Raw genomic sequence first — 144,179 nt, 5'->3', positions numbered from 1 at the left:
TAGAACACAGAGCTTCCTGTAGAATGTTCGGCCTTCCTGTAGAAAGTCTGCACTTTCCTGTAGAAAATCCGTGCCTTCCTGTAGAAGGACTGCGCCTTCCTGTAGAAAGACAACATCTTCCTGTAGAAAGACAGTATCTTCTTGTAGAAGATTCAAACCTTGATAAAATTGCACATACCTTGAAAAAAACATGGGTACTCTTGGAGGAGGTGCTGGTGAGGTTCCTTGACAGTGTGATAAGGACCCCTGGCTATGAGTTGAAGGGCTTCCTTTTCTCCATAGAGCATCTGCAACCTGCATGCAATTTTACCATATCTTGCTTATTGTTTTTTTTCTTTTTTTTTTTTTTTTTTTTTTTTTTGAAAGATGACAGGGGCGCCTCAAAGAGGTTTTCACCCATGCCATCTGCCCTGAGTGCCTCAGAGAGGTTTTCACTCAAGGATCTTTTCATCTTTTCTCCTTTTTTTCTTTGAAAGACAATAGGGGCGCCTCAATGAGGTTTTCACCCCTACTACCTGCCTTGGGCGCCTCAGAGAGGTTTTCACCCAAGGATCTTTATTTATTTATTTTTTTTCAGATATTTTTTCTTCAGGGTGTGCCAGAGGCAGAGGCAGAACCCTTCTCTATGACCAATACAGATTTCTCCATAGTTTTGATAAACTCTTGTCTTGAGAGAGGTCTCTTGTAGATCTTCAATCGATGCCCATTGACAAGCATGGGAATGGCTTCCTCATCAATGGTTCGAATGAGGACAGATCCATTGTCATGGCATTTCTCCACTGTATATGGTCCTAGCCATCTGGTTCTCAGCTTCCCCTTGAAATCTTTGTATCTGGAATCATACAACAAAGCCCAATCTCCCGGCTGAAATTTCTTGTCATGGAGATGTTGGTCATGCCACACCTTTCTCTGAAGTTGAACCACTTCTGAGTGAAGCAGGGCCTGCATGCGATGCTCATCCAGGCCATTTAGCTGCAGCAGCCTTTCTTGTTGTGCATGGCTGAGATCTAGATCCAGTTGAGCTGCCATCCTCAAAGTGTTGTATTCAAACTCAATGGACAGCAAAGCTTTCTTCCCATAGACCAACTCATACGGTGTGAAGCCAGTGGTGGTCTTCCAAGTGGTGTTGTAAGCCCATGTGGCTTCAACCAGGCGATCTGCCCAGTCCTTTCTGCTGCTGCTCACCACTTTAGTCAAGATCCCCTCTAATGCTCTATTGGTGACTTCCACCTGCCCATTTGCTTGAGGGTGATAAGGGGTGGAAGTCCTATGCTTGATCTTGTGATGAGCTAGGAGATATTCAACCAGGTTGGAGGTGAACTGGCTCCCTTGATCGGTGACCAGCTCTCTTGGATAACCAAACTTATAGAAGATGTTCTCTCTTAGGAACTCGGCCACCTTTTCTTCTGGTTCTGCTTTGATTGCTTTGGTCTCTGCCCTCTTTGTCAAATAGTCAGTACACACAATGATGTAAGTCCTTTGCCTCGAAGAGGGGTTGATTGGGCCCACAAAGTCCATGCCCCACTTCTCAAATGGCTTAAGAGTCACTTGAGGTTGGAGAGGCATCTGATCCCTTTGGGTCGGTTTCCCCATTCTTTGGCATTGGTCACACTGACTGACATATCTTCTGACATCTTGATGAAGTGTGGGCCAATAGTAGCCTGCCTGCAGGATCTTGAAGGCAGCTCTCTTTGCTGCAAAATGTCCTCCACAAGGCCCATCATGGCAGGTGAGGAGGATATCAAAGACTTCCTCCTCCCTTACACAACGCCTTAAGATTTGATCGGGGCCAAGCTTGAACAGATCGCCCCCGATCCAAGTGAATGAGGAACTTTTTCTGATGATTCTGCTCTTCTCTCTGGAAGATAAGTGTGGAGGGAACTGTGCTGAAACAAGATAGTTTGCTATATCAGCAAACCATGGAGAGAGTGCTGAAATAGAAAACAGATGTTCATCAGGCATCTGATTGTCCACTATTCCATCCTCATCTGCAGACAAATCCAATCTAGATAAAAAGTCAGCAACTACATTTTCTCTACCTGGTTTATCAACAATGGTCAAATCAAAATGCTGCAATAAAAGTAACCATCTAATAATACGAGCATTCACATCTGTTTTATTCATTAAATATCTAATAGCAACATGGTCAGTATGTACAAAGGTCTGGTAACCAGTAATATAATGTCGGAACTTGTTCAATGCATGGACCACAACCAAGAATTCTTTCTCGGTCACAGTGTAATTCAGCTCAGCTTTGGACAAGTTTTTGCTAACAAAGTAAATGGCATATGGAAGTTTCTGCTCAACTTGTCCTAAAGCTGCACCTATGGCTTTGTTCGAGGCATCAGTGTGGATGTGGAAAGGTAGGGCCCAGTTTGGACCTCTCAGGATTGGGGCTGACACCAACTTGTCCTTTAATTCATTTAAAGCCCTCTGACAATCGTCAGTCCAATTGAACTCCACATCTTTTGCCAACAGGAAAAACAATGGCGAGGCTAGCTTGCTGAAATCTTTAATGAATCTCCGGTAGTATCCTGCTAATCCCAAGAAACTCCGGACATCCCTAACCTTTTGAGGAGGCGGAACCCTTTTGATGAGAGCAATTTTGTTAGGATCCACCTGCAATCCTTGGCAAGAAATGGTATGGCCTAGCACGGTCCCTTCAGTCATTAGGAATTCACATTTCTCAGGACTAAGGGACAAGTTCATCTCGGTGCATTTGGTTAGGACTTTTCCCAGGTTGGACAACGCTTCCTGGAAGTTGGCCCCATAAGGAGTAAAGTCATCCATATAGATTTCTACTGCATCATGGACCAGCTCCGAGAAGATGCTCAAGACAGCTCTCTGAAAGGTAGCAGGAGCATTACATAGCCCAAAGGGAAGGACTCGATAGGCAAAGGTTCCCCAAGGACAAGTGAAGGTGGTCTTATCTTGGTCTTCTGGGCTGATTTGGATTTGATTGTACCCGCTAAACCCATCCAGGAAAGAGAAGAACTTCTTTCCTGCCAGTCCATCCAACACTTGATCTATGAAAGGTAGAGGGAAATGGTCCTTCTTGGTAGCTTTGTTCAGTTCTCGGTAGTCCACACAGATTCTCCATTTCCCATTTTTCTTGGGAACCAACACTAGAGGGGACACCCATTCACTATCTGAGATGGGGTAAATGAATCCGGCATCCAACAGTTTTTGCAATTCTTCCTTAACAATGTCCTTAAGGGCTGGATTCATTCTCCTCTGAGGTTGCCTAACCGGTTTACAATCCTCTTTGATGTATATATGATGGGTACAGACCGAAGGATGGACTCCTTTCATTTCCTTATAGCTCCAAGCGAAAGCATCAAGGTGGTTGGCCAACAGACTACACAGCTCCTTTTCCTAGGAAGGAGATAGGGAGGAGCTGATCTTCAATGCTTTCTCAGGGCCAAAATCCACATTCTTGACTCTGGGAGTAACAGGGTTGGTTGTACAAAGATCCACTAAGGTGCTAGCTTGGGCATCCTCCACCAATTTCTCTACAGGTAGTGCACTGGAAGGTGGATTCTGGATCAAGGTCTCGATCAAGTCATCCTCGGTTGGGGGGTCTCTTCTGGTGGTATCTAAGGTGCACAGAGGTGCTGAGTACACCTCATCTTCCTCTCCTTCTTCCAACCAGAGTGGTAAGTCATGCTCTAAGGAGGGTTGGGCAGGAGGGTATAGGACTAGCTGCTTGGACATGGGACTATTTTTGATGGTCATGTTTCCTGCACGAAAACTTATGTAAGCATCTGCAGTAGCTAACCAAGGCCTTCCCAAAATGAGAGGATATCCAGTAAGCTTGTCCTTTGGTTGCAGAACCAGGAAGTCTGCAGGGTATTCCCAAGAGTCAATAGAGACCAAGACATCCTCCACAATCCCTTCGGGAGTCACGGTGGAGCGATCTGATAATTGCAGTACCGTCGAGGTCTTCCTCAAGGAACCCTAAAGATTAAGCTTAAGCATGGTATCCCTGGTCATCACATTAATGGCAGCCCCCAGATCAATCAAGGTGTGAGGTATAATAGTGCCATTGATATGAACATCTACTACAGGACTTCCAGGATCTAGATACTTTGGGCAGATGACTTGTCCTAGCATAAGGTCAGACAGTTGTCCTATGACATTGATGGTTGAGGCATCTTTCTTCCGTCTGCCTGGGTGTTTGAAAAACTTCTCCTTAACCAACTTGTTATATATTGGCACATCCTTGATTGCTTGGAGAAGTGGTATTTTTACACACAACTGCTTGAGCTCACCCAAAAGCTCATCCTCCTCTGGGTTGGGTTGTGTGGTGGCTGTTAGTCTCTCAGGAAAGGGTGGAATAGCCTTTGGTTCACTTTCCTGTTTATCTTCCTCATCCTCTGGGGGAGGAGGTTGGCGATCTTGTAGAGTCTTTCCAGATCGAAGATTGATCTCCTGGATCTCCACAACATAGGTAGGGCATGAGGTTTCCCCAGTGTATACCTGCTGGGCCTGTCTATTGTTGGGGTTCGGGTTTGGTTGAGCAGGCATTTGAGGCTGCCTTGGAGGAGCAGGAGGTAATGGCTGAGGTTGAACTGGTGGTGGAGGCAAGATGGCAGGAGGAGTGTTGTATTGGGGCCTCCACCCCGACTGAGGTGCATTCCATTGAGGCTGAGGCTGGGTATGTGAGTGATATGAATGAGAAGTAGGTTGAGTGGGGTACTGAGGTGGATAAGACCATGGAGGAGGCATGGACCATGAAGGATGAGCAGGGGGACCCCAGGAAGGCATAGGAGCCGATTGGTTGGGGATGTAATAAGCTTGAGATGCCCCTTGCATCCCCTGCTGATAAGGTCTAGATCCCTGTGGCCTCCTTTGGTTGAGGTAGTAGAGAGGCTCTGTGGGAGCTTCTGTCCCTTGGTACATGGCTTTAAACCCAGGTAAGGTTGGACACTGATTTGTGGGATGGTCCTCCTCACAAACGAAACACACTTCAACCGAATGCAATGGACATTCGTTCTTAGGGTGCCTCCTTGTGCACCTAGGGCAGAAGACAACCAAGGCCCTCTCAGCCTCTTCTTTCTTTTGTTGAATCCTGAATGTGTCAAGCTTCATGGCAATGGTTTGTCTCACCTCACTCTTGAGATCTTCTAATTGATTTGCAAGCTCATGTTTGGAGAAAGGGACACTAGATGAGAGGTGGTTTCCTCTACCTCGTTTCCGAGCTGCCCTGGAGTGGTTTCTAAACACTGTCTTGATGTCCTCATAAGGCAGTTGGTAAATGTCCCCCCCCAGCTAACATGTGAAGGGTATCTAACAGGTCTTCAGGGACTCCTCGGAGCAGGACCAACTTGAGGGATTCAGGGTCAAGTGTGCACCTGGCCCGCTTATAGCTTAGTTGGAACCTCTCCTCATAATCCTCTAAGGACTCATCATTCCCCATGGACATCCGAAAGATTTCCCCCTTTGTTTCCTTGGACCTACAGTAATCCCGGTACTTGGTGTTGAAAACTTGCTGCATCTGAGCCCAAGTGGTGATTCCCAGGTAAGCCCATGAACCAGCGTAGTGCTGCATCCTTGAGAGTGGAAGGGAAAAGTTTCAACTTTTGCTCATCTTCAGTATAGTCATAGGTTCTGCAAAGGACAGCAAACTCAAATAGGAAGGTGTCTGGATCTTTAGTGGTTAGTCCATGGAAGTGAGGTAAGGCAGAGGGGCTAATGTTCTTCATTTTCATCTCTCCATTGGTCTCTCGGATGGGGAAGGCACCTTCTATTCTCTCATCTTCTCTTCTATTGTCAGCCATAACTTCAGATGGATTGGTCTCTAACTCTTCTTCTACTATAGGGTCTTTGGATATCTCAGGTTGTTCACCTATAGGTTCTTCTGGGTCACTGTCACCAAAGAAGAGAGAAGGGTGACTCAGTGATGTGGTGGGGGTGTTTGGTAGGAATTTTCCTGATCTATCTCGGTTCCTACGAGGCATGAAATGGAAAAGACTTTCTTTTTCTTTTTGATTGCTTTTGCTTTGATTTTCTTTTGGTACCTGCAAAACTGAGACAGATTGATCTACAACTAACTATGAAAGATGCAAAATTAACTGAAAGCAGGAAAGAACTAATCTACTTTGCTCAAATGAAATTGCATAAAGGAAATGCTAGTGTATGCTTGCAGAAAGGAAATGCTATTCTATGAAAGCAGGAAATGCTAATCTATGAAAGCAGGAAATGCTAATCTATGAAAGCAGGAAATGTCTATGCTAAATAAATGCTGGATCTCATACCGCAGGCATCAAAGAGCTCCGGGAACGTGATGGAAAGGCCAGAACCGCCATCGTGCAGCATGCACCCAAGGAGAAAGGACTATTACGAGACCCCTCGCGGGGATCCTGTAACAGTTCAACCTGCTCGAGTGGATACCAGTCACAGCACCGCCATCTGAAATGAAACGCGGGCGCATGCAAATAAAACATCCACTCCATCATCGGCAGCCTATAACCACGAGCCTCTGGGTCTGTGTAAGTCGCATGCAGCAGGTAGATCCGCTCACCATCATCCAGGAACTGAAAAATCGTGTGCAGCCACGCAGGTAAGTGTCTCAACCCTTCCTTCCATCAAATCGCATGAATCTTACTTTGAAATTGTTTGCATGGCGTAAAATTGAATGGTTGAGCGGCCGTATGGCCAGTCGACTTGCCACGTCGGCTAGTTAAAGTGTAATTGGATGTGTGGGTGGCGGCCACGACAAAGAGAATGAACTGCACGCACGTGAGAACACTCTCTTCGAAGCATGAGTTTAACAGGAAAAGGCGGCGACAAATCTGTGGGAATGAATGCGGCAGCAAGCGAATACGAAGGCGGATGATGGATGACGTCGCCCAACGGTCCGGCGGGGATAGCTCATCCCCCGCGCCACGGATTGCGCCGATTCAAAATCTAATCGGCTAGATCATGCGCCTATATTTATAATCTAACACTTCAAACTCGGGTGGCTATTATGATCTCCTCTGCACTTTGATACGCTGAGCTGTTGGCTATCAGAATGCCGGTAAAGCACACCTCGAGCGCGGCCAACTACAGTCCTCCCCGAGAATTGCGCACGGCTTCTACAGGAACGCAGTTCTACAGGAACGCAGTTCTACAGGAGCGCAGTTCTACAGGAACGCAGTCTACAGGAACGCAGTCTACAGGAACACAGTCATCTACAGGAAAGCGGGTGCCTCACGAAAAAGGTGGCCAATTAAAGAGGTAACCTTGAACTCTTAAAGTAGCTGGTTATTAGAAGTGGCAAGACCATCGTCCATTGAAATTTTGTATGTGCATGCTCTGTCTTCATAGACCAACTCTCTTTTGCATTTGCCATCTTTGATTAAACCGACCGTGTTCATCATGCCGGGTGGGTTTATAAGACGGGAGCCCACTGATTCAACTAAACTAAGGAGAAACCCGGCAGTGGTAGAGCTCTTCACCAGAGCACAATGGATGCCTTTTTGTGATAAGCTGCAGGGTTACGATGATGAAGTGGCCGAAGAATTCTTGCAGGCTCTACAGCCTAAATCTCAGACCCTGGCCACGGTAAACTTCAGAGGTCTAAGCCTCAAACTCACCCCAGAACATATCAGTCGGATCACAGAACTTCCTATGGGTCTGCCGTGGGATAAAGAGGAGAGAAAGGTGAGTCAGCAGGCAAAGAAGGAATTCTTCCCACCTGAGGAAGAATTCTCGGAGGACAAAAACGGGGTACGAAGAACGAGCCTGTCACCACCTTGGAACGAAGTCAGTTTGCAAATCATGAAATATATTACTTGTGAAGGTCGTTTCAGCATCGTATATGCATATCAGTTTCGGCTGCTCACTGAGTTGAGGCACCGAATTGACCTTCCTGTTGAACAAAAAATGAGCATTCCCTATTACCTCTTGCAGTCTCTAATGGAGTGTGCTACAAAGCTGAAAGAGGGAATACCAGATCAGATAGCCCATCATGGGCTGATCAAGCTGCTTGTGGAAGATGCATTGCACTCGTATAAAGTCCCCCTCTCATGGGAATCCTTCCGAAATTTTACAAAAGATGGGGATATTAAAATGTTGATCGAAGAAACAGGTTCCTCCAGCAATGAGGAACACGAAGCAGTGGCCGAGGAGCAGAGAGAAGAAGGCCAAGAAACCCCAACAACAGTACAGAAGGAAGAACAGAGGAAGAAGCATGAGGGAAGGGAGGACAAAGAAAAGGGTGGCACACCTATCCTGTCAGCAAGGGAAAAGAGGATGAAGAGCAGAATGGACAAAGCAGAGGTGGTCCACGTCAGCCCAAGTACCCCAACAACACCTGCACCCAAAGCAAAAAGCAAAACTCAAGCAGGCAAGCAAGCGGAAGTGGAGACACCTGTGTCTACAGGAAAGCAAAAACAGGCTTCTACAGGAAGCCCGAAAATACAAACCCAGGCTTCTACAGGAAGCCCAAAAATCAGTAAGGAAAAGGCTTCTACAGGAAGCCCAAAAACAAAAACAAAGGCTTCTACAGGAAGCCCGAAGATCAGTGAGAAGCAGGCTTCTACAGGAAGCCCAAAAGCAAAGACCAAGGCTTCTACAGGAAGCCCGAAAGTGCAAAAACAGGCTTCTACAGGAAGCCCGAAAACAGAGACAGAGGCTTCTACAGGAAGCCCGAAATTGCAGAAACAGGCTTCTACAGGAAGCCCCGAAAAGATGAAACCCAAGGAGAGAAAGGTGGATATTTTGGCACGAGAAGCAGCAGCTGTATTAGCTGGCCTCAGCACGCCACCTAAGCCAAAAGGAAAGAGGAAGAGGGACACCCCTCTATACTTTAAGGCTCGAAGAAGTGTTAGGATAAAGACGGGCAAGCCACAGGCTCAATCCAGCAGCCCGATTATCATCGAAGATACACCTGCTTCTCCCAAAGAAAAGTCACCCTCCAGGATCACAGTCACCTATGAGAAAGGGAGTCCAAAGAAAAATACATGGCAAGAAAGGTTAGACTTGTTGACTGAACAAACACGGCTACAGGAAGCAGAAAATGTTCTACAGGATACTCTGGCCCGGCTACAGGAAACGGAAAAGAAGGAAGGAGAAGGACTCTCATCACCACCAAGGGAGGGTGAGGTAGAACCACCTGAAGAGATAGAAAGAGAACATATACCAAAACCTAGCCCTTCACCTAATCTGAATTCATACTACACATTTTTAGAGGCAGGCAAAATCATACCGCAGAAATTTACTGTACCTCTATTTTTTGAACTAGAGAAAGAAAGAGTTTGTTCCCACACATGGATGCAAATCGCCAAATCAAAGGGGGGAGGGACATAGGCCCTCTATAGGATCAACTCAGGGAGGTCAAGAGTGAATTCACCATGGCTAAACACGTGGCGAATTTCCAACGTGTGCTTCTACAGGAAGAAAATCAGAAACTGAAGTTGCAGCTACAGGAACTAAAGGCAGGGGCAGGAACGTCCTCCAAGGACATCACAAATGAACAAGAAGGCAAAAAGGAGCTGACCACCAGTCTTGAAGGGCCAATGACACTTCTACAGGAAACAGAACAGCAAACAAAAATCGAAGTGCAAGCCCTACGAGAACAGCTGCAACAAAAGGAAGCCCAATTGGCCTGTATGGCCAGTTGGGCCATGGAGGCAATTCAGTGCAGAACACCTTCAAAATCCTATGGATTGTTCTTAAAAGATCAATGGCTGTAGTTCCAAATAAACACCTTGGCACAAAGAGGTATTTCACATATCCAAAATCCACAACAATTTTCTGAATTGTGCAGTACTAGTTCGTCTGAGGACAAAGCCAAATTAGCAGAGTTTTACCTCCACAATTTTGCTTTGCCTAATGAAGTCTCCTGGGATCCCAATGTTGCCTTGGGTGATATGAAATTGATGGCGTTCGCCTCATGGTTAAACCATGAGGATCAGAGAGTAGCTGAAGCAAAATCGGTCATGAACCGAGAAGTAAGTGAACCACTGTTCATTCGACCAGAAGTAGAGGATCCGGTGGCACTCATCTCAGCCCACCAACAGTTGGCTACAGATCCCACAACTTCCTTGAGATTTATGGACCAACAGGCCCAAGCCATAGCCCACTTTGAAGACATGGAAAGGTTGTTGGGAGAAAGTGCTGCCCATGCATGTGCACGCAGATGGAATACCCTGGCACATAGCTTGAAAATCAGAGAGTACCACACCCCCATTTGGATGAGAGAAGCTTTGGCAAGGGTTAAACTTTACAAGAAATCCATGCAAAGCCTCCAGGCCAGCTGGATTGGCCTTAAACTCAGCCCACCACTACTGCTAGGACTGACTGAAGGCAATACAGAGGAGGATGACAGTCAACAATGGGAAGAGGTGAACAGAAAAGCGGGGTTTCATATCCACAGAGAAAACACCACCACAGAGCCTTGGGATACAAGGGAAGCAGTGAAAGCAATGAAGGATGAAGATTTGGACTAAGTTGCTCAAGGATGAGCAAATAGTTTAGCTGGGGGTGATGATGAGCCCCAATTTTTGGTACAATTTGGGCTCATTTGGCCTACTTGCTCTGCTCAAACCATTCATTTTTTACTGCTTATGCATTCATTTCTTTGTTTATTCGTGTTGTTTGTAGGAAGAAGGGTAGACATTCTATCTACGTGACTAATGCATGATGCTTTCAGGTTTTTGGCATTAAAAGGGAGAAAAGACAACGAGAAAGGAGACAAGGAGGCAATGAGGTGGCACTGCTGGTTTTTAGGAGAGGATGTCCACGGTCTTGGGGACATTCCTCGTGATTCCAACCATAGCTCCGACCTCAAATCCATCTCCCCACCGAGCTTAGAAGCAGCCATCTGTTCTACAGGAACAACAGTTATAACTGTTCTACAGGAACAGTAGTTATGACTGTCCTACAGGATCCGTAGTTAAACTTCAGTTGGACAACCGAGCTCCTAAAATTAAGGACACCTGTTGGATGATCGTTTTGGCATAAATACTGAGGCCGTAGCCTTGGATAGAAGCTTTTTGAACCTTGGTATTATTCTTGTAATTTGGAAGTACGAGCTACAGCTCGGTTTTGTAAGCCATTTTGGCATGTCATCAGACTTTCGTTTATGAATAAAGGCAGTCAGATTTTGGTCTCATTCTGAGTTTCTAAGGGAGCTATAGCTCTCAGGTTAGGGCCCAACCTGAGAGCAATAGATCTCCTCAGTGTTGTAATGTGTTTGCATTTCGTTCCAGCACTTTGAGTTTGTTTACTTTTACATGCAATTCGAATTTCCAGTTTGTTAACTTGGTCTTTTTCATGAGCTTAGATAGGATTAGTTTATGGTGAATTTGTTTCAGGTGCTTAAGTTCAATAGGAGGATAGTTATAAATCATTGGAGCTCCAGCAAAAAGGTTGTAAAGGCTCACTGCCATCTCTGTTAGGGATTGGGGTGCAGCCCATCACCAACCACCAAAAAGAAAAGAAGTTCTTCTCATTTCCATGCAAGCTGCAACATAAACATTTTCATTGAAGATCCATCCATGCATTTTTGACATCGAACCATACTTCTACATTACACTTCCACGCATAAGTTTCATTTCTTGTTTTCCATTTCTGTTCATAGGTTTCATGGCACAATTATCATAGGTTAATGAATTTCTCGTTTTGGTGCATAAGTCATTTGTTTCATTTACGCTGCTCCTTATCACTCCACTTCCTTCTTCTTCTTCTTGATCTCTCCTCAAGCCATATTCTACCTCTGTCCAGCTCATTTACCCTCCAACTCATTCCATTATCCACTTAGCTCCATTTACTCCAACTTTCGTTGATCCCATCCTTCCAACCATCAAACCACTGCATACACTTTTCCTCCATCTGATTTCTCTGCTCCTGAGCCATCACCAGATCCATCTCCATCTCACCTATCCTTCCACACCACTCCAAAACTCCACCATCTCCCAAAACCTCCACGGCCAATCATCCTGTAGAATTGCACAGACTTCCTGTAGAAACCCCTGAGTTTCCTGTAGGATCCCCTGCAAACTTCCTGTAGAAACCTGCAAACTCGGTTGCTGAGCATCCGAACGTGGTAGGCTTCTGTGGACTGATGCTGGAGACCCTCTGGGAGCTCCCTTAGCCATCCTGACCTTGCCCATGCTTTCCTTCCATTTCAACCGCTCCTGCACAACCAAACCCTAATCAAAAGCATCATCACAATAAATCCAACCACTTAATGAAAAAGTACAAAAACATGATTTTTCATATGCAAGTAGCTTAGATGCATGTATTTCAGTTCACTGCAAGTAATGGCATTATTGGTAGTTGTTTCATTCACAGTTTTGCATAGTTAGGGTCTAGCTAGTCAAATTAGGGTTTCCTAGGATTTCCATGCTCTGTTGGTTTTCAGTTTCCTTCTGCAATTAGACTAGTCCCCTTTGAGTTAGCTTTCGTCCATCATTGATAAAGCTTCTTTTGTGAGCCTATAGAAGTTGGCTTGAGCCCTAGCGGACTTGTGCCAGCTGACCAAGTGACAACTGCGACAAGAGCTAGTACTTGTGCATACAGCACCGTCACTTCCAAGTTTGTACGAACTACCGGGTTGATAAAATTAAGAGACAGGAAGCTCCAGGAGTTGTAGCATTATTGCTACAATACTGGAGCCCACCATCTTTTTGGCGCCGTTTCCAGGGAAGCATCAGAGTATTAGTCATTGTTGCTTTTCTTCTTATTCCTTACTCTTGCCTTCTGTTGAGTAGTTTACTTCATTTCCATTATGCAAACGTAGCATAGACATTTCCTGCTTTCATAGATTAGCATTTTCTGCTTTCATAGATTAGCATTTCCTGCTTTCATAGAAATGTCACTCTCACAAAAGCTAATAGAAGCTAAGATGGATGATTTGAAGATAGATTTGAAGACAAATTTGAAGAGAGACATGGCATATTTGAAGACATATTTGACAAATTTTCTACAAGAAATACTTACTAATGGTGAAAAGGTAGTAAAGGAAACTCATGATGCGAACAAAAGAAATGTTAATCATGATTTAATAGACTCTAATGTGGGATCGAAGACCCAACATATTCCAAAAATTGATATGAGGAAGTTTGATGGCAAGGATGTCGCAACATGGATATTATAGATGGAGCAAATTTTCGATCTCAATAATGTGCAAAACACACAAAAGGTAAGTATTGCAACTTTATATTTGGAACAAAATCAGTTTGTATGGTATCAATGGCTTTGATCTCGTAAACAAGTTATCACTTGGACAATTTTTACGGAAGAATTGACAACACATTATGAGGATACAAAAAGAAACACTTTTTTTAGCCAATTGATAAGTCTCAAACAAAAGGGTTCAATAATGGAGCACATTGAGGAGTTCCAAAAATTGAACATAAGGGTAAAAAATATTGTAGAGGAGCATAGGATTGATGTGTTCATAGGGACTTTAAAGGATAGTATCCAACATGATGTTTGCCTTTGGGAACCTGATTCATTAGAGAAGGCATTCAGGTTAGCAAGAAAAATGGAAAGCAAAATTATGGCAACCAGGAAGCATACCACTCACAACTATAAAGATGGAAGTGTTGTTGGCCCTAGTCTTCCACAACCTATAAGGTTGACACCACGACAATTGGAAGAAAAAAAGAGCAAAAGGGCTTTGTTATAGTTGTGATAGCAAATACACTAAAGGTCATAAGTGTGCTGAGAAGAAATTATTCTACATAGATTGTGAAGAGGAAGAAGAAAATGAGAAAGAAAGGTCAAAAGAAGAGGATACATTTCAGGAACAAAGCCTAGATAAAGAAGAAATGAATACGACCATATCTTGTAATGCATTGGTGGGAATTACCACTCCTCAAACCATCAAGATAGAAGGACAAATCAAGAAGAAAAAGGTAATAGTGTTGATTGATTCAGGAAGTACCCACAATTTTATTCATTGTAAAGTAGCAAAAGAATTGAATTGCTTCTTATATCCAGCGCCGGAGTGTCAAGTGATGGTTGCAAATGGAGGAACAATAAATTGCTTTGGAAAGTGCCATAATATCAAGCTATCCATGGGAGAATATGTATTGACTAGCCCAATGCTTTCCATTCCAATGGGAGGTGTTGATGTTGTACTAGGAGTCCAATGGCTACAATCCTTGGGTACAATAGCTTTTAATTTTCAAGAACTTTTCATAAAATTTTCTGTGGAAGGAAAGGAAGTTGAATTAAGAGGTATTGTAGGGAAACCAGGAAAGATAATTTACTCTAATGGTATGACAAAGCTTCTAAAAAAAGAACAAAGAGGTGTAATTGCACAATTATGTTCGTTAGATGTTTCCACATTGGAATCATCTATTTTTCCATATCTCCAAAAAGTCTTGGACAATCATTCCAAGGTATTTGAGATTCCCAAAGGTCTCCCACCTATTCGTGATCATGATCATGCTATTCATCTGATTCAAGGAAGTGTTCTTCCAAACATCAGGCCGTACATATATCCCTATGCCCAAAAGAGTGAAATTGAACATATGGTTGCAGAAATGTTAGAGGTTGGTATAATTCAACCGAGTCAAAGTTCTTTCTCTGCTCCAGTAGTATTGGTGCACAAGAAGGATGGATCATGGCACATCTGTCCAGATTATAGGGAGCTCAACAAGCTCACTATTAAAGATAAGTTTCCCATTCCTGTCATTGATGAATTACTCGATGAATTGCATGGATCAATTTACTTCATCAAGTTGGATCTTCGTTCAGGATATCATTAAATCAGAATGAAGACTGAAGACATTCCAAAAATAGAATTTACAACTCATGAGGGTCATTATGAATTTTTTGTCATGCCTTTTGGCTTCACCAATGCATGTTCAACATTTCAAGGTTTGATGAATTCCATTTTCAAACCATTCCTTAGAAAATTTGTGTTAGTATTTTTTTGATGATATACTAATCTAAAGCAAGTCTTGGAAGGATCATGTTGAACATGTTGATAGGGTGCTACAACTATTGGAGGAGAAACAATTTTATGCAAAAAGATCCAAATGTTTCTTTGGAGTACAAGAGGTGGAATATCTGGGTCATATTGTATCTCATGAAGGAGTTAAGGTAGACCCTAGAAAAATTAAAGCCATTAAGGAATGGAAAATCCCCACATCCATAAAGCATCTGCGAGGATTTCTTGGGTTGATAGGGTATTATCACAAGTTTGTTAAGAATTATGGGAGAATAGCAGCACCCCTAACAACATTATTGAAGAAAGATGCATTTTCATGGACTGCAGAAGCAAAAAAGGCCTTCAAACATCTTAAAGAGGCAATGTGCCAAGCACCGATCTTAGCTACACCGGACTTCACAAAAACCTTTATTGTGGAATGTGATGCTTCAGGAAATGGAATTGGTGCTGTTTTAATTCAAGATGAAAGACCCATTGCTTTTGAAAGTCATCCAATCAAGGGAAAGTTTTTACACAAAGCTATTTATGAGAAGGAAATGTTGGCAATATTCCATGCACTTAAGAAATGGCGACCCTACCTAATGGGAAGACACTTCAAGGTAAAAACAGATCATGATAGCCTTAAATACCTTTTAGAACAAAGATTATCCTCTGAAGAGAAACAAAAGTGGGTCACAAAGATGTTGGGTTATGACTTTGAAATCATCTACAAAAAAGGGAAGCAAAATGTGGTGGCAGATGCACTCTCAAGAAAGGATGAGGATGTGGAAGCATTGTTGTGCACCATTTCTATTATATAACTAGATTGGATAAACAAAGCAAGGGAGGAATGGAAGAATGATGAAGAAGTGTGGACAATTATTCTAAAGTTACAATAAGATTCCAGTATGTCTGATACATTTAGCTAGAAAAATGATTCGTTATGGTACAAAGATCGCTTATACCTCTGTAAGAATTCCCAGCTAAAACAAAAGATTCTTATGGAATTGCACACTTCTCCCTTAGGAGGGCACCCAAGATTTTTAAAGACTTACCACAAGGTTAAGAAGGAATTTTTTTTGGATGGCCTTAAATCAGATATTCAAAAGTTTGTGGCGGAATGTTTGGTTTGCCAACAAAATAAAGTTGAAACAATTAAGACATCGGGTCTATTACAACCTTTATCCATTCCAAGCCAACGTTGGGATGAGGTTTCAATGGATTTTATCACAGGTTTACCCAAGTATGAGGGAAAGAGTGTCATCATGGTGGTAGTTGACAGACTTACCAAGTATGCACACTTTTGTGCATTATCACATCCATTTAAAGCCAGTACAATTTCTACTGCATTTATGGAAACAATTCAAAAGCTACATGGAAACCCAAAGATTATTGTAAGTGACAGAGATCCCATTTTCACTGGAAATTTTTGGACATAATTATTTTCTTGTCTTGCTACTCAGTTAGCTCATAGCTCATCTTATCACCCTCAATCTGATGGGCAAACTGAGATAATAAACAAATGTTTGGAAGGATATCTTCATTGCTTTGTATCTGATAAACAGACACAATGGGTCAAATGGTTGCCTCTGGCTGAATGGTGGTATAACACTTCCTTCCATACAGCAACAAAAATGACCCCATTTATGGCACTTTATGGATATCAGCCACCATCCATCACATCATATTTAAGAGAAAATTCTAAGGTTCAAGTAGTGGAACATCACATCGAACATCAACAACAATTCCTCCAACTCTTAAAGGATAACCTCGTGTTGGCACATAATAAAATGAAACAATAGGCATATCAACATCGCAGTGAAAAAAGTTTTAATGTAGGTGATTGGGTATTCCTACGCCTACAACCATATAAGAAAATGTCCCTCAAGCAAGCTAAGAAGGATAACAAATTATCACCAAAGTATTATGGTCCATAAAAGGTGTTGCAAAAGATTGGTACAATGGCATACAAATTGGAGCTTCCTGCAGCTTCTTGATTGCACCCAGTTTTCCATGTTTCATGTTTAAATAAGGTTATAGGCGACAAGCTCCCAATTCAAACAATATTGCCAGAACTTGACGAGGAAGGAAACATTATATTGGAACTAGAAAAAGTCACAGAAATAAGAACTCGACAGCTACGTAATCAATCAATTTCGGAGTGTCTTATCAAGTGGAAGAACTTATCCACTAAAGATTCCACATGGGAGGATGATAATTTTATACAGAAGCATCCAAAACTACTCAAGCGTTGAGGACAACACGTTTTTGAAGGAGAGGGGCACGTTGAGTCCCTATAATACTAGTGATTACCCCATTACTATTGTAGTTGTATCCCTTATTAATATTGTTGTGCCCCTATTGTCCCCATATTGTTATTACTGTGCCCCATAGAATCCCTCTATTATTATTTTTGTGGCTTTATATTATTATTGTTAGACCTGTCGGCTGGGTTATATTGTGACTCCTTAGACTCCTATATATAGAAATAAGGTTTTGTCATTTGAATCATCAAAAAATTGTTCGTTTATGTAATGTAAAGGAGGTTTCCCCCTCGAAGAGGCTGAATTTTAAGGCGTTGATCTATCTTTTCTATCTTTTTCTTGAGCTGGTTTCATAATAGGTTCAAGTGACAGATGTACTTTCTTCAACTTCTGCTGATATGGTTTGACCCTTTCTTTGATCAGAATGATGTGTTGGATTATTCGTGTGGCGTAAGTTTTCAGATCATCATACGTCCACGTGAACACATCTCGATATTGTTTGAACAAGCGGACAAAGGCTTATCGCTCTTGCAGCGTGCAACACATACCGAGATTGACGAACTTCAGATCTTGTTCTGTTCAATGTCACCTTCAATTTCTCTTCAATGTCACCTTCAATTTTTATCACATTGATTTCTTTGGACATCTCAATTTTTAATGAGCTTATTTTAAAGTTCATGTGATTTTCAAACACATTGATTTTAGTGTACATCTCAGTTCTAATTCTATTTCAATTTTGTTCAATTTCTAGCGCATTGATTTCAATGTATGTGTGAAATTTTAACACATTGATTTCATGTACATTGCAATTTTTATTTTTATTTCTACTTCTATTCAATATCAATTTCACTTTCTACTTTTAATTTTATTTCTATCTCCATTTACACTTTATAAATTAAAATAGAAGGATATAATTTTGTAAATTACTCCTTGTATGGATTACTGCAACTTATTTAAAGGACTATGAAAATAAGTCATGAATCTTAACATGTCTACTTATTAACTAACTTTGTATATCATCGATTTCAGTGCAAATGTCAAATATCTATTTATGTTTTCATTCAATGTCAATTTGAATTTCATTTCCCCATTCTGTTGCAATTTTTTTGTCTACTTCAAATTTTAATATATTAATTACAAAGAACATGTCAATTGTTATTTGTATTTAAGGTACATAACTATATAATTGAGGATACATGCCAATTTCCAATAGATTGACTTTACATAACAGATTCCAGTGAAAAAGTCAATTTCAATTTCTCCTCAATGTCAACTTCAATTTTTATCACATTATTTTTGGTGTACATGTCAATTTTTGATGCAATCATTTTAAAGTCCATGTAGATTTTTAACACATCGATTTTATTGTACATATCAGTTCTAATTCTATTTCAATTTTTTACAATTTGTAGCGCATTGGTTTCAATGTACGTGCAAACTTTTAACACATTGATTTCATGTACATTGCAATTTTTATTTTTGTTTCTATTCAATATGGATTTCAATTCTGAATTTAAATTTCTAATTTTTATTTTATTTCTATTTCCATTTACGCTTCATAAATTAAAATGGAAAAATACAATTATGTCAAATTCTCCTCGTATAGATTACTGCAAAATCCCATTTTATCATACTATTTCAGTTCTATTCAAAATCTAGGCATTGTATTTTAACGTAAGTGTCAATTTCTATGACATTTTCTACATGTACATGTTAATTTCTATTTATATTCTATTCAATATCAATTTCAATTTTAGATTTCTATTTCTATTTCTATTTCTTATTTTATTTCTATCTCCAATACCACATTAGAATTTGAAACAGAAACATCTAGACTCAGTACATAGATGATCACAAGTTATTTAATTGATCGAGTTAACAAGTGAAAAACTCTACATGTCGTTCAACGGTTCCGAGGTGCGAGATCACCATAACGGCCTAGTTTCAATGATCGTTTTCGACATGTGTGCTCTTTGACTACTTGTTAACTCTCTTTTTACATAAATGGTTTCGGTAAATATTTTACTATGTAAATTTCTCCTCGTATAGGTTACTACAAAATCCCATTTTCTCATACTATTTCAGTTCTATTCAAAATCTAAGGCATTGATTTTAATGTACATGTCAATTTCTATGACAATTCCTACATGTACATGTTAATTTGTATTTATATTCTATTCAATGTCAATTTCAATTTCAAATTTCTATTTCCATTTCTATTTCTTATTTTATTTCTATCTCCATTACCACATTAGAAATTGAAATAGAAACATCTAGACATACAATTACTCAGTACATAGATGATCACAAGTTATTTAATTGATTGAGTTAACGAGTGGAAAAAATCTACATGTCAACTACGGAATTTGTCCAATGGTTCCGAGGTGCGAGGTCACCATAACGACCTAGTTTTCAATGATCGTTTTCTGACATGTGTGCTATTTGACTACTTGTTAACTCTCTTTTTACATAATTGGTTTCAGTAAAAGAGTCAATTTCAATTTCTCTTCAATGTCACCTTCAATTTTTATCACATTGATTTCTTTGGACATCTCAATTTTTAATGAGCTTATTTTAAAGTTCATGTGATTTTCAAACACATTGATTTTAGTGTATATCTCAGTTCTAATTCTATTTCAATTTTGTTCAATTTCTAGCGCAATGATTTCATGTACATTGCAATTTTTATTTTTATTTCTACTTCTATTCAATATCAATTTCACTTTCTACTTTTAATTTTATTTCTATCTCCATTTACACTTTATAAATTAAAATAGAAGGATATAATTTTGTAAATTACTCCTTGTATGGATTATTGCAGCTTATTTAAAGGACAATGAGAATAAGTCGTGAATCTTAACATGTCTACTTATTAACTAACTTTGCATATCATCGATTTCAGTGCAAATGTCAAGTATCCATTTATGTTTTCATTCAGTATCAATGTTATGAAACCAGCTCAAGAAAAGATAGAAAAGATAGATCAACGCCTTAGAATTCAGCCTCTTCGAGGGGGCAACCTCCTTTACATTACATAAATGAACAATTCTTGGATGATACAATGGAAAAGACCTCCTTTCTATATATAGGAGTCTAAGGGGTCATAACATAATTAGAGCCGACATAACAATAATAATGTAAGGGCACAATAATAACAATAGTGGGCTTCTATGGGGCACATTAGCAACAATATGGGCACTACATGGGTACATCAATATAATAAGTGGGTTGTACTAATAACAATAAGGGGTTACACTAGTAGTATAGGGGCCTAACATGCCCCTCTCCTTCAAAAAGCATTGTCCTTAATGCTTGAGTAGTTCTTGATGCTTCTGTATAAAATTCTTGTCCTCCCATGTGGAATCTTCAGCGGGTAAGTTCTTCCACTTGATGAGATACTTTGAAATTGATCGATTTCATAGCTGTCAGGTTCTTGTTTCTATGACTGCTCCAGGTTCCAATATGATTTTTCCTTCCTTTTCAATATCTGGCAATATTGTTTGAATTGGGATCTTTTGCAACTTTTAAATAAGTGGCCATACTTCTTTGTCCTTTTTCCATTCATCCCTTGCTTCGTTTATCCAATCTGGTTGGATAATAGAAATAGCACAAAACAATGATTCCACATCCTCATCCTTGAAGAGTCTTCCCATTCGGTAAGGTCACAATTTTTTAAGTGCATGTAATATTGCCAACATTTCCTTCTCATAAATAGCTTGCTTTAGATGTAGCAGTAAAAATACCCAGTCGCCTACATCAAAACATTTTTCACTATGATGTTGATCTACCTATTGTTTCATTTGATTTTGCACCGAAGTGGCGTTATCCTTTAAAAGTTGGAGAACTTGTTGTTGATGCTCGATGTGATCTTTCACTGCTTGAACCTTTTTCTTCTTGATATGTCCTTCTATCTCTAGAGTTTTAGGAGTGGTAATTTTTCCAATCCTTTACAAGATATGGTCAGATTCATTTCTTGATGCTCGATGTGATCTTTCACTTCTTGAACATTTTTCTTTTTGATACGTCCGTCTATCTTGATAGTTTGAAGAGTGGTAATTTAAAACAATGAATTACAAGATATAGTTGGATTCATTTCTCCTTTCCCGATGTGATCTTTCACTTCTTGCACCTTTTTATTCTTGATATGTCCTTCTATCTTGAGAGTCTGAGGAGTGGTAATTCTTACCAATGCTTTACAAGATATGGTCTGATTCATTTCTTCTTTCTCTGGGGTGGGGTCCTGGCGTATATCTTCTTCTTTTGATGTTTCTTGATCCTTTTCTTCCTCCTCTTCATATTCTATGTAAAATAATTTCTTCTCAGCACACTTATGACCTTTAGTGCATTTGATATCACAATTGTAACAAAGCCGTTTTTCTCTTTTTTCTTCCAATTGTTGTGGTGTAACCCTTGTAAGTTGTGGAAGGCTAAGAGAAACAACACATCCATCTTTAAAGTTGTGAGGGGTAGACTTCCTTGTTGCCATGATTTTACTTTCAATTATGTCACAAAGCCCTTTTACTCTTTCCAATTGTTGTGGTGTTGCTCTTTGTATCCTCATAATGTGCTATCATTTCCTCCGTGAGAATTGACCACGTAACAAGTTTTTTACGAGAACAAAGCCCTTTATACCATAAAAATTGATCCGGTTCTAAATATGAAGATGCAATACATACCTTTTGTAACAGTGGTACACCATGTAGATCAAAATATTGCTCCATCTGAAGTATCCAATTTACCGGATCCTTGCCATCAAACTTCCTCATCTTGCTTTTTCTTGATTTTAGGACCTCGATCTTGAAACGACTATAACTCTGTGCTTGCAGATATTTAAGTTTTGAAATTTCTACTTGTAGTAGCCCTCTGTGTCCTCTTTCTAATGCCACCAGTCTGATCCAAATTGGATTCTCCAAAAAAGAGTTATGCACAATCTCCCAAGATGACCTGATTATAGACCTTTCCAGAAGAGTGAAATTGTATGAAGTGCCACGTGTCAATTTTTCGACCTTTGACTCTGAAAAATATATACAAGAAAACTATAGTCTGTCCTATTTCTGTACCTTCTTACGAAATTTCAATCCGATGCTCAGAGAGAAAATTATGACGATTTTCCCCAGGTCACCTGTTTTGAATATAATTCAGAAGTCTGCAAAAAGACCAACTTCCTCAGATCACATCTCCGAGAATATCGCACGTAAAGCTCTGAAATTCGGACCCAAGGTTCAACGCGATTTATTCTCAAATGGGTTTTTTGTGCGACTTTTGAAATGTCACAGAAAAAAAGTTATAGCGAAAATGCCACAATGACCTGTTTGGAGCAGCGAAACACTAGAATCCAAAGCTCTGATACCAAATGTTATGAAACCAGCTCAAGAAAAGATAGAAAAGATAGATCAACGCCTTAGAATTCAGCCTCTTCGAGTGGGCAACCTCCTTTACATTACATAAATGAACAATTCTTGGATGATACAAATGAAAAGACCTCCTTTCTATATATAAGAGTCTAAGAGGTCATAACATAATTAGAGCCGACATAACAATAATAATGTAAGGGCACAATAATAACAATAGTGGGCTTCTATGGGGCACATTAGTAACAATATGGGCACTACATGGGTACATCAATATAATAAGTGGGTTGTACTAATAACAATACGGGGTTGCACTAGTAGTATAGGGGCCTAACAATCAATTTGAATTTCATTTCCCCATTTTGTTACAAATTTTTTGTCTAATTCAAAATTTAACATATTAATTACAAAGAACATGTCAACTGTTATTTGTATTTAAGATACATAACTATATAATTGAGGATACATGCCAATTTCCAATAGATTGACTTTACATAACAGATTCCAGTGAAAAAGTCAATTTCAATTTCTCCTCAATGTCAACTTCAATTTTTATCACATTATTTTTGGTGTACATGTCAATTTCTGATGCAGTCATTTTAAAGTCCATGTAGATTTTTAACACATCGATTTTATTGTACATATCAATTCTAATTCTATTTCAATTTTTTACAATTTGTAGTGCATTGGTTTCAATGTACGTGCAAACTTTTAACACATTGATTTCATGTACATTGCAATTTTTATTTTTGTTTCTATTCAGTATGGATTTCAATTCCGAATTTAAATTTCTAATTTTTATTTTATTTCTATCTCCATTTACGCTTCATAAATTAAAATGGAAAAATACAATTATGTCAAATTCTCCTCATATAGATTACTGCAAAATCCCATTTTATCATACTATTTCAGTTTTATTCAAAATCTAGGCATTGTATTTTAACGTAAGTGTCAATTTCTATGACATTTTCTACATGTACATTTTAATTTCTATTTATATTCTATTCAATATCAATTTCAATTTTAGATTTATATTTCCATTTTTATTTCTTATTTTATTTCTATCTCCAATACCACATTAGAATTTGAAACAGAAACATCTAGACTCAGTACATACAGGATCACAAGTTATTTAATTGATCAAGTTAACAAGTGAAAAACTCTACATGTCGTTCAATGTTTTTGAGGTGCAAGATCACCATAATGACCTAGTTTCAATGATCATTTTTGACATGTGTGCTCTTTGACTACTTGTTAACTCTCTTTTTACATAATTGGTTTCAGTAAATTTTTTACTATGTAAATTTCTCCTCGTATAGGTTACTGCAAAATCCCATTTTCTCATACTATTTCAGTTCTATTCAAAATCTAAGGCATTGATTTTAACATACATGTCAATTTCTATGACATTGCCTACATGTACATGTTAATTTGTATTTATATTCTATTCAATGTCAATTTCAATTTCAAATTTCTATTTATTATTTTATTTCTATCTCCATTACCACATTAGAAATTGAAATAGAAACATCTAAACATACAATTACTCAGTACATAGATGATCACAAGTTATTTAATTGATTGAGTTAACGAGTGGAAAAAATCTACATGTCAACTATGGAATTTGTCCAAGGGTACCGAGGTGCGAATTGACCATAACGACCTAGTTTTCAATGATTGTTTTCTGACATGTGTGCTATTTGACTACTTGTTAACTCTCTTTTTACATAATTGGTTTCATTAAAAGAGTCAATTTCAATTTCTCTTCAATGTCACCTTCATATTTTGTTGCATTGATTTCTTTGGACATATCAATTTTTAATGTGCTTATTTTAAAGTTCATGTGATTTTCAAACACATTGATTTTAGTGTATATCTCAATTCTAATTCTATTTCAATTTTGTTCAATTTCTAGTGCATTGATTTCAATGTACGTGTGAAATTTTAACACATTGATTTCATGTACATTGCAATTTTTATTTTTATTTCTACTTCTATTCAATATCAATTTCAGTTTCTACTTTTAATTTTATTTCTATCTCCATTTACACTTTATAAATTAAAATAGAAGGATATAATTTTGTAACTTACTCCTTGTATGGATTACTGCAGCTTATTAGAGGACTATGAAAATAAGTCGTCAATCTGAACATGTCTACTTATTAACTAACTTTGCATATCATCGTTTTTAGTGCAAATGTCAAATATCCATTTATGTCTTCATTCAATGTCAATTTGAATTTCATTTCCCCGTTCTAATGCATTTTTTTTTTTCTACTTCAAATTTTAATATATTAATTACAAAGAACATGTCAATTGTTATTTGTATTTAATATACATAAGTATATAATTGAGGATACATGCCAATTTCTATGACAATTCCTACATGTACATGTTAATTTGTATTTATATTCTATTCAATGTTGATTTCAAGTTCAAATTTCTATTTCCATTTCTATTTCTTATTTTATTTCTATCTCCATTACCACATTAGAAATTGAAATATAAATATCTAGATATACAATTACTTAGTACATAGATTATCACAAGCTATATAATTGATTGAGTTAACGAGTGGAAAAAATCTACGTGTCAACTATGGAATTTGTCCAAGGGTATCGAGGTGCGAATTGACCATAATGACCTAGTTTTCAATGATTGTTTTATGACATGTGTGCTCTTTGACTACTTTTTAATTCTCTTTGTACATAATTGGTTTCATTAAAAGAGTCGATTTCAATTTCTCTTCAATGTCACCTTCATAGTTTGTCGCATTGATTTCTTTGGACATCTCAATTTTTAATGAGCTTATTTTAAAGTTCATGTGATTTTAAAACACATTGATTTTAGTTTACATCTTAGTTCTAATTCTATTTCAATTTTGTTCAATTTTTACTGCATTGGTTTCAATGTACGTGTGAAATCTTAACACATTCATTTCATGTCCATTGCAATTTTTATTTTTATTTCTACTTCTATTCAATATCAGTTTCAGTTTCTACTTTTAATTCTCTCTCCATTTACACCTTATATATTAAAATAGAAGGATATAATTTTGTAAATTACTCCTTGTATGGATTACTGCAACTTATTTAAAGGACTATGAAAATAAGTCGTGAATCTTAACATGTCTACTTATTAACTAACTTTGCATATCATCGATTTCAGTGGAAATGTCAAATATCCATTTATGTTTTCATTCAATGTCAATTTGAATTTCATTTCCCCATTCTGTTGCAATTTTTTTGTCTACTTCAAATTTTAATATATTAATTACAAAGAACATGTCAATTGTTATTTGTATTTAAGGTACATAACTATATAATTGAGGATGCATGCCAATTTCTATGACAATTCCTACATGTACATGTTAATTTGTATTTATATTCTATTCAATGTCAATTTCAATTTCAAATTTCTATTTCCATTTCTATTTCTTATTTTATTTCTATCTCCATTACCACATTAGAAATTGAAATAGAAACATCTAGACATACAATTACTCAGTACATAGATGATCACAAGTTATTTAATTGATTGAGTTAACGAGTGGAAAAAATCTACATGTCAACTACGGAATTTGTCCAATGGTTCCGAGGTGTGAATTGACCGTAACGAACTAGTTTTCAATGATCGTTTTCTGGCATGTGTGCTCTTTTACTACATGTTAACTCTCTTTGTACATAATTGGTTTCATTAAAAGAGTCAATTTCAATTTATATTCAATGTCACCTTCATATTTCATGTGATTTTCAAACACATTGATTTTAGTGTATGTCTCAATTCTAATTCTATTTCAATTTTGTTCAATTTCTAGCGCATTTATTTCAATGTACATGTGAAATTTTAACACATTGATTTCATGTACATTGCAATTTTTATTTTTATTTCTACTTCTATTCAATATCAATTTCAATTTCTACTTTTAATTTTATTTCTATCTCCATTTACACTTTATAAATTAAAATAGAAGGATATGATTTTGAAACTTACTCCTTGTATGGATTACTTCAGCTTATTTAGAAGACTATGAAAATAAGCGGTGAATCTTAACGTGTCTACTTATTAACTAACTTTGCATATCATCGTTTTCAGTGCAAATGTCAAATATCCATTTATGTCTTCATTCAATGTCAATTTGAATTTCATTTCGCCATTCTAATGCAATATTTTTTTTCTACTTCAAATTTTAATATATTAATTACAAAGAACATGTCAATTGTTATTTGTATTTAAGATACATAACTATATAATTGAGGATACATGCCAATTTCTATGACAATTCCTACATGTACATGTTAATTTGTATTTATATTCTATTCAATATTTATTTCAAGTTCAAATTTCTATTACCATTTCTATTTCTTATTTTATTTCTATCTCCATTACCACATTAGAAATTGAAATAGAAATATCTAGACATACAATTACTTAGTACATAGATGATCACAAGCAAAATAATTGATTGAGTTAACGAGTGGAAAAAATATACGTGTCAACTACGAAATTTCTCCAAGGGTACCGAGGTGCGAATTGACCATAACGACCTAGTTTTCAATGATTGTTTGCTGACATGTGTGCTCTTTGACTACTTGTTAACTCTCTTTGTACATAATTGGTTTCATTAAAAGAGTCAATTTCAATTTCTATTTAATGTCACGTTCACAGTTTGTCACATTGATTTCTTTGGACATCTCAATTTTTAATGAGCTTATTTTAAAGTTCATGTGATTTTCAAACACATTGATTTTAGTGTACATCTTAGTTCTAATTCTCTTTCAATTTTGTTCAATTTCTACTGCATTGATTTGAATGTACATGTGAAATTTTAACACATTCATTTCATGTCCATTGCAATTTTTATTTTTATTTCTACTTCTATTCAATATCAATTTCAGATTCTACTTTTAATTTTATTTCTCTCTCCATTTACACTATAAATTAAAATAGAAGGATATAATTTTGTAAATTAGTCCTTGTATGGATTACTGTAGCTTATTTAAAGGACTACGAAAATAAGTCGTGAAACTTAACATGTCTACTTATTAACTAACTTTGCATATCATCGATTTGAGTGCAAATGTTAAATATCCGTTTATGTCTTCATTCAATGTCAATTTGAATTTCATTTCCCCATTCTGTTGCAATTTTTTTGTCTACTTCAAATTTTAATATAGTAATTACAAAGAACATGTCAATTGTTATTTGTTTTTAAGATACATAACTATATAATTGAGGATGCATGCAATTTCTATGACAATTCCTGCATGTACATGTTAATTTATATTTATATTCTATTCAATGTCAATTTCAAGTTCAAATTTCTATTTCCATTTCTATTTCTTATTTTATTTCTATCTCCATTACCACATTAGAAATTGAAATAGAAACATCTAGACATACAATTACTTAGTGCATAGATGATCACAAGCTATTTAATTGATTGAGTTAACGAGTGGAAAATGTTGAAATTTGGTACCGAAGGACAGGTGGTTCCCTTAGGCTTTGATCTTTGGCCTAGGGAAAAGTGTCCAAAAGAATTTAATTTTCTCCTAAAGTGACTTTATAATTTTATAAAGTTAAATCTAATTTAAAAGTTACTTTAAGTGATAAAATTACTAAGTCTAATTTTAAAGTGACTTTTATAAAGTCAATGAAAAATTTGAAAGGAAAAGTGACTTTGGAAATAAATGACTAAGTGGGTCTTTATTAAATTGGGGTGAATTAAAAAATAAAAAGTGAGATTTAAATGAGCATTTAATCTCAGCCTTAGATCTCAATCTATTTCAGCCATTGGATTTAGGGATCACCCAAAAGTCACTTGGATCACCCAAAAGTCACTTGGGGTTAGATTAAAGGAGGAAAAGGTCATTAATTCTTTCATGAGCAGATTGAGAGAAGGAGAGCAAGAAAGCAAGGGAGGTTTCTGGACAGTAAGCTGTGGAGTTTCAGCAACAGAGTTTCAGCGGAGCGGAGTTTTAGCAAAGCGGAGTTTCAGCAGCGGAGTTTCAGCAGGGCAGAGTTTGAGCAAGTCTGTACAATGGAGTTTCAGCAGGGCAGAGTTTCAGCAATGCTGCGTTTCCGCAAGTCTGTACAACGGAGTTTCAGCAGGGCGGAGTTTCAGCAAGGCGGAGTTTCAGCAAGGCTGAGATTCAACAAGGCTGAGATAAATTGTAAAAGTTTACTTGTTGATTTTTGCTGAATATTTCTCTTACTGTAAAAAGGCATTTTCCAGAAATAAAGAAGAGCTCTCAAACTGGTTTTCCCCAAGAGTTGTAGGGGTTTTTCTCAGGGTCACATTGACCAAAAATCTCAGTGTTTAAATGTGTTTTAATGGCTATTTATTACTGTTGATTTTTATTTCTGTAATTTCCAGCGTTCTGTAAAATTTCCAGAATTTGTGTTTTCAACAAATTTATTTTTTCCAGCTTGTTAAATGTTTGGTTATGGGAAAGGGCATTTAACTATATGGGAGAAATAAGGAGAAACTGAAAACCGAGGTGGTAAATGAGAAATTTCTACATGTTAACAGAGCTTGAGTGCTGAAGGACAATTTGGGACAGCAAAAGGAAAAATTACAGCTGCTGATTTTTCACTCAGAAAATTCCAGCAAGCTGATTTTTTTCATAAACAAAAGTTTTATCTTTACTACAACAGTGCTATTTTTCAGTTTTAGGACAGCAGGATGTCATTGGGATTGAGGGTGGAGGATAGCCTGGATGGGCATACAAATTGCAACGTTTGGAAGGAGAGAATACAGAGTATCTTTGAGGAAGCAGAAGTCTGGGATATCATGGTGCATACCACACAAAACCCTATTGTTATGCCTACTGATGCTACTCAGTTGATAGCTTATAATAAAAAGAACAACAAGGGTAAGAGGTTGATTCTAGACGGAATTAAAGGCCATTGCATTCCTCATGTGAGAGGAAAGAGTAATGCCCATGAGATGTGGACAACATTGTCCAATCTCTACCAGAGTACCAATGAGAATCGGAAGATGGTACTGAAGGAGAAGCTGAAGAATATTAAGATGGGTAATGATAGTGCAGCTGGATATCTCACAAAGATTACTAATGTGAGAGATGAGTTGGCAGCAATTGGAGAGGCCATTCCACCCACTGAGTTGGTGCGGATTGCAGTGAATGGCCTCCCCCGTTCATGGTTGAACTTTGCTGATGGGGTTTGTGCACGTGAGACCCTTCCCACATGGGAGAGCTTTTGGGATGATTGCATTTAGATAAAGATCAGGAAATGTCAGCTTGGGGCAGCCAAGCCAGTTGAGCGGGATGAGGTTGTAGCACTGGTGGCAGGAGGCAAGAAAGGCAAAGGGAAGAAGCAGGCTTCCACAAGCAGTGGTGGGGGCAAAGGCAAAGGTAAAGGTAAACAGGGGAACACACAGAAAGACTATTCCAAGGTGAAGTGTTGGAATTGTCAAAAGATGGGACACTATGCAGTTGTGTGCCCGAAGAAGAAGAAGAAGAAGGAGAAGAACCAGGACGTGGCAGCTTCAGCAGAGATTGAGGACTTTGTAGGTCGTTTTGACCGGGAGTTTGCGTTCACTACGTGTGAGTCCTCTAGTGCAGGATCACCTGCCACACAGGTTCAAAGGGAGCATGCTTTTCCCTCGATTAGTAGAGCATCTTCAGGTATCTGGTATGTGGACAGTGGGGCTTCACGTCACATGACAGGAGTCCGTGAGTACTTCTCAGAGCTTTCAGAGAGTGGCACTGATACAGAGGTAGTACTCGGTGATGATAGAGTTGTTAGAGCAGTCGGGGTGGGGACATTGACATTTCAGAGGGAGTCCAAACCTCCCTTGAAAGTTTCAGATGTTCTTTATGTGTCAGGGATGAGGAAGAACCTCATATCCATCTCAACTTTGGAGGACAAAGGATATGAGGTACTGTTCAGGGGAGGACAGGTGTTGATGTATCCCAGGGGCACTCCAGTTGATTCAACTAGAGTGATAGGTGTACGCCATGCAAAGGTGTACAAGTTTTCATTCCAGCCCCTTTTGGCATTGAGCAGTAGTATCGACAGCAAAGCTAGCAGTTCTGAGCTGTGTGAGATTTGGCACCGCAGGATGAGACATGTGTATCATGGAGCCTTGAGGACATTGCAGGAGATCACTACAGGTGTGCCAGATTTGAGTACTGATCACTTTGATACTTGCAGAGGTTGTGCGATGGGCAAGTTTTCCAAATCCCCTTTTCCCAGCAGTGACAGTAGAGCGACTGGGATACTTGATTTGATTCATTCCGATGTGAGCGGTCGGATGTCTCATGTTTCTTTGAGTGGATATGAGTACTATGTTTTATTCATTGATGATCACTCCAAGAGGACCTGGATTTATTTTTTGAAGACCAAGAGTGAGGTCTTCAAGCGGTTTCAGGAGTTCAGAGCTCTTGTGGAGACACAGACAGGTCGAAAGATCAAGTACCTGAGGTTGGACAATGGAGGAGAGTACACCCTTGGAGAGTTTGTTGACTATTGTGCGGAGGCAGGCATTAGGAGGGAGTTCACTGTTCCTTACAACCCCCAGCAGAACGGGGTTGCAGAGAGGAAGAACAGATCCATCATAGAGGCTGCCAAAGCCATGTTACATGATCAGGGGTTGCCATGGTTCTTGTGGGCAGAGGCCTGCAACAAAGTTGTTTACTTGCAGAACAGGAGTCGGCATCGTGCCTTGGGGCACATGACTCCGGAGGAGGCTTTCTCTGGAAGAAGCCTGATATTGGTCATCTTCATATCTTTGGATGCATTACATACTCCTATATAATGAAGGAGAAGAGGACCAAACTAGAGCCCACCGCAGAGAAGGGTATCTTTGTGGGCTACAGTGAGACCTCAAAGGCCTTTCGGATTTACATTCCCGCACAGAGGAGAGTTGTTGTCAGACGGGATGTGCAGTTCGAGGAGGACATGGCCTTTAGGAGGTCACGGGAGTTAGAGTATCTGGATCAGCCAGACCCTCAGCAGCAGTTGAGTCAGTTGCAGGGATCCAGTGGGCAAGGATCAAGAGGATCAGGAGGTACATCTATGAGGATGTCAGGTCCATCAGTGAGCAGTGGCTCACCGAGCCAGAGGGGTGGTGCTCTGGGCAGCATGCAGAGTAGTTCACTAGGGAGTCCACTGATGGACAATTCACACGGTACCTCAGCTTCTACAGGTTCAGGTGCAGGCAGGAGGACAACAGACAGACAGTAAGGAGTTCAGGCTCCTGATGATGATGATGAGGAGGAGTTTCATTCTCCGGTGGGAGAAGTGCGCTCAGGGAAGAGGAAGCCCAAGTGGCTTCAGGACACCTTGAGAGATGCCTCATTCGTTGCTGAGCCGAAGAGGCCGGTCAGAGAGAGTAGACCACCTGAGAGGTTTTGTAGCTATATGGCGATGGTTACCAGCATCCTTGACTCTGAGCCTTCTAGCTATGAGGAGGCAGCTAGCCAACAGGTCCTGTGAGAGGCCATGCAGGAGGAGTATTCTTCTATCATGAAGAATGATGTTTGGGAGGTGGTGCCGAGGCCTGAGGGCAAATCCGTGGTTACTTCCAGATGGCTTTACAAGGTAAAGCATGCTGCAGATGGCAGCATTGAGAAATTCAAAGCAAGGTTTGTGGCTAGAGGGTTCTCCCAGGTAGAGGGAGTTGATTATGAGGAGACATTTGCTCCCATGGCTCGATATACTTCGATCCGCTCCATTATATCGATAGCAGCAGAGATGGGTTGGAAGATCCACCAGATGGATGTGAAGACTGCATTTCTCAATGGCTTCATACAGGAGGAGGTGTACATTGAGCAGCCACAGGGCTTTGAGGTGCATGGGAAGGAGTCCCATGTGTGCAGACTGAAGAAGGCCCTTTATGGCCTGAAGCAAGCTCCCAGATCTTGGTACTCCAGGATAGATACATATTTGCAAGGGATGGGTTTCACAAAGAGTGAGGCAGATCCGAACCTTGACTTTATTGTGATTGGTCAGGAGCCTCTCATTCTGGTGCTGTATGTGGATGACTTGGTCATTACAGGTGCAGAGAGACTCATAGAGCACTGCAAGAGAGATCTTGCGACGGAGTTTGAGAAGAAGGAAATTGACTTGATGCATTACTTTTTGCGCTTGGAGGTGTGGCAGGAGGGGCATTTCTTCCTGGGGCAGGGGGAGTATATTGTGGACATCCTTAGAAGATTCCACATGGAGGATTGTAGACCCATGTTGACATCGATGATCACCAACTGGAAGAAGCTTCATGCTTCAGATTCCGAGTTGGTGGATCCCACATTGTATAGGCAGCTGATTGGTTCCTTGATGTATTTGGTCAACACTAGACCAGATATATGTTTTGCAGTCAACACGATGAGTTAGTTTATGTGTGAGCCTAGGAAGGTTCACTGGGTGGCTGCAAAACACATTTTGCGGTACTTGCGGGGGACGGTGGAATATGGTCTGGACTACAGGCAGGGAGATGGAGTGAGATTGGCAGGATACACTAATTCTGATTGGGCAGGTTGTGCTTCTGATAGGAAGAGCACTTCAGGGTGCTGTTTTGGGTTGGGTTCAGCAGTAGTGTCATGGTTCAGCCGGAAGCATCAGTCAATAGCACTGAGTTCAGCGGAAGCAGAGTATATGGCAGCCAGTATAGCTAGTTGTGAGGCTATCTGGCTTCACAAGATGTTGTTTGGCTTATTTGGTCAGCCATTGAGACCTTCAGTGATTTACTGTGATAATCAGAGTTGCATTAAACTCATGGAGAATCTAGTATTTCATGACAGGTCAAAGCATATTGGGATCAGATATCATTTCATCAAAGACTATGTTCAGAAGGGAGCTGTGAAGCTTAAGTATATTTCCACTGATGAGCAGGTTGCAGATATTCTTACCAAAGCCTTACCACGGGGCAAGCATGTCTACTTCAGAGACAAGGTGGGTGTGGTGAGGAACACCTTCCTCGGTAAGAGGGAGTGTTGAAATTTGGTACCGGAGGATAGGTGGTTCCCTTAGGCTTTGATCTTTGGCCTAGGGAAAAGTGTCCAAAAGAATTTAATTTTTCTCCTAAAGTGACTTATAATTTTATAAAGTTAAATCTAATTTAAAAGTGAATTTAAGTGATAAAGTTACCAAGTCTAATTTTAAAGTGACTTTTATAAAGTCAATGAAAAATTTGAAAGGAAAAGTGACTTTGGAAATAAATGACTAAGTGGGTCTTTATTAAAGTGGGGTGAATTAAAAAATAAAAAGTGAGATTTAAATGAGCATTTAATCTCAGCCTTAGATCTCAATCTATTTCAGCCATTGGATTTAGGGATCACCCAAAAGTCACTTGGGGTTAGATTAAAGGAGGAAAAGATCATTAATTCTTTCATGAGTAGATTGAGAGAAGGAGAGCAAGGGAGGTTTCTGGACAGTGAGTTGCGGAGTTTCAGTAGAGCGGAGTTTCAGCAGTGGAGTTTCAGCAAGGCAGAGTTTCAGCAAGTTTGTACAACGGAGTTTCAGCAGGGCGGTGTTTCAGCAAGGTTGAGTTTCAGCAAGTCTGTACAGCGGAGTTTCAGCAGGGCGGAGTTTCAGCAAGGCTGAGTTTCAGCAAGGCTGAGTTTCAGCAAGGCTGAGATAAGTTGTAAAAGTTTGCTTTCTGATTTTTGCTGAATATTTCTCTTACTGTAAAAAGGCATTTTCCAGAAATAAAGAAGAGCTCTCAAACTGGTTTTCCCCAAGAGTTGTAGGGGGTTTTTCCAGGGTCACATTGACCAAAAATCTCAGTGTTTAAATGTGTTTTAATGGCTGTTTATCACTGCTGATTTTTATTTCTGCAATTTTCAGCATTCTGTAAAATTTCCAGAAATTGTGTTTTCAACAAATTTATTTTTTCCAGCTTGTTAAATGTATGGTTATGGGAAAGAGCATTTAAATATATGGGAGAAATAAGGAGAAACTGAAAACCGGGGTGGGAAATGAGAAATTTCTACAGAAAAAATCTACATGTCAACTACGAAATTTGTCCAAGGGTACCGAGGTGTGTATTGACCGTAGCGACCTAGTTTTCAATGATCATTTTCTGACATGTGTGCTCTTTGACTACATGTTAACTCTCTTTGTACATAATTGGTTTCATTAAAAGAGTCAATTTCAATTTCTCTTCAATGTCACCTTCCTATTTTGTCGCATTGATTTCTTTGGACATCTCAATTTTTAATGAGCTTATTTTAAAGTTCATGTGATTTTCAAACACATTAATTTTAGTGTACATCTCAGTTCTAATTCTATTTCAATTTTGTTCAATTTGTAGCACATTGATTTCAATGTACATGTGAAATTTTGACACAATCATTTCATGTACATTGCAATTTTTTTTTTTCCTACTTCTATTCAATCTGAATTTCAATTTCTACATTTAATTTTATTTCTATCACCATTTACACTTTATAAATTAAAATAGAAGGATATAATTTTGTAAATTACTCCTTGAATGGATCACTGCAACTTGTTTAAAGGACTGAAAATAAGTCGTGAATCTTAACATGTCTACTTATTAACTAACTTTGCATATCATCGATTTTAGTGCAAATGTCAAATATCCATTTATGTTTTCATTCAATGTCAATTTCAATTTCATTTTCTCATTCTCTTGCAATTTTTTTGTTTACTTCAAATTTTAATATATTAATTACAAAGAACATGTCATTGTTATTTGTATTTAAGATTCATAACTATATAATTGAGGATGCATGCCAATTCCTATGAGAATTCCTACATGTACATGTTAATTTGTATTTATATTCCGTTCAATGTCAATTTCAAGTTCAAATTTCTATTTCCATTTCTATTTCTTATTTATTTCTATCCCCATTACCACATTAGAAATTGAAATAGAAACATCTAGACATACAATTACTCAATACATAGATGATCACAAGCTATTTAATTGATTGAGTTAACGAGTGGAAAAATTCTACATGTCAACTACACAATTTGTCCAAGGGTACCGAGGTGTGAATTGATCGTAACGAACTAGTTTTCAATGATCGTTTTCTGGCATGTGTGCTCTTTTACTACATGTTAACTCTCTTTGTACATAATTGGTTTCATTAAAAGAGTCAATTTCAATTTCTCTTCAATGTCACCTTCATATTTTGTCGTATTGATTTCTTTGGACATCTCTATTTTTAATGAGCTTGTTTTAATGTACGTGTGAAATTTTAACACATTGATTTTATGTACATTGCAATTTTTATTTTTATTTTTATTTCTATTCAATATCAATTTCAATTTCTGCTTTTAATTTTATTTCTATCGACATTTACACTTTATAAATAAAAATAGAAGGATATAATTTTGTAAATTACTCCTTGTATGGATTACTGTAGCTTATTTAAAGGAATATGAAAATAAGTCGTGAATCTTAACATGTCTACTTATTAACTAAATTTGCATATCATCTATTGCAGTGCAAATGTCAAATATCCATTTATGTTTTCATTCAATGTCAATTTGAATTTCATGTTCCCGTTCTGTTTCAATTTTTGTGTCTACTTAAAATTTTAATATATTTATTACAAAGAACATGTCAATTGTTATTTGGAGGATATGTTGGATGCCTATAGTAATAGGTTTCATATTTCATGATTGATTATTAATTTTCCAAATATGCTCTGCATTGTTAGCACAAAGATCACATATTTCCAGGTAATCAGAGGTGTGTGAAATTACTTCAGATATGGAGGACCTTATTTCATTTTGTGGATGATTCAACAGTCTAAACTGGATCATGCCATGTTTCAATTTTGAGTTGTAGAATAGATGAAGAAGTCTGTCCAAACAGCCTAATCTTGGCAGACAAGTAGTTCAGGTAGAGAAACAAAGGTTCCCAAAAGTCTAATCTGGGACCTTGGAGGAGATAAGGGTAGAAGTAGATAGATAAAAAAGGAAAAAGCCAAAGAAAAGAAAAGGCAATTGAGGGTTGCAAGTCTAAGTGCCCCTCCAAGAAGAAACAAAAAATGTTAGGTGAAATAGTTGGGTAGGCAGTTGTGGTTGCAGAAGGGATATGTTCACCATTACACAGTTGTCACAAGATGTTTTGCCAAGGCAATAGATATATCAGCAAACAAGGTGGTGAATTCCATGGACTCACAGCAAAGAGCATCACTAACTTCTCTTTTCCCCCTCTACTCCATCACTAACACCCCCTTTCTAAACCCCCCACCTTCACTTATACTAACTCCTAATTCTACTATTTAGCTCCCCTATTTTACCCCTACCCCTAATAATACTAACACTAAGGTGTATAAAGCCCCAAATCTTATGTATATTCCCTCCCCTAGGCATAATAGCCGAGCATTCTTCAAAAAGGGACCATAATGGCATCTGGCCACTTTGGTGAACCTATTCCACCCCTTTCCCCTTTTGCTGCAAGTCAATTTACCCTCAAATCACCTCTGCATTGGTAAAACCCCTCTCCAAACCCCTTTGGCCTATAAAATCCTTTGCAAACCTTACAAAAATCAAAATTCGCCTTCGGCACACTCCCAAATGCGAGCGCAGGTGATTTGAATAAAAACATTTGAAAAAACCATACAAAACCCATAAATTTTAATATTTTCCGCCCATATTATCGAACGTACACCTTCCTCCTCCGTCAGCCGTCGGATCAAGCCCATCAGATCCGACGGTCCTCATCAATATCGGAGCACATCCGATGGCCGCACGTTATGTCCCGAGAAGATGACGTTGCGCCTTGTCATGCTTCCGCCACGCATCAAGCGCTCACCCATCTCGGAGCTCCGTCTGACACCCTCCGCGCCGTACTCAAACCGCCCCGAGAAACCGCGGCGGTTAAGGCTATAACCGTGACCGCTACGGTTTGACCACCACCGGTTCGCCGCTGACCCAGCGCCACGTCTTTCTCCGCTCGTACCCGCCTTTCTTATTGGTCCACCTCACTGCTGACTGGGCTGCCACCTCATCGCCCCGTTGACCAGTCGTCTGCTGCCACGTCCTCCCCGATGACGTCAGCCGACGTCACGTCGCCATGACCCACCAATGACGTCATGCTGACGTCATCATAAAAAGCGCCAAGTTGGTAAAAAACCCATATTTACCAATTCTACCCGTGTTTTTCGTCATTTTACTGTTGTGTCTGCTGAATGCTCTGCTTAACCGTTGCTGCCCGAATTTTCGCCAACCTGTGAAATTCGACCAAGGCGACCGCTCCAGTACCTGCGCCACACCTAACCACGACCTCTGCACGTCGAATTACAGGTATTTACCCTGCTCTGCCCTCCATACGACCTGCATTCTTCTCTAAGCTACTCACAGGCACAATAGGACCGTAAAACAAATTTTTCACCGCTGGAACCAAATTATACCTCCACCATTGTCCCTGTGAAGTCCCAAACTTCCCTGCAGAGTGCTAACAAACCGCAATTCAGTTGAAAACCCCTCGTCCTCCGTGTTCTCGGTCAATGCCCCTCTGAACACCTCTGAAATACTACCAGGAGCCAAAATTGAACACCAAAAAGAGCCTCTGTAACCAATTACCAGCAGTATTTCAATTTCTAGCTGGTAAATTCCCTTCTGACAGTTCAGAAAATCAAGTTTTACCACAGAGGGCAATCTGCAGTCTGTTTTGCCACTCAATTGTCCAATTGCAACTGTTTATCCTTTCACAAGCTATGGAGACTCCCATTGCTCTCAATATTAAGCCTATCAATGCCCCCCACCAAGAATTAGCATGGCAAGCCCTGGGAGACATGGATTACCAGATGTTGGACTGGTTTCCTATGGGAACTAAGTATAATATCCAAATGTTAAATGAACTGAGAGCCCAGCACATGAGTGGAGCAGATATCCTGGGAATTTGGGAATCAAATTTGCCCATATACAACCTTCCCCAAGTTAATCCCATGCCAGAGCTTATCTACAGTTGCCAAGAGCGCTATGACCCCAGCCAAAGGGCAGTCATTAGCCCCACAGGCCTAGTACTGTTTCAGATCACTCCAGAGAGTATAAATCAGATGCTGCATTTCCATACAGCCAAGAAGTTGACCCCTCTTTCCATGCAAGATTTGATAAAGAGAGGAAGCAGCCTGCCTAATGACCAGATTGTGAAGATCAACCAGCTATTTGTTGCACCTAGCTCTGAAGCAGTCAGAACCCCTCCCATTGGTTACCAATACCTGAATGAGTTGGGCAAGATGATGGTGGACTTGATTAGCTATGTCCTAGGATTCAGAGGACTAGAAGATGTAGATGAGTGCATATTGGCAATGCTGTCCATATTTGCCCCTGGTAAGCCTCCAGCTATCCACTATGATTATGCTACTTATATAGCTGAGAAGATTCATGACCAGTTCATGAACTTGAAGAGGGAGAGGCTGTTCAAATACACCTCCTACATATACCATCTGTTCTTGTTCAACCAGCCAGCTACCTTCTCTGTCCCTTTGAGGCCACTCAACGCCCAAGGAACCCCAAGATCAGTTGTCTTTTGGACCCCAGTGTTCCATCGTACCTCAGTATCACCTTATACATACTGTGAGTTTATTGACTTATTTGTCCATCCAGCCCTGACAGTGCTGCAAGGTGCCCCTCCTCCTAGACTGACAGAGGAGATGAAAAGAATTCTTCATTTGAACAAGCTTTACAACATTGGCAACTGGTACTTCTACCAGAATCACACAGTCATTAGGGTGTATGGATGTGAATTAAATCCATTTAGACTGCCGAGGTACGTTCCCATGAGACTGTTTGCCTTAGAATACTTCAGGCAATTTGGGAACTCAGATTACCTACACTTTCAGAGTAAAAACAAGAAATCACAGTTGAAAGTGAGAAATCAGCTAGGTCCCTTCTTATACAACAGAAAGGAAGAAGGCTGGAAGGAGGCAGACAGGATCCTGGAAGGACTCCAATTGAAAACCAGTTTTGAGTGGATTCCATATGACCCTAACCACTCTATTTCTCTCAGGAGGATCAGGTACAAGTTAGGCAACTATGCACATGCAAGACTACCTGAAATTGAGAAATATGCAAATGCACCAGACTGGGAAGAGGGCACATTAATAGAGCAAATGACTAGTGAAGAAATATTTGAGCAAGAGGCTAGAAATGTCCAAAAACAAGCTGACTTGGAAACTTGTGGACAGGTGCCTACTTCCTACAGGAGGCAAATTGGGGCAGCCACCACAACACCAGCAACACAACAGCGAACTGCCGAGCAGACAACCCAAGCAGCAAGCAAGGACAAAGGCAAACAGGTGGAACAACCACCTATATTAACAAAAGAACAGGTTGACACCTTGCTACAGCAGCAAGAAGAAATGGAAGAACGGGAGTTGGGGCAGCAACAAGATAAATCACAAACTAGTGAGCAGCAGCCATTACAGCAAAATAAAGAGACAGATTTGCCCGGATCTACAGAACAGCAGCCCCAAACAGAGTTGTCTCCAAGAACAGACATCAATGTGGACAGCTCAGTCCTCCAAACACCCCAGAAGGAGGACTTAACCAGAAAGAGAGAGAGAGAGACTCCCCAGACTTCATCCTTTATCAGAGGAGAGAAGAGACAAAGATTGAATGACTCCCAAGAGGAGGACATGGCAGTAAGGCAGGCCATGGGCATGGGCCCACCCAGTGGAGAACTCTCGGCCAGCTCATCTCAAAGAGGGCCAGATATGACAATGGGAGGAGAGGTCAGCTCTTCTGGCCAGCATAGAGAGGGGCACTCAAGCATAAAGCAGCAGTTCATAGAAATCAAGAGAAGGAGTGATCCCATAAAAGTGCAACTCTATGATCACTTGTTAAAACTAGCTCCCAGCAACCAGCAGAGACTAATGTCTGCTTTTGATGTGAGTGAGGGAAAAATGATAATGAGCCATTTCATGCCCACAACTCTACATCCTCAGTCCACCTCAGACTATTTAAGAACCAACATGGAGGTTCTGGCTAAAGATATTCACCCCATGGATAAGATAGAGTTACACAAGCAAACGGGTGAAATGGTGTACGCCTCCCTGGCAGATGAGACACTGGAAAATTACAAGTTAAAGAGCAGCCTAGACAATACATCATCCCAGCTGGAATTGGAAAGAGCATCCTCACAGGCCAAGGACAACAGAATCAAATCCTTGGAGGAGGTAATCATAGAGATTGGACATGATCCCAAGGATGTCAAGGGCATCCAAGAACTGCTGAAAATAAGGGATGCTGACATGGCAGCCCTAAGAAAGAAAATCAAGCTCCCGGCCACCATCCATCCACAAACAGATGAAGTTGCCCAGCAGAGGCAAGAAAAAGATACCACAGACTTGCTGGTATCCTTATACAAGGAGCTGGTTAGGACTCAAGACCAGCTAGGGCAAACTGAAGCTGCAAAGGCAGCGCTACAAGAAGCCATGAAGCAGAAAGGGGAAGGTCAATCCTCCCAGCCTCCTCCAATAATAATAAATCTCGAGGAAACACCTCCGATCATCACTCCTCCTCCTCAGCAAACAGGAGCTACAGCATCATCCACAGCCCCCACAACAACATCAGAGCAAGCTGCTACCCTAGATATGCAGAAGCTACAAGCAGAGATCCGAGCTATGGAAGCTCAAATGAAAGAGCTGGATGAGCTCAAACAGAACTTGGCTAATGTTCATGAGAGATTTGATAAAAGCAAACAAAATGAGGCAGCCAAGGAAAGGGAGGTGAAAACCCTTAAGAGAAGGATTGCTGAGCTGGAAAAGGAGCTTGCACTGGAAAGGGTGACAGCTGACATGAAAGCAGTGTTGTGGAGCAACATTGGGAGATCCATTGCCAAACAGTGGCAATACATTGAGACCATGGATGAACAAATGGTGCTCATCACCAAAGCTAACAAAGAGATACAAAGAGCAAGGGCAAGCCTTGGGCACATGCCAGAAGCAGCTACCAGGATGATCAATATCCTGAATTACAAGACCAGCACTCAATTGGCCACCATGGGAATCAACAACAGAATAGAAACAATTGCCATAGCCAAGAGAGTGGTTACTCTGAGAAACTTGATTGGAACCTTGGAAAGAAGGACACAAGATATGCAGACAGAAATCAACAGGTTCCTGGAGAAGTTTGTAACACTGCAGAACAGAGGCCTCCCCAACATTTTGAGCAGTGTGGGTAGACTGCTCACTTTGGACAACTATAATAAGAGAATTGATGCCCATGCTGTGGCAGAGATTGCAAAAGCTCCCAGCAGTTCAAAGGACACAGGGCCAGCCACGGGACAAATGATGTATGATAGAGTGGAGAACCTGTTTTTTCTCATGAATGAGATAGATCACCTGTTTGATACACCTCCCAAGTTCTTTAAGTTCACAGAGGCAGATGAAACTCTAGGGGCAATTTTGGCACATCAACTGCCCACACAGGATGTCTGGAGGCATTTGACTCAGACAATTTTGACAGGACAGAACCAATAGCGCAGAAGGAAAGAAACAGGTACATACAGCGACAATTTTGGGAATTAATACCCACAGGAAAGGACAGAGGCTGAGCCAACTCAGCCAGACCAATGACTCACCACCTGCAGCAGTCAAAGTCATAATGGACAGGTCCGAGATACAGTGTACCAGCCTACAGTCGGGTTCTCCATGCATTAACTCCAAATATTCAGACCGACTTAGCTATTCCCAGTAATCTGAAATATCTTCTGACAGAGCATTAAAATGCCTGTACTATGTATTAAATGCTGTATTAAATTCTGCCCATAATATCTTAGATAGTTGGTAAAGAAGTAAATCTGAGATAACCGAGGACTCAGATATTTTGTAAAGAATGACTAGTATATATTCACCCTTCACAGCAGTGAAAAGGGTTGGTTGGTTGGTCGATATTTGTAATTCTCCTAGAAGAGCTCTGGATCATGGTAATTTTTCAGAGAAACTAATACAAAGAAAGCATGGAATTTCCAAGGCTGAGTGTTATCTGATGTCTTGTGGTGAAGGATGCATGTTACAGGATTCCATGGGTGTTGCATAAGACTATAAGTATTCTCAAATCTCTTTGTCGTGTCTGCTTTGAGTCTTTTGTTCTCTTTACTGTTCTTATGTTTACACTTGATAGCAAGGTGAATGATTAGTACCAGGATTTAAACATGTTTACCCTGGACTCAAACTGAGCTACTATAAATGTTTTCCTCTTATACAGTAACAGAATTGTAATTCTTAAATGCTGCAATTCAGAACTGTGTATTTATTATAACAGTCATTCTCAGGGATTCAACTCTGCCCCTAAGACATCTGTTTTCTCCTCTTAAATCTATCTGTTGGGAACATATAAATAAATAATGAAAATTCTTTAATGCTTTCACTGTTCGTGCTAGCTGTTTCCAGTCTTTTAATCAAAATCTGTCTTATTAAACACCCAAGTGGCCCTGTAAGTCCCATCTTTCATCCCAAAACTTCAAATATATACAGCTACAGACTCCATTGCCCAATGGTACTCAACTTCTCAGAAAACTACTTCACTAGAACCTAAAAGGAATTTCACCAACCAAACATAAACAAAACACAGTGCATAATAGCTAGCCTAAAACCCTACAACAAACAGTTACAAATCATAAAGAGAGAGCCCTCTCTGATCACTGTTAGGCTAGAAGCAGTGATCCAAAGATTGGTTAGTGGTTACCCCGGCCGTATTCCCTTGGGAGTCATAGGGAACAACCTGGGTGTTAACATAATTGGCGACTCCACTGGGGACAACTATTCAATTACTATCTATCTTCCAAAGCTTTCATCAAGCCTGAAACTAGCCAAGACATCTTAGGACTGTTTCTCTAATACAGGGGCAGTCTTAGGGAAGAGCTAAACTAGGGAAACTTATCCTAGCCTTGAAACATATATAGTCATTCCAGAGTTCTTATTTTGCCCTTGTAAATACTAAACTTCTGTATAAAGTTCTGAAAGAACACTTAGAAGCTGGCTCCTAAAAGAAACCCAAGGCATACTAGGGCACACCCTGACCCTGATCAACCCATCATTGTTGATAACCCTAATATCATCCCAAAGAACATAAGGAAACAGCACAAGCAGGATAAACCTGCTGATTCAGGTATAAGGTCAGACCAACCCATCCTCATTCCCACTCCTTGCAAAGTCCTTTTTCGTTCCACACCCAACTCCCCTAGTTCATCTTCAACCCCTCAAAGTCCTACCTTTCCATCTTCACCATCTGCACATACTCACTCAGCCAGTTCTCTACTTGTTACCCATCCTATTAACCCCAGTACACCTGTTATCCCAGTTGTCCCATTTGTTCCTATCAACCCTATTAACCCTATAAACATGGCTAACAGATATGCACCATTGCAGATTCCAGCCAATGCGCCAGCCCTACCCCAAGATTATCAAACCAAACTCTCATTTTTTGATTCCCATGGCCCTTTGACAGCCATCCAGCATGCTAAAAAGATGCAAGACCACTTTGAGACCTATGAAATTGATGATGACAGTGTCAGGATGAGAATCTTTGTTCAAAGCTTGACTGGGGATGTCAGAACTTGGTTTAGATCCTTGAATGCAAATTCCATTGCAACCCCTGAAGTTTTATACCACGAATTTACTAACAGATGGGAGAAAAAGAGAGATCCCCACCACATACTGGGTGAATATAACACTATTAAAAGAGGTCCCCAAGAAACGGTGTTGGAATATTGTGCTAGGTTTAACAACATATACAATGCTATTCCCCAGAACTTAAGGCCCCCTCCTGATTTGGCCCTTTATAACTTCCCTGATGGTTTTGACTCGGATATGGCTTATCAGTTGAGAGAAAGAGACCCTCCAACCCTTGCAGAAGCCCAAAGAGTTGCAGTCACTGTAGAGGCCAACCTAATTGCCAAAAGAAACAGGGCAAAGCTGGAAAAGAAGGTTGGTTTCAAGGAAGAGCCCTCGGGCTTTGATCAGAAGTTGGATGCAATACTAAACAGCATGAAAAGACTAGGTGAGAGAGTGGAATCAGTAGAAAGAAAGTCATCCTGGGAAGCGCCACAAAACAATACTCCTAGAAACCCAAATTTTAGGAGAACACAGAACCCCAATACAGGAAAAACAGGTGCTGACCAAGATATCAGACCACCTTTTCAAGAAAATTATGCAGAAACTTCCTCGGCTAATCAGCTCAATGAAGATCCTGAGATCAATTTAATAGGGCTGGATGGTAAAAGCCATGTTTTCCTAACACAAGAAGACCATGATAAGGATGAAGACAAAACATTCCAAACACAATCAGGAGAATCCTTTGACTTTAAGCAAGGATATGATACTGCTGTCTATGAAGTCCATAAGCAGTACAAACTAAGAAGTCGGACTGTAAATGCAAATCAGCCTGAAAAGGTAAAGGAGAAACAGCAATCTAAAGAAGCCTCAGTCACTGAACCTAATGACAAAACAAACTTACCTGCAAAGGAAGTAGTGGTTGAGGAGGTCACTGAACTTCTGCCTACATCACAAGAGCCCACAGCAACATCATCCTCTCACCCAAATCCGAACATCACCCCTCAAGACATGGACATGGGGAGCAGGTTCCAAAATCAAGATGAAATCCAACCAGAAGATTCATTGAACAAGGAAAGGACTGCTGTCCGTGACCCTAAAATTCAGGTGGATAAACCCTTTGACCTAGGAACAGAGATTGGCAAGTTAAAAATAGCAATTCCCCTTTTAGAGCTAGCCAAGCATGACATATATAAGCAACAGATCAAGAAATCCCTTCAGCTCACCAACAACAGAGATGATGTAAATGTGCTAGATGACACTCCAGAATTACTGTTTGGTCCAGAGGTAGATGGAAAAACAGTAGTCACAGGGGTTTTACCTTTTTATGTCAGCCTACACGTGCATGATAAAATACTGCACAATGCAATGTTTGACTCAGGTGCATCTCACAACCTCATGCCAAAAGCAGTCATGGAAAGATTAAATTTGGATATAACGAGACCATACAAAGACCTGTTTTCTTTTGATTCTAGTCAAGTAAAATGCCTGGGCCTGATTAAGGATTTATGTGTGTCCCTGGTCCAATTCCCCAACAAGACCATTTTGATGGATGTTGTTGTTGCTGATATCCCACCCAAGTATGGGATGCTACTATCAAGATCATGGGGAGCAAAGCTTCAAGGCTCCCTGCAGTTAGACATGTCATATGCAACCATCTCTGTCTTTGGACAACCAAAAAGACTTTATAGGGAAACACTCATGAAGTATATGGTTAGCAGTGAAGAGAAACCCCAAAATTTTCCAATATATGCTGTCCATTCAGACGTAGACTCTTACATCCTCTTTAATGACAGCATAGGCCTCTCGGGCAGTCACATTAGTACGGAGACATTTAAACCAGAGCAAAACATCCCTCAAACAAATGGCACCTGCAAAAATTTAATCAGCCCAACAATACCCATTCACCCTCCTTTAGTTGTCAAAAATTGTCAAACAAATGATGAAGCTACCCTGGAAAACAAATGGGAGAAGATACCCCAACTCATGCTCACACTGCCATCCCATGAACAGAACCTCAAATCTCCTGAACAGCAGGATAGTCTGTGGGTCCTAGAGTTTGACGGCTCAGTTAACAAGTTAGGGGCAGGGGCTGGAGTGTGGATACATAACAAAGAGAAAGCCTGTGCACAAGGCAGGGCTTATAGATTGAACTTTAGATGCACTAACAACATGGCAGAGTATGAAGCTCCGCTACTAGGCCTCAAAATTGCAAAATCATTACAAGCGCATAGCCTCTCAATCATGGGGGACTCTGATCTAGTAATTCAACAAGTAAAAGGGGATTTTGTCACCAATGACAAAAGATTAAGGTCCTACAGGTCTGCTGTAATTGAAATACTAGAAACTTTCTCCGAGTTTGTTCTCACAAAGATTCCAAGGGGCCACAATCTCCATGCTCACAGCTTGGCAACATTTGCCAGCACCTTCAAATTCCCACTACAACCCAACAATTGTTTCACAGCAGAAGTCAAATATAGGCCTTCTATTCCAAACAATGTCAAAGAATGGCAAGTATTTGAGAATGATAGGCAAATAAACAACTTTTTAACTTTGCAACAAGAGTTTACAGGATTAAATATTGACCTTGAGACAGCAAGTCAATCTCAAATTGTTGATGGAGCAAGTCAATCACAATTACAGTTTCAACAATCTGCTCGCCCAATGTCACTTAGGACAGCAAAACAATTACTCAGCCCAACCATTTTCAACAATGAAAACATTCAACAAATTAAACAAATGGACTGTGAAGAGGTGAGCAACATTGAAACTGAAATTATACAACTCAAAGACAACTTCCTCCCAGCAGGCCTTACCCCACTAGAGGACATTTTTGACTCAAATGATGTCCCCAGGAAACCAAAGATGCAGCCATTAGATGCAAGAGTTGAAGAATGTAATATTGGCACTATGGAAAAGCCTAAGATAGTCAAGCTGTCCGCCTCTTTGCCCCCCGATCAAAAGCCCAAATATGTTGATCTCTTTAAAGAATTCCAAGATGTCTTTGCCTGGGGTTATCAAGACTTGAAGTCTTATGATACCTCTGTTATACAGCACACCATTCCCCTCAAGCCTAATCAAAAACCATTCAAACAGAAATTGAGAAGAATCAATCCTGTGCTTCTTCCGTCCATTGAAAAGGAATTACAAAAAATGTTCAAAGCTGGGATCATAGCACCAATCAGGTTTTCTGACTGGATTTCAAATTTGGTCCCTACAAGAAAGAAAACTGGTGAGATTAGACTTTGTGTAGACTTAAGGAATTTGAACCTAGTATCACTCAAAGACAACTATCCCTTACCCAAAATGGACCACATCCTCCAAAGAGTAGTAGGAGCATCAAGAATATCATTGTTGGATGGCTTCTCAGGTTTCAATCAAATCCTGGTACACCCTGACGATCAAGACAAAACTGCATTTACTACCCCATGGGGAACTTTCAAGTATGTGAAAATGCCATTTGGTTTGAAAAATGCAGGGGCGACATTTCAAAGAGCAATGGACATTGCTTTTGCAAAAGAAATTCATGATTTCTTGGTCATTTACTTAGATGATCTTACACCCTTCTCAAAATCTGACCAAGAACATTTGAAACATTTAAGACAGATTTTCATAACATGCAGAAAATATGGCATTTCCTTGAACCCCAAGAAGTCTTTATTTGGTTTGGAAGAAGGGAAACTTTTAGGACACATCATTTCAAAGGATGGCATAAGAATTGATCCAGAAAGGATACAAGCGATCCTACAAATGCCTCACCCTAGGAATGTCAAAGAGTTGCAAGGATTCTTAGGAAAACTCAATTTTTTAAGAAGGTTCATCCCAAATTTAGCAGAATTGATCAGACTGCTAAACAATATGCTAAAGAAAGATTCAAAGGTTAAGTGGACTGTGGAAGCAAAGCAAGCCTTTGAAAGCATAAAACTGGCTTTAACCCAAACCCCGGTATTAACTAACCCTCAGTTTGACAAAGACTTTATTATTTTTTCTTTTGCCTCCCAGCATACTATTGCTGCTGTTTTATTGCAGAAAGATGATCAAGGGAATGAAAAGCCCATTGCCTTCTTCAGCAGAGCTCTTAGAGATGCTCCTTTGAAATACCAAATAATGGAAAAACAAGCCTATGCATTAATCAAAGCTATCAAAGATTTTAGGATCTATATCCTTTACTCTCATGTTGTGGCTTATGTACCAAGTCCTATTGTTAAAGACATTCTCACCCAAGAAAACTTAGAAGGAAGGAGGGGAAAATGGATTGCAAACATACTTGAATTTGACATTGAAATCAAACCTACAAAGTTGATAAAAGGGCAGGGATTAGCTAAGTTAATGACAGAAGCAAATTTCCAAGCCTTAGATATAAACCAACTGGACAGTGAAACAGAGCTGGCGACTCCAAAGATCAATGTAGCCTTTGAACAATCTCCATGGTACTCTGATATCTGTTATGTGTTACAAAACCTGTGTGCTCCCCCAGGACTGTCCAGAACTAAGTCTAGGTTCCTAAAAATGAAAACATCTAAATTCTGTGTGTTAGATGAGAATCTGCTTTGGAAAAACCATGAAGGTATTTTGCTGCACTGTCTTCTTGAGAATGAAACTGATAAAATTATGCAAGAATTCCATGCTGGAGACTGTGGTGGACATCTGTACTGGAAATCCACTGTGGACAAGATATTAAGGGCTGGTTATTACTGGCCCATTATGTTCTCAGATATGAAGAAATTCACAACATCATGCCACAAGTGCCAACTGTTTGAAGGCAAAAGACAGCTGCTGCCACTTCCTTTGAGGCCCATTGCAACAGAGAGACCTTTTCAACAATGGGGCTTGGATTTCATTGGAGAAATTCACCCCTCATCTTCAGGACAACACAGATGGATTCTAACAGCAACAGACTACTTTACCAAGTGGATTGAAGCTGCCCCATGCAGACAAGCAAATGACTCAGTGATCATTCAATTCTTAGAGAACAATATACTGGCCAGATTTGGCTGCCCAGACAAGATAATAACAGACAATGCTGCTGCCTTCAAATCCAAGAAAATGATAAATTTTTGCCATAAATTTCATATCACTTTAGGCCATTCTACAGCTTACTATCCTCAGGGAAATGGTCTTGCTGAATCATCAAACAAAAGCCTGATAAACATCATTAAGAAAGTGCTGGAAGAGAACAAAAAGAACTGGCACAAGAAAATAGTAAATGCTTTATGGGCAGACAGATTAACCACCAAAAGATCAATTGGGACCAGCCCATATGAGTTAGTCTACGGATTAGAGGCCAGGTTTCCCTCATCACTAGGGGTGCCAGTTATGAAACTTCTACAAGAAAGTCAAGCAGAGCCAAATGACATGCAAAGAAGGATCAACCAGATAATCTGTTTACAGCAGACCAGAGAACAAGTCTTCAACAGAGTGCAGATACTACAAGAGAAACTGAAAAAGGCCTTTGACAGAAGAACCAAAGCAGAAGACTTCAATCTAGGAGACAAAGTTCTAAAGTGGGATGCAAGAAGAGAAGACAAAGGGAAACATGGGAAGTTTGATTCTTTATGGAAAGGACCATTTGCCATCCAAGCAGTACAAGGTAATAATACTTATTTCCTTAAGAGCTTGACTGTGACTGAACCAGATGAAGGTCCTGTCAATGGCAGGATGCTGAAGCACTATTATGATGGTTCAATATGATGAGGATTCCGAAGGTTCATTGTATATATGCAATTGTATATATTCTCTTTTGATTTACATTGTATAAAGAGGTTTTCCCAAGTGCTGCAACTAGCAGCAACAGGCAGATAATATCAGAGGTTCTCCAAAAAAGAAACACACCATTTTGACAGGTTACATGCATAAGATCTCAAAGATCAAGATGGACATCCAAGGAACAAGGCAATCTGACCTGCTGTTCTTGGTCTTTCAAAAGAAAAACCATCCCCATGTGGAGCCACTGTTGGATGCCTATAGTAATAGGTTTCATATTTCATGATTGATTATTAATTTTCCAAATATGCTCTGCATTGTTAGCACAAAGATCACATATTTCCAGGTAATCAGAGGTGTGTGAAATTACTTCAGATATGGAGGACCTTATTTCATTTTGTGGATGATTCAACAGTCTAAACTGGATCATGCCATGTTTCAATTTTGAGTTGTAGAATAGATGAAGAAGTCTGTCCAAACAGCCTAATCTTGGCAGACAAGTAGTTCAGGTAGAGAAACAAAGGTTCCCAAAAGTCTAATCTGGGACCTTGGAGGAGATAAGGGTAGAAGTAGATAGATAAAAAAGGAAAAAGCCAAAGAAAAGAAAAGGCAATTGAGGGTTGCAAGTCTAAGTGCCCCTCCAAGAAGAAACAAAAAATGTTAGGTGAAATAGTTGGGTAGGCAGTTGTGGTTGCAGAAGGGATATGTTCACCATTACACAGTTGTCACAAGATGTTTTGCCAAGGCAATAGATATATCAGCAAACAAGGTGGTGAATTCCATGGACTCACAGCAAAGAGCATCACTAACTTCTCTTTTCCCCCTCTACTCCATCACTAACACCCCCTTTCTAAACCCCCCACCTTCACTTATACTAACTCCTAATTCTACTATTTAGCTCCCCTATTTTACCCCTACCCCTAATAATACTAACACTAAGGTGTATAAAGCCCCAAATCTTATGTATATTCCCTCCCCTAGGCATAATAGCCGAGCATTCTTCAAAAAGGGACCATAATGGCATCTGGCCACTTTGGTGAACCTATTCCACCCCTTTCCCCTTTTGCTGCAAGTCAATTTACCCTCAAATCACCTCTGCATTGGTAAAACCCCTCTCCAAACCCCTTTGGCCTATAAAATCCTTTGCAAACCTTACAAAAATCAAAATTCGCCTTCGGCACACTCCCAAATGCGAGCGCAGGTGATTTGAATAAAAACATTTGAAAAAACCATACAAAACCCATAAATTTTAATATTTTCCGCCCATATTATCGAACGTACACCTTCCTCCTCCGTCAGCCGTCGGATCAAGCCCATCAGATCCGACGGTCCTCATCAATATCGGAGCACATCCGATGGCCGCACGTTATGTCCCGAGAAGATGACGTTGCGCCTTGTCATGCTTCCGCCACGCGTCAAGCGCTCACCCATCTCGGAGCTCCGTCTGACACCCTCCGCGCCGTACTCAAACCGCCCCGAGAAACCGCGGCGGTTAAGGCTATAACCGTGACCGCTACGGTTTGACCACCACCGGTTCGCCGCTGACCCAGCGCCACGTCTTTCTCCGCTCGTACCCGCCTTTCTTATTGGTCCACCTCACTGCTGACTGGGCTGCCACCTCATCGCCCCGTTGACCAGTCGTCTGCTGCCACGTCCTCCCCGATGACGTCAGCCGACGTCACGTCGCCATGACCCACCAATGACGTCATGCTGACGTCATCATAAAAAGCGCCAAGTTGGTAAAAAACCCATATTTACCAATTCTACCCGTGTTTTTCGTCATTTTACTGTTGTGTCTGCTGAATGCTCTGCTTAACCGTTGCTGCCCGAATTTTCGCCAACCTGTGAAATTCGACCAAGGCGACCGCTCCAGTACCTGCGCCACACCTAACCACGACCTCTGCACGTCGAATTACAGGTATTTACCCTGCTCTGCCCTCCATACGACCTGCATTCTTCTCTAAGCTACTCACAGGCACAATAGGACCGTAAAACAAATTTTTCACCGCTGGAACCAAATTATACCTCCACCATTGTCCCTGTGAAGTCCCAAACTTCCCTGCAGAGTGCTAACAAACCGCAATTCAGTTGAAAACCCCTCGTCCTCCGTGTTCTCGGTCAATGCCCCTCTGAACACCTCTGAAATACTACCAGGAGCCAAAATTGAACACCAAAAAGAGCCTCTGTAACCAATTACCAGCAGTATTTCAATTTCTAGCTGGTAAATTCCCTTCTGACAGTTCAGAAAATCAAGTTTTACCACAGAGGGCAATCTGCAGTCTGTTTTGCCACTCAATTGTCCAATTGCAACTGTTTATCCTTTCACAAGCTATGGAGACTCCCATTGCTCTCAATATTAAGCCTATCAATGCCCCCCACCAAGAATTAGCATGGCAAGCCCTGGGAGACATGGATTACCAGATGTTGGACTGGTTTCCTATGGGAACTAAGTATAATATCCAAATGTTAAATGAACTGAGAGCCCAGCACATGAGTGGAGCAGATATCCTGGGAATTTGGGAATCAAATTTGCCCATATACAACCTTCCCCAAGTTAATCCCATGCCAGAGCTTATCTACAGTTGCCAAGAGCGCTATGACCCCAGCCAAAGGGCAGTCATTAGCCCCACAGGCCTAGTACTGTTTCAGATCACTCCAGAGAGTATAAATCAGATGCTGCATTTCCATACAGCCAAGAAGTTGACCCCTCTTTCCATGCAAGATTTGATAAAGAGAGGAAGCAGCCTGCCTAATGACCAGATTGTGAAGATCAACCAGCTATTTGTTGCACCTAGCTCTGAAGCAGTCAGAACCCCTCCCATTGGTTACCAATACCTGAATGAGTTGGGCAAGATGATGGTGGACTTGATTAGCTATGTCCTAGGATTCAGAGGACTAGAAGATGTAGATGAGTGCATATTGGCAATGCTGTCCATATTTGCCCCTGGTAAGCCTCCAGCTATCCACTATGATTATGCTACTTATATAGCTGAGAAGATTCATGACCAGTTCATGAACTTGAAGAGGGAGAGGCTGTTCAAATACACCTCCTACATATACCATCTGTTCTTGTTCAACCAGCCAGCTACCTTCTCTGTCCCTTTGAGGCCACTCAACGCCCAAGGAACCCCAAGATCAGTTGTCTTTTGGACCCCAGTGTTCCATCGTACCTCAGTATCACCTTATACATACTGTGAGTTTATTGACTTATTTGTCCATCCAGCCCTGACAGTGCTGCAAGGTGCCCCTCCTCCTAGACTGACAGAGGAGATGAAAAGAATTCTTCATTTGAACAAGCTTTACAACATTGGCAACTGGTACTTCTACCAGAATCACACAGTCATTAGGGTGTATGGATGTGAATTAAATCCATTTAGACTGCCGAGGTACGTTCCCATGAGACTGTTTGCCTTAGAATACTTCAGGCAATTTGGGAACTCAGATTACCTACACTTTCAGAGTAAAAACAAGAAATCACAGTTGAAAGTGAGAAATCAGCTAGGTCCCTTCTTATACAACAGAAAGGAAGAAGGCTGGAAGGAGGCAGACAGGATCCTGGAAGGACTCCAATTGAAAACCAGTTTTGAGTGGATTCCATATGACCCTAACCACTCTATTTCTCTCAGGAGGATCAGGTACAAGTTAGGCAACTATGCACATGCAAGACTACCTGAAATTGAGAAATATGCAAATGCACCAGACTGGGAAGAGGGCACATTAATAGAGCAAATGACTAGTGAAGAAATATTTGAGCAAGAGGCTAGAAATGTCCAAAAACAAGCTGACTTGGAAACTTGTGGACAGGTGCCTACTTCCTACAGGAGGCAAATTGGGGCAGCCACCACAACACCAGCAACACAACAGCGAACTGCCGAGCAGACAACCCAAGCAGCAAGCAAGGACAAAGGCAAACAGGTGGAACAACCACCTATATTAACAAAAGAACAGGTTGACACCTTGCTACAGCAGCAAGAAGAAATGGAAGAACGGGAGTTGGGGCAGCAACAAGATAAATCACAAACTAGTGAGCAGCAGCCATTACAGCAAAATAAAGAGACAGATTTGCCCGGATCTACAGAACAGCAGCCCCAAACAGAGTTGTCTCCAAGAACAGACATCAATGTGGACAGCTCAGTCCTCCAAACACCCCAGAAGGAGGACTTAACCAGAAAGAGAGAGAGAGAGACTCCCCAGACTTCATCCTTTATCAGAGGAGAGAAGAGACAAAGATTGAATGACTCCCAAGAGGAGGACATGGCAGTAAGGCAGGCCATGGGCATGGGCCCACCCAGTGGAGAACTCTCGGCCAGCTCATCTCAAAGAGGACCAGATATGACAATGGGAGGAGAGGTCAGCTCTTCTGGCCAGCATAGAGAGGGGCACTCAAGCATAAAGCAGCAGTTCATAGAAATCAAGAGAAGGAGTGATCCCATAAAAGTGCAACTCTATGATCACTTGTTAAAACTAGCTCCCAGCAACCAGCAGAGACTAATGTCTGCTTTTGATGTGAGTGAGGGAAAAATGATAATGAGCCATTTCATGCCCACAACTCTACATCCTCAGTCCACCTCAGACTATTTAAGAACCAACATGGAGGTTCTGGCTAAAGATATTCACCCCATGGATAAGATAGAGTTACACAAGCAAACGGGTGAAATGGTGTACGCCTCCCTGGCAGATGAGACACTGGAAAATTACAAGTTAAAGAGCAGCCTAGACAATACATCATCCCAGCTGGAATTGGAAAGAGCATCCTCACAGGCCAAGGACAACAGAATCAAATCCTTGGAGGAGGTAATCATAGAGATTGGACATGATCCCAAGGATGTCAAGGGCATCCAAGAACTGCTGAAAATAAGGGATGCTGACATGGCAGCCCTAAGAAAGAAAATCAAGCTCCCGGCCACCATCCATCCACAAACAGATGAAGTTGCCCAGCAGAGGCAAGAAAAAGATACCACAGACTTGCTGGTATCCTTATACAAGGAGCTGGTTAGGACTCAAGACCAGCTAGGGCAAACTGAAGCTGCAAAGGCAGCGCTACAAGAAGCCATGAAGCAGAAAGGGGAAGGTCAATCCTCCCAGCCTCCTCCAATAATAATAAATCTCGAGGAAACACCTCCGATCATCACTCCTCCTCCTCAGCAAACAGGAGCTACAGCATCATCCACAGCCCCCACAACAACATCAGAGCAAGCTGCTACCCTAGATATGCAGAAGCTACAAGCAGAGATCCGAGCTATGGAAGCTCAAATGAAAGAGCTGGATGAGCTCAAACAGAACTTGGCTAATGTTCATGAGAGATTTGATAAAAGCAAACAAAATGAGGCAGCCAAGGAAAGGGAGGTGAAAACCCTTAAGAGAAGGATTGCTGAGCTGGAAAAGGAGCTTGCACTGGAAAGGGTGACAGCTGACATGAAAGCAGTGTTGTGGAGCAACATTGGGAGATCCATTGCCAAACAGTGGCAATACATTGAGACCATGGATGAACAAATGGTGCTCATCACCAAAGCTAACAAAGAGATACAAAGAGCAAGGGCAAGCCTTGGGCACATGCCAGAAGCAGCTACCAGGATGATCAATATCCTGAATTACAAGACCAGCACTCAATTGGCCACCATGGGAATCAACAACAGAACAGAAACAATTGCCATAGCCAAGAGAGTGGTTACTCTGAGAAACTTGATTGGAACCTTGGAAAGAAGGACACAAGATATGCAGACAGAAATCAACAGGTTCCTGGAGAAGTTTGTAACACTGCAGAACAGAGGCCTCCCCAACATTTTGAGCAGTGTGGGTAGACTGCTCACTTTGGACAACTATAATAAGAGAATTGATGCCCATGCTGTGGCAGAGATTGCAAAAGCTCCCAGCAGTTCAAAGGACACAGGGCCAGCCACGGGACAAATGATGTATGATAGAGTGGAGAACCTGTTTTTTCTCATGAATGAGATAGATCACCTGTTTGATACACCTCCCAAGTTCTTTAAGTTCACAGAGGCAGATGAAACTCTAGGGGCAATTTTGGCACATCAACTGCCCACACAGGATGTCTGGAGGCATTTGACTCAGACAATTTTGACAGGACAGAACCAATAGCGCAGAAGGAAAGAAACAGGTACATACAGCGACAATTTTGGGAATTAATACCCACAGGAAAGGACAGAGGCTGAGCCAACTCAGCCAGACCAATGACTCACCACCTGCAGCAGTCAAAGTCATAATGGACAGGTCCGAGATACAGTGTACCAGCCTACAGTCGGGTTCTCCATGCATTAACTCCAAATATTCAGACCGACTTAGCTATTCCCAGTAATCTGAAATATCTTCTGACAGAGCATTAAAATGCCTGTACTATGTATTAAATGCTGTATTAAATTCTGCCCATAATATCTTAGATAGTTGGTAAAGAAGTAAATCTGAGATAACCGAGGACTCAGATATTTTGTAAAGAATGACTAGTATATATTCACCCTTCACAGCAGTGAAAAGGGTTGGTTGGTTGGTCGATATTTGTAATTCTCCTAGAAGAGCTCTGGATCATGGTAATTTTTCAGAGAAACTAATACAAAGAAAGCATGGAATTTCCAAGGCTGAGTGTTATCTGATGTCTTGTGGTGAAGGATGCATGTTACAGGATTCCATGGGTGTTGCATAAGACTATAAGTATTCTCAAATCTCTTTGTCGTGTCTGCTTTGAGTCTTTTGTTCTCTTTACTGTTCTTATGTTTACACTTGATAGCAAGGTGAATGATTAGTACCAGGATTTAAACATGTTTACCCTGGACTCAAACTGAGCTACTATAAATGTTTTCCTCTTATACAGTAACAGAATTGTAATTCTTAAATGCTGCAATTCAGAACTGTGTATTTATTATAACAGTCATTCTCAGGGATTCAACTCTGCCCCTAAGACATCTGTTTTCTCCTCTTAAATCTATCTGTTGGGAACATATAAATAAATAATGAAAATTCTTTAATGCTTTCACTGTTCGTGCTAGCTGTTTCCAGTCTTTTAATCAAAATCTGTCTTATTAAACACCCAAGTGGCCCTGTAAGTCCCATCTTTCATCCCAAAACTTCAAATATATACAGCTACAGACTCCATTGCCCAATGGTACTCAACTTCTCAGAAAACTACTTCACTAGAACCTAAAAGGAATTTCACCAACCAAACATAAACAAAACACAGTGCATAATAGCTAGCCTAAAACCCTACAACAAACAGTTACAAATCATAAAGAGAGAGCCCTCTCTGATCACTGTTAGGCTAGAAGCAGTGATCCAAAGATTGGTTAGTGGTTACCCCGGCCGTATTCCCTTGGGAGTCATAGGGAACAACCTGGGTGTTAACAGGATACATGCCGATTTCTATGATAATTCCTACATGTACATGTTAATTTGTATTTATATTCTATTCAATGTCAATTTCAAGTACAAATTTCTATTTCCATTTCCATTTCTATCTCCATTACCACATTAGAAATTGAAATAGAAACATCTAGACATACAATTACTCAGGCGCCCGAAAATTTGAATTTTCTTTGCCGATTGTCGGAAGGATGCCATAAATGATGGACCATCCTTCCGCCTTTTTTTTAGGATATAGTTCGCAGCCATTTCCCATTTACCAATAGTGGTTTGAAGGCTCTCTACTATCTATCTGTCAGAAGGTAGCCTTTGATGTTGTGTAATCCTGTCTTTCGGCAATCATCTTTGTGTATTTCCTCCTGGTAACATCCTCTTTTGGATGTTTCTGTATTGCCTTCATTGACTATATCTGGCTTTTATTCCATTTTTCATTTAAGCCTGCGGTACTTCATCAATCAGACTATCTTTGGGGATCTTCTTTCGGTCCTCATGTTATCTATGTTTGTCCTTCGGTATGGACTTTCCATTTGACAACTCTGCAGCATCGGCCTTGGTGCGGGCCATGTTAGAGGCAGAAAAATCCATATCATCCAGCCTGCGAAATCCGACTAGACCGCCACGTTGTCTGCCAATATCATCCCTTCTTCACAGAAGGAGCAATCTTCCAAGGGTGACAGTCCCGATGCACCTTCTAAACGTAAACACAGGCAGTCTAAAACGTCTCCTCCACCTCCCGCCATTAACATGGAGGGCCCTCTCCTTCTCGACAGGATCTCCAGTCTACAAAAAAGAGTCTTAGTGGGCCGCTGGCACTTTCCATCTATGGAGGATTCCTAGCTTAGAACATGGATTGCTGCTAAATGGGCTCCTCTGCTTGGTTACTCCCCTACCATCGACAGGCTTATGAATAATTGGTATTGTTTCCACTTCCTAAGAGACCGTGACTTAGAGATCATCTTTTCCAAACCCTGGGTTCGGGATCACAGTTTTTTGGCTCTATACAGGTGGTATATTGGATTTAATCCTCTCAGGTGTACTCCATAGAACAATTATATTTGGTTAAAGATGTCTGGTTTGCCCCTCAAACTGTGGAACAGAGAGTCCATGGAGTAGGCAAATCTGTTGGAAAATTCATATATGTTGATCCCAGATGCATTGGGGCTAAAGACAAACGCATCGCATGGGTCCTCATAGAGAAGGCATGTCGGGGTGGTTTTCCTAAATATATAGATTTAAATTGGAATATGTCTTTCACCCAACAATGCTTGGACTTTTGGGGAGTGCCATTTAGGTGCTCGGCATGTCATAGGACTGGCCATCTCCTTCCTCAATGCCCTCGAAAACAGGTTTTTAGATACAAGCATAAGCCCTTTCTGGTGAACAAAGTTGGTGCTTCAACTGAATGTGACAACATGGAGCTGCCTCTTAGTGCCAACCCTTGTCAGGTTTCTCACATTCCTAATTCCCGGTTTTTCCCACTTTATCGTTCATCCATGGATAAACCTTCTGGCCATTCGCGTTCACGATCATTATCGGTGGATCCAACTGAGCGGAATTTTGGCCTAGATGATGCTGGGTGTAGGTATTTTTTTCGCCCAAAATTCCTTTTAGATCTACCTTTGAACCACCCTCACCTCGAACTGATCTCTCTTTACCTCCCCCTCCCCGTGAACCTAACCCCGCCACTGCTATTCCCCTCCACCAACCTATTGACAAACCGATTATGGCTGGCCCATCCTCTTCCATTCAATAAATTTCTTCCTCTCCCCTATCTCCTGCTGATAACCCTTCCCACTTCATTAACCACCCTTCTCCCCCTGTTTGGAATGCATCAAAAGGGAAAGTCGTATGTGAATCTTTCACCCCTTATAACTCTCCGGGGTCCTCTGACATTAATTATTTCGACTGTGATATTGAACTACTGCTCAATCGGGCATCGTTAAACCTCAAACCTCTCAGTATCCATAAACCCAACCACTCCCCTTCCCTTGTCATCAGCCCTAAATCGGCCTAAAACATTACGGTTTGCCGCAAGGAGAAGAGGGGAAGTAGACACTTCTGCGGAAGGATGGGTAGAAAGGATATGCTGTCCATGGATCTAAACCTGATCGATATTCCTATTTCTGAAATTGCTTCGGATGTTTTCTCTGTTAAGGGCATCTTAGAGCATGACGGCCAAAAAAATTCCCGCAATGAATAATCTTTTGTCTTTGAAAATTCGGGGTCTTGGTGCAGACCCAAAGTTTATGGCACTCAAGCACCTTTTTTTGTCTACAAAAGCCAAACTGCTTCTGATACATGAAACAATGCATGATGATTCTCAAACCATTTCTTACTTCAGAAGGATGTTCCCTTTTTGGCACATCGTGGCTTCCACCTCTATAGGATTGTCTGGCGGGTTAGCAGTTTTATGGGACCCTAAGTGGATCAATGCGGTCACCTTTCAATGTTTCGCCAGCATCCTCATTTTGGCCCACTTCCATGGCTGTTCTGAGCAGGTTCATATATTAAACTTATATGCCCCATATAGACATCGCTTTCCTTTTTGGGAGAAATTTCTGTCATCTAAACTCCTTGACAATGAATCTTTAATTATTGGTGGTGATTTTAATTGCAAATTGTGTAACGATGAGATTTGGGGAAATGGTAGGAAATCAAGCCCTATTGGGCACATGATCCGCAATGCTATCATCCAGAAAAATTTCATCGTCATACAACCAAGTTGCCGAGGACCCACTTGGAACAATGGTCGGTCAAATGACTCCACGTAGGTGGTATTGGGCGAGGGACCTTCGAACACACCGGGAGGTTGACACGTGGCAGGGGTACGACAGGGAAACCGCCCATCCCCCGGACGTTAACCTCCGACGGATCGGTATATGAAAACACTCGCCCACCATTGATCTAGGGTGCTAGCCATCGGACGGCTGGCGGGGTAGGCGAGGTAGCAGGAGGTTAGGGATGGGACCCGCCCGTTTTATTTAAACAAAAATGCGCGACGGGGGTTGAAATGAGCAGTAAACTAGAGGGAGAGGCCATATGTTGATTAGTTTCATACTAGGAAGACTTCTAGATGGGTGGGAGTGCAGGAGGTGTGCACCATTACTGAACCTTTGGTAAAGGTTCTTTGATTAGTTAATGGTGAAAATCCCGCAATGGGCTATTTATATGAGGCCATGGATAGGGCCAAAGAATCCATCCGGGCCTACTATGATGATAAGGGAGATGAGGGGTTTCAGAAACAACTCCTATGGGAAGTAATTGATGAACGATGGAACAACACACTCCATCGTCCCATTCATACTGCAAGGATCTACATGAACCCCGCATTTTCTTACCCATGTGGGTGCTTATTTGATGTTGAGATCATGGATGGATTCTTAACTTGTGTTCAGAGGATGGTGCGATCTCCAGTCGAATGAAATCTCCAAAGAAATGGAGATGTACAGGATGACAGGTGGCACATTTGGCTTTGAGATGGCTATAACTGATAGGAACACTACAATGCCAGGTATTTTCAAATGTCATTGTCTCTTCAAGTTCATAACTTTATGCTTTGCTTCAACTTTCAAATTTCATTCTTTTCTTATGTTTATCTTATTTATATTTTTGTTGTAGATGCATGGTGGACTCCCTATGGCTAGGTATGTTCTATGTTAGAGCAATTTATTTAATTTTCACAGTATCTTTTCTAGATTAGCAATCACATCAGCATTAAAGTAAACTGCAGATAGAACATAAATATAAATCACAGAAGACAAGCCAAGACAAGAGGACACAAGATGTGGCGCCAGCCAGGGACAAACCCCAATGTGGGGAAACCCTTGATCAATTCTTCCTTTATGTTCTTCAAAGTTCAACAAAGAAAGAGAGAGAGAGAGAGATAGTACATTTACAATAGAAGTCAACATTTTGACTTTATGATATCTGCATGAGATCAGTTGAAGACATATTGCTTCAACTGATTCTCCAAGGTGACTGCTTCACCTATCGTTGTGCTGCATTTCGTCATCATGTTGCACCTCACCACGCTGCATCATGTTGCACCCATAATCACTATGCTTCATCTCATCGCGCTTCATTAATCATGACTGTACCCATCACTGTACTACATTATGTGCCATTGTTGCACCATGTTGCCATCCTAACCTATGTGTTGAGTGCACCTTGCATGCTTGTTGTCCCTTGCTTTCTTGTTGTCCCTAGCATGCTTGTTGTCCTTAGCTTGCTGCTAAGTACCATACAACTATCCCAATGTTAATTAGTTGTCCCTTGCATGCTGCTCTCCTTTGGAGACAGATGCTCCTGCTGTTCCGACAGTTCTGGTAATTCTCGTTGTCTCGTATTTTCCATTAGTTTCGAATTTTTCGGCTTTTCCATCAATTTCAAATTTTTCGGCTTTTCTGGCTTTTCTGTTAGTTCCAGCTTTTCCAACTTTTCCAGTAATTCTGGCTTTTCTGGCTTTTTCGTCTTTTTGAGCAATGTAGATCTTATTCTCCCATGACTGCATTTAGATCTAGGGCATGCTATCTAGGGAAACATATACCCTAGGGCACTCCTTCTAGCTCTCATCTTCATCAAACCCAAAACAGGATGAAGTAAGATCACAAGAGTGAGTGTGTGTGTGACAAATGACTTCAAATCCTCTTCTATTTTTACTAAAATGAAGCTCATGAATAGACATGTCTATTGGGCTTCTGAGCCTACTCACGCTGCTGGCCGGCTTGACAATTTATTTTATAACACAAATAAATTCATAACTTCATAAATACTTATCAGAATTAGATGATCTTTAGATCAATATTACACCTCTCAATGAGAGGGATCCAATAAAAATATCAGCTACCATAAATAATATGACTCACATGGAGTTTGGCCCTAGTTTCCAATTTTAACACTCCCTCTCAACTAGGGAGAACTCCATCCATTGTTCCATGTGTTCAATTGTACTATCTCTACCATCAATGCCCTGCACTGCTTTGCTCAGCTCAGCTCAACTCTGCCCAACTCTGCTCAGCTCTACTAGCTCTGCTAAGCTCTGCTTAACTCTGCTCAGCTCTACTCGGCTCTGCTCAGCTCTACCGGCTATGCTCTGCTCTGCTGGCTCTACTTTGCTCAACTCAACTATGCTAGCTCTGCTGACTCTGCTATGCTCTGCTGGCTCTACTCTGCTCTGCTCAACTCTGCTAGCTCTACTCAGCTCTGTTGATTCTGCTCAGCTCTGCTAGCTCTGCTCTACTCTACTAAACCATGAAGAAGAAGAAATAATCGAGAATGTGTCATACCATTCTCCACTAACCCAAAGTCAGTGTCAAAGTGCGTACCACTAGTCCCAGACTAGTCCTCAACCAACCCGAAGTCAATGTCATCGTAGGTACAACTCCTAGCACTGGTCCCAGACCAGTACTCTACTAACTCAAAGTCAGTCTCAGAGTATGTACCACTGGTTCCATACCAGTCCTCAACCAACCCGAAGTCAGTGTCATCGTAGGTACAACTCCTACCACTGGTCCCAAACTAGTATCATTGATCCCAGACCAGTATCATTGATCCCAGATCAATGAAGGTCATCCTAGCATAGGGAGTACAGTAGATACAATAATGCATCCATCGGTAATATTATGGTCCCTATCCTCATTTCCCTGCTCATTGATCAGATGCGAGGTACTTCCCATGAGTCCTAGACTACATGGATAGGATTCCTCGATAGGAGAACTAATCAATCCTATCCCACAAGAGAGCAAATCATCTTGTCCACAGGAGAGCGAATCATCCTGTCCACAGGAAAGCGAATCACCTTGTTCCACAATCGCCATGGAGAACACATCATCCAGGCCTCACAGGAGAACTAGTCATCCTGCTACACAGTTATCATGGAGAACACATCACCTAGACCTCACAAGAGAACTAATCATCCTGCTACATAGTCGTCATCAAGAACACATCATCCTGCTACATAGTCGTCATCGAGAACACATCATCCAGACCTCACAGGAGAACTAATCATCCTGCTACATAGTCGTCATGGAAAACACATCATCCAGACCTCACAGGAGAACTAATCATCCTGCTACATAAGAGAGTGAATCATCTTGTTCACAGGAGAGCGAATCATCCTGTCCAGTGCACACCATTAGGGGAGGGTGAGTCACCCTGTGGTTGTATGTTGCTCCAGTAAGAAATGCAAGCCCCTAGATCTCCCAGAGCTCAATGTATACAACATGCGGGATCCTTTTACAAGGGTCTCTCGACAACTCCAAGTCGTTTGGGAAAATCACAAATTTGATCTTTCCCCGGGGCTTTGACAAAGTGTAGCGACCTATACATCATCTCAGTGTGATGGAGCTTCCTTGCTCATCGACTTACCATATCCCAGATAAGGTAGTATCTATCTGCTGGAGCAATCATCGAATACGGGATTTCTCAATAATCGAATCCCACCTCTGGTTGTCACAGAAAATCACAGCAGTATTCATCATGTGTACAAATAGGTCACTGAAGAGCTTCCACAACCAGGCAGCTTCATACGAGATCATACTCATAGTTATGTATCTGTTCTCGGCAGTGCTTATAACAATCGGCTTTTGTTTCCTATTCATCCATGATATCGACGCAGAATCAAAAGAAAACCAACACTGAGAAGTGATCTAGTGTTCCTCCACACTACCTACCTAGTCAGCATTCGAATAATCATGCAGTTTCATATTTCCGGCAGTGTATCTCAATTCATGAGAGATTGAGCCCCGAAGATATCTCAGAAGATTCTTGGTACCAATGCAGTGAGGCTCAACCAAGTATGAGCTCACCATGCTAACTGCAAAACATATGTCCGGACAGAAGTTCACCAAGAACATCAACATGAATGAGTTTATGAGACTCAAAGGCATTTCCTAAATCTGGTCCGACATCACTACCATATAACTTTTAAAAGTTGAGATCCTCGGGGTGGTCACAGGCTTGCAGTTTATCATTCCACATTCAGAATCCAACTCCCTCTTACTTCTGCAAGTGAGAGGGTATGCACCTATTTGAAATAGGTTGTCCTTAGAGGGTGCTTGGTATGAGAGGTCTATCATCCACAACCTTCGAGTAATGGTTTGGATCGGTTTCACTTCAGCTTCATCTGATAGCGATCAATCCTCTCATACTACTCCCAGGGAGTTTTTCTTCAAGCCATACAGGGCTTTTTTTCGCCTGCATATGCAAGATTCCTGATCATCATTCTCAAACCCCTCGGGTTGTTTCATATCAGTGAACTTGCTACGTGAGGGGAATGGTCCCTCCTGTCAGATTTTCCTTCGGTACGTCTCAGATATGTACTTTCATGCTCTTTTTGAATTCAAGCATCTCTGTCACCATCTGAATCACAAACCTTTGGTGCTATGTCAATGGACATGGTCCCCAGTGGATTTCCTGCAACTTGATACAACCTTGAACTCAAAAACATCTTCAAAAGGTCTATTTTCAAAAACTTACCTTTCCATCGATGAGTGCCACCCTAAAACCTTTGACTTCCATTTTTGAGATGGACACCAAGTTCTTCTTGCGATCAGGTACATAAAAGAGATTATGTAAATGAATCAAGTTACCCTCATTCAATTGAGGGGTAACATTCCCTACACCCTTTCCGAGATAGGTGGCATTAGCTTCAAGTATAATCCCACGATAGTTTCCATCTCTATCAAATTAGAGAGTGCACCCTTCTATCCGATGAAGTGCCAGGGTTCATTGCTTTCCTTGAAAAGTCAACCATTTCCTTGATGACCTGAATTACTAGTCATTCCTTTGAAGATGTCCCTGGAATGATTGTTATCTTCATCAAGAGATTTGTCTCTGCCATTCAAACACTCCTTCGCATAATGGCCGAATTTATTGCAACCAAGGCATCTACCTTTCCTTCCACCCTTGGATCTGAACTTCCCAATGAAGTGATCTTTAGGTAGGCCATCAGAAGCTTCTACTTCTCCATTCTGATAATATTCTCTGCTTCAACTTCACCCTTAGTGAATGAGAAGAGGGATGATGATCCCATTGATCCTTTTGTCCTGTCCTAACTGTGTTTGGTGATTGCTCTTTCACTCTTGCTTGGGCATTGTCTTCACCTCAGCTCTGATACCATGTTAAATTTAGGTATGTTCTATGCTAGAGAAATTTATTTAATTTTCACAGTATCTTTTCCAGATTAGCAATCACATCATCATTAAAGTAAATTGCAGATATAACATAAATATAAATCGCATAAGACGATCCAAGACAAGAGGACACAAAATGTGGTGCCAGCCAGGGACAAACCCCAATGTGCGCAAACCCTTGATCAATTCTTCCTTTATGTTCTTCAAAGTTCAGCAGAGAAAGAGAGAGAGAAAGATAGTACATTTACAATAGAAGTCAACATTTTGACTTTACGATATCTGCATGAGATCCGTTGAAGACATATTGCTTCATCTGTTTCTCCAAGGTGACTACTTCACCTATCGTTGTGTTGCATTTCATCATCATGCTGCACCTCACCGCGTTGCACCATGCTGTACCCATCATCACTATGCTGCATCTCATCACGCTTCATTAATCATGATTGTACCCATCACTTTACTGCATTATGTGCCATTGCTGCACCATGTTGCCATCTTGACCTATGTGTTGGTTGCACCTTGCTTGCTTGTTGTCCCTAGCATGCTTATTGTCCTTAGCTTGCTACTAAGTACCATACAACTGTCCCAATGTTAGTTAGTTGTCCCTTACATGTTGTTCTCCTTCGGAGACAGATGCTCCTGCTGTTCCAGCAATTCTGGTCATTCTGGCTTTTCCAGCAGTTCTGACTTTTCTGGCTTTTCTGGCTTTTCCGTTAGTTCCGACTTTTCCTGTTGTTCTAGCTTTTCCGGCTTTTTTGGCTTTTCCATCAGTTCTTGATTTTCTGGAAATTCCGGCTTTTCTGACTTTTTGAGCAACGTAGAGCTTATTCTCCCATGACTGCATTTAGATCTAGGGCATGTTATCTAATGCCATGTATACCCTAGGGCACTCCCTCTAGCTCTCATCTTCATCAAATCCAAAATAGGGTGAAGTGAGATCACAAGAGTGAGTGTGTGTGTGACAAATGACTTCAAATCCTCCTCTATTTATACTAAAATGAAGATGATGAATAGACATGTCTATTGGGCTTCTAAGCCTACTCAAGTTGCTGGCCGATTTGACAACTTATTTTATAACATAAATAAATTCATAACTTCATAAATACTTATCGGAATCGGATGATCTTTAGATCAATCCTACACCTCTTGATGAGGGGGATCTAATAAAAATATCAGTTGCCATAAATAAGATGACCCTCATGGAGTGTGGCCCTAGTTTCCAATTTTAACATGCTAGAGTACCCCATCTGCGAAAGCTTGCCATTTGAATCTTCAGTCAAACATGTAGCTCCTCAGGATGAAAACGCAACTGGAGTGTATTTGAAAAAATGCACAACAAGAAGCGCAATAGGTTATACTTAAAACTTAAAATATTCCAAATTTCCAAATAATTTTTTGAATTCATTAAATATTTTTTTTATAATTACTATTTTATGATCTTTGTACAGGTTGGAGACCCAACGACTCAATGACATGGTCTACATCTACTACAATCTCTGATTGTGGGTGAAGCAACTTGAGAGGATACCTGATATGTAGACCATCTCATTGGATGGGATTGACACCACTGCTGCATGGAGGGTTGAGGCCGGGAGGCCTCTCTTGGAGTCTGCCAATGATTGGTTAGAGCATGAGGTAGTGGAAGGCGTAGAGGGGGAGGAGGAGGAGCAACAGGAGGAGGAGGTGACACCATCTAGCCAGGCTACCCCTACCACCAGTAAAGGATGTAGTCTACCTCCTGTAGCTCCTAGTTATTTAGCTTCTAGAGCACAGCAGAGTCCACTACCAACTCCACCGGCATCTACATCTAGAGGGAAAGGGAAAGATATTGCATTTTCTTGCAAGAAGGGCAGAGGAAATCAATAGTATTAGTTATTTGGTTCATTTCATTGTATATGACATTATGACTCATGATTTGATATACATTATTATAATTTTTGTTGATATTTTGACGCTGAGTTGGGACTCAAGAGTCGGGTCTTACTATTCAAGACATGATTCACTATTATGTGTGATGTAGCACTAGAAATGATATTACACATCTTATATATTAGTTCTTTTATCATATTTATGTGTCAATGTATTTATTTGTATGTTTAGATGCTTTATATATTAAAAAAATTGAAAAAAATGAATATTTTTTCATTTTACGATTTTTTCCCCTCGCCAATTTACTCCCAATAACGATTTTCGCAACATTCTATCCACACGTGCAAAGAAAGGACTATACTTTTTTGTCCCTATGTTGACCAGCTTTGACCGAAAATTGCAGAAGGTTGTTTTGACCAGCGTGGACTAGTTTTGACTGCGGTATCTCTGTTTGGATAGGCCGCAGTTTTGGACACAAAAATCGAGGTTGTTTGACCAGTGTTGACTATGGAATGGCTTGTTGTTGTGTTGACTTTCATTGACCAGATTTTACTAGACTTTTTTAGACTGCTTTTGGGCTGATTTGACTAGATATTAGAGGTTTAGTTGACCAAGTTTGACCAAGCTGTTTTGGAGGTCAAAATATGCCCTATTGACCAATGTTGACTTTCTGGTTAGGGCTTTTTGTTTCTGCTATTTGACTTATCATATTTCACTGTGATTGGGCAAGTGAATATTGTATATTGTACTCTCTCTTTCTGCTGAAGTTTTGAAGAATTATAAGAAGAATTGATCAAGGGTTTCCCCACAGTGGAGTTTGTCCCTGGCTGGTGCCATATCTTGTGTCCTCTTGTCTTGGTTTGTCTTCTACTGTTATTGTTTATGTTCTATCTGTGTTTTACTATCATGATGATGTGATTGCTACACTGGATATTGATATTGAGCTAATAAAGAAACTAAACTAAAATTGCTCTAAGCATAAAACATACCATTTTTATCTAAAATTAACAGTTTCCTTACCAGATTTTCCTTAGAGAAATAAAACATGTGCAAGCATATAGATAGGGATGTAAGTTATAACCCTAATAATATAAAGGTTCATATGTGTCTAAAGATATAATTAAGAATGTTCATTAATGCCTTGGTAGTATATAACAATATCATGAGGCCTCGTACATAAGTATTGTTAATGGTAGCTCATAAAAACACATTAATGATTTTGAATGGTTAATCATTCACATCTCCATGGGAAACTGGACCACTTTGTGTAGAATAATTTGGTTTCACCACAAAGACCAACATGCATAAAATCTACCACATTTTCATAGTGTCTTCTTTAGCTTATCTTTCCATTCATAATGTCTGTCTGTGCCTCAATCCTTCTTTCAGTATAAAATCCTTCTACCCTCTCCCTAATCCATGCTTGTAACTAATTTTGTTATTTTAGTTTTATGATATCAAAACACAGGTTATTATTATCAAATTTGTTGAACTTTTCCTATTGCATTATGCAGAAAATGTCAAACTGGGCACAACCAACAAAATAACATAATTTGATGACAATATTTTTTCAAATATAACACCTATGCATATCAATCCCCCCTGTTTAACTCCTTGGAAACCTAAGCTTAAAGGTTATCATTTGAATAAGAAATTTTCCCATGCGCATCAAAAGAAACAATGACCATCTCTGATTATTAGCATGCAAGAATGAAAATGTCTACAATATGACCATCAAGGAATGCTTATATTCATGAAATAATACAATAAGCCAAGCATGTAAACTCGAAACAAATATGTATTGCAAAAATTTGCAGGAACAAATAGTGCACGAATTGTATGTAAATAAAGTGAACGCACCTCAAAGAATACAAGCCCTAGCTCCAGGTCCATCGAATCCTCCTCCATAACATTACTGGAAAAAGGAACTTTTGTTTCATAGATAGGCAAATCTTGCTTCTCTTTAACATTATGTAGTACAATTTCCTCTTGGTTGACTTGAGTTGAAGTCCCATTTGCACCCATAGCATGGTTCATGGGTTCAAACATCTTTTCCTCAACTCTTATGAGATCATCTTGAATTGTCAACTCTTCTTGTCCTTGTTCTCCAAGGGGATTTGGAACAACCCAATTTATTTTCCTGTGAATTTTCTTCTTGTTCCCTTGTGATGGGGAATAGATTGCTCCCTCCTTTGACAGATTATAACAATCATACAGATATTCATTTATTTCCCCCAGAAAAATTGGCTTCATTTCTGCAGTTATTAGGGAAAATTCTGCTCCAACACCTTGCCAAAAGCCATTGACACTACTTGCAAATGTGTCCCATATTGGCTTTATCACGGGTTCCTACAACACATGATGCTTTTTAACACCCTTGTTGCTCTACTTTGGGAACATTGGGTGGGATACCAATAACTCGGCTGAGTTAGAGGGACTCTGGCAAGGACTCCTTCTCGCATGGAAGCACAACTTCCAACCCCTGGAAGTGGAAGGAGACTCCCAGATCCTTATAAATATGGCCAAGCATCTCCTAAATGGATCTCATGCAAGGAAAATAGCCACCAGTTGGAGGCTCGAAGCGAGACTGGAAGCCATAGAACAAGCGCTCCATAGTAACAGGGCCATCACCTTCAATCACATAAAAAGGGAAGGCAACAAGGTCGCTGACCTCCTGGCCAATATAGGGGTGGAAAATGAGAATACTCTACTCACAGGAAAACTAGATATTATATCAAATCATGATCAGGGATAGGAATGCACTCGTCTGGTCCAGAGAGATGCGGCTCCCCCGGATGCGGGTGATAGCTCGGATGGGATGCACGTTTAAATGCGGCCACATGCTAGCCATGCACCGTTGCAAGGAAAACACATGCGCACAGGCCTGTCTTCGGCCGCGCGGGAGTGATCTGTTTGATATTTTCCAGAAGAGCTTAAATGCTCTGTCCGGCTCTTCGGCTCGCATGGAGGTTGCAGTAATGGCAGCTGGGTTTCGAGGTGGAGGCAGTTATGATAAAAGCAATGGTGGGTTGGGTCTCACTGTGCCGGTTCATGATCTGTTCATGGTTCTTCCTCAGGGTATGTTTATGCAACCTCTGGAGCTGCGAGCAGCTCCAAGCGGTTGTCTTTCCGTCTGGGCCAATTCACCGTCTGTTTGTGGTATCCCCGGGACTGGTTTGATACTCAATTTCGCGCTGCGCATTATCCATTTGGACCCTGCAATTATGGTTAGGCCTCGACAGCGAATGCTCAGCCGTCGAGGCACCTCCCTTGGAGGGTCTTCGCACCCTCCTGTCGATGTTACCTATCCCCATTGCTGCCATTGCAATTGCCATCGTACCTTTGAAGGCAACCCTCTTCAGTCAAGTCAATTCCTAGACTCAAGTGCTCCTGATTCTGGTTCCTCGCCCGCCTTTGGCTCTACCATTTTCAATTTCAACAGTTCTTTGAACTACCCCCGGATCAGTGCCCATGTGTCGGTTCTCTTCACCGAAGACTCCCCGGAGGGTAGTGATACTCAAGACAGTCGGGGGAAGCAGCCAACTGAAGGCTCAGAGAAAGTAATGAAGACGCCTACAGCAGAATCAGAGAATGTCTCTAATCGCCCTTTGGCTCAGGAGGCGATGATCAGCAAAGGCGAATATGTCAACATGGAAATCGCTCCCACTGCAGCGGAGGTGGAGGAATACGGGTGGTGCCGGGTGGTTGCGGAGGAACCGGATGAATAGCGGCACCTTCGTTCCAGGTCTCTGCGGCACATTTGTTAGGACTTTCGGCCTCTCTCGCTATTTTGATTATGTTTTGGTCTTTATGTTTATGTTATGATGGCATACTATCTATGTTTGGTTCTTGGGTACCAAGATCTTTTTCTATGGTTGGGAAGTGTCTGTTTCCCCTGTGTGGGATTATTCTGATGTTCTGCTGGCGCCCTTGCGAGGGCTGGTTTATTTTTGGTCTGGTTAAGTCCTCGGACATTGCAGTCTCAGCTATTCCAAGCTGCCATTATAGGCAACTGGTTCTTTCTGTCTTGAAATGATGTAACTATTTGCTGTTTATGTATATAATAGAATAGTTTTAACGAGAAAAAATCAAATGGACATGAGAAATAAAATCAACGATATCTTACCCTAAACCATAAATGAAATAATCTTAGACAGCAATTAATCGCCAAGGGTCCCAAAAAGATTAAATCAGTAAATAAAAAAAAAATCAAGGGAAAATCAGCAAGAATTAAAATATATAAAAATGTTCATTTTCTTTAGTTTTTTTTTTACATATAAATCAATAAAAACATCAATAGTCATATTGCCACATTAAAAAATAAAAATTACTAGTACATAAGATGTAAAGGAAGCTAAATGATACATTAAAATTATACTGAATCCTAATATTTGTCCCAACAAGGACATCAAAGAAAATAACCAAAAAGACACCAAGTATGTATAAAATGCATCTCATCGTGATTAGTGATGTATAAAGGTCAATCCAATAGCTAGCTATTAATTCCCTCTTCCCCTTCCATGGGAAAAGGTAAGGGCCCATTTGCCAGTAGGTGGGCTTACAACATCAGTGATACAATCTGCAATAGGTTAGTGATGAGGCTGTTTCATAAGCCTCCTAAATCCCAACTTCCTCCTGCTAGACCATCTCATCTCCCCCTAATGAGTATGGGTTATCCAAATCCTCCCCTTCCCCATGCACATGCTCAAGTTGTTCTTCCTCTAGCTTTAACCAAAGGTGTCTCCCCCACAATAACCCTCTCAAACTCCACCCTCCTCTTAATCAAGGTGTTAATGTTTCCTAAGGAAATGATGTCCATGTCAAGGGAGTGCTCAATCTACTTCACCCACAACAAGAAATTGTAATGGACATAAACCAATTCAGCCAGGCATTGATACTCTAACCTGTAAGTGGGTTATAAATTATAATAAATTTAATTGACTCTTGAAGGTGATAACAAAAGTTAGAGGGTCATAAATTATAAAAATTGTAACTGCTAACCTGTTGCATCTCTTAGTGTATTTTTCATATGAAACTTTAATTACACTCATAATTTGAATCACTACAAGTTTGCTAAGCACCCAAATGGAAAATTATTCCTCACCCAAACATCTACAACAACTAAGAAAATAAGAGAAAATACTTGATTACATTTCAATCCAATGAAACCTAGACACTAGTGTCAAAACAAATAAAAGTTGTCACTAAAATTCAAAGTAAAAATCATTTACTTGGAGGGATGGCAAGAGTGGGAGGGGTTATCCCATGCCCTGATGAACAAATTGAGACTCAATATGCTTGGGGTTTGGGAAAGGCATCCAATGACCAAGCTGGATACCTTATGCTTTGGAAGGGATTGGAAGTCGCATTGGAAAAGAAAACCAAAATAGCAGTGTTTGGAGGCTCAATGATCGTAATATGCCAAATCTAGAAAGCCAAAGGATTACAAAGCGTAACTTCTCCCCCCATCTTGGAGAGGATCATTATGCAATTCGAGAAAATCAAATTCTTTCATGTGTATAGACAACTGAATACAATGGCAGATTCATTGGCCAATAAGGGAGTTACATTGGAGCAAGGGAAATTAGAATTGGATCATGGGAGGTTTTACAACTCGCCCATTCCATAACCAACGAAATCAATCATTATGGCTTATATAAAGAATATATGTTGGAATTTCTAAATTTAACTCATTAGAGATTCTTCCTATACTATCTGGTTTATTTCTTCCTACTTGTTTAATTACTTAACAAGTTATTTACAATGTAAATATTGAAAATAAACACAAGTATAGTGTCAACATCTACAAATCATCAACTGAAAGAAAACAAGCACACAAGTGACATCGTTATTTTTTGACCAATGTCCCCGAAAAAACCAATGCGGGAAATTTTGGTGCAGTAATTCAGAGGGTTTTATTATTATGCAGTTTTCAGAATACAACCAAGGTGTTAGAAATGGCTCACCCAATAGAGAATGCCCTCTGAAGTAGTACCTCTCCTCGGAGACAAAAGTATTAGGATGCAATGGTGAGGGTAAAGTGCATGATCCTTGATGGGATCAAAGATCATGTCATACCACATATTGCTGAAATGAACACAACAAAGGGGATGGGGGATACTTTGAAGACATCTTATCAAGGCTCTTCTGTGCAGTGGAAGATGCTATTGGAAAATCAATTGCGGTCATATCAGATGCAAGAGGGAGAGAAGATAGATTTTTTCCTCCTTAGATTGCAGGAGATTCGTGACCAACTTACTTTTGTAGTATCTACACTGGATCCAGAATTCATGGTGAGGATAACCCTGAATGCAGTCTTTGAGGAGTGGGAGGCATTTGTCCAAAGTATTTTGGGTAGGGATACTCTTCTAGGTTGGGAGGAGATGTGGGCAGCTCTTCGCCAAGAAGAGATAAGACAGTTGACCAAGGCGGGGAGTAGTGGAAAGGGAGGTCGAATCGAGAAAGAGGAGGAGGAGGATGTGACTCTAACATCTATGGTACAACAAGGGAAGAGGAAGTAGAAGGATATCTCCAAGGTGAAGTGCTTCCATTGTGGGGAGCTGGGACATTATGCATCCCAGTGTCCCATGAAGAAAAACAAAGGAGAGGCTTCCGACTCCAAGGTAGCTTCATCTAAGGCGGAGAAAGAAGTCGAGTCTGATGACGACTGTGCCATGAGTGCTTATGCACCTCTAGAGAAGAGGTGGGGAATATCGAGTTGTAGACAAAAGGCTACATACTAGGGGTAGGATCCTTGAGGTGCCAAAACTCTTAGAGCACATCTGCATACGAAAACCCTTAACTACAGTAGCAGAATGACAGAGGTCGGGTGGAGCAAAGTGTAGTGGAGAAGCAAGGTAGTGCTTGGGTGCAGAAATTCGAGGCAATATAGTGGAGGTTGCAGTAGTGCGAGAGGCACAGAGGTGTTTGCAGCAACGTAGTGGCAGTAGAGGGAGCACAGGATAGCAGCATGGCAAATTCAGCATCATGAGAATTCCAGACTGACCAGGATGTCAACATTTGCATAGATCAATTACTGTCTTCTTGGTAATTGAGTTGCAGTGCAACAGTTAGAAATGGCAGTGCTATGGGCAACATATTGAGAGGGAACTGCAGTACAAATGTAGTAGTGGCAGTGTCATGGGCAGCAGTACAAGAAACAACAGTGCAGATGATGTGAGGCAATAGGCCAAGCATCAATACAGGTACCAGTGTGGAAGGATCAGTGTGATGTTTTAGTGGTGGAGCATTATTAGAGTACATTACTTGCTAAGAGGGAGTGTTGATTGGTGGTAGCATCGAATGTGCTCTAGCCATGAAAATTGGTGGAGAGGCTAAGGCACATAAGATTTCCAAGACCCAAAAATGGTTTGGGAAATTCCACTCGGTTGGAGAGATATTAAAATAATTAATATTTTAATGGGGTTCCTAAGTCTAAACTTATGAAAATTAAAATGTTATTGGGTATTAATATAAAATTGGGTGAGAATGTTATAAATGACATGATCAAGCCAAATCTAATCTTAGCCGTTCATTAGAGACTTAATCTCGGTCGTTGAAGACTCAACAAGAAAAGTATAAGAGGAGGCTTGAGGGTTAGTTGGAGATACACCAAAATTGATCAGTCAGTTCAATTTTCTGGAGTAGAAATTCGAGTTAGTGGTCTCTTGCAGCAGGGGCCAGTGAGTACATAACAAAGAGGCAGGGATAGTGCCAACAGGGTCAGCGCAAAGACCAACGAGGCTGACGAAGCTTCAACTAGAGCTACGTAGAGGCAGTTGGGGGCTGCGCAGAGGCAAAGAGGCATGCGTGGGTGACTCAGAGGGGCCAAGTGCTAACGCAAAGAGACAGGAGGTTGATGTAGAGGCTTCAAGGGCTACGTTGAAGCTAGCAGCGCTAATGCAGGGCCAAAAGGAAGCACCGGAAGGATTTCCGTGGGGTAGACTAGATCTGAGAGGCTGAATATCTATCTCCAAGAAGAGGTATCACTATTGTGTAACAATCTCTGTTGGGTGAGCCATTTCTGGCACCCTAGTTGTACTCAAGGATATGCATAATAATAAAACCCTCAGAATTGCTGCATCAATTTTCCTGCATTGGGTTTTTCTGGGGACGATTATACAAAAATAATAGTGTCCCTTGTGTGTTTGTCTCAGTATTTCAGTTGTTGATCTGTATATGAGTTAAGGCTTCATTTTTGTTTATTTCAGTATTTATATTTATAAATATCTTCTTAATGTGTTAAAATTGGCAACCAGGGAAAAACTTCATGTGGGTCATCTTATTCATGAATAATAATATTTTTATTAGATTCCTCTCGTCGAGAGGTGTAGGATTGATATAAACATCATCCGATTCCGTTAAGTATTCATGGAGATATGAATTTATTAAGCCGACCTACAACTCATGTAGGCTCAGAAGCCCAACAGATGCATTTATTCAAACACCAACATTGTGTATAAATCTAGGAGGACATTTCCTGATTTTGACTCACTCATCTCATCACATCTCTCTCTCTACTGCACAGAAAAGAGTCTTTTCTCTACTGCGCAGAAAAGGGTCTCTCTCTCACACATGTGAAGCCGGAAGCTATGGAACCTGAAGCTGCAACTACAGATCCAAAGTTTTACCAGCATTGACCATCATATCTCCTCCTTAGAACTGCGCTATATGTCCATCTGGATCTCCTCTGGAAGCCGCAACATTTGGTGGTGGGATCAAGTCAATCCAACAGATGGTTTGCAAGATATCGACTGCCCTAGTTTGAAGGAAGCTGCTGAAACTGAAGCTGCAACTGCAGAAGTAAAGTTTGACCTGCGTGGACTAGAAGATATCCTCATTTGAACTACGCTATAGGTTCATTTGAACCTCCTCTGGAAGCCGCAACTTTTGGTGGTGGAATCATGCCGATCTGACAATCGGTTTGTGAGATATCATCTGCCCTAGTTTGATGATGAAGCCGCTAATGTTGATGCTGCTGATCTAGGGTTAGCTACTGTTGATATAAATCAGATTTATTGTACTATTTCTCTCCATTGAATTATTGAAGATAAAATAAGATTTGATCAAAGGGTTTCCCCACACATTATGGGGTTTGTCCCTGGCTAGCTGCCACATCTTGTGTCTCTTGTCTTGGCTTGTTTTCTGTCGATCATTTAATGTTCTATCTACACTTTATTATTAGTACACGTGATTGCTAATCTGTGGAATATAATAAGAAAAATAAGTAAACTGTTATAAGCATAGAACATACCATAACTTAACATGGAATCAGAGCTGAGGTGAAGACAAAGCCCGAGCAAGAGCAAGAGCAATCACCGAATAGAAGATTGGCAAGGCTATCCTAAAAGAACTATGGGGTCCTCAACACTCTTTCTTGCCGAAGACAAGCTCCGTAAGAAAGCTAACTATCACAGATGGAAGATGTCTATCGATCTAACCCTAGAAGTTCAACGAGTGCTGGACCATGTAAGAGGCAATATTGTTGAGCCTCCATCAAATGCATCCACTGCTGCTCGGAACAGATGGAAGAATGGAGAAGTCAAAACAAAGATCATCTGGGACTCTATCGTCAAGCACTTGGTGCCTTACATCTATGACCTGAACACCTCCAAGGAAATCTACAATACACTGGTGAGTTCATTTAAAGTTAATGATGCAAATCAAGTTTTGTTTCTTAGAAATAAGCTGAGGGAAATCAAGAAGGGTAAAGATGAGAGTATGCAAGCATACTTCTTAAGAATAATCGAGATCAAGAATGATATCCTATCTATTGGGGAGGCTATTATTGACAGGGAAATGGCACTCACAACTCTTGGAGGGTTACCATCCGAATGATATGTGTTCAGGACTACTCTTCTGAACAATAATGTAATTCCTAGTTTCGAGGAATTAATGGCGAGATGCATTCAAGAAGAAATAAGGGAAGAAGAACAAGGAATGCCCATGCCTAAAGGTCCTCCTGCTACCTTTTCTTCTCATGCTAAGAAAAGAAATAATTTCGGTACTAAATCAAAAGGAAAGGCTAGACCTAAGGGTGGAAGAAAATGACGATGTTACATCCGCAATAACGTAGATCACTATGCAAGGGAGTGCCTTGATAGAAAGGACTCACATCAAGATGATGATCAAAATCCCGCTGATGGCAATCAAAGGAATGACAAATTCAATAGTAAAGGTAAGAGGAGAGTTGGGAATCGAGGAAGAGGACAACCATTCAAGAAGGCTAGAAATTCTAGGATGTATTAAATGCACCTGACCTCAAAACGAACCTAGTGTCCATCTCGGCAATGGAAAACAAAGGCTACAAGGAAACCTTTAGCGATGGCAAGGTACATATATGGAAAAATAATGTTAAAGATGCCTTTACTCTTGGGTTTAGTGTTGATTCATTATATCAGGTCGATGGAAGTTCGCTAGGTGTCATGTCTTATGACACATCTCTTCAGTCCGAACTTTGGCATCAGAGGTTTGCCCCCCTTCATTACAAAGCTATACTTGGTGTAAGACAAATGGTGATAAGGATGCCCGAATTCTGAGTAGAGAAAGAAGGTGTATGTCTAGGATGTGTCGAAGGAAAGTTGAAAAGGGGACCATTCCCCTCAAGCCAAAGCAAGACCTCCGATATATTACAGTTGGTTCACTCAGGCATACCTGAGGTTGGCATTAAGAGGGAGACTACTACACCGCATACTCTAGAGCAGAATGGTGTGGTGGAAAGGAAGAACCGTACGATTGTGGAAGTTGTCCACGCCATGCTACATGATTAAAGACTTTCGAAGTTTCTATGGGCTGAAATTACAAACATCGATGTATATGTACAAAATCGATGCCCTCATCAAGCATTGGGTTCCAAGACTCCTAAAGAAATGTTCACCAGTAAGAAACTTGATGTTTCTCATTTTTTTGGAAGCCCTATATATTTTCATGTGCTGAAAGAGAAAAGAAATAAATTGGGTGCATCTGGAAAGAAAGGAATTTTCATGGGCTATGGTGAAAATACTAAAGGCTATAGAATCTATGTAGCTTGTCAAAGGGAAATCGTGATTAGTCATGATGTCACCTTTGATGAAGATATGGCTCTCAGCAAGGTGGAAAATCCTTCAACTTTGTGGAGCTCTCAAGAAGTCGACACCAGGGAACCGAAAGAAAAGGATGATGAATCAATGCCTGATGTAGAAGAACCCATGGATCTGATTGATCCTCATCCACATGAGCCTTCCTTTTCTAGGAAGAGGCCTTCATGGCTTAGGGAGATACTTGATGATGTTGAAGGACATGCTGCACCTTGAGGAACCTTCCATCAAAGTAAGAAACCTAACAGGTATCAGGGATACCTGACCATCATGAGCACGATCATACAAAATGAGCCTTAATCATTCTTAGATGTTATCAAGCATCAAGTATGGAAGAATGATGTGACCATAGAATATGAGTCTATTATGGAGAATGATGTCTGGGAAGTAGTTCCCAGACCTTGGATAAGACAATTGTTACTTCAAAATGGCTTTACAAAATAAAGTATGCAATAGATGGAAGTACAGAAAAGTATAAGGTTCATTTTGTTGCTTGTGGTTTCTCCTAGAAGGAAGGTATAGACTATGATATTTGCACCTGTTTCCAGATATACAACCATATGCTTGATCATAGCCCTAATGGCTTCACAAGGATGGAACCTACATCAGATGGATGTCAAGACCGCGTTCTTGCACGGTTCGATCAAAGAAGAGGTCTATGTGGAGCAACCCGAAGGATTTGAGATTTATGATTAAAAATCTCATGTATGCAGGTTGAAGAAGGCTCTCTACACCCCGAGAATGGTATGAGAGGATCGATAGCTACTTGATGAAGTTTGGATTCACTAAGAGTGAAATCGATCCTAACCTCTACTTTAAGGTTGAAGATGACAAGCCTATCATACTGGTTTTGTATGTGGATGACCTCTTTCTAATAGGTGCATACCTTCTCATTCACAAATGTAAGAGGGAGTTGGCTTCTGAATTTGAAATGAAGAACCAAGGACTTGAAGTGTGGTAGAAGCCAAGGGAAATTTTCCTATCTCAAGGAAAATATGTGGTGAAGATTCAGAAAAGATTTGGTATGGTGTACTGCAAGCCTGTGACTACCTCGAGGATCTTAACTTTCAAAAGTTATATGGTAGTGATGTTGGACCAGATTTGGGAAATGTCTCTGAGTTTCAAAAACTCATTCGTGTTGATGTTCTTGGTGAACCTCCGTCCGAACATATGTTTTGCAGTTAGCATTGTGAGCTCATATTTGGTTGAGCCTCACTAGATTGGTGCCAAGAATCTTCTGATATGTCTTCAAGACACAATCTCTCATGGATTGAGATACACTGCCGGAAATATGAAACTGCATGATTATTAAAACGTTGATTAGGCAGGTAGTGTGGAGGATCACTGGAGCACTTTTGGTGTTGTTTCTCTTCGGATTTTGCTTCAATATAATGGATGAGTAGGAAGTAGAAGTCGATTTCCATAAGCACTGTCGAGACCGTATACATATCTACGAGTATGAAATCGTATGAAGCTGCCTGGTTGGGGAAGCTCTTCAGTGATTTGTTTGAACACATACCACTGTGATTCTCTGTAACAACCAGACGTGGGATTCTATTATTGAGGAATCCTGTATTCGTCAATTGCTCCAGTAGATAGACATCATCTGGATATGGTAAGTCGATGAGAAAGGAGGCTCCATCGCATTAAGATGATGTATAGGCCGATACACCTTGTCAAAGCCCGAGGAAAGATCTAATCTGTGATTTTCCCAAACGACTTGGAGTCATCAAGAAATCCTTGTACAAGGGTCCTACATGTTGCATACATTGAGCTCTGGAAGCTCTAAGGGCTTGCGGTTCTTACTGGAGCAACACATGACCATAGGGTGACTCACCCTCTCCTGGTAGTGCTCACTGGAACAGGATGATTTGCTATCTTGTGAGACAAGATGATTCACTCTCTTGTGGAACAGGATGATTCGCTCTCTTGTGTAGCAAGATGATGTGTTCTCCTGTGAGGCTTGGATTGATGTGTTCTCCATGGCGATTGTAGCAGGATTGATGTGTTCTCCTGTGAGGCCTGGATTGATGTGTTCTCCATGGCGATTGTAGCAAGATTGATGTGTTCTTCTGTGAGGCCTGGGTTGATGTGTTCTCCTGTGAGGCTTGGATTGATGTGTTCTCAATGCCGATTTTCGTAGGATTGATGTGTTCTCCTGTAGGCCTAGATTAATGTGTTCTCCATGGCGATTGTAGCAGGATTGATGTGTTCTCCTGTGAGGCCTAGATTGATGTGTTCTCCATGGCGACCTGGATTGATGTGCTCTCCATGATGATTGTAGTAGGATTGATGTGTTCTCCTATGAGGACAGGATTGATTAGTTCTCCTGTCAAGGCATCCTACCCATGTAGTCTGGGACTCATTGGAAGTACCTCCCATCTGATCAATGAGCAGGGAAATGAAGTTAGGGACCATAGTAGTACCTATGGATGCATCGTTGTATATACCATACTAACTACGCTAGGATGGCCTCCATTGATCTATGATCAATGATATTGGTCTAGGACCAGTGGTAGGAGTTGTACCATACTATGACACTGACTTTGGGTCAGTTGATACTGGTCTGGGATCAGTGGTACATACTCTGACTGACTTCGTGTCAGTGTAGTACTAGACTGGGACCAGTGAGAGTGGTACATACTATGATGCTAACTTCGGGTCGGTTGAGACTGGTCTGGGACCAGTGGTACACTCTCTAAGATTGCGATACTAGTTTGGGACCAGTTGTATGAGTGGTACTTACTATGAATTTGACTTCGGGTCAGTTGAGATTGGTTTGGGACCAGTGGTACGCACTCTGAGACTGACTTTGAGTCAGTGGAGGATGATACTAGTATGGGACCAGTGGAGTTGTACTCACTATGACGCTGACTTCGGGTTGGTTGAGACTGGTCTGCAACCAGTGGTACATACTCTGAGACTGACTTTGAGTCAGTATGATACATCCTCGATCATTTCTTCTTCTTCATAATTTGAGCAAAAGCAGAGCAGAACAAAACAATGCAAGAGCAGAGAAGAACAGAGCAGAAAAATAAAGATCAATACAGGGCAGAACAAGACAAAGAAAAATAGGCAGAATAGAGCAAAGCAGGGCAAGGGTTAGGCTGTATAGGGCAGTGCATTTGATGGATGAATAGTAACGACCGATAGATAGATTGCAGTTGAAGTTCTCCCTAGTTGAGAGGGAGTGTTAAAATTGGAAACTGGGGCAAAAATTCATGCAGGTCATCTTATTCATGGCTAATAGTATTTTTATTAGATTCCTCTCATCGAGACGTGTAGGATTGATATAAAGATCATCCGATTCTGATAAGTGTTCATGGAGATATGAATTTATTTTGATTATGGAATTATTATCAAGCTGACCTACAACTCATGTAGGCTCAGAAGCCTAACAGACGCATCTATTCAAACACCAACGTTGTGTTTAAATACAGGGGGAATTTTCCTCATTTGGACTCACTCATCTCATCACATCTCTCTCTCTCTCTACTACGCAGAAAAGATTCTCTTCTCTACTGCGTAGAAAAGGGTCTCCCTCTCACACATGTGAAGCCAGAAGCTGTTGAACCTGAAGCTGCAACTGCAAATCCAAAGTATGACCAGCGTTGACCATTAGATCTCCTCCTTAGAACTGCACTATAGGTCCATCTGGATCTCCTCTGGAAGCCGCAACTTTTGGTGGTGGAATCAAGTCAATCCAATGGACGGTTTAAAAGATATCGACTGCCCTAGTTTGAAGCTGAAACTAAAGCTGCAACTGCAGAAGTAAAGTTTGAACTGCGTGGACTAGAAGATCTCCTCATCTGAACTACGTTGCAGGTTCATCTGAGCCTCCTCTGGAAGTCGCAACTTTTGGTGGTGGAATCATGCTGATCCGATGGTTGGTTTGTGAGATATCATCTGCCCTAGTTTGATGATGAAGCTGCTAATGTTGATGCTGTTGATCTAAGGTTTGCTACTATTGATATAAATTAGATTTATTGTACTATTTTTTTCTGCTGAATTATTGAATATAAAAGAAGATTTGATCAAATGGTTTCCCCACACATTGTGGGGTTTGTCCCTGGCTAGCCGCTACATCTTGTGTCTCTTCTCTTGGCTTGTTTTCTGTTGATCGTTTAATGTTCTATCTGCACTTTGCTTCATGTACATGTGATTGCTAATCTGTGGAATATAATAAGAAAAAGAAGTAAATTGTTATAAGCATAGAACATATCGTAACTTAACATAATGAAATGAACAAGTAGGAGAAATTAAACCAGATAATGCAGTAGGGATTTCTAACGTGTTAGACTTAAAAATTTCAACATGTTATCAGAGCGTTGTAGATCACAAGAGGACTGGGGGCATCGACGATATCAGAAATTTGCAGCAGTAGTAGCTATCTCGAGAGACATCGCTACTCCTAAACAGAAGGCAACAAAGAAGAAGTAACGCAAAGGGCTCTTGTCATCATTTCGAGCCAAGGAGAAGGTCAACGCAGATGCAAAAGAGGCCCATAGAGAGCCACGTCATCCTACTCAGCCAGGTAGGATTGACGCAGTTGGACAGAGGAGAGATTCAACCTTTGCCAGGATTGCATAAATTTGGAAGGCTCATTTTCTTCAGTTGTCGGGGCCTAGGGAGCTATGGGCAGATTGTGGTTGGAAAGCTGGTGGGGTGCTAGTTTTGTCAAAGTAGAACAATACTTAATGGGACATAACCAAGGTAGAGGGAGTTGCTACCTTGACGAATTTCTAGCTAGGAAATCCAGATCCGAGTTGCAATTGCAAGGAGGATTGGAGAGGAGCAGTTTCGACATTTTTCGGGAGTATTTCTAGCAGGGAAATTAGGACTTACAGGGAGATTTCTAGGAGGGAAGTCAAAACTCAAAGGGAGTCCAGAAGAGGATTGAAAATGAGAGTGAACGGGTTGAGGGATCAGGACAAGTTCAATGGGGCTTCCAACTTTGTCATTTGGAAGGCTAGGATCCTGGAAGTCCTGGATCGACATCATATCAAGGACTTTTCCTTGAGACCCATGGCTATCCCGGTCGACTCAGCTGAGAATGAGAAGTATGAGGATGCAATGGTGAGGGCAAAGTGCATGATCCTTGACGGGATCAAAGATCATGTCATACCACATATTGTTGAAAAGAAAACAACAAAGGAGATATGGGATACTTTGAAGACATTGTATCAAGGCTCTTCCTACAACGGAATATGTTATTGGAAAATCAACTGCGGTCGTATCAGATGCAAAAGGGAGAGAAGATAGATTCGTTCCTCCTCAGATTGAAGGATATTCTTGACCAACTTACTTCCGTAGGGTCTACATCGGATCCAGAATTCATGGTGAGGAAAACCTTGAATGCAGTCTTCGAGGAGTGGGAGACATTTGTCCAAAGTATTTTGGGCAGGGCTACTCATCCAGGTTGGGAGGAGATGTGGGTATCTCTTATCAGACGGTATACCAAGGTGGGGAGTAGTGGCAAGGGAGGTTGAATCAAGAAATAAGAGGAGGATGTGGCTCTAGCATCTGCGAGAGAGTAGGGGAAGAGGAAGAAGAAGGATATCTCTAAGGTGAAGTGCTTCCATTGTGGGGAGCTGGGACATTATGCATCCCAATGTCCTAGGAAGGAAAACAAGGGAGAGGCTTCTGACTCTAAGGTAGCTCCAGGTAAGGCAGAGAAAGAAGTCGAGACTGATGATGGATGTGCCATGAGTGCTCATGCACCTCTAGAGAAGAGGTGGGGAGATATCAAGTTGTAGCCAGGAGGACTACATACTAGGGGCAGGATCCTTGAGGTGCCCAAACTCTTGGATCGCATCTGATTATGGGAGCCCTTAACCATAGTAGCAGGATGATAGAGGTCGGGTGGAGAAAAGTGTAGTGGAGCAACAAGGTAGTGCTTGGGTGTAGAAATCTGAGGCAACACAGTGGAGGTTGCAGCAGTGCGAGAGGCACAGAGGTGTTTGCAACAACACATTGGCAACAAAGGGAGCACAGGATAACAGATGGGCAGCTTCAGTAGCATGAGGCTTCCAGATTGACCGGGATGTCAACATTTGGGTAGATTAATTACTTCTCGATAACTGAGTTGCTGTGCAACAGTTAGCAATGGCAGTGCTATGGGGAACATATTTAGAGGGAGATGTAGTACAGATGTAGCACTGACAATGTCATGGGCAACAGAACAGGAAGCAACAGTGCAGATGATGTGAGGAAACATGCCAAGTATCAAAAAAGGTACCAGTCCGAAAGGATCAGTGTGATGTTTCAGTGCTGGAGCATTACTAGAGCCCATTCCTCGCCAAGAGGGAGTGTTGATTTGTGGTAGCATCGGATGTGCTCTAGCCATGAAAATTGGTGGAGAGGCTAAGGCACATAAGATCTCCAAGGCCCAAAAATGGTTTGGGGAAATTCCACATGGTTGGAGAGATATTAAAATAATTAATATTTTAATGGGGTTCCTAAGTTTCAATTTAGGAAAATTAAAATATTAATGGGTATTATTATAAAATTTGGTGAGAATGTTCTAAATGACATGGATCAAGCCAAATATAATCTTAGCTGTTGATTAGAGACTTAATATCGAATGTTGAAGACTCAACAAGAAAAGTATAAGAGGAGGCTTCAGGGTTAGTTGGAGATACACCAAAACTGATCAGTCAGTTTGATTTTTTGGAGTGGGGCTTGCTGAGAAAATTCGAGCTAGTGGTCTCTTGCAGCGAGGGGCAGTGAGTACATAGTAGAGAGGCAGGGATATTGTGAGAGGGTCTGCACAAAGACCAAGGAGGCTGACGTAGAGGCAACTAGAGAGATGCAGAGGCAGTTGGGGACTGTGCAGAGGCAGAGAGGCTTGCGTGGGTGACGCAGAGGGGCCAAGTGTTGACACAGAGAGCCAGGAGGCTGACATAGAGGCTTCAGGGGCTACGCTGAAGCTAGCAGGGCTGACGCAAGGCCAAAAGGAAGCGCTAGAAGGATTTTCATGGGGCAAGCTAGAGCTGAGAGGCTAAATATCTGTCTCCGAGAAGAGGTATTACTGTCGTGTAACAATCGTTGTTGGGTGAACCATTTCTTGCACCCTAGTTGTACTCAAGAATCTACATAATAATAAAATCCTCAAAACTACTGCACCGGTTTTCCTGCATTGGGTTTTTTCTACGATGATTGTCCAAAAATAACAGTGTCCCTTGTGTGTTTGTCTCAGTATTTTAGTTGCTGATCTATATATGAGTTAAGGCTGTATTTTTGTGTATTTCAATATTTATATTTATAAATAACTTGTTAATGGAATGAGCAAGTAGGAGAAATTAAACCTGATAATGCAATAGGGATTTCTAACGTGTGAGACTTAGAAATTTAAACACTGCAAAGTCAATACTTGTAGGGTGAATCATGCATTTGTTAAGGCAATTTTAGTTCACCCTAGTGACTCCCATGATAACAATATATAAAGATCAGTGGCTTCTAAAAACCTTCATGAGTGGTTTCCTGCTTTGGATATCACATGGGTTCTAGGATTCCCAAATGGTTTGGATTGGAAGTTTATGCAAAATATGCCACAATTCGAGGGTGATCCATCTACAGTAATGGACCACATAGAAAAACTTATTAAGCATGCTTCCGAAGTTAATGTGGTTCATCTAGAAAACCTCATGGAGTTATTTATTACTTCTATTGAATACAAGCACCGAGGTTGGTTTGACTCGTGTGATCCTAAAAACATTTCATCTTTTATTTAGTTGCTCAAAAAATTTGTAGAGTATAAGGGATCCAAATTCCAATCTAATGAAGCTGCTTGTGAGAGCCTAGAGGAATCCCTTCGAAGGGAAGGTCTCATTAGTCAAGATGAAGGAGTTGGAGATAACCTTGAGGATATTAGTAATGAGCAGGAAGATGAGTCCTCATTGGGTCCACATGATGATAGATGATTTTGAAAACACGTGTTGGGAAGGATGAGTCTATGAAAAGTGAAATTGAGACTGAACTTGTCTTTCTTGAGGATATTATTCGTGATGGCTCTCCTTTTGAGAACCTTGAGGAAGGTGATCCCATTAGCCTCTTGGAAGATAACATTGGAGATTACTTCCATATTGAAAAGAAGTGGGAAATCATTGGTCCTCAATTTGATTGTGCTCCCATTTATGAAATCGACAAGGAGGATGAGGTTGAGAGTGGTCCTCCCTTTATCCCGGGCATTGTTTATGATGACATATCCATTGATACCCTTGGGAAGGAGAACTATCATTTTACCTTGCATGAAAGGGATCAATTGGAAATGATTGATTCTCCTTTTTGGGAAGACCCTATCTTTGATACCAACAATGATAGGATTGATAAGGCCCTTGCTCATAACTACCTCTCTTGGGATTCCAATAATATATTCAAATCACTTGAGCCTCTAGAGTTAGATTTTCAAGAAAAGGACCCCGTTGAGACTTCACCTTCCTCTTTGCCCTTTTCTATTCATCATCTTGAGTCTTTATCAAATGATTCCCTCACCCCTTGTCATATGATCTCAAGTGACCGTGGGCCCTTCCCAATGTTTTAAAACTCCGACTCGGTCGAGGGTCGAATCTAACTCCGACTCCGACTCGGTATCGACTCGGCTGACTCGATTTCAGTGACTTAGTCATTGTAAGAAATACATTAAATGTTTATTTTTTATAAAAACACATAATTTTAAAGATTTTCATTCATGTTTCCAAACACACAACATTATAATATAGATAGAAGACAACATATGATCAAAGTAGGCTCATGAATATATCCATTATATTAAAATGACACCTAGTGCACTATCCAATACAATCACGACGATGATATAGAGATCAAAACAAAAACACATAACCAAGGAGGCTAGAAATGGCCTCTACAACAAAATTCTGTGACCCTACTGGCTACTGCTAGAGTTGCCAACATCATCTGGCTCAGTGTTACTTGGGAGCGGGAGCAAAAGCAGGGAATAGGAGCGAAAACGGGAGCGAGAGAGAAATTTTCAGAAGCTCCTAGTTTGGGAGCGAATCCCGGAGGAGTTTGACAACCAACGTCACTAACATCAAGGTACATAGAGGGATTGGTGCTCTTGATTAAATACGAGTTCCATACCTTAATACATGACAAAATTCATTGGAAACATTGCAATCCCCCAATCCTGAAATCTTGAAAAACCGATAAGTCTACTAGATTTTGAATGAAATATAAAATTCTACTTTCTCCATATGAAATCCAATGAGGTTGGAACCACTCTTAAACATCCTAAGTCATTTCATGGTAATGTTAAAAATTTAAGTAAAATGATGAAAATGAAGATTAAGGAGAATGTCACTTTTACTAGCCTTAGTAGGGCAATATGATCAAATACTAGGGTTTGGGAGAGGGGAATGGACCCCAAAGACCAACAAAATAATTCATAAACCCCTTTCGAGTCCCCCACACTTAGAAAAATTGAAAACAATAAAAAAAGGCATGTTTTTATGGTTCACTGGCCACTGTCAGCTACCCGACCGAGTAGTTACGGATCTAGCTGAGTTGACTGAGTTATGACTGACTCGGCCGAGTCATGTTATGACTCGGCTAGGTCAGTCATAACTTGGTCGACCAAACCGAATTTTCTATTGGGTTGATTTTTTTTTTCTTTTTCCGGCTCAAACCAAATCGACGGAGTCAGTTCCAAGCCGGCTGGATCTCAAAACAATGGCCCTTCCCCCTTCTGAGTACAGTGTCAAGGAAGAACCCCTCGTTGATTATACTTCACCTCCTTGGATGCACCCTCAAGGTTTTGATCACTCCACGACCTTTCTTCTCCAATGTGACCATCACCTTGAGAAACCTATTTGTTGCACTCTTTCTTTCCCTCACCCTTTGTTCCCCTCTCATCACAACCTTGTGGAAAGTACAAAGCACAATATTAGGAGTAATGATTGTGATAAAGAGTTTTTAGGTATAATAATTCATTCCACCATTGTGTACTTAGAGGGAAGGCTCCGCATTTCTTGATTGACTCATGTTCCTTCTCTTAGGGATTCCTCTTACCTCACATGGAAACTATATTTTCCCACCTCCCACCCGCAACATCCTCCATGTGCTTGGGTTTGCATTTTCTTTGGGATTTGTTGCATTAGTAATCATATAGGCAGACATATTTATATTGATTTGATGATATGTTGGTTGCATTGGCTTTATGATTACACTTAATATTAGTTTCATTGTATGCATGTTAGGGTAGGATGCATTCCATGCTCTTTTTCTCATTATAACTAACATCATATGATATTTATCGTGGTAGATTAGATGCATTTAGATTAAATTTACATTATATTTACTTTCCTGTTGATTTTATTGCCTAACACTAAGCATGGGTGATCATAAGACACCATTAAAACTTTCTGCCCCGTGCTTTTAGTTTTTGATATGTGTAGGTAACATGTCTACGGTGACCAAGAGATTGCTGATGTTCTCATGACCTCCCGTTCGAGTAGCTTCGCGCACTTTTCCAAGAGCTCATGTCCAAGTTGGAGCTAGATGTTACCCACCACGTGTGGGTAGTGTATATAGGAGAAATTTTTTCACCTAGATCGTCCTCAGCTGGTAGCCAACAGCCCCTTGCAACCACCAACTAGCGCGAAGTGCTATTTCCTTCGCCACTTGAGTCAGCCATGTGGTCCCTCAATCACTTGTCATGAATGTAAGTTTGAAGGTGGGCCTTTCGACCCCAAAGGTATGGATTTTCATTGGTATATTTGAGTAATTTTCCTTACTTTTCATGGGAACTTTTGGGCATGGATTGGTGGGGGGATTCAGCCGAAAGAGTGGGTTAGGCTTGTATTCTTGTCTCCATTGCCTAATTTCGTGGTTACCCTTGTATCCTAGTCCCGTAGGATCTCCTTTACTAGCATTTTGGCTTCTGGGTTGGAACTATATGGGAAATCCAAATTTTTTTATGTGGTCTCGCTTCCTGTCCCACGTACAACACTCCCCTTCCACTCATTTTAGCCCCATTCATCTATTTTCCCATCTGGGTCCACATGTGTCCACATAGGGTTAGCTTGCCCCTCCCCTTGTCCACACTTTGGTTCGGGCTTGGAACGATGCCTCGGAGGTTGATGCAGCTAAAAATAAAAGAAAAAGCAAAATTTGGCTACTCTAAATGGGAAATGTACCATAAAATGCAAAAGATGGTCAGGACATACAAATTTAGCATGTGGGAAAAAGCCAAACATGAATGATCTCTACCCCTTGCCCATGGCCATCACCCTGGTTCCTATGGGCCCTAGATGAGCCCCCTCCATCAAGGAACCCACGATCGTCCCAACTCCTAGTGGGCAATGAACCACCTAACCATGATGGGGTATACACTGCTACATCTCACAAATCATGCTCTCCATCCCTTGGAGCCCCGAGAAGTTATGAAGAAAAATCAATAAAGTAAAAAGGCATATGAAGAAGGGTGGAAAAACAAAGGGTGGGGTAACTCATGTACCACGATTGCTCTCTCCTACATTTATACCCAAGTTCGGGCTTCTCTTGTTATATCTACCCTTGCACTCTAACATTTGGCTTGGATGTTTCCCTTGTTGCCCACTCCATTCCATTATTATATCATTTGCCACCTACCACTTAAAGGATGCACCATGGACTTGTCACTCCATTTAGAGGTTCAAACCACCTAATAATATCCTTGGCTAACCCCCTATTGAGCTTCGAGATACTTGTACATACCGAAGACCGCTATGGAAGAGCAGGCCACCATGAAGCACCCCACTAGTCCCATGAATTGCAAGCTCTTTTACTTGATTATTCTAATGAATGTTTGTATTGGAAGGCAAGGGGACACATTGGATCTTATGTAGGATGGTAGATGGATTCAAATTTGGGGCTTAATCACCCTATACCAGGTACTAGCTGCCCATAGGGCCACATTGGCACTTGTAGGGTGAGCTTTAAGAGCAATGGGCCTCCACCATAGCCAAGATGACTTCATGGATCCCCAACAATGTTCGTTGATTGCTCCTATTCCACCTTTTTGGATGAGGATAATCCACTTGGTTCATCATGCCCAACTAGCTCCACAAATTTTTCATACGCTTGGAAGGTGTTTCAAGGTCTAGAGGATTATTCCCCGCTATAGTGGTAGGGCTTATGTTATCCTTCCAGCCCTTACAAATGGTCTACAGGCATTTTCGATCCATTTGGAGACCCATGAGGGTGACTTTGTTTCCCCACACCCACTTGGGGGCACCACAAGTTTTGCTTGGAGAATAAGGGGCCAATCCCTTGTCCACTATGATGGGAGTCCATTCCTACATTATGGCACCTTTTTGGACTTCATTAGGCCTCCTCAAAGACCCAATGGCTCACTCTGTTGATGCGGCCCCTTGTCCACTATGATGGGAGTCCATTCCTACATTGTGGCACCATTCTGGACTTCATTAGGCCTTTTCAAAGGTCCAATGGCTCACTCAGTTGATCATTCGACCCTCTTGAGAGGCTTACTCATGTATTATTGAGCTATTTGGTGGGCTTGTCACCAAAAGTATGCGTTATTTTGCACATTATTTTATTCTAGGGGCTAAATTAGGCCAAAATAAGCTAATTCGAATTCATTAGACATTGTATAAATAAATAATGAGTTGATTCATTCTCTCATCATCACTTGGATTGATCATTCTCTCTTAAGAGATTTTTTCTATTCTTTTTGAAAGACGAAATTGGATAGATGGATGAATTTTGATGTTTGGATCTCTTCTTTTTTGTCTTGGAGCTTCTATATTGGCATATGATGATTGTTGGAGATACTTTTTCTCACATGTAAGTGCTCTTTTAATGTTATTTTATCATTTTCTTATGTCAAATGCATGTTGCTAGGGAATTTCGCCATGTTAGGCTGAAATTCACTGCTTTTCTTGTGTGAAAGAGTGGAAATTTGTCTTTTATTAGCGCTGGATCATGTCATGGGCCATGATTCAATAAGTGAATGTTCCTGAGATATTTTGTTGAAATTTTATCTAGATAAGTCATCGCATATTTTCCATTGAAGTATAAATAACTTGAAGCAATTGTCCCATGCCCTAATTCCCATGCGAAATTGTTCTAGAAACCTCCTTGATGAATTGAAACCATCCCAAACATTGGAATCATCTTGACTCCATTTCTCCCAAAGGACTAGGCTCTGGTCCTCCATAGGTGATCACCCTAAAACATATTTTTCTCACCTTTCTCTCTTTCTTTGTAGGTCTAGCCTATATAGGTCACCTAGGGCATCAATTATTTGACAATCTAGCCACAAAACACTTTGATTTTTTGTTCACAACTGCGTTGTAGTTTTCTTTAGAGGCTCTCCAAATTTGAAGCAAATCCGATGGTGGGATCACGAGATATTGTAAGCCCTCGCTCGAGGACTATTTCCTGCCCTAGGTTTCCCTTCGCTAGTGACCTCATTTGTATCATTGCATTCTATTCCAAGAATATTTATCCATTGATCCTCTTCTCTTCCATAATTAGGTCAAACCCTTCCTTGAGTGACCAATCCCTCTTACTTTACCTAATTTTGGGTCCACTTGGTCCCGCAACTTTTCAAAGATAATCTCACAAAGACCATTTGGAAACCAAGTCTTCACAAGGGTTTTTAGGATTAAGTGTGAAAATTCCTAAATTTGAATCTACTTCACCTTCTTGATTTTAATTACATTCTATTGAAATTTCTAAGTTTGACACGTTATAAATCCCTACTGCATTATCTGGTTTAATTTCTCCTACTTTTTTATTCCATTAACAAGTTTTTTATAAATAAAAATTCTGAAATAAATACAAATGCAGTCTTAACTCATATATAGATCAACAACTGAAATAATTGAGACAGACGCACAAGGGACTCCGTTATTTTTGGAAAATCATCCCCAGAAAAACCCAATGTGGGAAAACCGATGCAACAGATATGAAGGTTTTATTATTATGCAGTTTTTGAATACATCTAGGTTGCCAAAAATGTCTCACCCAATAGAGAATGTCCTCGACAGTAGTACCTCTCCTCGAAGATAGATATTTGGCTGATCAATCACTTGATGAATGATGCCACAACAAAAATGGCACCTCCTTAGCTAGACAACGAAAGTTAGAGTTTCTCTGCCACTCTATGTCACTCTACAAGGACTGCGTCACCCTTCCCTGCTTACCAGCACTCATTCTGCCCCACAAAAATTATCCCAGCATTGCCTCTTGGCCCTGTGTTAGCTCTGCTAGCCTCTACGTCAGCGCTCAGACCCTCTGCGTCACCCACGCTGGCCTCTTTAGCCTCTATGTTGCTCCGAGCTGCCTTTGCGTAGCTCCGAGTTTGCTCTGCGTCAGCCTCTCCAGGCTCTGCGCTGTCTCTCTAGCACTATCTCTACCTCTCTGCTATGCATTCTCGGCCTTGTGTGAAACTGCTCCTCGCTACAACAGAGCACTGGTTTGATTCTCTCAGCAAACCCTGCTCCAGCAAATCAAACTGACTGATTATTATGGTGTATCTCCAACTGACCCTCAAGCCTCCTCTTATACTTTTCCTATTGAGTATTCAACGACTGAGATTAAGTCCTGTTGTGGTAAAAACACAACACCCCCCATTATTGATGCGTCCGCTTCGAATAATGGGGACCCTTTCTATAAAAATTTTGGCTAAGCACCTTTTTGATTTTTATTTTAATTGATTGCCCTACGCTTTCGTTAATTTTTAGTTTTCTTTGGATTCTTGTTTTGATTGCTTTGTTAGAATCGATTTTTTATAAGCTTCACATTGACGCTTGTTCCACCTCATTTGGTCAACTGGTTTGAAAATGGCACTCCTTTGAAATCTCATCATTTATCTAGCCTGGGTTAAAAATGCATAAAATGTACAATATCACATTTTGTAAATAAATTTGTCCAATAACGCATTCAGTTTAAATATTAACCCGTAGCAAGTTTTTACTAACATTTTTCATTTTTAGTCATGCAACCAAATTATTAATTATCGGGGTTTTAAGAAATTCACTCTAATTTCCAAATCAAATCCTAAACTAAAAAACCCAAACATTCAAAGTGGCTGCAGTTTATTTTTCATTTATCTTCCAAGTGGCTGTAGTTTACAAACTTATGTTCATAAAAATAAAACAAAAAAATAAAAATTTAAGTTTAAAATTAAATTTTAAATTAATTAAATTAATTAATTTAATTAAATTAAAATTTAAAACAAAAAAAAAATATATAATAAAAATTGTTTTAATCGCATCGCAACTTGTATTCGCAACATATTTTAAAAGCCCCCGAAATACCCATTTTCAAAACCCCCGATGCGATATCGGGTCACAAGTTTATTCGCAACATATTAAGCCACCCGATAACATATCTTCCCCGATGCAATATCGCATCGGGGATTTTGGTTTAACACATTTTAAAAAGGGCCGACACTCATTCCCGATGCCGATGCGAATCATTAACAAACATGACCGTAAGTTTTATTGCACATGGTTTTAAGGTTTGTGTTAGTTTAAGATTTTTAACAAAAACACTCATACGTATGAGTGAAGTTAGTAGTGGTGTAGGTTAGTTAATATATATTAATTAGTTAATATGTAATATATAATATTATATTATTTAATATAATATGTAATATATATTATATTATGTAAATTAATATGTATTATTTAATTAATAAATTTTAAACTAATCATATTAATTAATTTATAATAGTTAATTAATTTGATTAATTTAAATTTAAATATTATTCAGATTAATATTAATTAGTTCTTAATTAGATTTAATTTGCTTATAAATAGTTAAATAGATATTAGTTAGTTTAGTTTATAATTAGCAATTAAATTAGAATTAATTAGGGACTAATTTAGAATTAGTTTTTTATTACAATTTTTTAGCCCAGCAACAGAATTTCCAGATTCATGCCAGATTTGACCCATCAACTTTGGAAGCTCATAAATTGAGTTATACTTGGCCAAATGAGGCCCAGGACGGCTCATTGGAAAGAGAAAATCAAGGAGAACATTTTGAAGGAGGTTTCACCAACAGATTTGATCATTTATTGGGCCAAAAATCAGGCAGAAGATCAGGCTCCGAATTTTGAAAACAAAATCAATTTTCTGAGTTATTGTTTTCAATTTCATTTGTCCAAAACCTCTTCTAAGTGCATATCCATTGGTCAATAATATCATTTACCAATCAAACCATTCCAAGCATCAATACAGAGCTTATATTTTGTTTTTAATTATTTATTTAAATAGAATTTGATTGGGTTTGATTTAATTGCCAGAAATAATATTTTGATTGCATTTTAATTTATTTTGATTTCTTTTGCAGGAAAACAGTGGGAAGAATATGGAGAAAAAGATCTCAATCAATGAGAAGGCTCCAGCAATTGAAGATCAGGAATTTTGAGCAAATAGAATTGGATTTGGCAGATTTCTCTTCACCAAACTTTCCTCTCAAGAATTCCTTCACAAACAGTATAAATAACAGATTGCAAAATGGAATAGGGGCTGCTCTCCTCTGCAATTTTAGAGCTTCTAAAAGCACTATTGTAATTGGAATTTAGAGTTGTAGGAGGGAGGAGTGAAAAATCTCAGATCTGGGGATTATTGAGGATTTTCCCTTTGTATATTGAATTATGCATGAGGAACAAAGCTTGCACTATTGTGGCTCTAGTTTTGAAGGCAGAAGTTCAAGCAATGTAAAGGGCTGTTGGAGACCAAGAACAGAGAAATGGATGCAATAAATTGGTATTTCTAATACTACTGTTTCAAATATCAGTTTTAATTTTATGGTGATATGAATGTGTCATTTTATTCATGTTTGTGCACTATTGTCAATATGGGTAATTTGTCTCAATCTTGTTATTATGTATCTCTGCTTTTATGGATTAATTTCTCATTTTGGAGTAACTACTTACTCTGAAATCTGTCTTATGAAACTGATTTATTGAATAATAATGTGTGTGAACTATTTCTACATATCATTATTCAATTATTGGATTTATTGATTTGATAATCAGTATCATTTTGAGAACTACTTCCTGAATGTTGTTGATTTATTATTTCAGTTTTAAGGTCTCAATAGAATGTGTTTTGGTAACTATAATATCAGTTAATTGAACTACTTCATTAACTTGATATTCATTATAAACAAGACATATTTAAATCCCAATATTTTAATTATCTTGCTCTTAGTTGGGTTAGATCTATATCTGCCTAATTAAGATAGGATTTAGTTTAGTTTCTTTTGCTTGCATCATAGAATAAGCTTGCATTTAGAGTAAATTCTACATTCTTTTAAGTCCTCTCCTCAAAGAGGCAAAACTTTAGTTGTGGCTTGGCTGAGCCCAAATCAGCTTAAGGGTCATTCTCTTGCCTGATCAGCAAGGAGAAGTGATCTGATGTCCCTGTCTATTGGTAGTTAAAGATACATTATAAACCAATAGCAATAGGGAGAAGGTAACTGGACCTAGATGAACAGTCGGAGCCACCACACCAAACGGAAAAGGAGCTGCTTTTAAGGTCCGGACCGGGTGGTTATCCCCAATGTTGTTGCAGCGATTTTCGAGGCATCAACATTTTTGGCGCTAGAAGGAGGGCCTGAGATTATTTGTCTATTGGAGTCTTTTCAATTTTAATATTTTATTTATTGTGATGGCTCCTCTCAAACTTCCAATTTGGAGTTGTATCCATGGACGAGCATCCTCCAATACTCCACCCGAAGTGGTAAGTCTCTTGTCTCAGGTAAAATTCAATGGTAAGAGGAATTCTTCTGCTTTTAACCATGTCTTTCAATTTATTCAAAATGTTTCAAATTACAATTTTCAAGGAATTGATGAAGGCATTTTATGCAGAATTTTTACTCTCACATTTGCGGCAAAAGCCAGAAACTGGTGCAAAACTCTTCCAGTTGCCTCAATCCATAGCTGGGATCAATTTGTTACAATTTTCATTTGTAAATTTGACGGCTACGATTATGAACAGGTATGTCAAGAAATTGAATATCTACGTAGGTTTGAAAATGAGTCTGTTAATAATTTTAATATGCGATTTCATTTGAATTGCTTAAGATTTAAAGATGAAGACAAACCTACGGAAGAAGAATCATTAGATTGGTTCGAATATATTTGTTCCCTACCGCCCATTCCCAATCCATATGAAATTAGTTCAAGTTTTGTTTCATCCCCTTCCAACATAAATGAAAATCCCAACACGGATGTGCAAAAAAATGCTGATGAAGCGGTTTCACAAAGCTTGGAAAATATTTCCATTCAAATGCAAGAAGACAACAATAGCAATTTTGGAGAAAAAGCCGCCTTGAAATCTGAAAGCTACTTTGAAGTAAATTCGGAAAATCAAATCGCAAATCAGCAAGTACAAGCAACAATCAAAGCAAATAAAATGCAAACTGCTGTACAAATTTCTGAATTTCTCCATGATGAACAAATGCCGAAATCAGAGCAACAAAGCAGCGTTCTTCAAGAAAGCATATGCACGCAAAGGAATGATCTGCAATCTGAAATTTACAATGAGCATAATGCACAAGAGCTCTCAAACAGAGACAGTTTTAAATGCATTGTTTCAGGTTCACACTTTTCCCTTTATCCTGATATTTTCAATAATGGTAATATTTTTCCTCTTGATGTTAATGATATTCCAGAAATTAAAGAGGCTGATCTAAATGAATTACCATTAAATTTTTATCAAGATAAAGAAATAATAATTGATCATTCTTTTGCCACTGATGAACATGAAATTCTTGTCCCTCCTTGTTTTGATATATTGGATGAGATAGAAGGGAATTGTAGAAAATCTTGTGAAGTCATTTATGATAATTACTCTGACATTGAGGATGTTGATTTCTATTCCTCTCAAGAGAATCCTCATGAGAAAATTCAAATAACATCTGAGAATGAGGAACACTTCAATTTAGGAATTATCCCAACTAATCCTCATTTTAGAGCAGCAAATTATCTTCATGATTTCACCATTCAAGAAAACATTCCAATTTATGATTCATATGAGGATCAAACTCCCATTCCCATTCATAATCATAATTCGTTTTCTAATTCACAAGTTGGAATTCAAAATTTTTCAAATTCCATAATTCTGGCCATTCCTTATGAAAATGAAATCATTTCAAATCGATCTCAATTGTGCTGTAACATTAGTTGTACAAATAGTGATTTCATTTTATTTTTGTTTCCTCAGCTATTTTGTTTAAACTTAGATTTATTTTCTGATTTTATTTTGCAAAATTTTCACACTCTTCGCTGGCATATTGAACACCTTATTATCAAACACTCAATTGATGCATTGTCCGATTGGGAAATCGAAGTTTCATATTATAATCATGAGCATCAAAGGGTATTAATATTTCAATTTATATCAATGCTAATGTTTCATCAAAAGCTTCTATCTTTTCAAAGGCAATGTCAACAAGAGAATGTATTTTTGCAATCTGGCCAGCAATTCAATTCAATTAATAAATTGCCATTTTATTTGAAAGGCTTCCATCCATTTTTCATTGACTCATTTGAAAATGGTTTGGAAATTTTTCCTTCAAGTAAAATTGACAATGATTTAACATTTGTACATAACACTAACAATTTTTTTCAGGCCTTTGAATTTAAAAGCTCATCTTCACAATCTGGCCTGTTATCTCTTCCTTTGAATATTTCCCAATTTTTAATAGAGATCCATCCAGATTTCTATGATCCAATTGGTATCCAATTGGAAACGAAATTTCAAGAGAGAGAGATTTTAATTAAGTTCCTAACAATAACTGTACATTCTGATTTCATATTTATTTTCCTTAGTTTAGCCAAATCTGTATTTTTATTACTAACATTTGAACTGTACATAAATGCGGGAATAAAAATGAGAAAATGGCTACACTGGAAATATGACTATACCTAGTCATTTTCATGTATATGGTTAGAATAGGAGTAGAATTAATTTAGTTAGCTTGTTTTATGTAGTTAATTTATTTGCAATAGTTCTGTAGATTAAAAAAATAAAACAAAGCAATCAGCCTTCTCATACATGTTCAGTGGAAACATTTTTTCCTTATCAGAAAATTTTAATTCTTACTTTCCTTTTTGAAATTTCTTATAGCGATTTCTCTACTCTGCCTATTTTGAATAATGTCTTGATCAAAGTCAATTAAAATTGCACTTGGCATCAGAGCCACTTTTCTTCATTTCGGGATTTCCTTCTAAGATTTTCTTTTGAAATTTATATGGTAGGGATTTGAGGATATAAAAGCTTCATGATCCCATTATCCTATGAGATGTATGATTGACTATGATAAGACTAATTCTAATTCAATCATTATCAGTCAATTTAACCTGTCACAGCAATCATATGAAGTTCATATTATATTCCTAGGAATTTTCCAAAAGCTGATCTTAAGGATGCCCATTTTGCCAAGTGCACACATTTAAATCTGTTTTGACATTTTTCTACAATTAGTGGCATAATCTCATTCTAATCTTTAGTTTATTATCTGATGCTGTAAAAACGCATCATGTCTATTTACTAAAGGAATTATTAAAAAGTCACTATAACAATACAGATTTTTTCTCAAGATTAATTCGGAATGAGCAGAGGTAATAAATTGTTGTTTCAATTTGAAAGGGAAGCATAGTTTAATATTTATTTCTGATAAATTTTATATTTCCTGAACATGAATAAACAGATTTTGTTTAGGCTGATTGCACACTTAGATTTAGAATAAATAATGAGATGATTTGAAACGAAGGGAAAATTTGATAAACCGAAGGAAGAATTTGAAGATTCATAAGGTAAAATTTGCAGACAATTTCCTTCCAGGTATGCATTTGCAAGCTCGTTCTCATCTCTTATTAGTTTCTCTTTTCCTTAGTTTATTTTTTTATTTATGTTCTGTTTTGTTTGCAGGTTTTTATTTCTTTTCAAGACTTGAAGTAAGCAGCGAACTCATTTCAAATTTGCAAACAGGTTCAGGGAAATTTAATTCTGATTTATTAGAATTCAAGCATTTTTGTAGCTTTGCTTTTATTCACTTAGAAAACCCAATTGAAATTTCAAGGAATATCATAAGACCATTCGCATCATAAGATTTCATCGGAAGTAGCTTTTAGCATTTCTTCGCTCATCAAAGACCTCCGATGTATTATCTTACTAATATGCCATATTGCATTTCGCATATCGGAGCTTTCCAAGTGAAGTATACTTCCATGAACATGAATCGCCGATCTTCGATAATCGAGTTTACTGATATTGCGATAAACACATAATTCCAGATCCGATATGAAATTCAAAGCAAATTCATAAAAAATATCGCGTCTGTTCAATCGCAATAATGGTAGGAGTATAACTTTAAAGGAGGCCGATGTTTCGGATCCGATATGTTATCAAATTTTCAACATAAAATTATCGGGTCCACTCTTCACCACATATCGGCATATTAAGAATTGTTAAATCATGCGCATAACATTGCCGATCGCGATCGCCGATTAGCCACGTCATTCATCGCATATCGGCGTCGCAACAATCATATTGTGTTACATCGAGTGTTTAAGATTGCCGATCGCCGATTTACGTCATCCATCGCATCGCTGATATCGCAATCGCTCCCTTGCAGTTTTATTTATGGCCGATATCTCGGATCCGATTTGATTATTGAAATCCCATCATAAAAGTTATCGGGTCCGCTCTTCATCGCATATCGACATCGCAAAAAATATATTGTGTTACATCGGGTACCCAAAATTTGCCGATTTCCGATTAGCTACGACTTCCATCGCATCGCCGATATTTCAATCATTTCATCACATTCTTACGCTCACATCGCTTCTCTGAATCTACAATGTGTATTTTGCAATATGGGAAGCACGATGCAATTTATTCTCTGATCCCCGATATAATACTTCTTTAATGATGCGATCGCTTCATTTCATTGCACATGTTGTTATCGGCAATTTGCCATTGCAATCTCCGATGCAATAACTCCCAATGCATGCCTATGAGCCATTAACATTTAATCGATATATGGCATAGCAATAAAGGTGAAGTTCTGCAGATTAAATTTGAAGCATGGTGAAGAGACATGTGATGCGAATCATCCGATACGGCAATGTGTTATTTTAAAAGCGAGCTTGGGTAACCACTATGGTAAGAAAGCAGTTAATGACCAATTTGCAGCATATACAAAAATCATTTCAATTTCTCATACATTTTAGTTTTAAATATATAATTCCATAATTAAAAATAGAATTCAAGACCTCTATCTTCATATTTAAATCTTATTATCTTGGATTTGGTCTTGATTCTGAACAATTTATCAAATCATGGAATTTATATGAAACATATAATATTCTGAGGAATAGTCATTACTGCAAATTCTCATTCTCATTTCTGATGCATGTGTTTTAATTTCAATTCCCCTGAGCACTAAGCATTCTATTTGGACATTTTACTGCTTGCTTTAGTTTAAATAAAATAAATAATGATTTTGGGTTATAGGATTTTGGTTAGCAGGATTTCTTCATGTTTTTAATGATAATTAAAATAAGAAGTCAGCTAGTTTGGAGAAATTGATACCTTTCAGGTAAGATCAAAAGCAATGATCCAATGGTAAGATTCATGCACCCACTTTCATTAATTTCCATTTCATCATTCTAGTTTCATTTTTGTTTTTAAATTATGCTGATATAAAACTCTGTTTTGCAGCTCTCCATTTAAAAGCTTTCAATCCTCTGCCAGATCATATTTTCGAAAGTCCATACTCTTCTGCTGGCTTTATTTCAAGAAGCAGCGATAATCCTCATTGAAACAGCCACACCAGGAAGTTTCTGAACCTTTAATCTGTTTCTTTAAGCATTCCTTTTCTTTTAGAAAATGATTAAGATGATGCTTGAGAACAAGAAGATTCATATCAAACAGAAATTATTCATTGTGGCTGAATTTTACAATCACTGTTATCTAAAAGCCTAAAGCATTCACAACTCTGCAAGGTATGTTTTTCTAGATCTCAACATAAGAAGGAATGATTACATGCTTATTTTCTTTTTCTTCATATTGTTGGAGACATTGGTATAAACATTCTTGTTTGAGTTTATTTTGCGAGACTTGGATTTTCCTTTCCATTTTTAGAGATTTCTTTGTTTTTATTTTTGTTTGCTGATTTCTTTTTTCACTTTAGCATAAGAATTCTTTTCTTTTTGTGTTCAGTTTTGATTTTGGTGACTTTGGTGTGATTTATATGAAAGGCCTTCTTGTTACCTAACTATGGTCAGCATTCATGGAGAAAAAAAATTGTTAATAGTTACCTATTAGCTTTTTCTTAAATCTCTTAAAACAGTTTTATTTTCTTATTATAAAGGTAAACATATTTAAGGAAGAGATTACCAATCAAGAGAAGTTGGCAAAGTATCATAAAATCTGAAAAATTTCTTTTTCATCAAATTGTAATCATTTTGAGATTTCAAAATTTTATTAAGATCTTTCAGAGTTCTATTATCAGTCAAGAAAAGTTATTTTTAAACCAAGTAAAGACACTTTACAGCAAAGCACCTTTAACTCTGAAATTGTCATTCTTAACTCTTAAGGAGTCAATGATTCTCCCTGTCCCAAAGAGTCTTATTTTTCTAGAGAATAATCCAGAAATATATTTAAACTTAAAAGATAAGAGGTCTCATCGCGAGCCTGCTTACCATGATCATAGGGGAAAATAGGCTGACATTACCAACACTGCTAAACAAACCAGGGTAATGGCTTATGATGCAAACAATTATAAGACAAGGGGTCTCATCACGAGCCAGCTTGTTCAGTCCAATTTTAACCAGTGAATGGCATTGTCAACTATCTGGCTACCATACTAGGACAATGGCTTTTAAGATTTAAAAAATAAAAATAAAATAAAAATAAAAAAATAATAATAATAATAATAAAAAAGTAATACATATATAGATGGATTTATCTCTAGATCAATAATTCTTAAACAGATGGGATTCTGAATCATTTATGATTAAAAGGTAACCCTGTCGAAACTATAGATGTTTGCTGGCAGCAGTGGCTCTACCTATGACAAAGGAGTATATTTTAAAAGCTAAGCTGTAAAGTGACCCCTGCTTTATCCCTTCAGCTAATTAATGACTGATATAGAGTTTCGAAATATTTTAATTTATGAGGAATTTTAAGAAAAATTACAGTTAGATGATTCTGGTTTTTATTCAGACTAATGAACTAAGTCAAGCATTTCAAGCATAATCTTCTCTTCTTTAATTATTTTTGCTTTAATTTTAGGAAAATCTCATTCATAACAAGAAGAGATAACTGGTTCTTCTCCCGTGTGTCGCCAATTGTTGTGGTAAAAACACAACACCCCCCATTATTGATGCGTCCGCTTCGAATAATGGGGACCCTTTCTATAAAAATTTTGGCTAAGCACCTTTTTGATTTTTATTTTAATTGATTGCCCTACGCTTTCGTTAATTTTTAGTTTTCTTTGGATTCTTGTTTTGATTGCTTTGTTAGAATCGATTTTTTATAAGCTTCACATTGACGCTTGTTTCACCTCATTTGGTCAACTGGTTTGAAAATGGCACTCCTTTGAAATCTCATCATTTATCTAGCCTGGGTTAAAAATGCATAAAATGTACAATATCACATTTTGTAAATAAATTTGTCCAATAACGCATTCAGTTTAAATATTAACCCGTAGCAAGTTTTTACTAACATTTTTCATTTTTAGTCATGCAACCAAATTATTAATTATCGGGGTTTTAAGAAATTCACTCTAATTTCCAAATCAAATCCTAAACTAAAAAACCCAAACATTCAAAGTGGCTGCAGTTTATTTTTCATTTATCTTCCAAGTGGCTGTAGTTTACAAACTTATGTTCATAAAAGTAAAACAAAAAAAATAAAAATTTAAGTTTAAAATTAAATTTTAAATTAATTAAATTAATTAATTTAATTAAATTAAAATTTTAAACAAAAAAAAAAATATATAATAAAAATTGTTTTAATCGCATCGCAACTTGTATTCGCAACATATTTTAAAAGCCCCCGAAATACCCATTTTCAAAACCCCCGATGCGATATCGGGTCACAAGTTTATTCGCAACATATTAAGCCACCCGATAACATATCTTCCCTGATGCAATATCGCATCGGGGATTTTGGTTTAACACATTTTAAAAAGGGCCGACACTCATTCCCGATGCCGATGCGAATCATTAACAAACATGACCGTAAGTTTTATTGCACATGGTTTTAAGGTTTGTGTTAGTTTAAGATTTTTAACAAAAACACTCATACGTATGAGTGAAGTTAGTAGTGGTGTAGGTTAGTTAATATATATTAATTAGTTAATATGTAATATATAATATTATATTATTTAATATAATATGTAATATATATTATATTATGTAAATTAATATGTATTATTTAATTAATAAATTTTAAACTAATCATATTAATTAATTTATAATAGTTAATTAATTTGATTAATTTAAATTTAAATATTATTCAGATTAATATTAATTAGTTCTTAATTAGATTTAATTTGCTTATAAATAGTTAAATAGATATTAGTTAGTTTAGTTTATAATTAGCAATTAAATTAGAATTAATTAGGGACTAATTTAGAATTAGTTTTTTATTACAATTTTTTAGCCCAGCAACAGAATTTCCAGATTCATGCCAGATTTGACCCATCAACTTTGGAAGCTCATAAATTGAGTTATACTTGGCCAAATGAGGCCCAGGACGGCTCATTGGAAAGAGAAAATCAAGGAGAACATTTTGAAGGAGGTTTCACCAACAGATTTGATCATTTATTGGGCCAAAAATCAGGCAGAAGATCAGGCTCCGAATTTTGAAAACAAAATCAATTTTCTGAGTTATTGTTTTCAATTTCATTTGTCCAAAACCTCTTCTAAGTGCATATCCATTGGTCAATAATATCATTTACCAATCAAACCATTCCAAGCATCAATACAAAGCTTATATTTTGTTTTTAATTATTTATTTAAATAGAATTTGATTGGGTTTGATTTAATTGCCAGAAATAATATTTTGATTGCATTTTAATTTATTTTGATTTCTTTTGCAGGAAAACAGTGGGAAGAATATGGAGAAAAAGATCTCAATCAATGAGAAGGCTCCAGCAATTGAAGATCAGGAATTTTGAGCAAATAGAATTGGATTTGGCAGATTTCTCTTCACCAAACTTTCCTCTCAAGAATTCCTTCACAAACAGTATAAATAACAGATTGCAAAATGGAATAAGGGCTGCTCTCCTCTGCAATTTTAGAGCTTCTAAAAGCACTATTGTAATTGGAATTTAGAGCTGTAGGAGGGAGGAGTGAAAAATCTCAGATCTGGGGATTATTGAGGATTTTCCCTTTGTATATTGAATTATGCATGAGGAACAAAGCTTGCACTATTGTGGCTCTAGTTTTGAAGGCAGAAGTTCAAGCAATGTAAAGGGTTGTTGGAGACCAAGAACAGAGAAATGGATGCAATAAATTGGTATTTCTAATACTATTGTTTCAAATATCAGTTTTAATTTTATGGTGATATGAATGTGTCATTTTATTCATGTTTGTGCACTATTGTCAATATGGGTAATTTGTCTCAATCTTGTTATTATGTATCTCTGTTTTTATGGATTAATTTCTCATTTTGGAGTAACTACTTACTCTGAAATCTGTCTTATGAAACTGATTTATTGAATAATAATGTGTGTGAACTATTTCTACATATCATTATTCAATTATTGGATTTATTGATTTGATAATCAGTATCATTTTGAGAACTACTTCCTGAATGTTGTTGATTTATTATTTCAGTTTTAAGGTCTCAATAGAATGTGTTTTGGTAACTATAATATCAGTTAATTGAACTACTTCATTAACTTGATATTCATTATAAACAAGACATATTTAAATCCCAATATTTTAATTATCTTGCTCTTAGTTGGGTTAGATCTATATCTGCCTAATTAAGATAGGATTTAGTTTAGTTTCTTTTGCTTGCATCATAGAATAAGCTTGCATTTAGAGTAAATTCTACATTCTTTTAAGTCCTCTCCTCAAAGAGGCAAAACTTTAGTTGTGGCTTGGCTGAGCCCAAATCAGCTTAAGGGTCATTCTCTTGCCTGATCAGCAAGGAGAAGTGATCTGATGTCCCTGTCTATTGGTAGTTAAAGATACATTATAAACCAATAGCAATAGGGAGAAGGTAACTGGACCTAGATGAACAGTCGGAGCCACCACACCAAACGGAAAAGGAGCTGCTTTTAAGGTCCGGACCGGGTGGTTATCCCCAATGTTGTTGCAGCGATTTTCGAGGCATCAACAAGTCCCTAATCAACGGATAAGATTATATTTGGCTTGATCCATGTCATTTAGAACATTCTCACCACCCAGTTTTACATTAATACCCATTAATATTTTAATTTTCCTAAGTTTAGACTCAGGAACCCCATTAAAAATATTAATTATTTTATATCTCTCCAACCGGGTGGAATTTCCCCAAACCATTTCTAGGTCTTGGAGATCAGCCTCTCCACCAATTTTCATGGTTAGAGCACATCTGATGCTACCAAAATCGACACTCCCTCTTAGCGAGAAATGTGCTCTAGTAATGTTTCACCATGGAAACATCACAATGATCCTCTGCACCGGTACCTGTGTTGATTCTTGGCCTACTTCCTTACATCATCTGCACTACTGCTTCCTGTACACTACAACTGCCACTGCCACTACTACATCTGTACTGCAGCTGCCTCTCAACATGTTGCCCATGATGCCCCTAGCACTGCTACTGCTAACTGCTACACTGCAACTCAGTTACCGAGAAGTAGGCAACTAACTTCTCTCGAATAGTGACATCCCAATTAGTGTAGAAGCCACATGAAACTAAAGCTGCCTCTGCTGCTATCCTGTGCTCCCTCTTTTGCCACTGCACTGCTCCATACATCTTTGTGTCTCTTGCACTGGTGCACCCTCCACTGCTCTACCTCAGATTTCTACACCCAAGCACTGCCTTGCTACTGCACTACACTTTTCTCCACCAGACATCTGTCATTCTGCTATTATTTTTAGGGGCTCCCGTAGCCGGATATTATCTAAGAGTTTGGGCACCTCAAGGATGCTGCCCCTATTTTGTAGTCCTCTTGACTACAACTCGATGTCTCCCCACCTCTTCTCTAGAGGTGCATGAGCACTCATGGCATAGTCATCATCAATCTTGACCTCTTTCTCTGCCTTAGCTGGAGCTACCTTGGAGTCAAAAGCCTCTCCCTTGTTTTCCTTCCCAGGGCACTGGGATGCATAATGTCCTAGCTCCCCATAATGGAAGCACTTCACCTTGGAGATGTCCTTCTTCTTCCTCTTCCCTTGCTATCCCGTAGATGCTAGAGTTGCATGCTCCTCCTCCTCTTTCTTGATTCGACTTCCCTTGCCACTACTCCTCGCCTTGGTCAACCTCCTAATCTCTTCTTGGCAAAGAGCTGCCTACATTTCCTCCCATCTTGGAAGAGTAGCCCTGCCCAAAATACTTTGGACAAATGTCTCCCACTCCTTGGAGACTACATTCAAGGCAGTCCTCACCATGAACTTCGGATCCGGTGTAGACCATATGGAAGTAAGTTGGTCACGAATCTCTTGCAATCTGAGGAGGAACAAATCTATCTGCTCTCCCTTCTGCATTTGATATGACTGCAACTGATTCTCCAATAGCATCTTCCGCTACATAGAAGTGCCTTGATACAAGGTTATCAAAGTATCCCACATCTCCTTTGTTGTGTTCTTTTCATTAATATGTTGTATGACATGATATTTGACCCATCTAGGATCATGCACTTTTCCCTTGCCATTGCATCCTCATACTTATCATTCGCAGCTGGGTCGATTGGGATAATCACGTTTCTCAAGGCAAAGTCCTTGATGCGATGTTGATCCAGGACTGTTAGGATCCTAGCCTTCCAGATGACAAATTTGGAAGCCCCATCCAACCTATCCTAATCCCTCAGTCCATTCACTACCATTTCAACTCTTCTTCTGGACTCCCTCTGAGTTTCGACTCCCCTCCTTGAAATCTCCCTCTAAGTCCTGATTTTCCTACTAGAAATCCTCTCGCCAAATGTCAGACTGCTCCTCTTTAATCCTCCTTGCAACTGCAACTTGGATCTGGATTTCTTGGCTAGAAATCCATCAAGGTACTGAATCCCTCTACCTTGGTTTTGTCCCCTTAGGTACTGTTCTACATCGACAGAAACAAAACCCCACCAGCTTCTCAATCAAAATCTGCCAACAGCTCTCCAAGCCCGACAACTCAAGAAATGCGGCATTTCAGGCTCTGTGCAATCTCGACAATGGAAGAATCTGCTCCTCCTGGCCACAACCTCGATGACCGGGCACTACGTAGGTCTGATATGCCCTTCTCTGTCTCTGCCCTGGCCCTCCTCCTGGCTCGAATTGATGACGTAGGCCCTCTGTGTCACTTCTTCTCTGCTGCTTCTGCTCTGGAACAACACTATCTCTCAGGACAACTGCTATTGCTGCAAATTCTCCATATTACTGCTGGTGCCTTCAGTTCTCTTGTGATCTGCACTGATCTGATACCATGTTGAAATTTCTAAGTCTGACACGTTAAAGTCCCCACTGCATTATTTGGTTTAATTTCTCCTACTTGTTTATTCCATTAACAAGTTATTTATAAATAAAAATACTGAAATAAACACAAATGCAACATTAACTCATATACAAATCAACAACTGAAATCACTGAGACAAAGACACAAGGGACACCATTATTTTTGGACACTCGTCCCTGGAAAAACCCAATGCAGGAAAACTGGTGCAACAGATATGAGGGTTTTATTATTATGTTGTTTCTGAATACATCTAGGGTACCGGAAATGGCTCACACAACATAGAATGTCCTTGGCAGTAGTACCTCTCCTCAGAGATAGATATTCTGGTTGATCAATCATTAGATGAATGATCCCACAACAACAATGACATCTCCTTAGCTAGACAACGAAAGTTGCTCCAAGCTTCTTTGTCGCTTTGCACCACTCTACAGGGACTGCATCACCCTTTCCTTCATACCAGCACTTAGTTTGCCCCACGAAAATTCTACCGGCTCTGCCTCTTGGCCCTGCGTCAGCTCTGCTAGCCTCTGCGCAGCTACTAAAGCCTTTACGTAGCTACTAAATTCTTTGCGTCAGCCCTTAGACCCTCTGTGTCACCCACGCTGGCCTCTTCAGCCTCTGTGTGGCTCGCAACAGCCTCTGCGTAGCTCCCATCTACCTCTGCGTCAGCCTCTCCAAGCTCTGCATTGCCTCTCTAGCACTATCTCTACCTCTCTGCTGTTTAATCTCGGCCTTGTGCCGAACTGCCCCTCGCTACAACATTTCACTGGTTCGATTCTCAACAAACCTTGCTCCAGAAAATCAAACTGACTAATCAATATGTTGTATCTCCAACTGACCCTCAAGCCTCCTCTTATACTTTTCCTGTTGAGTTTTCAATGATCGAGATTAAGTTTCTAATCAATGTCTAAGATTAGATTTGGCTTGATCCATGTCATTTAGAACATTCTCATCACCCAATTTTATATTAATACCCATTAATATTTTAATTTTCCCAAGTTTAGACTTAGGAACCCCATTAAAAATATTAATTATTTTAATATCTCTCCAACCGGGTGGAGTTTTCCCAAACGATTTTTGGGTCTTGGAGATCTTATGTGCCTTAGCCTCTCCACCAATTTTCATGGTTAGAGCACAGCCAATGCTACCACAAATCAACAAATTCATTAAGTTATTCTTCTAAATACTGAAGCAAATTAATTTTGCAGCCTACACTACTTAAATTTGATTTGCATGAAACAATAAAACTGAGCAAAGAACAAGTTACATAGGACACAATTATTTTTGGACAAAATAGTTCTCAGAAAAACCCAATGCGGGAAAACCAGTGCGACAACTCTGAGGGTTTATTATTATGCAGGAGAAAATCATGAACACAAATCTAGGATGCTCAACTAGCAACCCTTTACAGAGAAAATACTGGACAAAAGACTAGTGAAATAATCTCACCCTGTCACTCGAGAATCAGTGACTGATCCTCAGCTTTGGGAGGCTCTGCGTCAAAATGCATCACCCTGGGCAACTTTTTCATCACCTCTCTTGGGTATTATGCTGCTTCTATGCTCTAGATCTTCTGCTGGATGAAAATTCGACTTTCTTGCCTCTAGCCTCACACCTTGGCTTCCAGCACCTAAACTTTGAATTCCCTCCGCATAAACTTGACTTCTTCTCACTGACTGCGCTGCCTCTGCGTAAGCACTGCGTAGGCCAATGTCAACCCTCCTCTAAACGTCTTTTATCCTTTCTCTACCTTGTATTCTTTGGAAAATCCTCCTGGAATCTCATTGCCCCTTTGCTGCAAGATCTCCCTAATAGATTTTCCTCTTGAGAACTTCTCACTTTAGAAAATTGATTTCCTCAATCTCTCTATGTGTTTTTAAATGAACTCCAAGCCTCCTTCTTATACTTTTCCTGTTGAGACTTCAACGACCGAGATTAAGTCTCTAATGAACAGCTAAGATTAAAACATGAATTGATCCACCTTCTAGATCATTCTCACCCATATTTTGATTAATACCCATTAATATTTTAATTTCCCTAAGTTTAGACTTAGGAACCCCATTAAAAATATTAATTATTTTCATTAAATACAATCCGGCTAGAATTTCACCAAACTTTTTCTGGTTTCTTTAGTACTCATGTGCCTTAGCCTCTCCATCAATTTTCAAGGCTAGAGCACTTCCAATGCTACTAAAAACTAACACTCCCTCTTAGTGAGGAAAGTGCTCTAGCAACAATTTCCACCTGCATGTTGCTCTATCTTTGAAGCACCTCCTTTCTGCACTGTTGCTGCCACCAACACTGCGCTGCTGTTGATACTATAATACTCCCCATGACACTGCCATTGCCACTTCCACTGCTGCATCTGTACTACAACTCCCTCTCAAATGTTGCATCTACTATTGCTAACATTGACATTGCTAACACTGCATTCGTACTGCAACTTAGTTGCTGAGAGAAGCAACTAAAAAACATCCAAAATTAATTGAACTTAACTGTGTTCAGCGTAATACGATGAATGTTGGAATATGACTACTACTAGTCTCTGACCCTTTGAATCTTCTGCACTGTTACTGACTTTTGCACTATGTCATATACACTGCTGCCAACCTTGCTCTGCGTTGATCAGTATCTGGTCTTCAGCTATTGCATCTGTTCTCCAAGCAATCCACTGCATCATCTGACACTAAGTCCATCTCGCTACTGTTGAATCTTGGGCTCTCATAGCAAGGAATTGATCCAAGAGGTGGACTCTTAAAGGATCCTTTCCACATGTAGTCCTCCTGACTACAACTCAATATCGCTCCATCTCCCTCCTGGAGATGCGTGGGCCCTCATGGAAAACTCATCTTTGTCAATCTTTTCTGGAGCAGCCTTAGGATCATGTTATTCATCCTTATCATTTTTCTTCAAAGGACACTAGGATGTATAGTGGCCCATCTCGCCACAACTAAAACATTTCACCTTCTAAATGTCCTGCTTCCGCTTTTACTTCAGCTGCCCCTTTGATGCTAGGGCTACATTCTCCTCCTCCTCCTCCTCCTTGGTCTTTGTGCCACTCCCACTGCTACCATTGAGGTTGACCTTAACTAGGTCCCTCCTTAATTCATTCGATTGTGCCCACATCTCCTCCCATGAAGGTAGTCTTTCGCTGTCCAATATGCTTTGGACAAAGACTTGTCATTCATTTGAGACTCCATTCAGGGCTATCCTCACCATTACGGTTGACTGAGGAGTGGACCCCACTGCAAAAAGCTGGTCTCCTGAAGACGTTGATGATAGGAGTTAACCCCTTCTCCCTTTTGCATCAAAGTCCGCTACAACTTCTGTTATAGGTACATCTTCCATTGTTCAAAAGAGCCTTCATATAGGGAAGACAAGGTTTCCCACATCTCTCAGGCTGTATCCTTTCCCTACAAGTGTGAGACCACATGATCTCAAGCTCCATCTAGAATGAGCCTTTTCGCTTTTACTTATTCCTTTGATCATTGTCAAGAGGAACAACTACAACACTTTTGACTTAGGCTTCGAGATTGTATTCTTCTAGAACAACTAAGATTCTAGTCTTCCATATGACATAGTTGGAAGCCCCTTCCAACCTGTCTTGATCTTTGAGCCTATGTGATGCCATATCACCCAATTGTTGAACATACTCCTCTAGTCACTAGTTAGCACTGATGCCTGACAAGTGAGAAATTTTAACTTTTTGGCAAGAAGTCTCTAAGGAGAAAATTCCCCTTCTACTTGTCTTTTCTCTTTTGAAATTATAGCAAATCAAGTTCTAAAATTGAACCAAAGGTACATGAATATATTCTATCTATATCGAAGTATCCTCAAAGTTTAATGTTCCAAAACATCCCAGAAGAAAAATCTAGAGTGAAAATTCATAGATGACTCGTTCACCCCATAAATTACATTTTTTCTTCCTCCTTTAGACTCCACGAATCATCGAAAAAGTTATTCCTTAGCTCCATTTGTGACCTCAAATCTCTTCTTGCTTGAATTGTGTACAAATGAACTCATATTCCCTTTATTTATAACATATGTACCTTCACTTATGGGGATGACTTGTAAAAGTAGTTAAGTCAGCCTTCTTATACTTTGGTTGGGTCATCTTTGTTGAAATTTGAATGCAAGGTGGAATTTCTTAACATGATAATTACCTGTGACTAATATATATTTTTCCTTTTAGCCTTAACTTTATTCAGTTATGTCATCAATCAATTATACATTCAAAAAATGTAGAGAAATTAGAAACAAAAGACACTAAAGATTAGGCTAGAGGCCAGTGCAAAACCCACAAGGGGAAAACCCATCAATCCTTTCCCTACAGAGTCTTCATCAACAGGAGAAATTCAAGTCATAGACGAACTGACATGTAGAACTATTACTCAAATGTTAATTCAACCCTCCATTAATAGCCCAAAACTCCATCACAACTTCGTTAATAAATTCAGAAGTGTATTGCCATAGTAAGCTCAGATGTCAAAGAAAGATGTTGCCACAATAAGCTCAGATCGCGGAAAAGTATTGCCATAGTAAGTTAAAATTCCACAGTAAGTTCAGATGCCACGGAAAACTTTTCCATAGAGATTCAGGTTGTCCTGGTCTTTTTTTTTTCTCACTTGAGCGAGGTTACACTGATATGTTCTTCTCTCTCTTCACTTTGGCTTTCTAATATTGTAGAGATGATGACTTATATCTTGTGTGTTATATTCTCCAATTGAGGGATGCAAATAGGCTTTATATAGTCTTCTCCACAAGTGAATGGCTGCCACAAATAGCTAGGTTGAGTTGGAATCTTGGTGTGACAAATGAAACTTGACAAATTTAATATTTATTTCTTAAGGGACATGAAGAACAAACCCTTCTATTTTTTATTTTTTTTGACTCATAATAAATTATTTTTGGTGCTTTTGACTTTAACTGTAAGGACCACATCCAGACTATATACATTTTTTTTTCTTTAAAATCACAACAAAATGCAACTAGAAGAGAAACACATTAGGATTTAATTTCAAGAAACATATCATAACATTTACATACATTTAACTAAGACCGAAATAGTATTGCAACACATATGTACCATTCACCAGAAGACGAGACTCCATTTGCTTTGCTATTGCTAGTATTCCCTTGTTGTCGGTCACCTTCGTGAATGAATGGCGATGTACTTGATCCGAATGCGATGACCCACCGGTTAACCTCCCAGCCTACTCCTTGGGTACTCTTCTTCCCCGCGGACCCCCGAGCTGCAATGGGGTTGTACAATGGAGAATTTCAATAGCTGGTAGAGGAGAGCACTCCTTGGCTCAAGAGTCCCCTCTCTAAAATCCTCTACCTCACCAAACTCACTATAGGATCGTAATCACTGCTTTGACATCATCTCATCCATCCAACAATAGGGTTCCCAAAAAAGTCCCTTCTCTCATGGCTTGCCCCTTCTTTTATAGGAGTCCTCATAGGTGACACTGGGCATGTCATGCATAATTAGTTATTTTTTTATAATTTAATAGCTTGATTATTCACCTACCAAAGTGTCACTCTCTCATCAAGGGTCTCCCAAAATTATTTACTTAAATTTTAATTTAAAACTAATATTTTCCTCACCTCAACAAGATTCCTATTTCTTCTCCTAGTTGCCTCTTTATCCCCCTTTTTATTCCTTAATTTGTGTTCATTACTAAAAGTCAATTAATGAGTCAAGATTTGATCCCCTGTCTACTCCCTAATTTAACTCAAGTTATCTCTTAGATGGATATTCTTATGTTGGTTGTTGCCACATGAGGTTCTCTACATTTCTCTAAATTTAATTTATTATTCTTATTTTAATTCACCTTCCTCTTCTCTTAATTAGGTTTAATTAGTTTAGGATTAATATTTATCCTTACAATATGTTCCTCTTTACCCTTTTTCCCTAATTAAGCTACATAATCTACCTAATATTTTCCAACATGGGAAGGGTAGAGTTTTGAATGTAATCTATTTTATTTCTACCTATGATCCTCTTAACCCAAGTTCTATTTTTGATTTAATTACCTCGGTTTCTAACATCATTCAGCCTTGATGTAAATTTTCTTAGTTTTCATTTCTTGATTATATTTATTAATTTATTTATTTTTAATGATTCCAAGGTGCCAAGTTTGGGTCGTTCCCTTCAAGAACTTCCCTTGAAGCTCCAAGGGTGCCACGCTTAACAATTTATTTGTGATGTCAAGGGTGCAAAGTTGGTCGTGCCCTTCAAGAAAGTCCCTTGAAGTTCCAAGGGTGCCACACCTAACATTTTATTTGTGATGCCAAGGGTGCGAGGTTGGTCGTGCCCTTCAAGAAATTCCCTTGAAGTTCCAAGGGTGCCACGCCACTTGCCCTTCAAGCATTCAGTGACTACGAGGGGAAAGTATAGGTGCAACATCATAGACCGCTATCATCTCTTATGTTTCCTGCTATAGTGAGACTAATGGTGTCGGGGATCAATGAATCCGCTTTGATGTGCGCCCCCCGGTAAAATCCTCATGAGCGACCCAACTTGGGAACCTGCCCTCATGGCATCGTGATCTTCAAGGCGAAGGTGTTTCAACCCTTCCAGCCCAAGTCACGGCAGGAGTGCTAGTGGGTGAGATCAGGGACACTGTCCCACCCCTCCCATGTAGTTCCATCCACTTGTACAACCCCATCACCCATATGTGAGTCATTTGGCCAAGCAACTCATATGTGCCTGCAACCATTACCATATCATCAGAATATAGATAAACATATATAGCAGGTTTCAAAATCGATTAGAATTTCAAAGATAAAATAATATAAATTTTCATCAAACTAGGTGTTGTCAACTCGTCATGTGCGAGTGCCTCTGGTGGTTTCCTGCCATACTCAATAATAATCAGTAACCAGGTTTTTTTTTTTTCAGTGTTAGTCATTGTCATAATAGCATTATTACCATCACCTGGCCATTCACATCATTGTTCATTGTGAACCAGAACTAATGTAAGTAGCTAATATAGGGGATACATCCATCATGGCTATCATCATCAAAACATCAATGGAAACCTACATATCCATCAAGTTATCAACATTGTAACATCAATAGAAATATAACTATCCATCAAATTTATCATCCTCATGATATCAATAGAGAGCATACATATCCTTTATTGCCATCATTATCATAAGTTCAATAGAACAAACATAACCATTTATGCTACAATCACCATAATATCAATAGAGAACATGCATAACCATTAATGCTACAATCATCATAATACCAATAGATAACATACATAACCATTAATGTTATCTTTATCATAACATCAATGGAGAACATACATAAACGTCTCAACCACTAATAATAGAGTCGTGTGCCTGGATCCTCAACTTGAGGTCCTCAAAGAATAATGAGTGGGCCTTAGGGCTAAATGAATGTTAGTGTCATATCACTGTTAGTCAACTAGAGCGGGGCACTACATACACCCCCTCTTAATAATAGACTTCATCTCGAAGTCCTTGGAATAGGTAAGGAAAACAGTGATGCATCTCTTTGGTGTCTTCTAAAGTAGTTATCAGAATTCCATCAAGAGGGCACCATTTGGGTTCTTATATGGAAGATTCTGCAGAACACCTCTCAGTTGGGACCGACTAGAGGATCGAGTATTAATGGGATGGTTTGAGGGACCTTTTGAAATCTTAGAAAGGAAAGGGTCGGTGGCATATAGGCTTGCCTTACCTCCATCTTTAGCACGCATGCATGATGCATTTCATGTTTCTGTTTTACGTCATTATATTTCAGATCCTTCACATGTTATTGACTTTGGTCATTTGCAGCACCAAACTTGTTTGAATTTGAATTTACAATGATTGGTAATCACATAATAGTAATAAGCACATAAAAAAAACATGTTATATCTTAAAAATAGTTTTAGGATTCATGTTGGTGAATCATGCTAGCCATAATTGATCAATTATGAATCACTAACAATTAGTTTGAAATGATTTTTCCTTCATTATCCATACTAGTGATTCTCTTTTAAAAAGAAAAATCCCCCACCCCTCATATTTGGATATCAATGCAGCGCCTTTGTGTAAAACAAAGATATTTATAGTAAGGAATTACATTTTCACTTGTAACTTACTAGTCTTCCACCAAGTCAATATTAGTGTTTCTTAGACAAGAAATACTCAAATGTGACCTCTTACCAAGAATTTTCTCGTGCTAATGAATGCTCTATTTTTTTTTTTTTTAGTTGGTCTAATATATATCATTTTCCTTTTACTTTTGTCTATTTAATGTTTCTAGCATGGTTGCTCTTAGAATTTTAGTTTCATTTTAAATCTAAATGAAACAAACATGTTTTATTATTTTAGTTTAACATTTTATTGACTTTTAAAAATTAAACATATTAATCAACAATATTTATATTAATTTACATACTAAAATATTTCATAAAAATACTTTTACATATAAAACTCCAAACCATCATTCAATAAAATTAACCATATTACTTAACAATATTCCTATTACATTACATATAAAAAAAAAACATAACCATGTATCACTTTATTTATCATCATTCAATAAAATTAAACATACTACTCAGTACATACTAACAAAAATATTTCATAAACATAACTTTTGCTCATAAACTTCCATAACTTTTGCTCATAAACTTCCAACTCTCGTTCAACAATGTTCATGTAAACTTTCATTAAATAAGCATTTAAACTAGCAAATATATTTCTTAAATTCCTATAACTTTTGCAAATAAAATTCCAAGCCATCATTTTCAACAACCTTCATATAAACTTTAAATAAACATTGAACAACCTTCATGGAAGCTTCCTTTAAATACAATTTGGGCTAAATAAAAGTCTCGTTGACCACATTAAGGATTCTGCACTACATACTGAAACACAAATTCTGAAGCACTTCAAAAGTAATTATATGGACACGCTAAAATCTCTTTTAATATTTTTAACATTATCTAGACCTAAAGTTCAATATATGGTTGCATGAGTACATGAATACACTTACATGAACGCAAATGCAAAATATCTAGAGATATATTGATATCTCCACCTCTCCTCATCGGGTCTTCTTCGTTTCTTTCGCCATGTTGCCATATGCATTTTTTTTTTTTTCACGCATTGTTCAAAACCTTGTAATGTGCCTGCAACATTATCTAGCCATTTGCAAACGAGGTTTGGTCTCAACCAACCAAAGGTTATTTTATTTCTTCCTTATATTGTATCTTTTATTCAATCTATTTCCTCTCAGCACTTGCTCACGCTTTGCATTTAGCCTCCTAAGAAAACCGCATAACGCTTGACATGTAACCTTTTGGAATCAATCTATAAACCATTATTTGGAATGGCTCAGAAATTCATCTAAATGAATAATGTCTTCGCCTCGAAACATTCAAAAGATATTTTATTTGAATATGTAGAACCTTATGTTTATAGTCAAATATTCTCTATGTAACGTCTAGTCTTCAAGGCAATGCACCGATTATCCATTCCTTTAAAAGTATAGGACATCAAATCCAGAGGGTTCTTCATTTACACTTTATTGCAGCGTAGGAAATAACTTATGAATAGAACCTCTGAGTTCTACATGCAGTTACTAATATAACATGCATGAATCATAACAATATAAACAACGTCGATGAATAATCATTTATAGTTGCACAGAAGTAAAACCATAAATGCAATGACATCAATCTCATGAATTCACACCATAATACAATGATTTATCTTGAAAAATAATTTTATAATTTTTTTTTTTTATTTGGCGGGTGAGATTATTTTTATTTACTTAATTTAAATGGATAATTATATTTCATCCTCATCTCTTGCTTTCTGAACTGTTGGGTTGAACCAAAGTTCTAAATTGACATTAAAGGGACAAGATGTAACAAGGAGAATGAAAATCGTGGACAGTGTTAATTCATAAACAGGTAAATTTCTAAATAGCCATCACGAAACAAAATCAGAACGGTAATATTGGATTTCTCAAATCAAATTTTGCTCATATTCTTGAATTCGCCCAGAGCATTATTGAAAAAGGACATTATTCTATGTTTTTGAGAACAGAAAATGAATCTGGAAACTGTTTCTTTCTTAAAGAACAAATAAAAATATGACGCAAATGGTTATACGTGTCAATCAACGTGGGTTATACAAAATAAGATCTGATGATTAGAAATTTCGCAGGCCACTCATTGTTGCACTTCCAGTTCAACATCAGTTCAAGAAACCCTTTATCTTGAATATCTAATATCACTACTAGATTTGATGAAAGCATAGGTGTCTTTCAAGGGTTAAGCCACATGTTTTCAAGCCTGCCTCTCCAAAGCTCGGAGAACTGACAAGTGGAAAGTGGGATGAGATTAGCACCGTTATTCAAATCTATCGTTCGTTCAAGGTGGCCTCTAATCCAAATTGGATTGAGGCAGTAAGCCGTTGTGAGAACATTGTCGAGGTTGAAAGCTTGCAGAAGCCGCCGGAGCCGAATCTGCCCAATGAAGACAATGGTGAAATTAAGGATCCCGAGTTTCAAGTTATCGACAGTGGCAGTGACTTAGAAGAGGATGATCTGAAATTTGCATTTGGCAAAAGACAGAGGGATAGAAAAAACTGCAGCTTTACAAAGGCTCACAACTATGCAGCGTGTCTATGTTGGTCGACTGATTAAGATGCACGGAAATGACTACCAGGTTATGTCAAGGGACATGAAATTGAATGCAATGCAACATTCAATTGCAGCTCTCCAGAAATTATGCAACAGATTTCGTGCTTACCAAAAACTGTAACGTTGCATAAGAGACCAGCATATTGGAGCTAAGAAGATTTGGTGATCTGTCTTCATTTTGTTGCATATTGACATTGTCTTTACATGTCATAAGTTGGTGATTAACTACTTTTAAACTTCATTGTTGCACGGCTCGATCTTTGATCGATCTAAAGGCATAGCTACTTTTTTTTATGCTTGCCTTGTAAGTTGGCATTTGGTAAGATCTTAGCCTTTTTCTAAAGATCGGATCTATACTATATATATATATTTTTTATATCAAGGGAAGCAATCACATGGACCACCATAGTCACTGGGTATGCTCATAATGGATCCGCAGAGGAAGCCTTAAAATTATTTGGGCGGATGCAGAGAGCACGAATGAGATTGAATGAATTCACATTTGCCAGCGTGGTCAAGGCAGGCACCGGAATTGCGGCTCTGGAAGAGGGCAGACAGGTTCACTGTCTCAACTTAAAATCTGGATTTGATTTATATATTTTGTGGGCAGGCTGGGTTCACATATGTATCATTCTGCTTCAAGGAATGTTGAGGAAGTGCTAAATCGTTCAAATTCGCTCTTCCAGGCGTTTCTGAGCTTAATTTTTAAGCATATAGGGCACTAACAGACCTCGAATTGATACCTTCAAGCTAATGGCGCAGCTGATGCAAAATCCACTTTTGATTCACAACTCCCCGCTCCAGGTTAGAATCCTGGTGCTTTCCTCCGTTAAAAGCCTTCAATGGCGGCCACCAAAGCCCAGGCAAAAGCTACGGATTAATAAGATCTCCGCAGTACTGGAAACCGGTAAATCTCCAGTGATTTCAGAGCCAGAGATCGCAAATAACAATAACGGTTTTTCTAATGGCGTTATGGTCAAGAAAAGTGCCACAATGGCGCCATCGGTTATAGAGGTGGACAGCGTAACGGAGGCTGACTTGAAGGAAAACGGGTTTCGAAGTACGAAAAGGACGAAGCTGGTGTGCACGATTGGGCCCGTTTCCTGTAGTTTCGAACAGCTTGAAGCTCTGGCCATGGAAGGGATGAATGTGGCGAGGATTAATATGTGCTACGGTACCAGGGATTGGCATCACAATGTTATCAGGAATGTGAGGAAATTGAACGAAGAGAAGGGTTATGCAGTGGCTGTTATGATGGATACAGAGGGGGCTGAGATTCACATGGGGGATCTTGAAGGCGCTGCATCAGTTAAAGCCGAGGACGGTGAAGTTTGGACTTTCAGTGTTCGTGCTTTCAATGGGTCTCTTCCACCTCACACAATCCAAGTCAATTACGATGGCTTTGCAGAAGATGTCAAAGTTGGCGATGAACTAGTTGTAGATGGTGGTATGGTAAGGTTTGAGGTGATTGAGAAACAAGGTCCAGATGTGAAGTGCCAATGTACAGATCCTGGTTTGCTATTGCCACGTGCTAACCTTACATTTTGGAGGCAGGGAAGATTGGTGCGTGAGAGGAATGTTATGCTTCCCACAATTTCTTCCAAGGATTGGCTTGATATAGATTTTGGAATCGCAGAGGGTGTTGATTTCATTGCAATATCTTTTATGAAATCAGCAGAAGTAATCAAACATTTGAAAAGCTATATTGCTGCTCGATCTCGTGATAGTGATATTGGTGTCATTGCTAAAATTGAAAGCATTGATTCTCTCAAGAATCTAGAAGATATCATTAAATCATCTGATGGTGCCATGGTGGCAAGAGGGGATCTTGGTGCACAAATTCCACTTGAGCAAGTTCCAGCTGTCCAGCAGCATGTAGTCCAGCTATGCAGGCAACTCAACAAGCCAGTTATTGTTGCCTCTCAGCTACTTGAGTCAATGATAGAGTATCCTATACCAACAAGAGCTGAGGTTGCTGATGTGACAGAAGCAGTAAGGCAGCGTGCTGATGCTTTGATGCTCTCTGGTGAGTCAGCCATGGGTCAATTTCCAGAAAAAGCTTTAGCTGTTCTCAGAAGTGTAAGCCTGCGCATTGAATATTGGTGTCGGGAAGAAAAGAAGCATGAGTCTATGTACCTTCCAGACATTGCTACATCTCTTTCGGATAGTGTTTCTGAAGCAATTTGAAGAAGGTGATTATGGAAAATAATTAAAAAAAAAAAAAAAAAAACTTGAAAAGTTTTGAGGTGTAAATCTTATGTAAACTGAGAATTCCCAATGGAAAACTTTCCCAGATAATATCCCCATTCAGAAATGTTTTTGTAAAACCAGAAAGGTTTAATTGTCAAAAACTCCTTGCCTATTTATGTCTTTGGTTTCATTCCTGTGATTTCAATTTCTGAACAGAGCTCAAGGGCCTCCTTTGTTAGCCCATGTTGTGCATATCCTATAATAATCGCATTCCATGCAGCGAAATTGCGTTGAGGCAATTTGTCAACAGTCGACCTGCCTCTTTTATACACCCACAAATGGACCAACCCTCTACATATATATATATATATATATATCACAACTGAGACGTCTTCCCTTGGAACACTTTAATCCTTAGCAATTTTCTGCTTAAGTTTTGTACAATTCTAGTCAAACTTGCAATCATTCTAAAGCAAGCTCTTAGTTTTAGCTGTGTGGGCTTTTCTACATTCCTACTAAGGTCAAAATTACTGGCAAGTAAATCATAAAAGAAATGGAACACATCTGCATTGGGATTTTGGGAATCATCAATTGTTTTCATCTCAATTTGCTAAAGGACATGAACTCAGATGTTACTGAATGTTCTGCTTAGAAAAAAAAACGAAATGCTATAATACACAAGTTACAACAAAATAGTAACACAATAATGGAAGATCAGTCGTCTGCAAATGATCTACAGGCAATATTTCATGATGATGCAGTACTAATATTCAAGGGATGTTCAACCACTAACAAAAGAATGGACATATAAACTCAAACTTTAAGAAAATTATAAATAGCTTGAGTGTTAAAAATAATGAAATATGTCTTATGAAATGGGTTCCTATATTGCACTGCTTGCATTCGGCTGTAGGGACGAACCTTCTTTATATGATAGTTGGTTTTTTTTTTGTTCAAGTCTAAAACTAAAACGTCAAAGATTCAACAGTTTTTTTTTTTTTTTTTTTGAAAAGTCAATTTGAGTGGATATAGTTATGCTTCCTTTGCAACCAAGTATGCAACATTAAAATAGGCTTCCTAATATTCAACTTGATTGCTGCTCTTGTTAATTGAAAAATTTAATGACAGGCCATGGGACATTAACATGCGAGAAATTGTTATGGTGTTGGGACATTAACATGTGAGAAATTGTTATGGTCCTGGCTTGTTTTTCATATAATTTACCCAATTCCCCATGCTACAGTTGATCAAAAGAAGATAATTAACAAAACTAGTCATGCATGCATGGGCCCATAGGTCTCAAGGGTTCAACATAGCTCTGATACCAAGTGTAAGGACCACATCCAAACTATATACATTTTTATTTTTCTTTAAAATCACAAAAAAATGCAACTAGAAGAGAAACACATTAGGATTTCATTTCAAGAAACATATCATAACATTTACATACATTTAACTAAGACCAAAATAGTATTGCAACACATATGTACCGTTCACCAGAAGACGAGACTCCATTTGCTTTGCTGTTGCTAGTATTCCCTTGTTGTCGGTCACCTCCGTGAGTGAATGGTGATGTACTTGATCCGAATGCGATGACCCACCGGTTAACCTCCCAGCCTACTCCTTGGGTACTCTTCTTCCCCGCAGACCCCGAGCTGCAATGGGGTTGTACAATGGAGAATTGCAATAGCTGTTAGAGGAGAGCACTCCTTGGCTCAAGAGTCCCCTCTCTAAAATCCTCTACCTCACCAAACTCACTATAGGATCGTAATCACTGCTTTGATCATCTCATCCATCCAACAATAGGGTTCCCAAAAAGTCCCTTCTCTCATGGCTTGCCCCTTCTTTTATAGGAGTCCTCATAGGTGAAACTGGGCATGTCATGCATAATTAGTTATTTTTTTATAATTCAATAGCTTGATTATTCACCCACCCAAGTGTCACTCTCTCATCAAGGGTCTCCCAAAATTATTTACTTAAATTTTAATTTAAAACTAATATTTTCCTCACCTCAACAAGATTCCTATTTTTTCTCCTAGTTGCCTATTTATCCCCCTTTTTATTCCTTAATTTGTGTTCATTACTAAAAGTCAATTAATGAGTCAAGGTTTGATCCCCTGTCTACTCCCTAATTTAACTCAAGTTATCTCTTAGATGGATATTCTTATGTTGGTTGTTGCCACATGAGGTTCTCTACATTTCTCTAAATTTAATTTATTATTCTTATTTTAATTCACCTTCCTCTTCTCTTAATTAGGTTTAATTAGTTTAGGATTAATATTTATCCTTATAATATGTTCCTCTTTACCCTTTTTCCCTAATTAAGCTACATAATCTACCTAATATTTTCCAACATGAGAAGGGTAGAGTTTTGAATGTAATCTATTTTATTTCTACCTATGATCCTCTTAACCCAATTTCTATTTTTGATTTAATTACCTCGGTTTCTAACATCATTTACCCTTGATGTAAATTTTCTTAGTTTTCATTTCTTGATTATATTTATTAATTTATTTACTTTTTATGATTCCAAGGTGCCAAGTTTGGGTCGTGCCCTTCAAGAACTTCCCTTGAAGCTCCAAGGGTGCCACGCCTAACAATTTATTTGTGATTTCAAGGGTGCAAAGTTGGTCGTGCCCTTCAAGAAATTCCCTTGAAGTTCCAAGGGTGCCACGCCTAACATTTTATTTGTGATTCCAAGGGTGCGAGGTTGGTCGTGCCCTTCAAGAAATTCCCTTGAAGTTCCAAGGGTGCCACGCCACTTGCCCTTCAAGCATTTAGTGACTACGAGGGGAAAGTATAGGTGCAACATCATAGACCGCTATCATCTCTTATGTTGCCTTCTATAGTGAGACTAATGGTGTCGGGGATCAAGGAATCTGCCTTGATGCGTGCCCCCCGGTAAAATCCTCATAAGCGACCCAACTTGGGAACCTGCCCTCATGGCATCGTGATCTTCAAGGCAAAGGTGTTTCAACCCTTCCAGCCCAAGTCACGACAGGAGTGCTAGTGGGTGAGATCAGGGACACAGTCCCACCCCTCCCATTTAGTTCCATCCACTTGTACAACCCCATCACCCATATGTGAGTCATTCGGCCAAGCAACTCATATGTGCCTGCAACCATTACCATATCATCAGAATATAGATAAACATATATAGCAGGTTTCAAAATCGATTAGAATTCCAAAGATAAAATAATATAAATTTTCATCAAACCAGGTGTCGTTAACTCGTCATGTGCGAGTGCCTCTGGTGGTTTCCTGCCATACTCAATAATAATCAGTAACGAGGTTTTTTTTTTTTTTTTTTCAGTGTTAGTCATTGTCATAATAGCATTATTACCATCACCTGGTCATTCACATCATTGTTCATTGTGAACCAGAACTAATGTAAGTAGCTAATATAGGGGATACATCCATCATGGCTATCATCATCAAAACATCAATGGAAACCTACATATCCATCAAGTTATCAACATCGTAACATCAATAGAAATATAACTATCCATCAAATTTATCATCCTCATGATATCAATAGAGAGCATACATATCCTTTATTTCCATCATTATCATAAGTTCAATAGAGACCAAACATAACCATTTATGCTACAATCACCATAATATCAATAGAGAACATGCATAACCATTAATGCTACAATCATCATAATACCAATAGATAACATACATAACCATTAATGTTATCTTTATCATAACATCAATGGAGAACATACATAAACGTCTCAACCACTAATAATAGAGTCATGTGCCTGGATCCTCAACCTGAGGTCCTCAAAGAATAATGAGTGGGCCTTAGGGCTAAATGAATGTTAGTGTCATATCACTGTTAGTCAACTAGAGCGGGGCACTACAATAACCATGAAGAATATGATTTGACAAAAATATAAATATAACAAATACATTAATGGCATTATGAAGGTCGAACCTAGTTACAACTTCAACAATCTTGACAAAATATTTTACATCCCCTCATTCATAAGGAATTAAGGGGAGTGCAATGTACCGTTGTAAAGGTCTTGGAACAAGATTTCCAACCATATATCATATCCACACATTTGAGTTAGGTAATTGGAGTAAAAATTCATTCAAAGATAGGGTATCTAAATGGGGCACCAAAATTCCAAAAACAATATTTCCAACAATCTTCATTTTCCAAGATTTAGCTTAGATTTAAGTAGGCTCCCCATGTATTTGACATCAATGACAACAATATTTCCAACAATCTACCGTTTTGTCATTAATGGAAACCCTTAGTCAATTATGCGATACTACTATAGAACTCCCCCTATCTGCAATTATCCTTGTCCCTGCAACTTCTCCCCCTTTGACATCAATGGTAAAGGGATGCTCCCCCTGAACTTATGCTTCTTATTTGTAAATCTTCTTCTTTTTGCAAATTTTCTTAGTGTCTGCAACTCTTCCTCTATTTACAACTTATCTTAGTGACTATAACTCTTCCTCTATCTGCAACTTCTCTTAGTAACTACAATTGTTCCCTTTGTCTACTATCTATTCTTATGTCTGCATATTCTCCCCCTTTATAAAAGGAAAGGAGTTGTTTTTGCTTCTAGTTGTGATTTCTCCCCCTAAGATCTTAACAACAAAACAAATACTTCATCTAATTGCTCACTTCTCCTTTTTATGCAACTAGGCTTCTATATCTATATGTCGCTGCATGCAACATTTCCTCTTATGTAGCCCCACTCTTGAGACTAATTCCCCTGTGCTTGAACTTTATTTTAATTATTTTCTTTGGGATTTCTCCCACAAGCCTTAATATGCTTCCTTTTGTCTACAACTTAACTAATTTGACATTAAAGGGTTACTCCCCTGAATTAATGCTTCTCCTTATTTGAAACTCTCCTTATTTTTCTTATATTGCATTTTGAATTTCACCATTCACTTTACTTTTGGTTGCTAATTCATACTGGCCAATGATCTTCTTCCAATTAACTAGTTGCAAATGGAGTATCTTCAATATGTGCAATAATGTGCATTCTTCCTATTCATCTTTCGTTGGTGTTTTATCCATTACTTTTCCTCAATGCAAATATAAGCCATTGCACATGCATATAAATGCAAGTTCATTTTCTTTACCTCCCTTCATTTTCAGTCTACATGCTCCTCCTTTTCCTTTTTGGCCTTCACTGTAGTATTTTCAATTCCATGGGTTTCCTTCTTTGCCATTGCTTTCACTACTACTAAATATGAATTATCATCATCGTTTCTATCCAATAAACTTTCCATTTCATCATCCTTCTCCTATAACTTACATTCAAAAGTCCCCATCCGCTTAATGCAGCTTGAGATGTTGTAGTCACCCACTTGTCTTTTACTTATAAGATGAGAGAGATAACACTCTCTTACAAAAATATTATCCTTTACATTTATTAAGGACATATACATTGTCTAAAATCCTAGTTGCTTTCACCACTAATTTTCTAGAGCTTAGTTTTCTTATTTCACATCCTTTAGAATTGAATGTGACCTCATGTCCTTTATCAACCATTTGACTTACAATTAGAATATTGTGCTTTAAACCTTCAACAAACAAGACATTTCCAACTTTAATTTTTTCATTGCCAAGGCTAACTATTCATTTGACCATTATTCTAGCTAATGCATTATCTCCAAGAGTGACAATGCCACCTTTGACTTCCTTTAGAGAGAAAGTTGCTTTTATCTCCTATCATATGATGTGAACTTCCACTATCTATATACCATTTGGTAAATTTGTTTTGAACACATAAAGATATACCAAATTATACCTACCCTTCTTGTTTCCATCTCCATACCTTTGTTTTTTATTTCTATTTGTGACAACATCTTCTTCTCTACTTTGGTTTAGTAGCCTCAATGTATTACTTCTAAAATATTGAACTATGTGTCCAAAATTATTGCACTCGAAACATTCAACGTGATCTAATAAGGGGGTAAATGAATTGTAATTTTTGACATCATTTTCATTAAAACTTCTTGAATTGTTGTTCATACAACCATTCCTTGAGATCTTATATGACCCCCTACTTTTATTCCTCATAAAGTCATTTCTTGCAGAAGCTCTGGAATTTATTGCCTTATGACCAAAATTATTAAATGAAAAGCAATATCCATGTAACACTCCTTCCCACCCCCTTGTACTTCCATGGGCTATGGAAGGTATTACTTTTAATTAACGCGACCCAGTGACCTCATTATGAAGATGGGGTTACAAAAATTCTTCTTTCTCAACCTTGTCAAAACAAACATAAATACGACAATTGCATTCAACTCTTCGAGATATTTCTGGCACTATAAATATTTTATCAATTTGAACCTCAGATTGAGAGTTATGCCCTTTTAAAGATTGACTAGTTAACTTTGGCCACATTAGTAAGATGATGCCACGTGGCACTCACTTATCTCCCACATGTCCTTACCACTTCATCCCGATCAATGCCACATCTCCTGAAATACCAATGTGGCATCTATGTGGCCATAATCGTGCATTCGTGGTGCCTGCCACCTTATACTAGTTTGTGGGCCCAACAGGGTTTGACCCCTTCGTGTTTTGCAAATATTTCCTTTATAGTTGGTTCAGGGGGAAATATAAGTGCATTTGATTTTTCACCTTGGCACACTCCCCGAACCCTCGTACTTCTGGATTACTCTTGCCAACATCACCAAGTAGCCAACCTTGATCCCATCCAAGACTTATTTTACTTGCCCATGCTCCCCCACAAGATATCCCAAATATCAGATACATCCTCTCTTTGTAACACCCAAGTGGGGCTACCTTGGATGCAACTCTACATTCTATGATATATGGATTCACACAATTATTCACCTCAATAGACCCCACACGATACACCCCATGCTTCAGTATGGTATCCAACCTAATTTAAATCCGGTCTCACAAACATTCATGTTATGCACTATTGGATCCCCAAATTGTCCTCATTTTGACACCTTTTTTCCCTTTCTTTTTACCTATTCCATTAATGTTTTTTCTACATTTGCAGGTTATAAGGTCATCCTCAGCTATAACATAAGGTACAATCATTTGCAACTCATAATCTAGACTTTCTTTATAAAAATTGATTGAAATATTGCTATGGACCCAAATTATATTTTTTCCATAGCTAGTTAGAATTACAACCAAGTCTATGGTTAGCTAGGTTCTTGAGACTTTGAAGATGAATAAAAGACATTGAAAAATGCCAAATGTCACGAATAAGGATATCCACATATCATGCTTACCTGGAAGATCATAGAGATCGAGAATTTGGCTTGTCAAAGTGAAAGTCAAATATGGTTATAGAAGAATATTCTCATGTAGAGTTCCAAAATAGAAAATGTCATCATCAGGGGAGTGTGTAATCAAGCAAGCGAGGTTCAAGATTTGAAGTTGATGATGTGTTAAACAAGAATCTTCATGATTTTCTCTTCTCATAGCAAATAATGAATAATATACTTTTTTTTTAATCAAGAAACCTAAGTGTCATTGAGGAACTCACTCTCAACGTTATTTTCTTGGAAACTATTGGTTTAAAATAATATAAATTGCTTCGATTTGAAGTAAAGACAATCAAGTTTTTAACTCTGTAATTATTGTGATTATTTACGATTTAATTTCCAGTGAATGCAATACTTTGTTCTGCACATATGCATTGGTGATTTAACTTGTTTATTTAAGATTTCATGCCTCGCACTCACCAGAAGGGCCCCCCTGACGAGCAGTGAGATAGTATAGTGTTGTTTTATTTTATTTCTTAGAAGTTCTTTCAGTTTGAACTCTGATAATTAGATTTAGAATGCTTTAACTTCTATATTGATACTCTATTTCTCCCACATTTATTAAAATTTGCTTGCAATAGGTTGGGTGATCAACATTAAAAACATAATGCCAAAAACACCTTCTTTTATTAGTTTGTAGACTTCAAATTCTCACTTAGTCTCAGATTTATGGTTCATGCCTAGATTGACTCTCTTAAGACTGCACACACTAGTAATTTGTCAAGAATTTCCATTATTGCTTTCCAAGTCAATTTTGTTCTTGCTTTAAGTTCTTATGCACTTGCAGAATAGTGGTTATTTCAATTTGATTATAATGGAGGTAGAATATACTTGTTTCCTTTCAAGCTCATTAGAATAAATCTCCTTTGATTGTTTGATAATATAGAATTTCAATTCTGTTCATTAGTATAGTCTTTCAATTATGCCCAATTAGAATAGATTTTTAAATTCAGTTTGATAGGATAATCATTCCAATTCTTAGATTAATATCCTTTGATTTCCTGCATACTAGGTTAGTTGATTTTGAAATTGATCTTACAAAAAGAACATGTGTGTAACTTAATAAGAGATAGTCTTGAATAATTGAACTTTTCACTTTGCTCTTAGATTTAAATTCTTAATCAAAAGTAAACCTCCTAGCATATACACTTCACAAGGTTATGAACCTTTGTTTGACAATTTAATGAAGAAATTTAATCAACAATTAAATTACCCAATGTCTCAAACCCTCTGGATCTCAGATTTTCTCACTAGACAATATAACATCTGGCTCTGCCTAAGAAAGGACCTCAATGAATATTACCTCTTCCTTGATTTCTTCGTGAGATATACGAGTTATTTCAAATATGGTGCATTACCAAAATGAATAAGTGTAAACTAGCCAAATGCTCATATTCTTGGATACATTTGGTAGGCCTAAAGTGCATCTAATTCAGATACATGGCATTGCAAATAACCTATCTAGACTTGGATAGAAAATCTTGCCACTAACTTATCCGGCCTCAGATACAAATTCTGATGTTCTACAATAGTCATACCTAGAAATTCTACAAACTTCAATGGACTTTTCCATGGTTCTTCTTGAATCAAAGCATTGTTCGGAACACCTATTCTACAGGGATAAAACACTTATCCAAACATTGGGCATTTTCAACATTATACATAGCCATAATACAATCAATGGTCTTATCAACATGCCTAGTATCATGCACTAAAATAAGGTAATCCACAACTAATAATTCTCTGTAAATTCAAATTCAATAACATAGTATTATACCACAGAATGGACCCCAAACAACACTATCAGATCCAATGATATATCATAAATTGTAAAGACAATCAACAATCTTAAATAACTAAAGATCCATGTTATCTACAACATACCAAAAGGTGGAATTCACACAAAATAACAGTTTGGTTGAGCACATCAAGCAAACATACATGGACATGTAAATAACTCTGCAACTCAGGAAAGTATCAACAACCACAGGGATCTACAAGTCCCTCATAACCATGAGAAAAATCACTTAAACATCTCATTATATACCAATAGGAACAACACATTCCTCCATTAACAATGTTGATACATATATTGTCATAACACATAACAAGATCATTCATCATTCATAGTGAAACATATGTAAAAGTAAATAAATTTATTTGATTAACTTGAGCGACTAAAAACTAAGGGAGGGACTTCAACTCTCCACCAAACCATATGCTAGATATATTGCAATATTTCTTGCAACTGACCACCCCCGACCTAGATTCAGAGTCTGACTAGTTAACTGTTCAAGGAAATTCAAACCAATACAAGTCAACCATATCACATAGGAATATAGAGCACATAGTGTCTCCACCTACTAAACACCACATCGATCCATAACACACAATGTCTCCACCTGCTGAACACCATAGGGATCCAAAGCACGTAGTTTCTCCACCTACTAAACACTACAAAATTCTAAAGAGCACATCATTGGTCATATAAAAAAGTCACGGGGAACATCGTCATGTTTACTCTTCTCTTATCTTCACTTCACAACATGCTCCTCATCGTTCTCTCGCTTTTGCACATACATTGCATCCTTGCGTTTTCTTCTACAATCTCTCTAGCAATAACTTTCTACACATGAACATACCATATGTTTGTCTTTATATGTCTACACATATGTCTCAACATACCCTCTCCTTCCTGTCGATCTCCTTTTTTTCTGCCAACCCTCACCTACCTCTTTCATTTTGACCACATCAACATGCCCAATAAGGACAAAGGTGGTATAGGGTTAGTCCTTACCTCATGGAACCCATTCTCAACCTCCTTGTCTGTTGTGTAGGCCATTAAACTCAGTTAGGGAACTAGCAAGATAAATTAAGTGGATTAGGTTTAATCACTTCCTAAGCAACTCCTCCTCCCCAGACCTTTGAATTTGTGTCCACTACTCCAACTTAGTCATTATTTTCATTTCCACATTATTTACATGGATTACCATTCATAGTGACATTTACAAGAGGGGCATCAAAATGAGATGTCACAAACTCCACTCCCTCATAGGAACACCATCCTTGGTGTTCTATACACAAAATACAAAATTCAACAATGAGCTTTATATACACACAAATATTTTTACATTTACTTGCATGTAAACAAAAATGGGTAAGATAACCTCACTTGATCAGCCATTTCCCAAGTGGCTTCATTTTGTCCAAAGTGCATCCACTGCATCTTGACCTACTCGATTACTTGATTAAAGAGCGTGATCTACCTTCGGTCTAGAATTCATTGTGGTTCTGGTTGGAATTATCCCTTTGATTCCACATGTATCACATACCAATCAACAACATGATTAACATCATGCACATACTTTTTAAGCAAATAAATATGGAAAACATCACATGCTTTCACTGTAGGTGGCAAGGCTAGTCTGTAATCTATTGGCCCCACTATTTCTAAGATCTAAAATGGTCCACAAAATGTTGGTTCCAAATTGGCATAAGATTCTACTCTCGGTGAACTCTTCCTTTGTCTGATGCAAAGGTAAACATGCTCCCCCACTTGGAATTCCTTGCGCATTCTCTATTGATCTACATAACTCTTTTATTTGTCTTGAGCTACCTTCTATTTATACCTAATAGTGACTACTTCATGTTCCATTTCCTTTAGTATATTAAGTCCAAGAACTACCTTTTTCACTGGATCATTCCAGTTAATGGGTGTATTGCATTTTCTACCATATAAAAACAATGTAAACATTGAAACGGGAACTATAAACTCAAAACGGGAACTCTGGCCAAAAAACCCCGAACGAACATAAAAAACAGTGCTAAAAACGAAAAATGTTGATGCTGGAATAACACCTTTTTTTTTTCTCCAACATGTTTTAAAAATGGCAGTGAAAACCAATTTTTTGCACAAAAATTGTCCAAAAAACACCCCCAAAACGAAAAATGTTAACGCTGGGTAAACATTTTTTTTTTTCAAAAGTAAAATTCCAACGTTTTGAAATAATAGCATAAAATATTTTATCATGACCCCGAAAAAAATTAAAATTAAAAAAAATAAATAATGAAAACATAAAATAAAATAAAATAATTAAAAAATTAAAACAATGAAAAAACACAAAAAAAAAGTTAGAAAAAATAACAAAACATAAATTAAAATATATACTAAAAACAAAACATAAAATAAAAATAAAAAACGAAAAAAAATCAAATAAAAAAAAATTCAATCATAAAAATGTAAAAAGAAAACAAAATTAATGATAAGAATTAAAAAACTTAAAAAGAATAAACATTATAAACAAATAAATAGTAAAAAAATATATTTAAAAAAATGGGAAAACAAAATTATCTTGTAAACCATAAAAAATTTGGCAAAAGAAAAAAAATGTTAAAAAAAAATAATCTCATAAACCATAGAAGAATTTGGAAAAAAAAACTATATATATATATATATATATATATATATAGATAGATAGATAAAACATTAGCAAAAACTAGGAAAAAGAAAATTAAAAACAAACTAGTTTTAAAAAAAATAGAAAATTAATGAAAAAATTTAAAAAACTAATAAAATTAATACTAGAAAAAACAAAAACAAACTCAAATTATAAAAAAAAAACCAAAAAAATATGAAAATGGCCATATATATGTCTTTTCGAATGGAAAAAAAAAAAAAAAAAACAAAAACAAACATTTACAGTTTATAAAGAAATGTGTATTTTTGATTTGAAAAAAACAAAAAATTAATTTTTTTTTATTAAACCTACATTTCTTATTTAAAAAAAAAAATTAAAAATCAATTTTTTTTTTAACATTTTTTTGTTATTAAAAAAAATTATTAATTTTTTCCTTTCTATTCTTTTAAAACAATTTATTTTATTTTATTTTATTTTTTAAACAAATCATTAAAAAAATTAATATTTTTAAACAATTTCATTTTTTAATTTAAAATTTAAAAATTTTAAAGAATTATTTAAAAAACAAATAAAAAAAATTTATTTTTTTTATTGATTTTTTTTTAATTATATATATTAAAAAAAAAAAATTGGGCATGGCTCGCCCGCTCCCCTACCGCCCGTGGGTGGAGAGGCCCCTCCGCCCATGAACGTGCCACCATGGGCGGTTGGGGGGCGGGTGATTCCTGGAATCGCCCACCCACCCTCTCCCCCGCCGCCTGTGGTGGCGCGGCCGTGGGCGGAGGGGCCCCTCCGCCCACGAACATGCCACCACGGGCAGTCGGGGGGCACGCGATTCTGGGAATCACCCGCCTGGCCCCCGGCTACCCGTGGTGGCGCAACTGTGGGTGGAGGGGCCCCTCCGCGCACGGCCGCGCCACCACGGGCGGCGGGGCAGCGGGCGTTCCATGCCCAATTATTTATTTGTTTATTTTTTAAATTAAAAAAAATCAATAAAAAACTTCTATAAATTTTTAAATATTTTTTTAAAATTTTTAAATTTTGAATTAAAAAATGAAATTTGTTTAAAAAAAATTATTTATTTTTTTAATTATTTGTTTTTTTAAATAAAAAAAAATTGTTTACTAATAATAATAATAATAATTTTTTTTTAATAAAAAAAATTGTTTAAAAAAATAAATTTTAAATTTTTTTATTTTATTTTTTTGTTTTATTTTTAAATAAAAAATGTAGGTCTAATAAAATAATTATTTTTTTTGTTTTTTTTTAAATAAAAAATAAGCATTTCTTTATAAACCATAAATGTCTTTTCTTTTTTGTTTTTTTATTTTTTGTTTTTACTTATATATATAATTTTGTTTCTTTTTTCCAAATCCTTTTATGGTTTATGAGATTTTTTTTTTAACATTTTTTTTTGTCTTTTTTATATATGTTTTTAAGAGACAATTATTTCATGTGGATTGAAAACTTAATTAACGATGTATAAATATGTAGAATATTGAAAATGCAAAATATCGACCTTCTTCTTTAAATATGAAAAATAATAAAAACGTCACTAAAAAAAAAATAAAAACAAAAACAAAAATAATAAAATATGAAGAACAGGACCACTTCCAAAATTATTAAATTTACAAAATAATTATTTACATTTCATACATTATAAAATTAAAAGTAAAAAAAAAAAGCCTTTTGAATAAAGGGCATGGTGTAGAATTACCACTTTTTTAAATCAACATCAAAATCATTACCATTTTAAAACGCAATGTACATAAAAAAATTTATAATGCCAAAAACTATGCTCTAAAAAAAACATGTGTGTTCTGCATCACCCATTTTCAAAATCGGGTCACTTTTTTGCTATTTCTACAAAATGGGTAACAATATCAGCTCTCGTTTCAAAGTTTACGTTGTTTAAAGCCTCAAAAGGACTCATCTTCAATGATTCCTTGTACCCATTATTGTAAGAAAATTTGAAACTCTTCCCAACTATCGGGTTGATGCATGACATACATTCTTAGCATTTCTCCCAACACCTTGTTTACTCTTTTAGTATGTCCACCCATTTGAGGATGATACACTGTACTAAATGATAATTTTGTACCACAACTAGCAAAAAATGCTTTCCAAAACTTTAAGGTGAGCTTGGCATCCCAATCTAAGATGGTCTTCTTAGGCATACCATTAAATCTAAATATTTATTTCATGAAAATCTAAGCAATATCAATTTCCTTGTGGGTGGACTTGAAAACTATAAAATGAGCTTCCTTACTCAACTTGTCAACTACCACCATTATGGCATCATGTTATCTATGTCTTTGGTAGTCTTGTGATGAAGGCCATAGAAATGACTCCACACTTCCACTCAGTAATGGGAATTGGTTGCAACAATCTCGTTGGATGTATACATTCCACTTTCACTTGTTGACACACCAAGCATCTAGCGACATACTTGGAAACATCATTTATCTTGCACAACCAATAGTATATATTTTTCCATAGACATGATCATTTTCTGATAACTGTGGGTAACTTGAATAAGGTCTTTGTGAAACTCGTCAGAGATGAGCTTCTCCAAGTCACCCAATCAAGCCATATACCATTTACCTCTAAATTTTAACATATCATCATCTGTGAGAGAGTAATACTTACTCAATGCTCCTTCTTGATCATGTTTCAAGTGTTCCTTCACATGATGATAATTATCATCTCGAAGAAATGCTTTGTTGATCCTTTCTTTTATATCAACCTCACAAATATTGATGGCTGCCAGATGAGCCACTTGACCCTTCTGTGAAGTGCATTTTATACTTTTTTTCCTTTCCTTTGATATATTTTATTTCAAAATCAAATTCATTGATCAAGGCTAGCCACCTTGCTTGTCTTGCATTCAGCTTGGGTTGGTCAAATAGATATCTCAACCCTCCATGACTTGACATTAAAACAAAATTCCTTCCAAACAAATAGTGCCTCCATATTTTTAATGCTTGCACTATCATTGCTAGCTCCAAGTCATGAGTGACATAATTTTTCTCATGCTCATTCAACTTCCTTGATTCGTAACAAACCACTTGACATTTTTTCATTAGGACTCCACCAAGGCCATCTTTACAAGCATTAGTGCAAACCACAAAACCTTTTTCCAGGTTTGTTACTCTCAATATTAGTGTGTGACTAGATGTTCTAATTTCTAAAAATTGGTTGCATTGTAGCACTCCCTTCCACCCCCTTACACTTCCCCTAGCCTAGTGGGAGGTATTAATTTAATCTAACCCAACCTCCATAGTTTCATCATGGAAATGGGGTTACAAAATTTCATTCCTTCCTAAAATTAGTGGAATCAAATTTGGATGACACCATCACATCCAACTCATCAAGATCTCTTCAATGATATAAATTTCCAACTTAATTTGACTCTTGGATCAAAAGTTATGGACATTCGATGTTGACACTCTTAAACTACTTGGCACATCAGCAAGTCCCCTACCACGTGACACTACCACCTCAAGGGAGGCTCACTATGGAACTGCCACGACATAGTTCCACTACACCATCACACCATCTCTCCACACCGATTTTCTAAGAAAGTTTCATTCCCAAGCTTCTATGGAATGCCATACACCTTCACATTAAGTAACGTGGATGATTCTCCATTTTGCGACTTCCACCATCTGTGCCCAACCTAAGAAATACATTGCCAACCTCTTCGAGGACTTGTGTTCCATAGTGACGTGGCTTTGGGCCATATCAACTTCCCTGTCAACACCACGTAGTGCCCCTACTTCATGTGGCACCACTAATTACCCCCACGTATCACTATGTTCCACATTAGCATAGGTTTCCATGTGATCCACCTCTACTGACTTGTTGATTCCATGATGGCATCTAGATGATGTCACCCTACGACATGGCATCCTCCCACAATGCCACATGTCACTTGTAAATTGGCCACTCAACCCTCCAAAAAGGCCATTCTTACTTGCCACATGTCTCACTATTAGCATGCCACATCAATAGCTTCACTACGTCACATGCCCAAGTGGCATCCACATAGCCTAACCCAACTTACTTGCCTTATGACAACTCAGTGTAGTCTTGGGTTCGACTAGGTCCCATCCCACCATGTAATTCAATGATTTCATTTTATAAGGTTTCGGGTCAAATAATAACCCTTCTACGTTAATTAATGCATTCCCATTCCCTAGGGCAGACATATCTTTGCACTTTGATGTCAATACCTTTTCATCCCACTATACATACCTTCACTTCCTCGCACATATACCTTTCCATCCATTGACATAGATATATCCGAGTGCGCCTTCCATCTTCCATCAACAGCACCATCCTCTCGATAGAACTCACATGGAACTTGGCACAAAGCAACGTGAATAACCCACGATAGGTAGTGAGTATTTCTCCATCCTGCACTCTTATTAACTCCACATCCTTTTCCAAATCATGATTTCCTTTATTATTTAATCGAACTCATTAAGCCCGATCAAAATCTTGTCACCATGCGATGCCCAAGTTCAAGAACTCAAGGATTTCAAGGACTTCACCCAAACTTCCTTATAAACCAATGTTTCTCTAAGCAATGCTCCTTGCAAAAATGAATCCCTCATTTCCCTACCAAAACTAAAAAAATGATATGGACATAACCTTGTCTAGTAAAGATTATAAACATGCCCTTTACCAAGAACTAGACAAGCCAAATAAAGGCTAACACTTCTTTTCTTATTAAGCACAATAATAACATACCACACCCCAAACTCGGTGCAACACAACACCATCAAAGCTGATGATAAAACATGCAATTCAACATAAACAATAAATGGATCTAAACTAGTAAATAACCTTGGGAACACTAATAATGAAACCCACACATTATAAAATTAGTTCTGTAACCTATAGAAGCATAAAAAAACCTAGGGGTCTCCAAGCCCCTCAAACTATGATAATAATCATATGTACATCCCATTAATATAGCTAGGAATAATGCAATTCCTATATATACAATGATGATACAGGAGGTGTCCCGATATGAAGTCCCAATTAGACCTCTCACAGTTTGGGGTAGGACCCCCATCCAGAAAATAGGCTCGGTTTACATAACCTTAGAGATTTTCCTTGGTTGCAATAAACAACATAAGAGAGTATGCATATACTTTCGAGATAAGCAAGTAGGTTAGCCTTGTGAAGTATTCAGTTACAATGTGTATAAAGGTTATTTCATAGGTGAAAAAAGAGAGCGAGTCTTTAGAAGAAAAGTAATAATACTATCCTAATAAAGACACTCACATATATTTAAAAGAATTGTTAATTATCTTATGAAATAGTTCACAAAGAAACAATAATCATGAAAGTAAGAGACCCACAATTCAAATATTTTTACTAAAGCCAATGAAATAGTTCATTCTCCTTAGTATATATGAAAATAAGCATCCACCAAAAAAAATGAAATAATAGTCTTACAACATTCATTATATATGCATGAAAGTGCATTGAATCTGAGAGCTTCAAATCATTAAGTGAAAGTCTCGATATACACAGTTACAATTATACATCACTACCTCCAACAGTGGAATGTTAAGCCACACTTGCTCCTCAAAAGGATGATCTTCTCTCTTATGCCTAGCTTGAGAAGCCAAGGTGAAAAGTACTTTGCTATAGTTATGAGGGTTTATTTATAACAAATGGGATGACCTTTCACCTCCCATATGACTCTTGACCTTCCTCATGACTCTTGAACTCCTACATGACTCTTGGACTTCCTAGTGACTCTACACATTCCATGTGTGACCTTTGAGCTTCCAAACATTTTACATTTTCTCGTTTTTGGAAATACAAATTTTCATTCCAAAAATTGTGGAAAAATACATAAACACCATCAAATTGTTGTGATGACACTTTGAAAATCCATAACTTTTCGACTGTGACATAACACTTCATTGTAGTGTATCAATGGCAAAGCTTTTTTCTTTGCCTCTATATCTTCTTTCCTTTATGATGGATATTTCTTGTACTTCATCTTCTCCCTCCATAAGGGTGATTAGAGTCTTCCATGCCATCTTGGTATTCATCCAAATGTCATGGTTCAAAGTTCATTTTCTCCTTGTTTGATGGTCCCTTTGTGTCGTTTTCACAACTTCTCCTTGGTGACCTCCTTGAGCATCATCTTGAAATGTTACGATGATGGCACCTAAAACTCAGGTTCACTCATTACAAGACAATATCAGTCCAAATATCATGTAGGCTACAATGTTTTCATATGAAAATGATGACTAATATGGGATAGTGTGCAATGGATGAGAGAGAGGCCTTCTTGGGTAGAATGCATAGGAACGAGGCAAGGAGTGAAGGACTGGGTACTAGTAGTATGCAATGCATAGTGTCAAGGGAAGAGGAGGCATGCTTCTGTGCATTACATAGGTCTAGGAGGTAGAGAAGGTAGGCTTTCTCACTATGAACAACGTTTGAGGAGAAGGGTCTAGGTGTTACACAGTTGAGCACTGCAAGAACTGAAAAATGCATTGTGGGTAGTGCTTGGGGAGAAGGGTCCAAGTGTTGCATGGTTGAGCACTGAAAAATGACCCTACTAGTCACTAAAAGTGCATAGTGAAGGTAAGGATGACTAAGGCATTTCACAAAGGGAAAGTTCAGGAGACAAATTTTGCAAGCTAAGGAACTATAACTGCACAATGCACAGTGGTTGAGGAAGAGGCTCTTGGGACTGCGCAGTTGAGCACTACAAGGGTCTATAGATGGCCTCAACAGCCACTAATAATGCATAATGCATAATTCAAGGTAGGTTTAGTCAGGCTCCCACAGTTGAGCAAGTGTAATTAGCAAGATGGAGTGATTGTGCTCTAAGGTTGCTTAATGGCCAGAGGAGGAGGTTTCTCTCCAGGATTGCACAGGGCACTTCCAGGAGATAAGGACTTCATCATTATGGCTTAGGGGTGTGTAGTGCGTAGTAGTTGGAGGTTGAAGGTTGGTAATTGATTGTGCAAGTTGGGAGGACAAAGAAAACTCCAAAATTGACTAAGTGTGGGATCAACACGACAGGATAGTAATAACATATGACAAGTCTTAAACACGATCACACACACCTATAAAACCATGCGCATTACAAGAAGATAAATAGTATCCAAAACCAACAAACATATAGTAAAATGACACTTGTCTCCAAGTACAATACTTAAGATACATCTTTGCAACACAAGTGTCGACTGCAACTAGAAGGTGTGCTACGCCATGAGAATGTGTCCAACACATATTCTAGTAATAAATAGGATCAACTAATGAAAAATAGTGCGCTAGAGTTGCCTCTAACAAAAGATGACACTTCGGGTTTATTTAGAAAGGAATTTTAACACTTAGAAAAACTTGGAGAAGAAGTGTGGAACAACTTCAATGACTCAAAATAACAGTTACATGATCAATGGGAGGCTCCAAATTTTAATGTAGGAATAAATTGGAGGGTTTTGTAGCAACGAAAACACTTGGCAATTCACTGGAAGAACCCCAACTTCTCTCTTCAGGTCTAGCTTTGTGCATAGAGTCTAGCCTTCCATGAAGTATTGGTTCACTGTATAGATTACCCTATCTTCCCTATTGTTAATGGTATTGGATCCACCAACATCAAGGGATCACCCCAGCATGAATTCCCAACTAAACCTCACACTGTTTGGTGTGGGAATCCCATCCGATACGATGGCCCAATTTCCATTATCTTAAGGATTTGCCTCAACTCTTGCTTGTCATCATAGGAGAGTGGTTTGCTTTGTCTTTGAGAAGTGAGGCTCACGTACCTAGTGAGTGTAAGTGTCACTTGTGTCAATGGTTCTTTCACTATGGAGGGAGAGGGTGAGATTGGTTTCTAGGTCGATTGGGAGTAGTCCCAACACTGCTAGGAACACACAACACAACAAGACACGTACAACACTAAGTGGATTAGTCCACACGAGTGCAATGGTAGTTTAAAACAACAAGTTTCATGTGAAAGGTATGTATGATGTCCGGGAGAGTAGTCTACATGGGCGAGACAATGTTAACAACATATACAACACATTTCCATTAACGGATTATGCATTACAACAAGTGAAATAGTTCAAATGTAGAACAAAGGTTAAAGCAACATGCATCACAACTGTTAAATATTAGTCTTACAACAATTATAATACATGTGTGAAAACGTGCTAGCCTAGTATAAAGCTTCTAAATTAAGTGAAAATTCCAAGACACATCGTTATAGCATACATCACTAACCCCGTGTGAAAGACGTTGGAGCCACTACTTACATTACAGACTCTCTTGGCTATGTGGGAGGATCTGAGGTGAAAAAAACGTCCTTTGCAGGTACAAATGAGGGGGTATTTATAGCCAAGGGTGAAGCTGACCCTTGTGGTTGTTCAACTACCCTCATGACTGTTTGACTTCCATGAATTTTTGACTTTACATGACTCTTTGTAAAACAAGTGGGTCTCTTGGACTTCACCATTACATTACATTAATTGAAAACATAGCCCATAGTGGAGATGTGGGCGACATGACAGTGTTGGTACATTCGTGCTGCTACTGGAGTGCATTTCGAGCTACAATGCTTCTGGGTGATGGATTTTTTCATGGTGTATCACAACTTCACCTCCGCATGGCAAAATGTGTGGAGTCTTTGATGGTCTTTGGTTCAATTGATGATGCTTAGGCACATTGCTCCTTTTTTGCATGTTGGAAGGCTTGACAGGCTCATGTGTTCGCTAAAGGTGCATGTTTGTCTGTTCATATGTTCATGAGAACATCTTGCATGTTTCCTCGTCCTTCCGCCCGCGAACATATATTTGCATGATCATCTATTCATGAACACATCTCTTCGCATGCATCGTTCGTTTGTTTATTGGTGAAATTGTCCTTCTTCATGTGCTCCCTTCATTTATCCAATTTGTTGTCTTGCCATGTTTGTTGGTGTACCTATACCTACAGTCACTCCTGATGAGATGACATCAAATCCAAAACTTCCTAGTCTACCATGACATATGATCATTTTAGATGCAGGTGACGGGAGAGGCAACAAGGTTTTGAAGTAGGATGATGGCTCTGGGCACTGCTTATGAAAACTAGGCAAGAGTCACTGTGTGATGAAGATGGGCAATCCAAGTTGATAATGACTATCTGCGAGGTATGGCTCGACTGGAAGGCAAAATTGTGAAAATTTTGGGAGGGACATTTTGTGTTGTAGGAAGGCAAGGTAGGCAGGATCTATGTAGTTTCTGGAATGAGTAGGCAGCAGGGGATGGAAGGCAAAATTTGCGTAATTTACTGGAGGAACAGGCTGGGTTGCAAGGAGGGTCAACAGGAAGAGATTGCATAGTTTTTGGGAGGAACTACCTAGGAGCGTGTCATCCAAAACTGCGCAATTCCCAGAGGGAACTGGTAGTTAGCTTTTGGGGTCACTGGCAATTGGCTGCTGGGTCACTGGAAGCAGAAAATGCATAATTCCTAGAGAGAACTAGTAGTCTGCTGCAAGTAGCTGCTGGCAAAGAAAACTACACTAAGGTTAGGAGGTGGACCTGCTAATCATCTTCGTGCAATTTCTGAGCTGAGTTGACTGCTAGGTAGTAGAAGGCCTGCTCATGAAAACTACACAAATTATTGGATGAGCAGCTGGTTGACTACTGGGATGACTGACTAGGAAAACTGTGCAATTTTCTAAGGGAGACAAGGATGGGCACTTGGTGTCTGTCCGACTTGTCTACACAATTTCCTCAGTTAGATGAGCAAGTAAGGTCAGTGGCCTTTGCACAATTTTTGAGGGGAGTCAGTCCCGAAGTGACTTCTGGGTCCGACTGTTCGAGTGGTCAGTATGAAAGTGGAATGAATTGCTTGTGGGCAATGCAGCTTGAAAAGACTTTCTTGGTGCTTCTGCACTGTTTTGGTTGACAGTTGATTGATTAGATGGCAGGGTGATGGTTCGACTGTTAGAGGGGAGTCTGGTTGCTAGAACTTCAACAAAAATGACTAAGTGTGTGAACGATTGAAAGATGCATAGGTGATCATGTAAACACACACACACATGACTTGATGACAAAACGAATCAATCATACAGACACACATGTTCAACATGAATGATTGACGGTGAAAGTGACAAGTGCGACACTCGTGATTGACCATTCATTGATCGAGATGACTCTTACGTGAAAGTGAATGTGACTCTGTGTGTGAGTGCGACAGATGATTTCATAGCGAATAGAACAAGCACATATGAAGCGAAGGCTTTGAGCATAACCAGAACACGGTCACAAGCATGACTTAGACACCAGCATGCAAAAAATTGAATGAAATGAACAAGTAAGGTAGATGCAAGGACTCACACGAGCTCACAGAGTGAACCTGAGTGTGTGTAGTCATCAAGTGAAAATCTCAAGGGAGGCTCTAAATTAGGTGCAGGCCAAAATTTTGGAGGGTGGTTGTAGCCGCTACAACACTTGGTGACACACTGGTAGAATTCCATCTTCTCTGTTTTAGTTCATTGTTGGCACAGGGCCTTGGTATTTCGGGGAGTATTGAATCACTATGCGGGTTACTTCGGCTTCCCTACTTACCCCATGGAAATACATGGTCCACCCTTTGATAACTTAGTCAAACAAAATCAAAAGTTCAACTTGATCTCAATGTTTCGAATTCAAGAAGGGTAGTTTAGCTCGCGAGTTGAAGATTTTCAAAGTATAAGTTTTCATCTCTGGTGTTGCTCCGCTACCAACAGGCCTAGACAGTACCCTGGTAGAGTCACACAGGAACACACACATTGAACCACTGCCAGTGAGCATGGAAAATAACTCGGTGGAGTTGCATGCCTCACCTCTATGCGCAGGAAGCCCTTCTCTTCTTTCACCTTTGTATTTTTCAAGAGGACTGTGCATAGGCATTTATTTATTTTTGGGGAAGAAAAGGGACCTCGACTTATTGAGAGAAGAAGAGGTTGTTCCTTCAGAGAATAATGTAAGATCTCTGACATAGGTTTGCTCATTTAGAATTTCTCCTTCTTCGTTTCTACTAGTTGGATAAGCTTGAACACACAAAGTAGAAGGCTGAGTATAGGCATGGGACTTCCCAGTGTGGACATAGGTTCATGGTTGGACCAAAACTTCCCTTACAGATGATTCATATTTTTTTTCAAGAATTCATCGGTCGAAGGTTATAACCAAGCACAAAGAAGATAGACACAAGACTCTTCAAATTTCATCCACATACTCTATTTAAAATCCAGAACGTAGTAGTTGGCAACACTTATTTCCAGAAACAAAAATAGTAATATACCAAGAAAACAAACAAACGTAAACAAAGCAAACAAAGTGAAAACAACAACAAGAAAGCAAAGCAACCAAGTCAACAAGCAAACAATCATGCAAACCACAAAGCAAAGACAGGAAAAAAGCAGACACTACTTCTACTCCTACATTAAATAGTCGGGGTTACGTGAAATGAAATTTCCAATGAAGCCACCGAAGGTGTAGCTAACCCGCAGTCACAAAGATACGAGTGATTAAAACAGATAAAAATAGTGTGCAAGAGAAAATGAAAAAACTTGAAAAACTTGCACACGAGAGAGAAGGTCTCGCCAGTGGGCGGAAGAAAGTGTCACTACCACCCAACACACATGCTTACCTCTTCCGTGACTATCGTTTTCAATAAACCTCGGAGGCTTCTTGCGAGTGTGTGTTGTTCTGCACCAAGTTTCTCAGTGAGTGCAAGGAAGGATTGAAGCTTGTTACTTGTAACATGACTCGCCAAGTAAGATTGTTCTAGCCATTCAGTGATTGGATCA

General features: G+C 39.0%; 2 pseudogenes; both read left to right on the top strand.

Annotated features, from left to right (window-relative positions):
• Window positions 1-72,598: 72,598 nt before the first annotated feature.
• LOC149164057 (uncharacterized) lies at window positions 72,599-118,581 on the top strand (annotated as a pseudogene).
• Window positions 118,582-119,213: 632 nt separating this feature from the next.
• LOC149164056 (pyruvate kinase isozyme A, chloroplastic pseudogene) lies at window positions 119,214-120,647 on the top strand (annotated as a pseudogene).
• The last annotated feature ends 23,532 nt before the right edge of the window (window positions 120,648-144,179 follow it).

The sequence above is a fragment of the Pinus tabuliformis genome, chromosome 5_1 (assembly GCF_031772625.1).
Source record: "Pinus tabuliformis cultivar Carrire ecotype Pingquan chromosome 5_1, CPIR1, whole genome shotgun sequence".
Taxonomy (NCBI): Eukaryota; Viridiplantae; Streptophyta; class Pinopsida; order Pinales; family Pinaceae; genus Pinus; species Pinus tabuliformis.
Note: the sequence above shows the minus strand (reverse complement) of the source record. Positions and strands in the feature narration are given on the sequence as shown.